At 44.5% G+C, this 105,657-nt stretch overlaps 1 protein-coding gene and 1 non-coding gene across 2 annotated transcripts; both read right to left on the minus strand.

Moving 5' to 3' along the window:
* Positions 1-14,979: 14,979 nt before the first annotated feature.
* GLCCI1 (glucocorticoid induced 1) lies at positions 14,980-69,959 on the minus strand. Its single transcript, XM_066585342.1, has 8 exons — positions 69,578-69,959; positions 55,142-55,293; positions 48,952-49,041; positions 41,359-41,472; positions 34,288-34,437; positions 28,715-28,928; positions 23,283-23,403; positions 14,980-18,054 (listed from the first exon to the last, which is right to left on the minus strand). The coding sequence occupies exons 1-8, from the start codon at positions 69,864-69,866 to the stop codon at positions 17,688-17,690; spliced, it is 1,497 nt and encodes a 498-aa protein (XP_066441439.1). The 5' UTR covers positions 69,867-69,959; the 3' UTR covers positions 14,980-17,687.
* On the minus strand, positions 26,805-26,937 carry LOC136587262 (small nucleolar RNA SNORA54). Its single transcript, XR_010787449.1, has one exon. It is a non-coding gene; the product is annotated as a small nucleolar RNA SNORA54 (small nucleolar RNA).
* Positions 69,960-105,657: the final 35,698 nt, after the last annotated feature.

Here is a 105,657-nt window from a genome sequence, read left to right on the forward strand (position 1 = left end):
ATTAGGAAAGGGTTAATGGCCTATCTGCAGGATAGGTCATCAACAGTAGAGCAGCAGGCTCTACCACCTGGGCCCTCGGCTGATCAGCTTTTCCCAGGACCAGCGTGCTCATGCACTGAGCTGATTTTTGCAGGTAGTAGACAGCACCGTTCTCATTGCAGTGGATAGGCTTGGTATTACAGGCAAAGTACTCACTGAAATAGATAGGAACTTTGCCTACAATACCAAGCCTGACCACTGCAGTGAGAACAGAGCTGTCTGCTTTCTACAGATATCAGCTAAGTGCATGAGCACATCAGCCTATTGAACAGCTGATCTTTAAGGGTCTGCCATTTGGGATCCTTACAGATCTTCTATTGATGGCCTAATCTAAATCTAGGCCAACAATAGTGTAAGACTGGCCACCTCCATTAAGGCCATGTTCACAAGTAGGAGAATTGGCAGGGTTTTGCAGTGTGGCTTCAGCCTCATAACTGCACTGCCCTATAATATACATAGATGGGTCATTCAAAAACCCCATTTACCGGAAGCTTAAAAGTCTCAGTGGAAATCAAGAGCGCCCTGCAGATTATCACCACAGATTTCACCCACTGTAATCCAGGGCAAATCCACATTTAGCACTGAAGCCAATAGGATTGTTGTGATGTCTATTTTCCAAAGTCTTTAGCAAAAAACGGATGAGGCCTTTCTGCCGCTAACTAAGGTGAGCAGACCATGCTATTTCCATTCGCATTGCCCTCGTTCAACCAGCAGAAAGATAACATAAATTATCTGTTCACCCAGCGGAAAATGTTCAGTGAAAGGAGAACATTAAATATTTAACCTGCGCTCATTACACAGAACAGAACTGTGCGAGCGCCAGAAAAACACCAAATACATCTTCACAAGCCTCACTGTCCTCTTTCCATCATGGCTAGATCCAATCTGCTATCATGCGAGTCCGGCAATAAACAGCTGCTTCTCCCTGTTGCGTGTGGGGAGATTACAGCGTACGTGGGCTGCAAAATACTTACATTCATCTGGTTGGATACTTAGAGGTACTATTAGTAGTATAAATCATACTTACACTATTAACATTGAATATTTCGGCCATTAGCTGGTGGTGCACAATATAGACAAGGCAGAATGATGAGCTCTGTAACATAGAACATACATACTACACAGTGTAATCTATGGAAAATTATAATACTGCCCCTATGTACAATAATATAACTTCTATAATACTGCCCCTCTATACCAGAATATAACTACTATAATACTGCCCTCCTATGTACAAGAATATAACTACTATAATACTGCTCCCGATGTACAATAATATAACTACTATAATACTGCTCCCTATGTACAAGGATATAACTACTATAATACTGCCTCCTATGTACAAGAATATAATTACTATAATACTGCCCCGCTATGTAAAAGAATCTAACTACTATAATACTGCCTCCCATTTACAAGAATATAACTACTATAATACTGCCTCCTATGTACAAGAATATAACTACTATAATACTGCCCCTATGTAAAAGAATATAACTACTATAATACTGCCCCCTATGTACAAGAATATAACTACTATAATACTGCTCCTATGTACAAGAATATAACTACTATAATACTGCCCCCTATATACCAGAATATAACTGCTATAATACTGTCCGCAATGTACAAGAATATAACTACTATAATGCTGCCCCCTATGTACAAGTATATAACTGCTATACTACTGCCCCCTATGTACAAGAATATAACTACTACACTACTGCCCCCTATGTACAAGAATATAACTACTATACTACTGCCCCCTATGTACAAGAATATAACTACTATACTACTGCCCCCTATGTACAAGAATATAACTACTATACTACTGCTCCTGTGTACAAGAATGCAACTACTATAATACTGCTCCCTATGTACAAGAATGCAACTACTATAATACTGCCCCTATGTACAAGAATATAACTACTATAATATTGCTCCCTATGTACAAGAATATAGCTACTATAATACTGCCCCCTATGTACAAGAATATAACTACTATAATACTGCCCCCTATGTACAAGAATATAACTACTATAATACTGCCTCATATGCAGAAGAATATAACTACTATAATACTGCCCCCTATGTATCAGAATATGACTACTATAATACTGCCCCCTATGTACAAAAATATAACTACTATAATACTGCCTCCTATGTAGAAGAATATAACTACTATAATACTGCCTCCCATGTAGAAGAATATAACTACTATAATACTGCCTCCAATGTACAAGAATATGACTACTATAATACTGCCCCCTATGTACAAGAATATATCTACTATAATACTGCCCCATATGTACAAGAATATAACTACTATATTACTGCCCTCTATGTACAAGAACATACCGTCTATACTACTGCTCCTGTGTACAAGAATACAACTACTACACTACTGCTCCCTATTTACAAGAATATAACTACTAAAATAACCTGCTTCTATGCACAAGAATACTGTACAACTACTATAATACTGCCCCCTATGTACAAGAATATAACTACTATAATACTGCTCCTATGTACAAAAATATAACTACTATAATACTGCTGCTATGTACAAGAATATAACTACTATAATACTGCCCCCTATGTACAAGAATATAACTACTATAATACTGCCCCCTATGTACAAGAATATAACTACTATAATACTGCCCCTATGAACAAGAATATAATGACTATAATACTGCCCGCTATGAACAACTACAGTACTATTGTAGCTATATTTCTAGCAGTATTATAGCAGTTGTATACTTATACATAGGGGGCAGTATTATAGTAGTTATATTCTTGTACAGAGGGCAGTATTATAGTAGTTGTATTCTTGTACATAGGGGGCAGTATTATAGTAGTTATATCCTTGTACATAGAGGTTAGTATTATAGTAGTTATATTCTTGTACATAGGGGGCAGTATAATAGTAATTATTTTCTTCTACATACCGGGTTTCCCCGAAAATAGGTCCTAGTAAGACCTATCAGGTTTTCGGAAGAGGCTTGAAATATAAGTCCCCCCTCTGAAAATAGGACCTAGCTCAGGTGCCCCAAAAACAAACGAAGAAATCAATACTCACCTGGTCCGCGGCATCTCGATAGTCCACGGGGGCGCTGCGGCAAGTGTCCTCCCCGTCTGCCTGCTCAGCTTCTTTCTGGCGACAGGGCTTTGAATATCCTGCCTCCAGCAAAGCGAGCCCTGTGATTGCCTAAGCTCAGCGCCATCTCCCAATTACAGCTGGCACTTGAGGAGCCAATCGCAGCCATTCAGTGGATGACATATAATACATACTGCTCCTATGTACAAGAACATAACTAGTATAATACTGCCTCCTATGTACAAGAATATAACTACTATAATACTGCTCTCTATGTGGATGACATCACTGAAAGACTGTGATTGGCTCATCGAGCACTGGCTGTGATTGGCTACTGACGCTGTGATTATCTAATCACAGCGCTTGCTTTGCTGGAGGTGGGGTATTCAAAGCCCCGTCGCCAGAAAGAAGCTGAGCAGGCAGACGGGAAGGACACTTGCCGCTGCACCGCCGCAGACCATCAGGATGGCGCGGACCAGGTGAGTACAAGGTGCCCCCCGAAAATAAGACACTGGGACCTTTTTGGGGCAAAAAAATAATATAAGACGGTCTTATTTTCAGGGAAACACAGTAGAATCATAGAATGGGACCTCCAGGGTCATCGGGTCCAACCCCCTGCTCAGTGTAGGATTCACTAAATCATCCCAGACAGACATTTGTCCAGCCTTTGTTTGAAAACTTCCATCAAAGGAGAACCTACCACCTCGCATGGTAACCTGTTCCACTCATTGATCACCCTCACTGTAAGAAAGTTTTTTCTAATATCTAATTTGTGTCTCTTCCACAGGAGACAGTATTATAGTAGTTATATTCTTGTACATAGGAGGCAGTATTATAGTAGTTATATTCTTGTACATAGGGAGCAGTATTATAGTAGTTATATTCTAGTACATAGGAGGCAGTATTAGAATAGTTATATTCTTGTACGTAGGAGCAGTATTATAGTAGTTATATTCTTGTACATAGGAGCAGTATTATAGTAGTTATATTCTTGTACATAGGGTGGCAGTATTATAGTAGTTATATTCTTGTACATAGAGTGGCAGTATTATAGTAGTTATATTCTTGTACATAGGGAGCAGTATTATAGTAGTTATATTCTTGTACATAGGGAGCAGTATTATAGTAGTTATATTCTTGTACATAGGGAGCAGTATTATAGTAGTTATATTCTTGTACATAGGGAGCAGTATTATAGTAGTTATATTCTTCTACATAGGGAGCAGTATTATAGTAGTTATATTCTTGTACATCGGGAGCAGTATTATAGTAGTTATATTCTTGTACATCGGGAGCAGTATTATAGTAGTTATATTCTTGTACATAGGGGGCAGTATTATAGTAGTTATATTCTTGTACATAGGAGGCAGTATTATAGTAGTTATATTCCTGTACATAGGGAGCAGTATAATAGTAGTTATATTCTTGTACATAGGAAGCAGTATTATAGTAGTTATATTCCTGTACATAGGAGGCAGTATTATAGTAGTTATATTCCTGTACATACGGGGCAGCATTATAGTAGTTATATTCCTGTACATACGGGGCAGCATTATAGTAGTTATATTCTTGTACATAGGGGGCAGTATTATAGTAGTTATATTCTTGTACATAAGGGGGCAGTATTATAGTAGTTATATTCTTGTACATAGGGGGCAGTATTATAGTAGTTATATTCTTGTACATAGGGAGCAGTATTATAGTAGTTATATTCTTGTACATAGGGAGCAGTATTATAGTAGTTATATTCTTCTACATAGGGAGCAGTATTATAGTAGTTATATTCTTGTACATAGGGGCAGTATTATAGTAGTTATATTCTTGTATATAGGGGCAGTATTATAGTAGTTATATTCTTGTACATAGGGAGCAGTATAATAGTAGTTATATTCCTGTACATAGGAGGCAGCATTATAGTAGTTATATTCCTGTACATACGGGGCAGCATTATAGTAGTTATATTCCTGTACATACGGGGCAGTATTATAGTAGTTATATTCTTGTACATAGGGGGCAGTATTATAGTAGTTATATTCTTGTACATAGGGGGCAGTATTATAGTAGTTATATTGTTGTACATAGGGAGCAGTATAATAGTAGTTATATTCCTGTACATAGGAGGCAGCATTATAGTAGTTATATTCCTGTACATACGGGGCAGCATTATAGTAGTTATATTCCTGTACATACGGGGCAGTATTATAGTAGTTATATTCTTGTACATAGGGGGCAGTATTATAGTAGTTATATTCTTGTACATAGGGGGCAGTATTATAGTAGTTATATTGTTGTACTTAGGAGGTAGTATTGTAGTTATATTCTTGTACATAAGGGGGCAGTATTATAGTAGTTATATTCTCGTACATAGGAGGCAGTATTATAGTAGTTATATTCTCGTACATAGGAGGCAGTATTATAGTAGTTATATTCTCGTACATAGGAGGCAGTATTATAGTAGTTATATTCTTGTACATAGGGGGCAGTATTATAGTAGTTATATTCTTGTATATAGGGGCAGTATTATAGTAGTTATATTCTTGTATATAGGGGCAGTATTATAGTAGTTATATTCTTGTACATAGGGAGCAGTATAATAGTAGTTATATTCCTGTACATAGGAGGCAGCATTATAGTAGTTATATTCCTGTACATACGGGGCAGCATTATAGTAGTTATATTCCTGTACATACGGGGCAGTATTATAGTAGTTATATTCTTGTATATAGGGGCAGTATTATAGTAGTTATATTCTTGTATATAGGGGCAGTATTATAGTAGTTATATTCTTGTACATAGGGAGCAGTATAATAGTAGTTATATTCCTGTACATAGGAGGCAGCATTATAGTAGTTATATTCCTGTACATACGGGGCAGCATTATAGTAGTTATATTCCTGTACATACGGGGCAGTATTATAGTAGTTATATTCTTGTACATAGGGGGCAGTATTATAGTAGTTATATTCTTGTACATAGGGGGCAGTATTATAGTAGTTATATTGTTGTACTTAGGAGGTAGTATTGTAGTTATATTCTTGTACATAAGGGGGCAGTATTATAGTAGTTATATTCTCGTACATAGGAGGCAGTATTATAGTAGTTATATTCTCGTACATAGGAGGCAGTATTATAGTAGTTATATTCTCGTACATAGGAGGCAGTATTATAGTAGTTATATTCTCGTACATAGGAGGCAGTATTATAGTAGTTATATTCTTGTACATAGGGGGCAGTATTATAGTAGTTATATTCTTGTACATAGGGGGCAGTATTATAGTAGTTATATTTTTGTACATAGGAGCAGTATTATAGTAGTTATATTCTTGTACATAGGAGGCAGCATTATAGTAGTTATATTCCTGTACATAGGGGGCAGTATTATAGTAGTTATATTCTTGTACATAGGAGGCAGTATTGTAACAGTTATATTCTTGTACATAGGGGAAGTATTATAGTAATTATATTCTTGTACATAAGAGCAGTATTATAGTAGTTATATTCTTGTACATAGGAAGCAGTATTGTAGTAGTTATATTCCTGTACATAGGAGGCAGCATTATAGTAGTTATATTCTTGTACATAGGGAGCAGTATTATAGTAGTTATATTCCTGTACATAGGAGGCAGCAGTAGTTATATTCCTGTACATAGGGAGCAGTATTATAGTAGTTATATTCTTGTACATAGGGAGCAGTATTATAGTAGTTATATTCTTGTACATAGTGGACAGTATTATAGTAATTATATTCTTGTACATAAGAGGCAGTATTATAGTAGTTATATTCTTGCACATAGGAGCAGTATTATAGTAGTTATATTCTTGTACATAGGAGGCAGTATTATAGTAGTTATTCTTGTACATAAGAGGCAGTATTATAGTAGTTATATTCTTGTACATAGGGGGCAGTATTATAGTAGTTATATTGTTGTACTTAGGAGGTAGTATTGTAGTTATATTCTTGTACATAAGGGGGCAGTGTTATAGTAGTTATATTCTCGTACATAGGAGGCAGTATTATAGTAGTTATATTCTCGTACATAGGAGGCAGTATTATAGTAGTTATATTCTCGTACATAGGAGGCAGTATTATAGTAGTTATATTCTTGTACATAGGGGGCAGTATTATAGTAGTTATATTCTTGTACATAGGGGGCAGTATTATAGTAGTTATATTTTTGTACATAGGAGCAGTATTATAGTAGTTATATTCTTGTACATAGGAGGCAGCATTATAGTAGTTATATTCCTGTACATAGGGGGCAGTATTATAGTAGTTATATTCTTGTACATAGGAGGCAGTATTGTAACAGTTATATTCTTGTACATAGGGGAAGTATTATAGTAATTATATTCTTGTACATAAGAGCAGTATTATAGTAGTTATATTCTTGTACATAGGAAGCAGTATTGTAGTAGTTATATTCCTGTACATAGGAGGCAGCATTATAGTAGTTATATTCTTGTACATAGGGAGCAGTATTATAGTAGTTATATTCCTGTACATAGGAGGCAGCAGTAGTTATATTCCTGTACATAGGGAGCAGTATTATAGTAGTTATATTCTTGTACATAGGGAGCAGTATTATAGTAGTTATATTCTTGTACATAGTGGACAGTATTATAGTAATTATATTCTTGTACATAAGAGGCAGTATTATAGTAGTTATATTCTTGCACATAGGAGCAGTATTATAGTAGTTATATTCTTGTACATAGGAGGCAGTATTATAGTAGTTATTCTTGTACATAAGAGGCAGTATTATAGTAGTTATATTCTTGTACATAGGGGGCAGTATTATAGTAGTTATATTGTTGTACTTAGGAGGTAGTATTGTAGTTATATTCTTGTACATAAGGGGGCAGTGTTATAGTAGTTATATTCTCGTACATAGGAGGCAGTATTATAGTAGTTATATTCTCGTACATAGGAGGCAGTATTATAGTAGTTGTATTCTTGTACATAGGGGGCAGTATTATAGTAGTTATATTCCTGTATATAGTGGGCAGTATTATAGTAGTTATATTCTTGTGCATAGGGGACAGTATTATAGTAGTTATATTCTTGTACATAGGAGGGCAGTATTATAGTAGTTATATTCTTGTACATAGGAGGGAAGTATTATAGTAGTTATATTCTTGTACATAAGAGGCAGTATTATAGTAGTTATATTCCTGTACATGGAGGCAGTATTGTAGTAGTTATATTCCTGTACATAGGAGGCAGTATTATAGTAGTTATATTCTTGTACATAGGAGGCAGTATTATAGTAGTTATATTCTTGTACATAGGAGGGCAGTATTATAGTAGTTATATTCTTGTACATAGGAGGGAAGTATTATAGTAGTTATATTCTTGTACATAGGGGCACTATTATAGTAGTTATTTTCTTTCATATACAGTAACTACCACCGTTTGTGTCTTTTGTATTTCACTATCAACTGTAATCCAGCATCCTCTACTTCTGGACCCTCTCCAGGAAACAATCTTGAGAAATGTATGACGTCCACAGCAGAACCCAAAGGGCCACGTTTAATGAGAACAAAGTGGTTTTAATGAGGGTCAGGACATTGTAACAACTTGTTTCTTTCTCACTCTGTTGAGCTGAAGATACAAGAATTCTATGATATCACTTGAGAGTTAAGAAAGATAATTATTAAAGAGGTTTTCGGAACAAACTCTCTTCTTAGGATACGTCGTCAATAGTTAATCACCAGGGACCAGACGATCATCTGATCACAAGACCCGCTGTCAGTGCAGGGGGGGGGGGGGGGGGCGGACGTAAGAGTGTAATAACTGCTTCAGCTTCAATTAATTTTAATAGCAGTGAAGCTTGCTGTGGCACTTCCGCTCCATTCTCCAATGACGATGTCCTGCCCAGATGCTCTGACGGCAGGCCGGGCAATCAGCTGAGCCCCAGGGATTCAGAGCAGCAGGTTCCTTGTGATAACTTATCAATGACCTATTCTTAGAATAGGATATATTTTTTGCCTCAAAAACCCCTTTTCTTTCCTCTAGTATCCTTACTACTTTTGAACTCCTAATTTAATTCTCAGGAAGACTGGAGTCCAGTTTCACACCAAGGCCGGCTTCACTTGGTTGAGAAAATTGCACAAGATTTGTGCGCTGTGAGACAAATATGAATTCCCTTTTGAATGGGGTCAGACACGAGATTTTATCCCGCCCGGCCCTGCGATGCTATGTGGGAAACAAATTCCGGCATGTTCTATCTTGTGCGTGCTCTCGCATCGCAGCGCCCAGTGTTCTCAATGGGGCCGTTGGTAGCAGCGCCAGCCCTATTCAAAGTAATGGGAGAACTCGGCAATCCTCTGCCTTGGTGTGACAAGTGCAGCAGACGACCCCTTTCCCCCACCCCACCACCCAACCCCCCGAAGTGATGTGAGGTTGTGAATGAATACGCCCCACATTCCTGAGGATTTCACATAGTGGGGAGCGCAGTATGGGGGCAGGATTCACAGCGCAATACTGAGTGCGCCGGTGTAAAGTTAGCCTAACCAACAGAGCAAACAAAACAGGCTGACACCATGCTTGCTGCAGCCCACTTGTCAGCTTTCCTGTAAAGCCTGGGACTGGGTGAACAGAGCTATTTCAGTAAAAACTGGGCCATTCAGACCTGTGCTTTATTTGGGTGAAGAAAAACACAGTATTTTCTCTTTTGGTGCATATTTCACACTTAATACACCCATAATAGGCTATGGGTGCTTAAAGTACGTAGTAAATAGGCATGTTACATGCATATTTGCTATGTACTGCTTATTACACATGTAATACGCAGACAACATACACCTATACGAGGGAGCCTTTAAGGACAGTACTGCTAAAAAGCCTAGAAAAGGCAGAATAGCAGCAATATACAACACAGATAAACTTTGCAGAAATAGTGCCCCTGCTTAGTGACCACAGTAGTAGTAATGCTCCCCCTTATTTCTCACTCATTAATAGTGCCTCACCTTCTTGTCCTGCAAGTAATGATCCCCCATGGTGTGCAGTATAATTAAAAAATACACAATATACTCATCTCATCCCCTTTGCTGTCTAAGCTGCACCGCTCTGGCGATCCTTCCATTTCAGTCCTTCCTGACTTGCCTGTTGCATAGTCGCACACGACCGCTGTGCTCAACTGGCCAAAGCGGTCACATACCACAAGGCAGTGCAATGGGAAGTTAGACTGGACCAGACTGCGAGAAAAGTGAATGGGAGTGAAGTATACTGCTTTATTTTTGTTAGTTTTTAGTTTATAGCCTTATGTGGCCACCTTGTAAACTGGAAGCTAAAGGGGATCTCTTGTAGCAGCCACTAGGGCAGCGTTAATATTTGGGGGGGGGGGGGGGGGGGCGGGGTTGACCAGCCTACTAGGATTTTTCTCAGTGGACTGAATGGCCAATCCACCTCTAGTGTTGCAGCGGTCCAGTTGAGAATCACTGGTCTATATAGACATTACAAGAAGAAAGTTTATGCCTCCAATATGGCCGCCCCAAGGAAGATTCTAGAACTGAATAAAAAGCTAAAAACAAACAAAAGTAAAGTAATACAAGATCAAATTATTATTCGAGTAAGTCAAGTAAAGGGCAGAGCTGCACCACCCAATGCCACTCCACATAGATCAGTCAAGTAAAGGGCAGAGCTGCGCCACCCACTGCCACTCCACATAGATCAGTCAAGTAAAGGGCGGAGCTGCACCACCCACTGCCACTCCACATAGATCAGACACTATAATCAGTATTTGATCAGGATAGGTCCAAGCAGCTCCTCAGCGCCAGCATGGACACCTGCCATGGATTTCATACAGATCCAAGGTCAACTTCCAGAAGGAACAGGTCCATGATCCATTTTTTGTAGTTTCCCTGTAAACGCACCAAGTAGAGGAACGCATCCAGAACTCCGTTTGTAGGGCGATATTTCAGCGCTCTAGAAAATAATGACAGCAACTGTTCTTTCCTATCAGCAAGAGGCAGATTTGGACGGGCAGGAATTCTCTACAGATATAGTCACAGCACTGGCACAGCTTCAGCTCATTTTCTGTTGTCTTCAGGGGACTAGAAGCATCTGTTGTTGACTCGTATTGAATGAGTAAGAAGAGATAACATATTCACCATAAAATGGGTCACAAGCCTGAAACAATGACACGAGATGACGCTAGATCAGGGCCGAGGGTGGAAGCCGCTGCAATATGGGCACACTGATAACGAACAGTAAAGAGCATTTGGTTACTTCAAAGAAGATAGATTTAAACTTTCAATACAATTTTTTTTTTTGTGACAAACATTTCTTACAAATGAAAATTAGCAAGTTTAAAAAGGTTTTCCAGGGAAAATACTATAAATGTCCATCCAGTGGATGTGTTAAAACTTTAAAAACCACCAACACTGTTGCTCCCCATAAACCGATTAATATACACAAATTCTATTAAGTGTTAAAATTGAGAAAACGTTGAAAAAAAAAAGTCTTAACGGTTTCATTTGCAATATCTCAAATCTGTGCAAACATAAGACCTTTTTTATAGTGGCCTGTTTGTCCTGTGTTCAGAAACACACCCCTTGTGGCCCTAATCTTAGGACCTGCCGCTGGCTTCCAGAAGAGACATTTTGCTTGAAGGGGCTTTCGGCCCCATTGTCCACTTGTAGAGCCCTTGAGCGGCCAAACCGACAGAATCCCAACAAATGACCCCCTTTTGGAAATTAGACCCCTTAACGAATTAATCTAGGGGTGTACTGTGTATTTCGACAATTATTTTTTGGCAATTGTGTCATTTTAAAAAAATAGTTTTTTTATTACAGCACATACATGAATGAAGACTTCACCCCAAAATGGACCCCCCCCCCCCAGTTTGTCCTGTGTTCAGAAAGCTAGTCATACCGTATGTACAAACAGAGCCCAAACCGAATGGCGTATCAAGCTTTAAACTGTCTTAACTTTTACGTGATTGCCGTTATCGGTTGGAAACCGGGATAACAGCTCCAAGATGTTGGCCACCTCTGGTAACCAACAGCATTGAGCAGTCACACCCAGAGCCTGCAGGGTTTTAATCACCAGAGGAAGCATGTTTTTACATCCTCGGGGATTAAAGCCCAACAGTCCAGGATGTAAAAACACTATGGGGTGGTCACTAGGGGGTTCCGAGCACCTCCAACATTGGTAGCAGTGTGCGGACACATTGTATGTAAAACACAAAATAAAGCAGAATAATCCCCTCCCGATGCTTCAGTCTTCTGTTTATATGCGCTGCAGAAGTCGCATAGTTTGTTTCTTCAAAAGGAACCCATCTGCCAATAGGAGGCTGGACAGGGGCATCATCAGGGACATCCCGGACAGCTGCTGGGGGCTTCTATATTAGAAGCTCACATGACAGGTTTATGGAACGTCACCTCTCAGATGCCGTGGCACTGCAGCACCAAAGGGTTGTGCCGGCGCCCAGCGAATATATTTATTTTAAAATAGTTTTGGGCATAGAGAGACCAAAATTATATAAGATCAATAACTCTGAAAGCCCCTTTAAGTTTTGTTGGTGCCCATGGCACATTTCCGATAGCTTTCAGGTTGACTTGGCCCCTGTTGCACCTTCCCCCTCAAGCGTTCTTAATTTGGCAGAACATGTGAAAAAGATCCATAAGTTAAACACCCCAAATAGTGCTTTATTCCAGTATTGCTGAATTCCAGTCCTCTGGCGTTTCCCCCCAAACAGGTCATCCTATGCAGAGAGCATACGAGCAATTCCAAGACAATTCCAAGCAATTCCAATTACATCATCTGTGCAATACTAAAAGGCAATCCTGAAAACATGAACTGTTGCAGATACTTCAGGACTAGAGATGAGAAGTACTAGCTTACGAGTACTTTATACGGGGTGGCAATTACCACCAAAATTCTTGCTGGAAAAAGCGAGTTGGGGGATAGTCGTCTCGTGTACACAGAGCAATAGCCCAGAGGTAGCCCGTGGGATGGCCATCGGGCATTTATGCGCCCAACAATCATCCCGTGGAAACTGACCTTTAGGCAACTGCTTACTCCACCTACACTTCCTCTTGCCCCTGAAAAGTGCTGCAGGAAGTTTTCAGATGTGTGCCCCATTTCCAGAATTGAGGCTCCTGAATGGCAGCTGGCTTTCCACCCACATTCAATTGTCCAAATACAGTCATCTTAAGAAACATCCTCAAGCATATCAAAGCCTTGAAGCATTGGCCACTGTTCTATTGGAGCTGTAACATGGAAGGGGGATAACATGGGTGAGCAATTCTGCCTGATATGGAAGAACATGTGATGAATACATGTTTTATTAGGTAACATCATGTAGATAAAGATCTGTTATGGATGAAATCCTACCGGTAGATATATCAACAATGATGTCAACTGTGTCTTTAAGGAGCTACTGATTGGATAAGATAGGTTACCCTTACCAGAAAGTGCATTGGATGCCACTGAAGCATCCGAGCACCCCTGGGGATCTCACATGGTTTAGCTTCTTTGTTTGCTACAAATCATCTCTAAGGAGAATTCATATAGAATTCCAGTAGCAAGTGCATCATCCAAAAAGCCAAAAAAGAAAAATTTATTTTTTTTATTTAGAAGAAAAACCTTCATTTTCTGATGACACATTTCCTTAATTTTTTTTTTATCTTTTGATTAAGGAATGCCTTCAATTCTCTACTGAAAAATGCCCATGATGAAACGGCTCAATATACAGGCCAGGCTGGTGAAGAACCAGGGATCCGTGATGGAAGCAAAGTTATCAGATCTCACTATCAATAAAAGTTAGGGATCAGCTTCACCCAGGGATGCAAACCACTTATAAAACTTCACTTCTATTGAAAACCAATCAAAAACATCACACAATCAAAAAGACAAATGCATGGGGGTTAAGAAAAGACTATTAGCTCATAGGATCCCCATAAACTAAATGTTACGGGCTCATAGGTACTTGGAGTGTCGAGTCTAAAAGCGTTGTACTCATACTTACCTTCATGCCTGCCTGTTTCCCCGCAGGGCCGCCCCTCGTATGTGAAAGAATATTCCTCTTTGTTATGAGCGTGCCCATAAGTGTCCAATGAGCAGCAGCTTCACCGGTGGACCATGGGGGAATGGAGAAGGCCAAGCTTTTGTAGGCTACACTACATGGATGGCAACTGCTTTCATGTACAAAGTTTATGTTTACCCCATGTTTTAGAGGTTGACCATGGATTAGAAAAAAAACGTGGTTGTCTTCTAGAAAAACTGCCAAAAACTGTCTACAGGTCGCGTGTGGTATTGCAGATCAGCTTTGTATGTACTTCAATGGAACTAAACTGCAATACCAGGCAGACAGCCCATAAACGAGAATGGTGCCATTTCTGTAAGCAATACAGTCACACTTTTCTGATCATGGAAAAATCATGGAAAGAGTATGTTCACAATGGAAAATCAAAAAGTGTGAAAACTGTAAAAATTCACACCAATGTGCATGAACCCATACATGGAATATAAAAGGACTTGTCAAATCGTAAAGCTGTTGAAAGCCAATCCTTAGGATAGGCCATCAATATAGCTAGTGTACACTACTTGGGACCCCTGCTGGTTGGCTGTAAGCTAGGCCTTTGTGCTCCTGTTGATTTCTACAGGAAGCAGACAGCTCAGTTCTTACTGCATTCGTCAGGATTGGCTTTACAGGCACTGAAGTGAATGGGAACCTGGCCTGCAATACCAAGCCTGGCCACTGCATAGGGAAAAGAGCTGTCTGCTTCCTGCAGAAATCAGATTAGTGCATGAGCATACTCTACTACTGATGGCCGATACATCCTAAGGAACAGCTAGAAAACTCTTAAGAGCAATATAAGGAAACAGAACGAGATTGCTTTTTACAAATAATTTTATTTAAATAAAGACACAAGAACTTCTATAATGAAAAAATACAAAACAAAAGCCACACGTCTTTTTCCAAAGCAATATTGTGTGGTAACTGGAATACTGTAAAGCACGTCGGCTAAAAATAACAGTACGACTATGTACAAATCTCTCATTTATATTTAACAAAGGGACAAAAAAAAAAAGTCTACGCTTTAGAATAGACGGGAGCGAGGATTGCTAGGACATATACAGAAAATCAGGATAGATTTTTCTACAACCTTGATTTCACACACTGCATAAGATTAAAAAAAACAAAGAAAGAAGGGGGCACCATGAAGTGGGGGGAGGGGAGGAGGGGGAATGAAATTTAACATCTCAGAGGTGCATATTAGACAAATCAACGTTATTTTGCTCGACATTCATAACGTATAATTTTGTAAATTTTTTTATGGGGGTATGGGGGATAACTGCACGAAACATGAAATGGGGGGAGGGGCTAAAATTAAAAGTTGCACTTCCAGATTATAAATTATCTATCCACAGTCATGTTCACACATTCTACTTTTTTTTCTTTTAAAGACCTGAGATTAATTGCAATAAGTGCCACTTCTGCAGTGTTCTTCTTTCTAAATACTGTAGGAACTGGCTTTAGCAAAAAAAAAAAAAAAAAAACCAAAAAAAAACCTGCTACTTAGGCTTAAACAAGTATAAAAATATAAATAGAAAAAATTAAATATCTCAATTCTCCACCTATGGTCAATATACTGGAATTTTTTGTTGTTTTTTTATTTTTTACAATCATTCAGAAACAACGGCAACAAGAAATCATTGAGAACAGACAAAGGCAACATTGTACGAGAAGATCAAAAGGAGGAGAATGCATGAAAACAAAAAGGAATAATCAATTTTTACATTAAAAGTGTGCAAAAAAAAAAAAAGTACTACTTGGAATTTTGGTACGGGACGTGGCACGCTGGGCCACGTGTTACAAACATTGGCAATGCACGGGGTGTGTGGAAAATACAGACAAAGAAAATAATAGATCTGATTGTAGGAAAAGTTCATCACCATAAGTGAGCGATCAAAACTAGAAAAATAGATCTCACCTCTGGGGTGGGCTTTAAACACTTTTGGATTAGCTTGAGTTCAGTATATTGCTTGTGCTAGTTTTTTTTTTTTAAATGTATAATTTTTTTTGCTTTGTACAGCTGTTTTATTTCTAAAGAAACTGAAAATTATATATTTCTTTAAAATTTGAATTTTCGTTGAGAATTTTTTTATTTTTTTTTCCCGCAAAAAGCATAATGTTATAAAGTATCAAAGGGGCGCTCTGAGAACGTACAAATACGGCTGCCATTAGGCCTTGTTAACAATAGCATTGTTTTGCTTTTTTTGTGTCTACTGTTGGAGGAAAAAAAAGTTGATGTTGGCTGTAAAATTGATTTTTGTAATTATTGGATTGAAAACAATTTAACCAGATTAGTTAATTGAACCCATTTGTTTGAAGAAAAAAAAAAAAGCACTTTATGTAAATTGTTGAATCCAACAGAAATTTTAAAATATATCTAAAAAACCTGTATACTCTTTAGGACACGCCCACGCAGGAGTGCCTTCCTTCAATATTCCATTTGCTGCCAAAAGACCTGAAGAAGGTCCCAAAAGAAAAAAAATAGGGAAAGATATAAGAGTCCTTGCCATGCTACCCATTGGGCAGGCATGGTGTTACAGAGCCAGATGAGCCGAGCAGATTGATAGTTTTATGGGGAAAGATGGAGTAGAACTTTTACTTTAGTCATGTCATTCTCTGCTCAGTCTGGGCTTAGAGGTCCAGTGGGCGGTCTTATAAGTGATTGGCAGCTATCTGTGTGACTGTGAATACAGACATAGCCGTCAATCACTGACTCATAGTTTTGGAACCCAATACATGTGGGAATGTCATCTAAGAGGGAAATGGGAGGGGGGACAACAAACAAAAAAAACATTAAATAAAACAAATTTTTTTTATGTTTTTGGAATTGAGATCTCCAATGTGGTTTACATTCTAAGGTTACCTGAGATTTAGACTTCAGCTGAAGCACCTGAAAAATAAGCCTTAGGACGGGCACTGTGCAAGTGATGTGGCATTGGGTTAATTCTGCCATCTTATGTTCTATCCACCTCACTGTGAAGAAATGGGGGTGGTGGGCGCTTGCTTTTGTAAAAGACGACCCTCCTTTCCCCTTATCTGATGTACATCTGCCAAAAAAAAGGGGGGGGGGGGGGGGAGGGACCACACTGGAGGAGCTGTAAACATAATCCTTTAGCACAGGTTTCCTTATATGACAAAGCTAAAAAAAAAAAAAAAAAAAGATCATACTGGATTTTTGGGATATAAAAAGCTTATTTCAGGTTTCGAACACAGAAAGCCGATGTTTTACCTGTTTTGACAGACTTTATATGCATAGTCCACAATCAACTCATTCGAAGAGATGGCTAAATTTGTGCTAACTAACTGTATTTGGGAAGAGACCTAAAAGAGAGTGGGGTAGGTTAAAGAAAAAAAAAATTTGCCCCAATCCAGGGTACACATTGGCAGATATTATTTAAGCGAAGCAGTATTTTTTTCTTCAGTTTTCTTAATATTGATCAGACAGCGTTAACCAAACCACATGCAGAAGTTGTAAATCTGGCTTCAAGTCAGCGTGATGGTCACAGAGGCCGGCTCTGCGCAGTTTAGATTACAACATGGTTGTGAGGAGAAGGGGGAGGAGACTGTGACAACGGCTCTTCGGACAGCCGCTCGACCCCGTTTTGCTGCTCTTGTGAGGATGCATGGCCAATGGTTTCAGTGTTGTCTACTTTGCTGGTGGCATTGTCGGTCAGGGAAGAAGAAGAGACCTGAGATGAGAGGTGCTCGACAGTCATTGCACTCACAGCGGAGTTCTGAGCGGAGTTTGGAAGGGTCTTCAAGGTTAGGTCTGAGGCTATGAGCAAAGAACCCAATAATTTTACAGGACAGAATGCTGATCCCGTGGGAATGAAGTTAACCTTGTTTTTGTCAGGGCATGAAAGGAGAGCTGTAGGGGCCGGCTGACGGGACCTGCAGAGGGAAACATAAGAGAACATCATACTATCCCCACATAGGACATGATAAAACCATCAAAAATGAAACAATTTTAAAGGGGCTGTGGCAAGTGTTAAAAGTTATCCCCAACTTATGGATAGGAGATAACTGATTGGTGGGAGGAGGAAGGGAAGGGGGGGTATTGATAGCTATGATTGGTGGTGGGGGAAATGACTACGATTGGTGGGGGATAATAGCCATGATCAGTGGGGAAGGGGGTGATAGTGGTGGTGGAAGATAACCATGATTGGTGGGAGCAGAGGACTATGACTTAGGGGTGACTGTGGGGAGATAACTATGAACGGTGGAGGCAGAGGGTCAGAAGGAGATAACTATGACTGGTGCATGTGGGTGGGTGGGGAGGTGGTGGAGTGGTGTTGGAGGAGAGAACTATGACTGGTGTAGGGGGAGAGGATAACTACAATGGGTGGGTGGAGGGAGGTGCGGTGAAGATAACTAAGCGGTGGGGGACCAATTTCCAGGACCTGCACCGATCTTGAGAATGGGGTCTCGAAGGTGCTCGTACAAATGAAGCAGCGGTTATGAATGTGCACCCCTGCTCCATTCATGAGTGCTCAGCAATCTCGGTTACTGCCTTTGAAGGGATAGCGTCACAGTGCACTTGCGCAACCACCACTTCATGCGGGGACCTTCCAAATCCTTGGTATTGAGATCAGTGAATCCCCACATATCAAAGTTATCCCTTATCCTGTGGATATTGAACATTATAACATGGCACAGTCTTTATAGTTTTAGAAAAGTCTGATTAATATAGCCCAAAAAAAAATTGTTTGGTTACTACTTAGCCTTCAGGCCTCTACTGTAGTCTCAACTCCGTGCCAGTAGCTTGGTAGCAGCCAAGCCATTCTCCAACTACACACAGATTTTTCCTTAAAAAAAATGACTAAACTTTCATGACACTTACGCTATCTCAGCAACATTCAGAGATTTTGATGAATGGGAGTCCAAGTGCCAAGAACTCCACTGATCCTCTGAGAAGTCAGTATGACATATCTTAAGTTTTATGAAAGTTTAACCCTTTGCAATCCAATTTTGGACTCTAGGTTTCCTAGGGGGCTCTCTCTTTCTGCCATTATACAATGGCGCCATCTGCTGGCTAGAGCCAGAACTATGGTATGGGACATACTTGGAGAGGCCCCTCGACAACAGAGCGGCCAGTAATATACACTAAGAATACCCTGCCGGACGTCTTCCGACATCGAAGCTGTACAGCCTTCAATCATAATGTTTTCAGATCTCAGACAGTGGATTGGAAAGGGTTAATATTTCGATTGAGAAACTGATTAACAAAAAGATGGCTTTCATGTCAATGAGAAATGGAAACTAAACTAATGTGAAACATCTCCCATATTTGTTATCGTGGTAATGGTTCATGGCAGCAAAAAAGAATGCCAAAAAAAAATAAAAAATCTGCGCCTTTCCTTTCTTACAAGTACCAAGAACTAAGTTACATCACAGGAAAGGGACGAGAATCTGAACAGTGCCCTAAATTAATCGATTAAATGAAATGCTTTGGAGTGGATTGGGTAGACAGGAGCCAATGTTTAACACCTTAACGAAAGGCTAACTTAAATGTATGTCATGTGATTGCAGTTTGGGGCGGGGGTTGGTGGTGGGGGTGTAGGTTTTGGGAGGGGGTGTAGGCCATTTCGCAACGACAATGTGGGGTGCCAGTGGGTTGCCGTGGCAGCACACAGCCTAATAAAAAAGTCTCAGGGCTGCCATGCATTGATGCCCATTTAAGCCAAGGACATATATAAAACTCAAAGTATTGCAGTATATTGTACTAGTCCCTAGTGGGACTACAAAAAAACGTAGAAAAGTTTATACTTTTTTTTTTTTTTTTTTTTTAAAGCCTGTTTGCCCATAAATTAACCATCACCATGTATGTAGAAGTGTAATCTTTTAAAATATCACACCATTTATCCAACCCAGTCAATGCCATAAAAATACATAAAGGCTGACTGCAATGAATGGCAAAAAAGGGGGTTGTTCTAGAGGGGTTAAAGATTGTATCTACAGACTATTTTTAAATGACTAATTACAACAATGTGTTGTCTCAGGGAAAAAGTCATTTATCTCGGCCACATAAGCAACATTACAAGGAACCTCTATCCCTTTTATCATTTAAGACCCTAAATGGCAAGCATCACAACAGAATTATGACCATATCATGCCTTCATTTTTGGGAAATTGATACAAAAATCGACTAAAAAGTTGCTGAAACTTTTTCTTAGGAGGCAGAAAAAACAGCAAATAGAATACTTAGGACTCAGCATTAAGTAACTATCCATTCATTTTAGGAACCTGTTCGGCTGGGTTCACACGGGGGCGGTATTTCTGTGTGGACTTTTCACACGGAAATTCAACCGCCATTTTTAAACCCGAGACCAAGCAGCAAAGTGAACGTCATTCACAAAAATCTCGCTCACACGCTGCGGACAAGCCACGCGGAAACGGACGTGGCACGGAATTCAAATCCGCAACATGTCAATTGCTCATCGCTGTTTCCGCTGAGGACTCTTCCCTCTATGGGGAGAGATTCCCACGGTGGAATAACCAATTCAAAGCCACAGCAATCCCATGGAATGTCTGCGGGGTCTCGCTGTGGACATTCTGCAAGATGTCCATCCCATGGGAACAATTTAGGAAGGGGATTGAAGTTAATGAGCTGTGGTGTACATACAGGCCTTTTAAAATGTATATGTAGTCCTAATTTAGGGTAGAACTGCATGAAGGGAAAAGTTCTAGACGCCTTCATATCTGGATCACGGACGTGCCCCCTCCATGGCGAAGAAGTACAAAGACAAGTCTATAATGAACTATAAATCCAGAGAATAAAATTTAAGGGGAAAAAAAAAAAAAAAACACCCCATGAAGTACTACAAAGTGCAATCATCACACAACAACTCAATATGAATAAGGCTACACAGCAACTCCGACCCTTGACGTATTGCAGCTCTGCAATCTGGAAAGGTCATAGCACACTAGTCACATTGCAAGAAATCCAACCTCGCTGGACTTCTTTTGACCTGCAGGTTTGGGTCACTTGGGAGTCACAACAAGACTGCATGGAGTTCTGTTACGCTGCGGAGTTGCATGTCTACACGGCAACCCTTCTTGCAGCTAAAGTTGCCGTGTAGGCCTAGCCTAAGGCACAGTTCACATAGCCGTCCGCCTTCAGTGGGAAGCATACAGTGGTGCTTGGAAGTTTGTGAAACCTTAGGAATTTTCCATATTTCTGCTTATATTTGACCTAAAACTGAATCAGATTTTCACACAAGTTCTAAAAGTAAACAAAAAGCAGCAAATCTAACAAAAGAGTAAAAAATATTAGACTTGGTCATTGGAGAAGAGAGATCCAATTACAAGTCTGAATTACAAAAATATGTGAACCTTGGCTTTCGGTATCTGGAGTGACCCACCCTTGTGCAGCAATAACTGCATCTAAACATTTTTGGTAATCATTAGTCGGCTTGAAGGAATTTTAACCCATTCCTCCATACTAAACAACTTGGACTCCTTTGTTGGTGGGTTTGCTTCCATGAACTGCTCACTTCAGGTCCTTACAGAAGATCTCTATAGAATGAAAGTCAGGATTTGGACTTGTCCATTGTGCTTTGGGTTGTTGACTTGCTGCATGACCCACGTTCTGTCCGTCAGCTGAATCTCAAGAGATGTTCTGACATGTTCCTTTAGAATTTACTGGTGTAATTCGGAGCTCATTTGTTCCATCAATGATGGCAAGTCTACTTGGCCCAGATGCAGCACGACAGGCCCAAACCATGATGCTACCACCACCATGCTTAACAGATGCTACGAGGTCTTTATGCTATAATGCGGTGTTTTTTTCTTTCTCCAAATAGAGTTTTTTGGCTTAAATGAGAAGCATTCTATTTTGGTCTCATCTGTCCACAAAACATTGTTCCAACAGCCTTCTGACTCATCCGGGTGATCGTTTGCAAACTGCAGACTGACAGCAACAATCTTTTTATTTAAGAGCAGCGGCTTTCTCCTTCTAATCTTCCCATGCACACCATTGTTGTTCAGTGTCCTGATGGTGGAATCATGAACATCAAGCAATGTGAGAAAGGCCTTTAATTGCTTAGAGGTTACCTTTATGACCATGCAGACCACTTTAAGTCTTGCGCTTGAATATACTCAATTTGTCTTACTGTGGATTGGTGTAGTCCAAACTCTTTAGAGATGGTTTTGTAACTTTTTACAGCCTGATGAGCATCAACAACTCTTCTTAGGAGGTCCTCAGAAATCTCCTTTGTTCTTGCCATTACTACTTCCAAAAAACAGGTGTTGTGAAAATCCAACTGCTCTTTAAATAAAACAGGTTGCCCTCTCACACCCGATCGTCACCCCATTGATTGAACACACCTGACTAATTTCACCTCCAAAATCATGTGCGAATCCCAAAACTTCGCATACGTTTGGCGCTCAGGCGTGACATTGGTTCTCAATAAATAGATGACCAAGTCTAATCTTTTTGACTCATTTGCTTCGCTTTATCTACTTTTAGGACTTGTGTATAAAATCTAATGTAGTTTTGAGTCAAATATAAGCAGAAATGGAAAGCTTTGAAGGGTTCAAAATATCAAACACGATGAAAAGATTTCTTGATGTACAACTCAGACTAAAGGCTTCAACAAATGTCACTGAAGCAGCATGCAGTGGCATACATCCCAGTAGGCTCTCAAGAAGAGGGGGGGAAAATGTGCAACGTGGACTAAGGCCTTAAAGTTAAGTCGTATGTACTGCGACGGCTGTACTACTAAAGCTACAGCTCCGTCGGTAAAGTAGTTGACAATCAAAAACAAAAAACAGTAACTTCTAACTAAAATAAGCAGCTACCCGCTACAAGACTGCAACAGGCATAGAAGCAAGCACAATAACGGACAGTACCAGAGAAGCGGTAGTGGCGCTGTCCGAACAGCTTGTAAGTTGGGTTCAATTTATGCCTTTTTTTCTCCTCTATCTTTTTGATTAAGAAGCCGAACACGGGAAAAAAAAGGGAAGATTTTGCTGCAGAGGTAGGCCAGCTGCCGTTGTCCCACAGGTCCTTGCTAGGAACCGTAGTAGTCCCCCCCTCTCCTGGATGCACGGCCACAGGCAGCCTAAACCCACCATCACTGCTTAATGCAGCCACCAGCTGACAAAAAGACATTACTTACGACATTTCCTCAAAGACCTTGACCCGCTCACATCCCTCTGGGGGCTCTCGTTTGAACATGTAGCTGTTGTTTGGTTTGGGAGAGGAGGCATACTTGGGCAGCGGTGAGCTATTCCCACTGTCTGAAAATTTAAACAGGGACATTACTAGTGATAGAGGGCAGCAGCAAGAGAAAAATCCAACTTGTAAACCTTTAGAAAGAGATGGGAGATTTGGTTCTCTCACCGGGAAGCAAAGCAGAGGCAAAAAACAAGCAGAAGCAACAAGCAGACGAAGAACTATATATAGAGTCATGATTAGTACGGTACAAGCAGACGCAAGAGGATTATGTACATTTTATTAGTAGGGTGGAAAGTTTTGGCAAATGTTCTTGGAATAGTCAAGCTTGAAAACTTTTTTTTTTTGGAAAGAAGAACCTGTGTAAATCCGTTATTGGAAGATCATGATCTGATGCCGGGCTGCAGTCATAAGTTCCACTCTGAAATATGGGTTAAAGGGGGAGGAAGAGGTTTTTACAGAAATACAAAGATCTGGTGATTTGCTTCCAAACACAGTACCCCACCTGTCCAATTTAATTGAGCGGAGTGGCACTACAAAGCAAAAAGGACAGGAATGGTGCCGTGCCAGGGAAGAAAGGAGAAGTGTTTTTGGTGGTCAGGGTTCCTTCACATATAATATTTGTGATTTTTTTTTTGGGGGGGGGGGGTGGGAGGAGGTGGAGCGAATGTCGCTTTACAGGTCATCTTTCAGGAGGGTTTTTTTCCCCCCCTCTTAGTTTCCAATGCATTTTTTCCTATAGGAAAGTATATAAAACACCAGAGAAGAGAGAACAAAACTTGCAGTGTTTGCAGTGCATTTCAGATTTTCCTACAGCCAACATCTGGAAACGGCATTTTTGTTTTGAAGGGGAAAACAAAAAAAACTAAATAACCCTAAAAGGCACTAAATTATGACTATTTTCTGAAAAATGCTGTGTCAAATGACCTTTAAGCAGATTCTATAACCCACATTTGTAAAACTAATTTTCCCCTCCTTGTAGACTTCTTAAAACGAAATTAAAAGCAAGTTCTAAACTCCTACAACTTCCTATATAGGAAATGTCATTCTTCTGAAGATTAGAGGCGACTGGGTCCCATTATGGTTGTTAATCGCAACTTTTAGATTTCTTTCCCTCAATATATTAGGATAAAAGCTAAATTTTCATCATTCACCCAAAAAAAAAAACCCAAACACACAACTGCACGCTTCGCGTGGTCTCACACAGCTGTTTTTTCCTATTAAAAAACCAAACTACTTTAAGCCAAAGCCACAAGTGGTTCCGGCACGGAGGAGCAGTGGACGGCCTTCCTTTTGGATGCATTTCCAACTCTGCATCAAAAACTGGAGAGGCATTTTTTCCCAAAAAAATGGATACCCCGCTTAGTTTCTAGAAAGGCTTACACAACAAATACTCTTTGTAAAGAGTTTGCATGTAAACAGTTGCCAAATCTTGCCAACCCTGGGAGATCGCTATTAAGTTGTGCTTCACGCACTTTAGAAATTTGTTCATTTTTGGTTTATTTATTTGCATCCTTTTTTTCTAGGGAGAAAAAAAAAACTGCAAAAATTAGTGGCCGGATGCTTCTTAAGGTGACGGCTCCCACACACTTCTGCGGGTTTTTTTTATGCGCATCTATATGGGACTTTCTAATGTTAAAAACACATCGCACAAAAATCACGAAAGCACAAACTAGCGATGCGTTTTTAACATAAAAAAATCCCATTGACAACCGCGTTTAAAAAAACACAAGTGTGTGGGAGCCCTAAGAGTACATTGCACAGCCCCCTTCCCTTTTTCCAGTTTTCCTAAAGACTTCTCTACGGGTTTATATACACACAGTTTACTACTTGGACGGGGAGTTTAAATTAAAATGTCCTATTTTTTTTCTATGCAGATGCGCTTGTCAAGTACGATGTAATTTTCCCATTGAAACATGCGATTTTCGCACATGTGGGGAAGAGAAAAAAAAAATAAAAATCACATGTGCAGTAATGGTAAAGTAAAGTCCCCTGGTGCAAGTACCAAGTCATGACTGACTCCTAGGGGGACGTCACATTGTGACGTTTTTCTTGGCAGACTGTTTCTGCGGGGTGGTTTGCCATGGCCTTCCCCAGTCATCCTTTACCCCCCAGGCAGCTGGGTACTCATTTTACCAACCTCAGAAAGATGGAAGGCTGAGTCAACCTTGAGCCGCTACCTGAACCAAGCAAAACACATCGCAATAGCGGGTAAAACTGAATGCTTACAAGCGCGATATCGGTCTGAGTTCTTTGGACAGATATCGTACTTGCCCATGTAAATATGGCCTGATACCAATAAAATGTCCTCAGTAACATAAGGTTTTGGCGATGCTGGGGCTACACGGCCACACCGTATAGCGATGCAACTGTATGTCATTTCAGCTTCATTAGCCAGATGCAAGTATACAGATGACAAGGCGTTTAAAATAAAGACCAAAATTGTTGCCATCCTTTATTTTCATGTACATAAAACCTTCCCTGGGGTGGCCATATCGGAGGCAGAAATGTCCCTCCTGAATGGTCATCAGATTCCCATTCACTGCAGCTGCCAGAAAGAACTCTCTCCTGTCCTGCTGCACTTGTATGTAAAAATGTTATAATCTCCAGAGACCAGGCGGTGATAGAGAAGCTGCATGCAGAGTCTTATCCGTGCAAGCTCCTATCCAGTCTCCCAACACTACAATAGAGTTGTCTATAACTCCCTATATACCCTCTAAAGATAATGAAATGACTCTGCTCATCAGTCAGAGTCTATACAGCAAAGCTGACAAGTGAACTGCAGAAAACAGGGAATTGTGTATCCATACTTCTCACAGATCAGAGAAAGGTACAAAAGAGCAGGTATGCACAAGACTAAGCTGGAGACACTGGGTTGTTGAATGGTCCATTATGGGAGCTATTCTATCAGGGGGAGTTCTTGGGTAGACAAGAATGGTGGTTAAAAGGGATTGCCTAGAATTTTAAAAAAACACAAACAGGACTGCTCTCTGCCAAAAGCAGTGTCACACCTTTCTACAGGTTATATGCAGTATTGCAACTCACCTCCATTCACTTGAAGAGCTGAAATGCAATACCAGGCGCACACGTAGTTTTTTTTTGTTTTTTTTTGTTAAAGCAGCCATGTTTTTCCTAATCGTTTACAACCTGTTTATGGCTTCAGAACATCATGGTTTTCAGAAGTCATAACAGAGCCGGCGTGTCAGATTTTTTTTTTAGCCAAAGTTGCGCCACAAATCTCTCTTCTTGGCTGCAAAAGCCAACGCTCACTTTTGTAAGTGCACAGCACTGTATGCACCCTATATAAAACACATAAGAGGGAGTTTATTGCATGCCATTTATATGGAGTTCATTATATAGCCAGCATGCTATAAGCTCCTGGGCTTCCTCTAGACAGACCAGCAAGCAGAAAAACAAAGCTTCAACCCCTAAAGGGAGGAAGGCCTTACCCAAGGTCCGATACAACCAATGTCCCTGATCTCTGGGGAAGATGACAGAACCCTGACATCTGCCACATGCACTCCCCAACCAGGTATGATCTAGCACCGGAATGGAACTGGCACCAGAAGCAAGCTGGAAACCAATTACGAACAGTGCAGGGATAAACAAAAGTGCTGAGGATTACTGAAAAGTTGTCCAGGATTACAAAAACATGGCTGCTTATTTCCAAAAACAGCACCACACCTGTCCACAGGTTGTGTGTTGTATTGCAGCCTAATGAAGAAGTGATGCATTGCCAGACATGACGTGTGGTGGCATCTGTGGAAGAAAGCCACCATATTTCTCTAATTCTGAAGTTCATGTATGATCATTCCATAAGTGGTGATTCTTTTTTTTCTACCTTAAAAAAAAAAAAAACCCGTAGCAGATTTACTAATCCTCATATTCAGTTTAGACGGAACCGGTCATCAACTATAAGCACCATAAACTGTGCTGTGGTGCTTATAGTTTAGGCGACGAGGAGCCCCAAGGAGCCCCTTTTCAAACTCTCCTAGTTCCCCAGTGAACTCACCAGCTTGACTCATTCCAGAAGGCTGTGCGCCCGGACTCCTATTAATCTCAACAGGGGCAGGGATGTGGGCGACTATAACAGCTCCCCAGACGCCACGACACCTCAACTATAAACACCATAACCTAAAACTTACCTTTACACAAAGCCATAAATCGCTTATATCACGTTTGGCAGTAGTCGTACCGTGTACGGCCACCGATCCGGTGAGAAATCGCTCAGTAGTTACTACTCACTGTTTCGCCTCACCGAAAAGAAGCGGCTAGCCTGTTCAATGTAAAAGGAGGCGGGTGACCGAAAGATCTGTCACACACCATCTACATTGACTGAATGACTAGCTCTCCTGCGTGAAAGCAGAAGAGCGTTAGTCATTGGTACAGCTGTCAGGTGTATAGGCGCCCGACCGTTGTTGTGTGTACAGGTAACTTTAGTAGATGACTGGTTGTATTTAAAGATGCACCAAAATTTATCAGGGTCTCGTGTTTGATAAATCTGGCGCATCTTTAGACGCTGCCGTCTAACTTTAGGCCACCTAATGGAGTCGGTCTCAAAATCTCACACAAACTCCCTACAAATAATGCATTAGAGCCTTACGACCAATTAGGTTTTTGGGCTACCCTGACCCTTGCCTTCACTAGTGTGCTATACGCTTCGATGACGTGTCAACTCCAGTTCTGCCAAACCACAGGAGTTCCCAGTGTTGGGTCCGCAAAAAAAAATAATTTTTTTTAAAAGCACCTGGATATGACAATGGACTGAAAGCAGTCAGACTGTAGACACAGGCCAGGATTTGCAGAAGCAAAAAAAATGGAAAAAGTTAAACAATCAGGTCACTCTCTCAGGTGCTTGGAAAAACGCTGAGTTTTAACGCTTGTCTGAGAACCTCCATTGTAATTAATGGTAGCGACTGACTGAGTTTAGCGCTGCGAACGCAGCAAGGAGAAAAAAAAACCCGCCTGTGTGAGAGTGACCTTAATCGTCGCCTGAGATGGTGCTGGGATTCCCGCTGGGTAAGGGCTGAGAGCTGCTTCACTTACAGTCAGGACACAGAACTGCCAAGCTTATGCCCATTTTGTATGTTTGTTATCTTGTGAAGGATACATATAAAATATGTAGGTGAGCGGGCTACAAGTTTCAGAAGCCTCTAGTAAGAAGATGAGAGCAGTTTGTGGCCGCGTCAGTGCATTTGTTAACAAGCTTCTATTGCAGGGCAATAGAAGAGGATTTATAGGAAGTGATGGTAATGAAATGAGATGGAGCAGACATATAAAAGTGACATAAACATGACAGATAAGATAGACAGTGGAAAGGACACAAAATCCAAATCTCAGGAACAACCCCCCTCCCTGAGCCACCTATGCACTCACCTTTATCTCTGTCGAAGAGCAAGTCGTCTGTGGAGCATGGACTGCCCTCCTGTGACTCAGGGGGACACGAAGGGGATACACAGGGAGAATGGCTGCTGCTGCAACTGCTGCTGCGCTCCTGGACCGATGGGGTCTGCGTGTCAATGCTGCGTGTGCTGCTGCTACGGTAGGTGGAGGGTAATGGTGCTCTGCGCCCATCTGGTATTTCCAAAGGCTAGAAGTGAGGACAGAAAGAACACAGATATGTAAATGGCATACCAATAGGGTCCACCTAACCACCTTTTAAGGCCCCAAACACTACTGCACCTCCTGTCGCTAGAATGTCAGACTGCCCAATGTCTTAACAGGTACTTCTTAAGATACTGGGGGATGAGAATGGAGATAGGGAAGTCCGTTCTAAGCAGCAAGCTCACGTTATATCACAACAAGGTGCAGAATCCCCACTATTTATTATTTTCCAACGAGCTGCAGAATGACACAGGGATGCAGAAATCTGGATAGTATAAACTGCAGAGGGGTTGCGCAGAATAACTACACATCTGTCCACAGGCTGCAGGTGGTATTCGGAACCAGTCCAGTTAGAGGACGAGCTGCAATAACAGACAGCCCATGGAAAGAGTTCATTTTTCCCCTAGAAAAATTTTAAAAAATTGTGTAGAATTATTCTTTTCCAATGATAAATAATATATCTATGACACGGTATTCCAACTGTAGAACATAAAAATGGCTTTGGAAAAAAACAGCTTTTTCCCCAGGACTTCCCATTTCTAGGTGTGACTACTGAGGTGAGAAAAGGAGGGCCAGAGTGCAGCCACCTCCGGGGAGGGCGAGAAAAAGGAGGGCCAGAGTGCAGCCACCTCCGGGGAGGGCGAGAAAAGGAGGGCCAGAGTGCAGCCACCTCCGGGGAGGGCGAGAAAAGGAGGGCCAGAGTGCAGCCACCTCCGGGGAGGGCGAGAAAAGGAGGGCCAGAGTGCAGCCACCTCCGGGGAGGGCGAGAAAAGGAGGGCCAGAGTGCAGCCACCTCCGGGGAGGGCGAGAAAAGGAGGGCCAGAGTGCAGCCACCTCCGGGGAGGGCGAGAAAAGGAGGGCCAGAGTGCAGCCACCTCCGGGGAGGGCGAGAAAAGGAGGGCCAGAGTGCAGCCACCTCCGGGGAGGGCGAGAAAAGGAGGGCCAGAGTGCAGCCACCTCCGGGGAGGGCGAGAAAAGGAGGGCCAGATTGCAGCCACCTCCGGGGAGGGCGAGAAAAGGAGGGCCAGATTGCAGACACCTCCAGGGAGGGCGAGAAAAGGAGGGCCAGATTGCAGACACCTCCAGGGAGGGCGAGAAAAGGAGGGCCAGATTGCAGACACCTCCAGGGAGGGCGAGAAAAGGAGGGCCAGATTGCAGACACCTCCAGGGAGGGCGAGAAAAGGAGGGCCAGATTGCAGACACCTCCAGGGAGGGCGAGAAAAGGAGGGCCAGATTGCAGACACCTCCAGGGAGGGCGAGAAAAGGAGGGCCAGATTGCAGACACCTCCAGGGAGGGCGAGAAAAGGAGGGCCAGATTGCAGACACCTCCAGGGAGGGCGAGAAAAGGAGGGCCAGATTGCAGGCACCTCCAGGGAGGGCGAGAAAAGGAGGGCCAGATTGCAGACACCTCCAGGGAGGGCGAGAAAAGGAGGGCCAGATTGCAGACACCTCCAGGGAGGGCGAGAAAAGGAGGGCCAGATTGCAGACACCTCCAGGGAGGGCGAGAAAAGGAGGGCCACACTGCAGCCACCTCCGGAATAAAAAAGAAAAAAAAAAAAAAAAAAAAAAAAAAAAGGAAAATAAATAAATAAATGAGGGTAGAACTGCTGTGATTACTGGGGATTTAAAGGAGGGTATTAAAAGCACAATTTTTTCTAATAGTTACTACAAGAGAGGAGCAAGGAGCTGCTTTAAATACCAAGTGGAGTTCTGTTTTAGGTGGGCTCGATTCAGAAGTGCACCACCATCCCTACAGAGTCACTGCTGGCTACTAACCTTTAATGCTTAGAAACCTTCCTATGGTTTGTCCAGACCTTTTTATGGTGCAGCTTCATGTGCCCTCTGAAGTGCCCTTGTTGTTGCCCCATCATTATACAGCGGTGCTCATCCCTTGTAATGATCTCATATAGACCTCCACGTCCCATAAAACAAACAGCCGGTATAATAAGATGCAGCCAGGGCTAAAATAAGGAGATTCAGCTGCAGTTTATATATAGAGTTGTTTGCTTTATGTGGAACATTCTGCTTTAACAGTTAAGGAAAAACCGTGCGGCGCGGAGGTATTTATAGCCCGTACCAAGATAACAAGCGCAATTTACTGCAGAAAGGAAACCTCCTACACTAAACCCAAGCGAAATAACCCAGAGATCCCTATCAGGATGTGCAGCCAATAGTGTGGGGGGCTCTGGAATTAAAAGGTCTCAATTAGAGGTCCATAAGGGGGGGGGGGGGGGGGGTTAACAACACGGCCTTCTAGTCAGAAGTAAACTGGTCAGCATCCAGCGGGAAAGGAGTCCTGTGTTGGGAGGTCAGTCTGATTTCTAAGTTTAAGGGTAGAACTATGAATGGCAAGTCCATTATGGGACTAAACCCACTACAAAGGGATTCTTTGACATTACATTTTTTTGTTTTGAAACAGCCCAGTCCTGAGAACATATTCTTTTTGGTTTCAGCTCGGGAACCAAACCTTCAAAAGGGGTTTTGTCATAAAAAAAAAAATAAAAAATTAAAATCTATACTTACCTATTCCTCCCTAATCAGTCTTCTCACTGCATCTTCACCGCACCGATCTCCTCCTGCCTCCGCCAAATCCCCTGGGTCACCTCACCTCCAGCCGTATCCTCCTCTCTCTGTTATGTAGCGTCCATTCGCTACGCAGTTCTCTTTCTGCAGGGCAATGAATGCTGAGTCCTCGGCAGCCTGTTTTGGCACGCAGTTGTGGTGTCTCACCACTAGTGTTCATCTAGTATATGAACACTCGCGGCGATAGCCCATGCCTGCATGCTAAAGCAGGCTGCCGAGGATTCGGCATTCCTCCCTAGACAGCTAGTGACAGAGTCCACTGCTCGGCAGGAAGGAGAATGCCGAGAAGGTAAGCTACATCGGTGGGCTGGAGGTGAGGTGACCCGGGGGACTGGAGGAGCAAGAAGATGATCGGAGGGGAGAAGATCTGGAAAGTAGACTGACTGGGGAGGAATAGGTAAGTATTGATTTTTTTTTCTAATTACAGAACCCTTTTAAAGTGAATATTCATTTTATATCACAAAGTCGCTCCCACTTTGCCACCCCAATGAAACTAATGAAGCACTGGCTGTGCATGCTTGGCAAGCGGGCCATCTCTGCAGGGGAAGAGGGGGGGGGGGGGCTGGGGAGGGACAGGCTATAGGGGACATAGAATCCCCGCTCAAGATCGGCAGGGGTCTTACCGATCACCAAGTTAACCCCCTATCCTGTGGATAGGGAAAAAAAGCTAAATTGTAGTTTTGGTACAACCCCCTAAACATACTTTTAGACCTTATCCCCATATAGTCAACAATTCATCTTTAACAGCCTGCAGCTACTAATAGGGGGAATTTACTGCATTCAACATGCAAGCAATTTATGGTAAACTTCAAAACACCCCATAGTGGTGGTGGCATGTAGCAAGAGCTGTATAATTTCACTTTGTATCTATGCAAGAGACTTGTGGTCTGTATTCACTGAATGGCCACTCTTATTAAAGACCCCCTTATCTAGTACCACGTTGGACCTCCTTTGGCTTCAGAACCGCAGTTCACTATGGCATAGATTCCACTAGGAGTGGAAATCATTCTGCAGGACTATTGACCCCAGGGGGCGCCAAGAAAACATTCCCCACACTATTACTCCAACTCCACCAGCGTGAACTGTTGACACCCGACAGGAAGGGTTCATCGATTCATGCTGCTGGCGTCAATTTCTGACCCTCCCATCAGCACGGTGCAACAGGTGATATTTTCCACTGCTCAGTGATCCAATTTTTGCCCTTTTCTCCCACTGGAATTTCGTCTTTGTGTCACTGCTGACAAAGGGAAACAAACTTTAACTGCTGTTCAAGCCCTCCCACGTTAAGGAACCAGTTGTACACGTTAGTTTCAGCGCCACTGTTGTATTTGGGTTCAACTTGCTTGATTATGCACTGCCTGTCCGTCAGAATAATTCTTGACATCCTCCTCTGCTGCCTTTTGGCGACAAGTTCTTGACATCCACAGGATCCCCTTTCGCTGGATGTTTTTCCTTGATCACGCCATTCTTGGTATACTCTTCACATACTTGCATGAGAAACCCCCACACGGTTGGCAGTGAAGTCCTGACCTCAGCTAGTCTAGCACCAATGACCAGGCCTTGTTGGAAGTCACTCAGATAGCCGAATTCCCATTTAATGTGAATTCACACTGAAACCGATCCATGTAAAACCTTTTTTTTTTGCCGAACTTCAGGGTCACAGCTCTAATTTACATACAGGAAAGCTCCAATTATGAAAGGGTCGGGGTCTCGCTCATCTCTACTTATGAACTATGGTGCAATTACCGTGACTTACCCCCCCAATTTAAATTTTTCACTACGAAGAATAAGTACACATTTACATCCAGCAGCCTCTAGGGAAGCGCTGCACGTAGCTGTCACCATTCATACGGCCGATGCACATCCTTACTAACAGACTGTCGGCTGTTTAGTATTCAGGTCATATCTAGTAGAGAAAGAACTTACTAAAGCCCAATACAATAATGTCTCTGATCTCTGGGGAAGATGACAGAACCCTGACATCTGCCACATGCACTCCCCAACCAGGTGTGATCTAGCACCGGAATGGAACTGGCACCAGAAGCAAGCTGGAAACCAATTACGAACAGTGCAGGGATAAACAATTATTAAACCGGAAACGAAGGGTCACTTCTGAACATAAAATTTTAAAGCTAGTATATATACACGCACATATATCTACACTAGCTGAAATACCCGAGTTAATTTGATACAGGTGTGGTTCGCACGGAACATTTTATGAAGTCATGGTTACTTTAGAGGAACCGAGGAAAACAATATGTATACACAGAGGAGCATTAGATTCTTCTCAGGCTGCATGTACCGATGTCCCTCGGCAGAATGTGTCACCCCTTCCACTCTCCTCACTTAGGATCTAAAGAATGCTCGCGCCAAATTTCACGCTAGTACAACACCTGGAAGTTAAAATACATAGGGGTGCACTAACTTTTGCAATTAGCATTGAATAATAGAGTTGTGACCGATTTACTTTTCCTATTTAGGACCTTACTTATCCTTTCAAAATTCTGCCTGCCGCTCAATAAAACAGCATATGAACTTCCATCCTATGTGGACGAACGATCGTAATTACCATCACTCGCCTCTCATAAGCAGATTCTTGCCCCCATGTGAAGGAAAGCGAAAGGAGTGCCGATCAAAACGCACTTTGATCGGTGCTCATTAGACTAGATTGAGAACTCTACCTCTAGGAGCAGATTTCATGGCACAGGGGAGATAAAATGAGAATTGCTCAGAAAATCCACCAATGACTAAACAGACGATACCTTGGCGCCATCTTTCTCACTAGTTTCTTTTATAAAGACTCTCTCGAGTTCAGGGCTTATCCCTTCAACGTTACATGGAACTCTGGAGCCTATGGATTTTGGTACCAGGATACTTGCTGTGGGGACGGGGATGGATCTGGATGTAGAAGCCTGTAAAAGATAAAGAGAGACATGTACAATCAAGGGCAACCAATAAAAATACATTTAAAAAATATTTTAAAAAACAAACAAAAAAACCACAACCTTTCCAGAGTACATTATATAGTGGTGTGCAGACTGGCAGGTGGGGTTTGGACTAAATACATTTCCAAGTTAAGGCCTCATGTCCACGGACATAATTGAATTGCGGAATCCGCGTGGGTCACCCACACCATCATCCGCAGTTCAATATGCCCATAGCCTACATGCCAGCGGATGCCCAATGATAAATATCTGCAGATCTCATTTACCTGGAGTGCGGATCACACGCGTGGGGGGAAAAAAAAAAAAAAAAACCCCAGGGATTTATTTTTCTGCGGATCCTGCAGGGATGTTTTCCCATTGCATCCTGGATCCGCGAAAAAGCAGGAGATTTAAAGAAAAGAAAAAAAAAGAAAAGCGTGGGGCATGCGCACGACACGCCGGCCAGCGTGCAGTGCACATGCGCTGTGCAGGAGAAAGAAGTTCCGTCTGCGACAGAGGAGGCCCGCACCGTGTCCGGACACGTGAGTAAAATGTATTTTTTGCCTCGTGTCTGCAGGCACAGGTGGAATCCGCGCTGCAGGTTCCACACTCAGAATCAGTGCATGCCCATGGACATGAGGCCTAACCAGTCGGAGCTCTCTTCATACAGGCTACCTACACCCGGGCGAGTGCGATATTGGGCCATGAACCTCTGCCCGATATAGCGCACATGAATGTACAATCTACCCACGCATGGGAGGCATTTTTCTCAGACAAAACCATCTTGCATGGGTAAAGTTCCAATCCACTTGTGAGAGTTACATGCGCGAGAGGGGATCGGAAGGGTTTCCCATTGATTTCAATAGGAAGCCTCACATCGCACGGCATTAAAGCTCCCATTGAATTGGCATGAGCGAGGTGTTCTAAGGAATGCGAAACGTTAGAACAAGTGATCGCAAGTAAAAAATATTATTTTATGATTTTTAGATAAAAAATATCTTGAAGAAAAAAAAATTCCCTAGTTGATGCATCTAAAAATAAAAATCCCAAAAAATTTACACATCACATTAATACCACATAAGTAACTACACTTTTTTGATGACCATCTCCAAAAAAGATAAAACACCATCAAATTTGTACCTCAAAATGGAACCAAACATAGGTCGTCCCACAAGAAAAAAAAAAAAAAAACACCACACCACATACACGTGTATTAGTATATTGATGGGAACTGTAATTTTACTGACCCACAGAAGACATGTTATTTTTGCTGTCCCATGAATGGGGCAAATATACCGCCCAACCCCCATAATAGTGCAATGGTAGATTTTTTTCCCTCATTTCACCCCACTTCAAAATGTCATAAGCTTTCCAATACATTATACGGTACGTTAAATGGTTCCACTGAAAAATACAACTCGTCCTGCGAAAAACGAAGCCTTATGTAGATTTTTACCCAAAAAAACAACAAATTAAAAGTTATGATTTTTTCAAAAAGCGGGCGCATCGGAACTGCAGAATGTGACCCGGACATTAGCTGCGGCAACGCCCCTTGGTCATGAAAGTGTTAAACGCCTTCAGGATACATAACCCTAACGGGAGTAATGACACTCGGGTGGGACTAAAATCTTGAGTAAGGAAAGGTTGATCGCCGCTGGTAAAACCTTGGAAGCTGAACTATTCTGTATTCTGCCAATGTAAGACCAGCCGCAGCAGGGGAAGGAAGGGTGGGGTGCTGGCGGGCTACACATGCCAGACACGGCTTATTTAGGAGATTTACCAAGTGTGTTTAAACAGAAAGATGTTTCCATACAGATTAGCGCTCCCCCCATCCTAGTGGAAATTATTCCTTCATTAGTCATCATTAACTGGCTGCAGAGCGCAAGATGCATTCTTCATGTCCTTCTGTAGGCTACGGCCATTACTCAGGGCCAGAGACCCCGTTAGGGGCGGTCCCCGCTTCGCACGCAACCAACAGTCTTATTAAGTTTTTGAATAGACTACTTTAGGGCTCGTTTACATCGGAAGTTCCATTCGGAGCCTCAGTCACAGATTTATGCTGAAATGCAGGACAAAATAGAGAAGAACTCTGCACCACTTCACCCGGGAAAATGCAGGAAGGCCTAGTGAAGGCTGGACGGACCCCGTTAAAATGGATGGGGTTGGTTTGGCGCCATTCGTTTATCTTGAGACAGAAACGGGCTTCCCTTTTCCTGTCCCCATGTCAGAAGAGAAAAAAAAACCCCAACAAGGTTAACTGGCCCTTAAAATGTGTTTCTACTCAAGCGTAACCCCCTCGGTAGGATAGGGAACCAATGTACAATCAGGTTTTTGGGACAGTTCTCTTTATTGCTAAGGTCCCAGCAGTCAGCTCCCTAGCGACTCAGAGAATGGCGCACACCAAAAGCCCCATATGAGTGGAGGCTCAATAAGCTCAAAAAGTTTCTTGTTGCTAGTTACTGGTAAGTGCAGGACTGACCGCTTCCACCTTTGTCTTGCAAAAAGCTTGAAGTCCCAGAATATTCCTTGGCCGTCATGTCTGAATTTACCTACCCATCGAGTCTCTGTAATAGTCGAGTCTTGAAAATTGGAAGGTCATTCCAAAACGCGACTCGCACGAGAAGGGACTCCGTTCTTCTGAATACCGTCATACACATGAGCGATGTTTTCCCTCACTGTCATGTGGCAAGAGGGGAAGGAAAATCGCCGCTTGTCCTATTTTTTGTGTTCCTCGGACGCCTTGTCCATTGATTTCAATAGGGCCTTACATAAATCGCATTGTTCTCATATAGTGCAATGCGCATGTGAGGTTTCCCATTCAGGAGGAAACACTTCTGATCCGCTACTGCGTATGAAACTAGTGCGAAAACATCGTAATTTCACGGAAGGTAAGCAAGGCGATTGTGCATGGAAAGAGGCCTTGCATTCGCAGGTTGACGAGTGCGACATGACGCTCGCCCGTGTGTAGCTAGCCCTGGGGTGTATTCACACGGGAGTTCTGGACGGTTCCGTGATTCACAGAACCCTCATGAAAACATAATCCATCCGTCCAGCGAGTTAATTCATAGGAGTGATTCTCTCTCGAATACAATAATTGCTGCATATCCTAACTGACTATTTTTGGGTGATTCTTGTTAATGAATCGCCCGTTATTTTCTATGGGAGTGGGGGGGGGGGGGGGAATACACTCCTACGAGATGCATGCGAGTACAATTTGCTTTTAAAGCATTTTACTCCTGGACCCACAAGCGATTTTTTTTTTCCACACACATGAAAAACTGCTGTAAATCTGATGCAAATCGCACTTCTTGTGCAGAGACATCACACATGCAGTAAAATTGCAGTGAAGCGGTCAGTCTGTATATACAGCCTCAAAAGGGGGTTTTCCCCAAGTTAGGCAAAAATGGCAAGAAGGTGGGGAACCTTATGATCTATCCGGACGATAGGTCCTCAATAGTTGATCGGTGAGGATCTGTGCCGATCAGCTGATCCTCCAGCCCGCTGTCAATGCGGTAGGGCCGAATGTAGTCATTGGTGGTAAGGACCAGAAGTGTTTACAGCCAGCTTCCTTCCCATTGAAATCAATGAGAGCGAGGCCTTCTAAATGCAGTCAAAGCCAGAAGTGTAATTGCAGGCATCACTCCCATTTGTTTCAATGGGAGTTAAGCCAGCTATTATACTTCTGGACCCGACCATGTCAATAGTAAAAGTCCTGGAATACCTCTTTAAAAAAAAACAAAAAACCAAAGTCATGCTCAAAACTAATCGTCTGCTCCTCTCCTCACTGCTGGTTAGCATTTACATTGGCTGCAGCAGTTATGATAGAGAGAGAGAGATGTATGTATGTATGTATGTATGCATGCATGCATGCATGCATGCATACACACACACGCATACACACGTTGCTTCCCCTTTAAGACCGGCTCCATTGTCAAATGTAAAATCCAGCACATTTCTAATATATCTTTATTAACCATTAGAGATGAGCGAACGTACTCGTTTCGAGTAATTACTCGATCGAGCACTGCAATATTCGAGTACTTCAGTACTCGGGTGAAAAAAGATTCGGGGGGCGCTGGGGGGGAGGTGTGGCGGCGCGGGGGTAGCAGTGGGGAACAGGTGGGAGCCCTTTCTCTCTCCCTCTCCCCCCCCCACTCCCCGCTGCAACCCCCCCCACTCACCCACGACGCCCCCCGAATCTTTTCGCCCGAGTACGGAAGTACTCGAAAATCGCAGTACTCGGGCGAAAAAGGGGCGTGGCCGAGTAGGTTCGCTCATCTCTATTAACCATTTATGAGGATTTCATTTTTGCTCCCTTTCACCTTCACGTTAAAAAAAAAAATAGCCAATAGCTCTTGCTATGACTTGTGTCTAGGCGACAAGACGAGAGCAACGGATGTGTCAACAGCAGCCTGCTGACCGTTTCCATCCAGAAACAGCTGCTTTTCATTTTTAAAAGTTGCACAAACGTCAAAACAAAAAACAAGAAATGGTGAAACCAGAACGGTGATGAAAACATTGACTGGTTATACAGCAAATAAAGGTGGAGCTGTGCTGCGAGAGACGGTCCTCGCATGGCTACATCTACATAGCAGAAGGGCAATGGGAATGTAAATGCTATAAAAACATCACAACAATACCACAGACTTACAAATAGTTTCTTGGGAGAGTGAAATAATATTTGACCAGTTAGAACAGATTAGGAGAAGCCAAACATTGTTCCGGATCTGCTGCGAACATGCCAGACACGTAGGAACATGCCTGCTCCGGATCAGCCGAGCGCAAAGAACGTGATTACACAGCATCAGCGGCTGGAAAACAATCGGCTTCATCCAACTTCTGTCTAGAAATCCTACTTTTAACAACACTCCGATAATGCGGCATATTAGGGGCTGCCGGATTATCAGATGTGTCAACCTGCTGGGTTTCCCCACTTATCCTACATATACATTCAGTTTTCTGATCTATCTGCTGCATTAAAAACACCATTAAACTGTGGCCACCGGTGAAAGCCATGGGCGGGCGGGCGGGCCGCCATCTTTACAGCAACCATTGTTGTATGGCTCTTCAGATGAATGGCACCAATGTAATACAGAAACTTCTAGAGTCCATTACAACGACAACCCCTGCGTTTCGATAATAGGGCATGTACTGTGTTTCCCAAAAAATAAAACACTGTCTTATACTAAATTATTCCCCAAAAGAGGTGCTAAGGCTTATTTGCAGGGGAATGTCTTATTTTACTTACCCAGCAGGCTCGGTCCAGGTCCTTTCCGCTGCTCTCCAGACCCCCTGGCGCGATACCTGCAGTCCTCGGACGCAGACAGAACCACTTGCTGGTTACAGCGATCATAAATCCCGCCCCCATGAAGTGATTGCTGCGATTGGCTGAGCCAGTAACCAGGAAGTAATTCTGCGTGGGCAGCCGAGGTACCACTCCAGGGGGGCTGGAAAGTAGTGGGAAGGACCTAGACCGAGCCTGCTAAGTAATGTATATTTATGTAAATGAAGCTAGGGCTTATTTTCGGGGTAGGACTTCTATTTCAAACCTCCCATAAAAACCTGAAAAATCAGGCTAAGGCTTATTTTCTGGGAAACACGGTAGGTGTGACAAGATCAAGTACAATCTGGCATGGTCATTATCAGGACATGTATAGCTGGCCACTGACCCAATAGTATATATAAAAATGGGAGAAAATCTATGTCATAGAGGGAGAGTCCATCACTCAGTACCACCTATATCAGCAAGAGCATAGAGCTGCCGCTGAAGGATCAGCTTGGCATCTGGTGGGCAACCCCTTTAAAGTGATTCTGTGGTCCAGGAGCCAAAATCTGCAATATGCAGGGAATAGAACCCATTGGGCCCGTTGTTTGCGCGTGCATTTCGATCACAAAAGGAAAAAAGAAAAAAAAATAGAACAAATGCTATTGGTGCGCAAACGCGCAGAAAAAAGGTTGGCATAGAAGCCAATGGGGGGGGGGGGGTGGGGGGGGGCCACAAACACGGAAGCAGATGCGTTAAACACTGTAATTGCGCTGGAAAACGAACATGTCGAACCAATTTGCGCGTTTGTTTGTGACGCACGAATGAACATGCTTTGCGAGGCCAAAAAAAAACAAACAGAAAAATATGCCGATGTGCATGCAAAAAAAGCATTGTTCACTCTGCAAACACACAGCACTCAGGCATGCGCAAATGCACTTATGCTTGTGTGAAGCCAGCCTGAGGTCTCTTTCACACAGACAGTAATTTCGGCACGAGAAAATTGAGTCTTCGTTCCGGCGATTTTTCAGATATCACTGCTTTTTTGAGAGAATAATCTTGCATCACGGCCGCTCCCAATAAAATTGCGTGATTTTTATCACAAAAGTAAATAGGACTTCTAAATGCTAAAAAGCATCGCAAGAAAATCGAAGTTTGTGCAATGCGATAAACAAAGAGGCTCCATAGAACAAAAAACAAAAACCACAAGTCGCGGCAACAAAGAGCACTGCAATTTTTTTTCTTCTCACAAGATGGCATCAGTGAAAACTAAGGTGAAGGAACCTATTGGAGATCATGGGCTTCACATACATGCATTTTCTCGCATCAAAGAAAGAAAAAAAAATGAATAGCCTGATTTTGAGGCGTGTGAAAGCGGCCCACGGGTGCAGTCACATATAGCTGGTCTGCTGTAAATTTTATTGCGGATCTACAGCAGATTTTCCCCTTTCAATTGAATTTATATTGAAAAGATGACATCTGAGGCAGATCCACAGCGAACCAGTGAGATGTGAACGCACCCTTTAGTGGTAAAGCCTACCTACGTGAGGGCGGATCATCATGGAGCAATGCATTATGTTCAAGGTGCATAGAAGTTGTACGATTGTGTGTGAACAGCGCCCCCCATAGCAGTGCATTGGGCTCACCTGAGTATGACTGATTGCTATATGGTTGCCCTGGAGAGGTGATGAACTGTCCTTCTCCTTGATATGTCGGCTGCTGTTCTTAGTTCGCTGGAGTTGTTGCCGCAGCTTGGCAATCTGTGGAGACAACGACAATATGCAGCATAATCATCAGCGTCTTAAAGGGCTCATGCCCACCAAGGAATTCCAGTTTAAGAAAACAAAAAACACAGCCTATATAAAACCCTACCTCCATTTATAAACACTCTATCACTTATCTTCTGTTGGGCTGCATACCACATTATACTCACTATTCTGTTGCTGAAGTCACTGTGTACATACATTACATTACTTATCCCGTACTGATCCTGAGTTACATCCTGTATTATACTCCAGAGCTGCACTCACTATTCTGCTGGTGGAGTCACTGTGTACATACATTACATTACTTATCCTGTACTGATCCTGAGTTACATCCTGTATTATATTCCAGAGCTGCACTCACTATTCTGCTGGTGGAGTCACTGTACATACGTTACATTACTTATCCTGTACTGATCCTGAGTTACATCCTGTATTATATTCCAGAGCTGCACTCACTATTCTGCTGGTGGATTCACTGTGTACATACATTACTTATCCTGTACTGATCCTGAGTTACATCTTGTATTATACTGCAGAGCTGCACTCACTATTCTGCTGGTGGAGTCACTGTGTGTACATGCATTACATTACTTATCCTGTACTGATCCTGAGTTACATCCTGTATTATACTCCAGAGCTGCACTCACAATTCTGCTGGTGGAGTCACTGCGAACATACATTACATTACTTATCCTGTACTGATCCTGAGTTACATCTTGAATTATACCCCAGAGCTGCACTCACTATTCTGCAGGTGGAGTCACTGTATACATACATTACATTACTTATCCTGTGCGGATCCTGAGTTACACCCTGTATTATACTCCAGAGCTGCACTCACTATTCTGCTGGTGGGGTCACTGTGTACATACATTACTTATCCTGTACTGATCCTGAGTTACATCATGTATTATACTCCAGAGCTGCACTCCCTATTCTGCTGGTGGAGTCACTGTACATACGTTACATTACTTATCCTGTACTGATCCCGAGTTACATCCTGTATTATACCCCAGAGCTGCACTCCCTATTCTGCTGCTGAAGAAACTGTGTACATACATTACTTATCCTGTACTGATCCTGAGTTACATTCTGTATTATACTCCAGAGCTGCACTCACTATTCTGCTGGTGGAGTCACTGTGTACATACATTACATTACTTATCCTGTACTGATCCTGAGTTACATCCTGTATTATACTCCAGAGCTGCACTCCCTATTCTGCTGCTGAAGTAACTGTGTACATACATTACTTATTCTGTACTGATCCAGAGTGATATCCTGTATTATACTGCAGGTTTCAGAGCTGAAATCCCCTCCTGTCACCTGCTCTGGTGATTTGCATTCTGAGAAGTGTCATCTTTACATCAAACAATGGAGATGGAACAATACCTCAGCAGCGCCACCTATTGGAAGGCAGCCTTTACTTCAAACACTGTCTAGCAATATAACATAGGAAAAATGAACGGCCTTCCATCTCACATTATAAAAGTCTTTGTAGCCATTGGGGTTGCATCTTGATGAGCTTGTGGACACTTTCAAAATGACGACCAGCAGAATTGTGAATGCAGCTCCGGACTAACATACAGGTTGTAACATGGCTTACCCTGTTGAGCAGAACGACATGGACATGTAGGACTCTGTAAACCGCAGTCCTGCGCACAAAGCCACCGTTATGGCAGACACAACAACTATACCTCTGTACAGTAATATCAGTACCCTTCCGTAAGTCCCAGGTTAGACCAGCGCCGTGTACACTTAACGTTCTGTAAGTGTGAAGCCGTTTTGGCCACAGTTCTGCAATTACCAGCTGGCTTTTCTAAAAACCCTCCACGTGGGCGTCCTCCAAGCATCGTACGGCCGTGCCAGCGCTTCACAATATTGCTCTGGGAACGTATTTGGCACATTCCTGCGCTGCATGGGAAATGAAAACATACATCCAGTTTACAGAGAACGCTGCCCACCTCCACCAGATGCCCTCAGGATTTCCACACTTAGCAGACGCCGAATGGTGCGAGGCGGGCAGAGAGCCAGCGCCAATTGCGAGAAAGTTCTTAGTTGTATCTGTTCTTAGGAGAGCGGCACAAGAGCCAACGGATCTGCCCGCTCTACAATTATATCCCCTCAGTCTGCGCAATTACAGGTCTGACATTCGAAGGTGCACGAAAGCTGGGAGCCTCGCCTCGCGGCGGCCATATTGGATTTCACAACGTTTGTCAGACACCAAGGCCTAGATTTTACTAAACAATCCACACTAAAAAGCCAGTGCTTTACCCCGTTTAAGTGGCATTCTGCACCGTGGTTCGCACAAGAGATTTTTCACAGTTAGCAAAAAAAAAAAAAAAGTACACATTTTCACAGAAGTTTATGAAGCAAAAGCTGCACTGTGATTGGTTGCTACTGTAACCCTGTTGGTTCTTCTGGGTAGGGGTGTATTCATGTGGTTTCTTATAACACACACTGTAATAGAGGATTACCCCGGCATCCACAGAACAAAAGAAAAATCTGGACGCAGAAGACCCGCACAGATTAAAAAAAAAAAAAAAAAAGGGGGGGGGGGTCCACTGCTGCGGGTAGGGTCGGAGCCCACTGCGTGGGCATGAGGCCTAAGGCTGGTTTCACACAAGCAAGAATCTCATGAGTTTTGGGCATTACAAGACACTCAGCACGATTATTAACTCCATTCTTTCGAATACACATGAGCGACGGTTTCCCTCACCGCATCGTGGCATATCCTATTTTTTTGGCATTCCTCAGAATGCATCGCCTATTGATTTCTTTTTAATATATCACATGACTGATGTGCGATGCAAGGTTTCCTATCAAAGTAAATGGGAAACACTTCCAATCGGAATTCCATAGAGGCGGGGAGTTAATTACCTCACATCTGTGGGTAAAACGCACGTTGACAAGCTTGTCGGATGGATACCGCGCTCGCCCTTGTGAAACATTAAGGCTTTAAAATAAAAAACAAAAACAACCGCTGCTCTCCCGTAGCAACCAATCACAGAGCAGCAGCTTTCATTTTTTATACTGCTTAGGAAAAAAAATGAAAGCTGTGCTGTGATTGGTTGCCATGGGCAAAAAAGTTTTTATTTTTCTTTTAAACATAACTTTCATAATAGTCTGGTGCTGGGTTCCTTCTCCGTAGTCCATCATGTATGTATAATTATAGGAATTATTGCAATGTTCCATTGGTGATAAATCTGGTGACCGGGCAGCCACAGAAGTGTGACAATGTTGTGGGGGCTCCTGTGACCCCCTTGTGTGTGCGGCCGAGCATTATCCTGCTGGAAGCCGTCATGAGAGGAACACATGTGGCTGCAGGATGTCCTGAACATATCACTGAGCTGTCATTGTCCCTCGTACCACTACTAGGGGGCCAACTGTTGTATGTGATGGCCCCCCAGACCATCACACCAGCAGGGGGCAGTGTGCCGCTCCACAGCAAAGGCAGGACTAAGGCACTCACCCCGAGGTCTCCAGACACGAACACACCCGTTGTCCATGCCCAAACTAAAGCTGGATTGGTCGCTGAAGCGACCCGATTCCACTGCTTACAGGTCCAGTTTCATCGTTCACAATACAACTGCAACCGTAGACGACGGTGCGAGCCAAAAGCAGTACATGTAACGGGAACCATAAAACCAAATGTCCTTCAGCCTCCCCTTCTGTGTTACAGGTGGTCATCCTTGTGTAGGGTATGATGGAGTTTCTTCGCGGTTTTCCTTAGTACCTCTAGTTGCGGATTGTAGGTCACTACTAGAGGCACATGATTGTTTCTTTCCTTCTCCTTGTATTGGAGTAGTTGATTCCTGGGTATGCTGGTGGCTCTGGTGATTTGGTCATCAATTGTGGTGGGATGGTAGCCCTGATTTAAAAATGTCCTTTTAAGATGGTACAAATGTTCCTCTCTGGCTGTTGGATTGGAGAAGATCCGGTTGTATCTGATGGCCTGGCTGTAGACAATGGACTTTATGTTTAGGATGAAAACTGTCCCATCTGAGGTATGTAGGCCGATCAATCGGTTTTTGGTATAGGGATGTCTGCATTGAGTTTAAAATCTTTATGCCGTTGTCCAAAAAGTTGATTTCAGTATAAGAGTATATTAAAAAAGGCATCACATCATCTTTTTCAATATTGGGAAAGTCACCTTTGCAAAGTACAGACGGTCTTGGATGCCATACGGGATGCAGGCCTGACCATAAACCCTGAAAAGTGTGCTTTAAGCTTGGGAGGAAGCCAAAAACCTTGGCTACATCATAGGCAGAGGAGTAGTCAAACCTCAGATTAACAAGGTGGAGGCTATACAGAGTTGGCCCAGGTCTTTAACTAGGAAACAAGTCAGGGTTTTCTTGTCATCAGAGTATTATAACAGGTTTGTGCCAAAGTTTGCCTCCATAGCTGCACCATTGACTGATTTGACTAAAGGTCGGATGTCCGTAATGGTGACGTGGACTCTAAAAGGCAGAGAAGGCTTTTCATAGCCTGAAGTTTGCTTTGTGCCAACAGCCAGTACTAATCACTGATTTCACCAAGGAATTTATAGTACAAACAGATGCAGGTATGGGTGCAGTGTATGATGGCCATAAATGCCCAGCCCTCCGGTCTGGAGAAGACAGGGTGGGGTATGTAGGCATGTGACAGGGAGGGTACTGGAAGGAGTGTACATCTCACCCAGAGCCTGGGAGTGACATGAGTCCACTGTGAACTTCCCATAATTTGCAGACAAATGCTGCATGTTCTTACTAGGTGAGCAGAGTACTCTATCATTTAGCGCCCCACACAAGGTTTATGTGCTGCAAGTGGCCATTTTCCACAGATTTTCTGTTGCTGGAATAAAATAAAGCGGGATGGACTTTATATGGACTGTGTGAGCGACTGGATCCTTGCCGATCAACGCAGACATTGGCGCCATCTAGCAAGGTGAAAGCTTTCACTGACGGACTCTACACTAATTCTCCAACTTCCCTATGTTGTACAAATATGGAATTTGGCATGACCATTCTTTATGTACTAAATAAGAAAAGTAATGGGGTCCCAACTATTACTCAATGCTAATTGCAAAAGCAAAGAAGGGAAATTTAGGACCTAAAGAATGCTCGCGCCAAATGAGGAGGGTGGGAGGGGTGGCACATTCTGCAGAGGGACATTGGTACATGCAGCCTGAGGAGAATCTAACGCTCCTTTATGTGTATACATATTTTATTCCTCGGTTCCTCTAAAGTAACCATGACTTCATAGAACACGTAAACACCTCTTAATATAATAGACCTGCTCAGTAAGGAAGCTCTTGACTAACTGAAAAAATGTTAAAAGGAGGAAGTGAAAAAGCTGGCTTATACTTTATCATCAAGAAAACGAAGATTATGACAACAGCTGGTAACGGTACAGAGGGGGGGGGGGGGATCTACAATGAAAAAAAAAATAGAGGCAGTTCAAGACTTCTTCTGTTCGAAAAATCGGCCACAGTGAATAATCAGGACCCGACGAATCATGCTAGGTTGAAGCAATGTTAATGGATAAAATCCAGAATGACAAAGACCTAAAAATTTGCACTGAAATGCCAGATAGTCAGCAGAGTTATCTTCCCAGTCACAACTCACGGCTGCGGATGGTGGACACTGAAGAAAAAACGGTAAGAGGAAGAGTGAAGCCTTCAAACTTTGGTGCTGGAGGAAATTCCTACCAATTCCTTGGACCACCAAGATCAGAAACAAAGCAGTCCTAGACAGCATCAAACCAAAGTTTTCATTAGAGGGCAAAAATTACAAAAGACACAAGACTCATACTTCGGGCCACATAATGCGAGCCAATTCATTAGAAACATCAAATCAGGCTTTTTGAGTGGTCAGCGGCAAAAGACGACCTGGTCGCCAAAGAACACGCTGGATGGATAGCATCATGGCTGACATATGCAAATGGTTGAACTCTAAAGAAGTAGTACAAAACAGAACTGTGCCGAGAGGGCCAATCCATAAAGGGTCCGAGAGAAGATAGGAAGGAACTCGACCATCGATCACATGCACCACTGCTGGCAGAAGTACTTGGAAAAGCAACTGGGAAAGAGGAGCTGGTCTCCTTGCAATCACTAAAGGGAAGATTAGCTGTAGAGACTAACAGGGAAATGGAAGGGAATTGGAGGGTATACAATTTTTTACTATGGAGGACACTTGTGAATACAGTTTGTAACGTTTTTCACCATTTCAGAAATGATACTCTTTGGTTTTATTACTACCTTATCAGTTCTAAAACCAGTATAACTAGACTATGGAAAATGACAAAAGAAACCCTCATTACTGAGACCCCCGTAAAGCCCTTCCAGCGACGCTGACGTTACACGATGAAGACGCGCACATGCTCTTTGTAATTAAACCCACTAGAACAATACCAATGTCTAGGTTACCAAGAGTGGGCGTCAAGCAAGTAGCGAGAAGTGTAAATCTACGGGCGTGGGCGCATTATGACACATAGTAATTTGCAACCTGTGCTTTTATTCAGACTGCGCAGCTCTCTTATTGGCGATGACAGATTGGGGTTATTCTGGATTCTAATAGCTGCTGACCTAAAATAACGCTAAGGAACATCTCCCTGCGGGGAAAGAAAAAAAAAAGTTTCAGAGATAACGGCAACTTTTCCTTGCCCGGAAAGAGTGACTGCATAAAAAAATTAGGAAAGTAAGGAAGGAAATACATGTTCTCAGACATCCTTTAACCTGGAGCATAAACTGAATGGAAAAAGCAAGGCTTAAATCAATGACCATACTATGTACCATGCTCCAGTCCTAACCAAAGCTGCATTCAAAATGCTCCTCACAGATACACAGTGGCCAGCTTAGCCAAGATAGTATAATCCACTACAGAACCGTGGCGTCTTGCGTACTACATCCCCCAAAATACATGATAGCAAATCATATCTTTGTAGGATGAGAAAGAAGTAGTGGGATGTAAAGTTTAAAGTGACCCTTCGGTCCCGGACATACAAAGATGGCCGCTCCGCTTCTCTGACTGATACACGCACTGCATTGGTAGTACATCAATAGTAGTGTGTTAGACCACCGATGCAGTGTGTGCATCAGGAAGTCAGAGAATTGGTGCGGCCATGTTTGTTCAGGACCAGAGGGTCACTGCAAAAGTCAAAATTAAAGCAACAGGTCTTGATCACGACCAGAAAGAGGATGAAGGTTGGCTCGATAACATCTATAGGAATGCTGTACTCCACTTCTATTCTGTCATGCTACGGTCTTCCATCTTTCTATTGGGTGGCAAGCAGAGGAGAGTGACATGTGACTGCTGGATCAGACTACATAATTTGTTTGTAGTCTGTAACCATGGATACACATAGGACCTGTATAACAGAACTGGTAATTCTATTTTTAAACTAAGACTTAGATTACATAAAACCACAACACAGAGCATTTCCACTCCCCCCATTAATCGCTGCAGACATGACTCCAATATAACGTGTGCCCACCTCTTTGAGCTGGTCGGCACTACCCCAGGACGCAGAGCGCTGATGGCTTATTTTCTTCTCGTTGCTCTCTTCTCCCCAGCAGCTCGGTGTCTACAGAAAAAGGCAAGTACAGTTAGTACCCAGATATTGTCAAATCACTGGCTGTGAGGTGGGATACGAGAAAATAAAAAAACTTTACATTGAAATATCCAGTTTAGAAACCTGTGTTCGTTATTGGACAGGGTCCTCTGCTTAACCCCTTAGGGACGTGTCTATTTTGGACCTCAAGACGTGACAATTTTTTGAAATTTCCATCTCCACTTTCCAAAAGCCATAGCTTTATTTTTCCATCCACCAAGCCATATAAGGCCTGGTTTGTGGTGTGTCAGGCGCTAGCTATTATTGGGGCTGTTTTGAGGTACATTAAGTATTTTATAACTTAATTTTCATTTGAAGAGCAGAGTGAACAGGCGGAAAATGTGCCTTTTTTTCTTTTTAAAGTTCACCACGTAGTATATATATATATTATTGGGAATTTTTTTTTCCCCATCATTACATTTAAAGATACAACTTTTTAATGTTTTATGGACAGTTATGAAGGCTTGTTTTTTGCAGTGATTTCAGTTTATTCAATGGATCATGACAGATGCGCAGATAAAAATAATTTAAAGGCTGTGTCCTTTAGGGGTCTTTAACGTGAGATAATCGTATTGCTCAGATAATATACTGCAGTACAGAATTACAGCAGTGTATTATGTGATTGGCCTGTCAGCACTTGCGATGGCAGACCCAATGACCATTGTTAGGCCTCAGGTTGCCATGGCAACCTATTGGCACTCGGCGAATTCAACCCAGAGGGCCGATGATGTCCCAGAGGGGAGTGCCCTCCATCTGTTCTCTCCGTACATGCCACAATCAACATTGATCAGCAAGAATATCCATCCCCACCATTTCAGAAGTAGGTCGGCTGTTAGTCAGCTCCAAGTGCGGCTGGTGTGGGCTCAACTCCTGAGCATGCGTCATTCACATAACAAGAGTTTTTCGCGCCAACCTCTTCCCACACAGGACGTACATATTTGCCCTGAGGCGTTAAGGGGTTAAACCCTCGATTTTTCTGGCTAGAGTGTAGAGTGGCTACAAAGAGAGTCTCTCACCCTTGAGGAGCCCTCCTGTCTTGCATTACAGAGATACCCATTATTAGGAAAGGGCACTATGCAATACTCAATTTCCCCTGTGGTGGCACTGCAGGGATACTGCACACTTAAAAAAAAACAAACAACAACACTGCACCAACGCAGTTTATCCTGTGATTGAGGTTCAAATCTTGGATAAAATTTGATCCCCCAATTTTGGCAGATCAAATTCACTGATCAACATTCAACAGCCGAAATCCACAATTGTGGACTCTGCTGATGGACAACTTGGCACTGTCGCACCCCTCTCTAAGGGCAGCATAAGGTAGTGACCACACTGATATGTCTGCCATGTTGATCTGTGCAGTAGTTTGAGGAACTTTTCTTTTATCAGTACCAACACATGCCTAGAGGACTACTTCTGGTATTCTTGGATACTCATGAGCAGCAGGCTCGCTCCACCCACCCCTCCCTCCCGCCAATGATTGACAGCTCTGCCATTACTGTGCCTAGAGAGAGCTGCCAATCACTGGCTGGAGGGCAGGGTGGGTGTGGCTAACTCTCAGCTCATAAATATGCAGGACTACTTCTGTGTCTGTCTGCTGCTCATAAAATACAAGTTTCTCCAAAACTATAGCACAGATCCACACAGCAGATATATCCCTGCAATCAGTGTGACAGGCACTACCTTATGGTGCTCAGTGAGGGCTGCAAAAAGACTGACAGATTCTCTTTCAGCTCGTCCACCGTGAAAAAGTACTGCGCGGCGAAGACGACAACCCTTCGAAGAATTGACAGAAGAGGATAAAAATGTTGACTGGTCAGCAGCCACATAAACTGGGAGATGTACAACTGACCAATAGCAGCTGTATGGGAACCATACATATTAACGAGTGGAAATCAAAAGCCTCATTGTTGGTCGGCACTCATTAGCAAGGGCAGATGATCTGGCTGTGTAAAAGCACCCCTAGACAATGCCGGCCCATCACAGTGGTGTCTTACTGATCACTTTTCGAGCCCTTGTCTTTTCTAAGTCACCCAACCCTACACGGCGCTGTAATAGAAATCCGGGGAGATTTTATTTGCTGCCGCTCACATTGTCCAGAGGAACGTTTAAGAGGAGACATTCTAGCAGCAGAGGGGGGCATTAAACATGTAACAGGGAAGACTGGGCGCATTGCAAAGGTGCTCGGAGCTGCAGAAAGGCTAATGCTATTCTATTACTAATTGTGAGCCAGTCTGAAATATTAAAGAAGCCTCTCAAGTCACTAAACATTATCACAAAGCTTGTATGTATGAAGTGACGCAGGAAGCAACACCAGCCGCCGCCAGCAACCCTACATACTGCCCGGAGAAGTCGGCCCAAGGGCAAGCGCTGCTAGCATCAATACCTTGGACAGAAAACCCCCTGAAATCCAACATGCCCAATCCTTCTCTCCTTGACCCCTAGCAATGGAAAAGGTGGGTACTTTGTGAATGAGGATGTCTTCACCCAAAAGGAAACCCACCAGTGCATTACCTAAAGAAGTTACAATGCTAGCCACCAAGTCCGCCTTCACCCATGAAATACTTGCAGAAGTTCTCCAAAACCAGTAGTGGATCATACTTTATGAAGACATGACTAGAAGCCTGCACAGCGGGGCAGCTGTGGATATAGTACTTTTGAACTTTTGCGCAAACTTGCTCTCACATGACTTTCGGAGCTGCAATTCGGCTGTTAAAACAGCCAAAACGCAGGCAAGTCGCAGTCACGCGCGATTTACGTTGAGGCCTAAAGTGAAAGTTGCTTACTACCAAAATCCAACCAAGCAGGACTATTTTTAAGACTCTGCCGTCAGTCTCATTAGGATCGGGAGGGGTAACATCTCTCCTTAGGGAGAGCACCAGGGCGGTGAGTGAGTAGACTTCTAAGGCCATCCGTGCTCCTCTGGGTAATATGCAAATAAGGAAGGTGGAACAATACCTCAGCAGCGCCACCTATTATCTCATCATAAGGCCTCTTTCAGACGGGTTATAAAATCGCAAGATTTTGTAGTGATGTCACATCGCCACAAAACGCATGTATGTGAAGCCCACACTTTCCAATGGGTTCTTTCAGGCTACAAAACATCTCTCATGTGAAAGAACCCACTGGGCTTCACATACATGTGTTTTGTAGCAATGTCGCATTGCTACAACATTTCACGATTTTGTAGCCCCTGTGAAAAAAGCCTTAGGTCCCAACGAGATACCATTCACTATCAGTGGGTGCGACACTGATCTCCATGCGCCACAAGTCCACATATAGACTGAGCCTTATGTGGCTTATGAATGATCTAGAAGATGGGATTTCTATCACTGTTTCTATTTTTGCAGAAGACGCAATGTTGTGTGGTATATAGCGTATTCTGTGGAAGTGGTTTGTAAATTGCAAGCGGACACAGACATGCTGAGTGTTTAGAGGCATCCATGTGATGGAAGGAGTTCAATGAGGACTAATGTAAACTTGTGCCTCCGAGTATTACTAATCAGTACGGACAACATGTCCTAGGAACTGGGAGAGGCTCTTGTAGAAAGATCTGGGTGTACCCCTAGATTATAGTCCGACAGCACAATGTCAGTCACCTGCTGCTAATAGCCCTTTTGCACGGGCCAAGAATCTCACGATTCCAGGTTTGCCTGACGGAACGAGCCGATGACGTCATCAACCGCTCATTCAGGCCGCTTAGAACTCTCATTGAGAATTGTGCAGTCCTTGGGCAATTATCGCTTTGTTTTTCACATTCCTTGGTTAAACATCGAACGATCAGTTTAAGCGGCATGAAAAGTACCTGATTTGGGCTGGTTATTATGCCGACTGAAACTGAGCACCGAGCGAGAACCTCACGATTTTCAGCTGCCGTTGGTCCACGTTTAAACTGAGCGATTATCGTTTAGAGAATTGTTCAAATGTACAAATCTGAGCAATTATGGTTCCATCTAAATGGGGCATAAGGTCAGCAGAATACTTGTGTACTAGGGTGGGGTGGGGGGGGGGTGTCACTATTGGTGACCTATCCTAAGTCAGCTCTGACCCATGTAGGCTGGCATCTGCAGATCTCATTAAAATCAATGACAGCTGCCCCTGCACTTATCAGTGCCGGCCACCACACAGGAGGTAAATGCTTCCACTCTGTATAACAAAAATATAAATAGCATATCCAATCACATAACAATAACAGTTATATTAGCCATCCCCGTTAAACTACCGTATATACCGGCGTATAAGACGACTTTTGAACCCCCGAAAAATCTGCTCTGCAGTCGGGGGTCGTCTTATGCGCCGGTAATACAAAAAAAAAAAAGTGTAAAAAAAAAATTTATTACTCACCTCCCACGGCGTTCTGTCGCGCTCCGGCAGGATGTCGCTCGCTCCGGCAGGCTGTCGCTCGCTCCTCGTCCCCGGCGCAGCATAGCTTTCTGAATGCGGGGCTTGAAATCCCCGCTTCCAGAAAGCTAATACACACGCCGGCAGCCATGACAGCATTGAATGGCTGTGATTGGCTGAAGGCGCACGTGTTAGCAATCACACCCATTCAATGATGTCATTGAATAGTGTGATTGGCTGAAGCCACGTGTGCTTTAGCCAATCACAGCCATTCAATGCTGTCATGGCTGCCGGCGTGTGTATTAGCTTTCTGGAAGCGGGGATTTCAAGCCCCGCATTCAGAAAGCTATGCTGCGCCGGGGACGAGGAGCGAGCGACAGCCTGCCGGAGCGCGACAGAACGCCGTGGGAGGTGAGTAATGAATTTTTTTTTTTCTCCACTGTATACCGGCGTATAAGGTGACAGTTGGGGGGGTCGTCTTATACGCCCCGTCGCCTTATACGCCGGTATATACGGTACTAATATGAAGAACAGCAAAAATCAGCATGTCTAAATCGGCTGGGGGCGCCTTCTTTCACTTCCCCTCCTATCAATCTATCTTCTGTCTGATTCTATGTTGCCATAAGCCGGAGAGTCCCGGCTGCTCGAGATAAGTGGACCATGGAGACCGGGTCCTGAGGAACCTTCTGTTCTATCATCCCTCATTGCTGATAGTTTTTCATACAGCATTACCTTAGACATCCTGTCAATGACCGGTCTAATATGTAGGGAATATATTCTGGCCGCCTTGCAGATATACTGGGACAATGCATATTGCTGATTATATGTCAGAGGATACCCCTTTAACAATTGCAACTTGGGGCAAACTTTTACTAGATTTTTCCCATTAACTAGCATTACGCATTTGGCCTCAGAAAATGTGTTTCTCAGGGGCAAGGAAGCATTCAAAACCCACCCCATATTACGCAGTTGGCCATTTCCGTATAGTTATACAAGAGCGAGACAGAAACTTAAAGGGAACCAGTCATCAAGTCTGAGCCCCATACACTACGAGGCTCAAAGATGATGGAAGGGGAGACGGGGGAGCCGTGTTTCATACTTACCTGGCACCCCGCTCCAGCGCTGTGCCCCCACGTGGAGCCCGACCCTTTCTGTACGCATCTCCCAATTCACTTCTACAAAAAGGGTCAAGCTGACGGCACACCTGGACTTGGTGGGGGCACGGCACCGCAATAGGGCACCCGGTGAGTACGAAACGCCGCTTCCCAGACGGATTCCCTCACCTTGGAACCGCTTATGGGGCTCAAAAGTGACGGCGGTTCCCTTTAAGGCACCTTTACACACAGTAACTATGGTTCAGTGCTGACTGTTCATTAGTGGTTTGCGGTGATCATCCATAAAGGGGTTCTGTGCGCAAATTAGTTTGCAAAATCTTCAAATACGAAGAACCGTCACGTTACACCAGACGACTTTTGTTTAACCAGCGACTATTTTTGCAATTTGACTAGCGAATAAGTCATCGCTCATAACTCTTTCATGGCCGCCTTTATCACCGAAACGATCATTCAAACCCGTTCCTTCGAACAATCATTCGCCCGATGCCCCACGTAGGGCTGCCACTAGGCGGGTGTGTGGCGGATGACCCTGCATACATTCTGAATCCCCACCGCCACAGACTCTTACTGAACCCACAAGTGGAGAGACATGAGGCGCAGGAGCCTGAAGACGTTACCTGGGTGGCTTTATCGTTCATACATGAGGGGTGGTGAACGTGAGGATCCCGGGGCCAATGGCCGCTCAGGTATGGTCCCGTTATGGTGTCCAATGAAGACGTCCGCCTGATGGTGTTAGATGTTCGGAGGTGATGGGAATTCGACCGGTCAGCTGTGGAATTAAAGAAAACTATTTGGTTATTTTTCTTTTTTGCTTATAAAACACATTATTTTATTTTTTGTTTTTTTTAATGAACTCCCACGCTCCGTCCTGATGACCTCGGCAAGTTTGGGCGTCTTTGGAAACGCAGGCATTACATTGGTGGAGTTGTACGAAACCCCTCCCCCCTACAAAAACTAGCGCAAATATAATCACATAGCACGCACCATTGGGATACATTTGGCACCGTTTCTGGCCGTCGTCTAGTTTTATGCAAATACAGGATGGGCCACAAAAAAGTAGCCTGATGCCACACTTTTATGAAAGCCGTCTAGAAGATAATGTGTCTGTTGCCCATAGCAACCAATTACAGCGCAGCTTTCGTTTTTCCTCAGCGGTATTTTAAGTAGTATATCTCTGAAGTTTATTATTACAACTTCTATTGAGTTTTTTTTAGGACCCTTTTATATAAGATGCCCGACAGGCCGTCCCAGAGATGAATGTTCCTGAGTGAATGGCGCGGGCTGGGGATCGTTCAGGCCCCCCTCCATTCACAGTAAACAGGCAGTCGCTCATAGATGGACGGCTGCCTGTTTATACGGCCGATTAGTCATTCGGTTTTTACGTCTGCAGAAACTGAACAACGAGTGAGAAGAGAATGAACGCTCATTCGGCGTCCAGTCGGGCATGCACTTACACTGAACCAAAATCATTCAGATTCGCGCGGGATCGCAGGACTCGGAATGATCTATCGGCCCGTGTAAAAGGGGCCTTTGATCTATAAGAAGAATATAGCCGCCATTACAACTCCCGCTGGAAAGGGCGTCTGGCTGTCCCATACTGAAGGGGGTGAAGGACAGCCTCCACAGGTAGATACTTGCAGCCGTATTGGTCAGCACCCAGATAGAACTCTGCGTACCGTCTGTGGGGGTGCTATACACACGGGCAACTGCTATTTGTTTCTTCTTGTAATTGTTATATATATAATAAAAAAAACTGCTTTGTAACGCGCCGCCAGCAGTATAATAGATAGCAGTATCCGCAGAGTCACCCAGCAGCCTAGGAATATCTGCAGCTGACAGAGCGGGTACACAGGAGAGATAAGAGAAGCCACACTAGAACATTCCCAAACTGACCTCCAGTAGCCGGTGTCAGGCAAGGATAGGCACCTCCTTAAGCTGAACATCCAGGGGTTCGAAGCTGGGGACCGCCAACTGATCAGAAGCAGTAAGCGCCACCTCCTGTGTAGTGGCCGGCACTGGTAATTGTAAGGCGGCTCGTTATAATAATTCCAGACACAGCTGTCATTTCTCAGCGACTGCACTACAATGGACATCGCATCCTTGAGACGGGCCGCGCATCGCCATCTTGGCATGCATGTGTGCGTAATGTGCGCCGAGATAGAACGTGCTGTGATTTTTCTTGCGTATGTATTTGGCGCAATTTGTGTGAGCGGCAACATGGCTGCCTATGGGAGGTTGGTACAGCTTATTCCACGGCAGCGTTCCTCCCCTGCATAAAGCAAGCAGAGGAGTGCCAATAGCGTCTGGCACCTGCGCTCTGGGGCTGCCATCAGCACAACTCTGCCTGCATGAAATAGGGGAGAAACGCTTGTGTCATAGACCATAGGCCGGCTTCACACTGGCGCTCGCGATATTGGCGCCAGAATATGGTGACTTTTATCCTGCGATCTTGGAGAGTCAGCGCTGCTTTTTATAACAAACATCGCTGCCGCTCGTGCGACACTATAAAAAAGAGGCTCTGTAGGGAAACATGGGATATATAGAAGGATAGGACATGCTGCGATTTTTTTCCTCGTATCATCAAAATGAAAACATCACAAATATGAAGGAAGCCATTGGTTTCATAATTCTGCATTTTCACTCACTCTCGCGCGCAATTTCATACAGGCGTAAGCGCAATTGTACAACTTTTTTGCGCTATGAACAAGTTTTGCGCACGCATTGACACATTTTGCTGTACTTTTCCCCCCCGCAGGGCATGTTCATGTGCGCTCAGCAAACAAACACCGATTGAAACGGCTAATTAGTTCCAGGTGCGTTTCTCCCGGCAGAATCCCGCAGTTTCACGCATCTCCTGGCGCACATTTGTATTCACGCATAGCTGATATGCAGAAGATTTTTTTTGCGGACTTAGTGCAGATCTGCAGCAAAACAGCCCCATGTGAACGCTCCCGTTGGGCCGTACTCACGCGCCACAGAACCTCGCATTTGGTGCGTTGCCGAGACCCACAAAACTCGTGCGAATGTGGAGCCCTATTCTTTTGAATGGAGTCATACACAGGAGCGAGGTTTTCTCGCATTGAAATTTTGGGGGGCAAGACCCATTTTATCACGTTCCGTGGAACGCATCGCCCAGTGGTTTCAATGGAAAAGTAAAGAACATCGCACGTCGCGAACGCAATGAGAGGTTTCCCATTGGAAACAATGGGAAACACTTGCCGATCCTTGAACGCGCCTGAAAGCCGCGGCGGAGGAGCGCTACTTCCCAGAAGCGATGGGAGGCTTTTTTTCACCTCTCACATCAGCATTAAAAAAATTTAAAAAAAAAAAACACATTAGCAACCACCAACAACCCGGCGGCGGTATTAATCAGATATTCTGATTAATAAGTGTGGCAGAACCTCCAATTTCCCTTGTCCCTCGATACAATGAAGACTTCTGGCAAGTACTGCGTCACGTATTGCAGTGTATAATTTGTGTGAAAGCGATTTACAACATTTCTACAGATACACAAGATGCAAGCGAAGTACTGAACAGGAAGGAAAGCGATTAGTCACTAGCCGTCCGCGCACCCACCAAACGCAAAAAGAAAAGGTTACCCGATGATACTCAACGTATTAAAGGAACAGTAACGCCCCGGCTGGGTGGAAGCGCATTTAAGTCTGCCTTTTGCGAGCTTTACTTTATTTTTTACGTGCACACGGTGCGCATATCCATGAGCGCAAGGGGAAAATGCAAGCAAAAATAAAAAAAAATTATGCTCATGTGAATGAACCCATCTAGTCACCAAGTAATGCATGCGCAAATGTGCTCTTGTGAATGAGGCCCGGCTCACACGAGCGTAAGGTTACCACGTGCGAGACACGGCAATTCACAGGCATCGAAATACATTGCCTTACGGTGTGTATACACAAGCGCGAAAAAAAAAGCATGCTCTATTTTGCCACATATTACACATGAGGGCGCTCATGGGCACATAGTCAACTCCGCCCATACACAATTAGATGGCACAGGGGGCGGCGTATATATGAGCCGTTGCAAAACGACAGAGCAGGAAATGTAAACAAAAAAAGAAACCGTGAAGACTGCGAGCGTCGGCTTGCGGGCTCCACACAGGTAAAGCGCAGGGTTTTACGCATACGGTCGTGTGGGCCCGGCCGAAGCCGTTCTAATAGTGCAGCGCAGTATATACGAGGAACGGCTGATATCAGTCACATGTCTGGAGGGTCTGAGCACCGCAGATACATGACGAGGCAGCGATCATGGGGCAGGGAGGATTCTGGACACTGCAGAACACCAAGGTCAGCCCAACTGGAAATGGCTGATAACAGGAGACAATTGCCGATAAACAGCCTGTTCAGTGTTCCTTTAAAGGGGTAATTTAGGATTACAAAAACATGGCTGCTGTCTTCCAAAAACAGCGCCAATCTTGTCCATGAGCTGTGTGTGGTATTGGTCTGGAGCTGAGCTGCAATACCAGACACAACCCACAGACAGGTGTGGCGCTGTTTTTGGAAGAGAGCAGCCATGTTTGATGGCGGACATTCCAGCTCCCGCAGGAGACATTCATCTCTCCTGGACTCCCGATTTTCATTTTTCTTCACACTATGCATAATAAGTTCTGTAACTTTCTAATAGGCCGCGTTTCGACTCGCCGTCATAATCTCCACTTGTCACACGGCTGAGAAAATTGCGCGCGATTTAGGCCTTGTGAGCCACTCGAATATGTACCCCGTTCTTTTGGACGGAGTCACATACGTTTTCCCGCAACGTGGCATATCCTACCTTTTTACACGTCTCGCAACGCCCATTCTTTCCAACGGGACAACAAAGCCCCTTGCACGGCAGCGACGTGCACACGAGACCAACGGGAAACACTTGCCGCTCTTCTGGCGCAGCGTTCAGGACCGCTACTTTACGAACGTGATGGGAGGCATTTTTGAATTACAAACACCTTGCATCGCCGTGGAAATGCATGTTGCAGAGCGCGATATCAGGACGCTTTTCTCTTGGCCCGATATCACGCTCGCCCCGTCTAGGTAGCCTGAATAGCAACATTCTACATCAAGAGACTACCGTTCTAATATCGGACGGCTCATAAAGCTGGGAAGGAATTACATCACTACCCAGGATAGTAAACAGTGTTTCCATTTACTGACTGCAAGCAGAGATCTTAAGAAGTAGAAATGCAAAACAAAGTATTAGAAAGTTCCACTCCAAGATCGTGCATGGCGACTGGTGGCACAGAGCAAGTAGCTGCGAGTAGCAGGAGTCCAGAAGAGGTCGGCCGACTTACGGCACCGGAGCAAGGAACCAGGCGACTATAAAGCTACATCCCCAGACCCCTCAGACCCCGGCCTCTGGCGCTCACAGGGGGGGCAGCTTCTCTCTAAGCCATTTTCAAATTCGCATCAAAATCCACGTTAGGGATGCAGATTTTCCTGCGAGGTGGAATATTGCGCAGCATCCCGTCCCATGTGGCGGCGCTGGCATCGCTGTAATGGCAGCGGTTCTCACCCAGCTTTCCAGGAAACAGAAGGAACACAAAAAAACTTCACACAAAATCGGCTCAAAGATTTACTAAATGCGGGTCATCTTCTAATTTTAGGGGGAAACACGTGCAGCACATCGCAGCCACCAGGCTGCCGCAGACAGTCCGCTGGGATTAGCAGTTGGCATCTGCCCGCTTGCCGGCCTCGTGGTCTCTCCCATCTGCTCTGCAGACACAACCTAATCCCATTTGCATTTACAGATGTAGCAGAGCCGAGTCGCAGTCAAAAAGGCAAATAGGACTCCAACAACCGAGGGCTCTGCTATCAACATCTATAGGGAAAAAGAAAACCCTCGAGATTCGCAAACCGTACGGCGCCGGCGAGCGCGCTCCTCTACGGCACTCCTAACGATTTTTTTCAAGGGCGGTCTAACTTTATCCCTCACTTGTGAGCTCTCCCAGCGAGTATTTCTTTTCACAAAGACCTTGGCAGAATTTTCCACCCGAGAGGTACCCCCTATTATTTTAGGCAGGCGGTTTGAGGCATGCCCTTGTGAGAACCTCAGGCAGAAGCACGTGCGGCCTGTTCAAGATGGCAGTGCGAGACGGGGAACGCTTCCCACCTAAGTACCGCAGCACATGCCAGTCCTTAAGACGCAGTTATCTGCTCCTAGGAAAGCTGGATGTCCACCACTAGGGCGGTCAACAGTGTGCGCAGCGTTATGCGTGGATGCTGTACGGCGGCACACATATTAGGCGCCATACGGCCTCTGTGCTCCAGTCCCCGCTGAAAGAACCATTTACCTGCAGAATTGCCGCTGTGGATTTGTGGCATATTTGCTGGGGGTCTTCCACTGCCAAAAGCTCGCAGCGAATACGGCAAAGGCAATCTAACAGAAGATGCTCCCCTCGAGATGCAGATTCAGAGCGGCTTCGCACGACAGAATTTGCATGCGCAAGATTCAAAGAATAGAACTCAATGACGTCAATGGGTTCAGTCTCCACAACCTTTTTTGCGCACACGAAACAAAAAATGTAGCATGCGCCATTTTTTGCGCACCAGAGTTCATCATAGAGGTCCATAGAAGGTGAACATATGCAATAGGCTGCCGCGAACTCATTAGGCTGCATAGCCTTTAAAAATCACGGCGCGGGTTTGTCCTGCGCCCGTGTGAACTGCGGAAACGTGCCGTAACACGCACAAAAGGAACTTTAATGATTTTTTTAAAATTTTTTTAACAAAACCTGCCAAAAATCAATAGTGAAGGAAGGAGGGGGGGCATAAAAAATACATAAATAATGGAGGACTATTTCCATTTTAACTACATTATTCTGCTCCAAAAACAGAAGAGAGAAACCGTAAACTTTAACGGAGCTCCAACGCCTTGCGAACGGGCCCTTGGACATCTAAGGGCCCTTCAAACAAGGAATGATAATCGCTCGCGATGTATCTGCCTGTATAAACAGGCTGCGCGATCAAACGCCGGCGCCGTTCAAGGGGTAACGACAGCGCGTTGTTTGTTACTAATCCCCAGGGGCGCCGGGTCATTGTCCCCAAACCAAAAGTAATGTCTAGACGCGGCACGCTGTGGTAAGGGCCGGCTTATCCTTGGACCTAGAGCGGGACGAAAGGCTCACACAAGAGCAGTCACCTCTTGGAAGCGACCGGCCCGCTACGGCCCGATGAGACAACGTACAAGTGACGGCCGACCACAACGGTTCTTCAGTCCTGCTGTGTAACGGAACCAGGATGAAGTGCCGGACCCGGCACACAGCGGTGGATGGACCCCAAGGACTTGGAATGGGCAAAACAAAAACACTGAAGAATCTGAGCAGAATCTCCAAGACACGCAGACAGAGCCCAACATCATACATTAGGGCCGCCTGTCCACGGGCATTGCGGGAGCCAGCTGACGGATCTCCGCGGTCAGCCTATCAGACAGATAGGCTCACCGCGGTGAATCACGGAAATTCGCAGCGTGCTGCAATTTGCAGGTCGCAAGCAGAGAATTGCTATGATTCTCCGCTCGTGGACTGGGGGAAGGAGGGGTGGTGGTGTTGTGCTTTCCATAGCAACGCTATGGAAAGCGTTCACTGCGTACCCCGCAGACGGATTATCGCCACGGGGAATGAAGTGAAAATTTGCCCGTGGACAGGAGCCCTAAAAGTAACACGGTAAGACCTCATGTCCGCGGGCAGAATTCATTTTGCAAACCCAAGTGTGTCTCCCGCACGTGAAATCCACAGATCAATTTTCCCATTGGGAATCACTGACCATCCGCGGTTAATTTAACAGCCACAGATGTGATTCATTTTGATTCGCGGATTTCATGAGCGGGGACAAAAAAAAAAAAAGGAGCATGCTCCATTTCAACTCGGATTACCTATAGTTGTTCTCTGTTGATCCTCCGAAACACCGGTTACAGGTCTTGTTTTTGCCCATCCAACATGGCCACCGCGCTTTTCTAACTACCCAACGCACTGCTCTCGGATAGGCCAGCACTGATCACATGAGCAGAATATGAACCTGACTTCATATAAAACTTCCCCCGGACAGATTTTTAGACATTCACAGGACCGCGATTTCTGCGTGCGATATGCGGTCAATGGAGTCAATGAAAGTACGTGGACCTATACTGATCCATTCACATTAGCGTGTAAAGCCTGCCTCTAGATCCGTGTGTGAAGACATCACCGCACGACCTACTTCACTGTGTATCGCGCAATGTGAGCCCTATGGTTTTCTATGGGCAGTGTATGCGACGCCGTCCATACGCAATACATTGCGACCGGCCGACGACCCGCACAGCGTTTTACGCACGTCGTGTGAATGAGCCCGATAGTTGGAAAAATGTGACAAAACCCCTAAATAAACAAAGACAGACAACATATTGAAAAACAAGACTAGATCTATAATAATATGGCCGCTGGAGACAATGCAAGAGTGCGGCTTATGCAATACAAGTAATCCGCCCGGCTACTACACCGACAAGCTCAAACAACAAACAGGAGCTCTGCCATAGTAACCGCATGAAGGACAGCCGGGGACAGGGAGGAAATGTGCAACCGCCATATAATGCAAGGGCGCACGGCCTGCAGAGTACTGCCAACAAGGAGATCAAACCAATCGCCGTCACTTTAAGAACTCATCGAGTGTAATCTGGGGGGCGGGATATTGAGCGCGATCTATCCGGTGCCGCTACTGATCGCCATATGCTACGGCAGCGGGCGGCGAACACCGAAACAACGGACCTTCTACACAGGCCATATGCATGAAAAATAGGTACCAAGTGGGGGGCGGAATTATGTCACCTACTGGCAAGGGGGGGGTCCCAATCTCATCACGTCGCTTGTGGCGGCACCTGCTCCATAAAAGGGGTTTTCTTCAGTTTTATACATAATCGGAAAATGATAAACATGGCAGAACGTAAAGGTAGAAAGAACCTGACCGTCTTGTGGCGTCTACTTACAGCACCGACGCAAACAAGTACAGCGCCCCCCGCAGCCGCCTAGATTTACACTCTGGGGTTAAATAGGACTTTACAGCACATCCTTTGCGAGCGCAACCCCCGCCCCCCCCACCAAAAAAAACCCCAAAACACTTAGCATGCTCTACTTTTGTGCGCACCAAAAGGTCCCCATTGAAGTCTATGAAGGGGTGGGGAGGGATTGCGCAAAATGCAAGTAGACGTACAATATGCTGAAAGTGTCACTGCAGACAGCGATCCCGAGGACGGCGGTTCCTCGTCCCCCTCAGTCACTGTGGGGTGACTTCTCCCACCCGCACGGACATCGGATTGAATAGAACGGTTCACGGGGGTGAGCTGACAGGTCTCTGATGAGCCCATCTAATAGACGGGCTCAACGCGGAAAATTGCGGCAGGTCGCAGCATGTCGCGCTTTTAATCCTGCGAGCGGAGAATCACTGTGGTTCTCTGCTCATGGATGTCGGGCTGCGCTTTCCATAGTTAGTCTGTGGGAAGCGTTCACTGTGTTAACCGCCGCAGATAACGCAGTGACATATCGCCCGCGGCCAGGAGGCCTTACACGCATGTTGTACAACCATGGAAAACCTCTGCCCAGAAATGTCCTGCTAGCACCCAGGGAGAAAAGGACTAGTTTTGGATGAGCCAGAATGGAGGACCACTCAGTATTAGCCATTTTCACTCCGGTGGCCACAGCGAAAACCACAAGATTTCCACCCAGAAAGCGCTGCTTTTGGAGCGGCTCGGCCGCAAGCTTTTCTGTTGCTGCTGGCGCTCCCATAGAGGAAACCGCAACAGAAAAGAAAAAAGCTGGACATGCTGCAGCCAGCGAATCCGCGTCTCAGTGCCGGCTTTGCCGCGACGGATTCTGAGAAATCTCATCCACATGGCTGACTAATCCCGGGATTAGCTGCCGCAGGCTGATTTGCCGCACCAAAATTCCGGACGGAATTTCCGCGGCAAATCCGCTTTGTGTGAACCCAGCCTGAAGGGGCGCTACACATGGGCGAGCTGCACAGCTCAACATGGCACTCGCCAATGTGTAGGGACCCTTAAGGGGCTGGCATAAATACTGGGCCTTCTTCTAATCAAGCGGTCCTGCCAATTAGCCAAACACTGCTGCTCACTGTTGTGGCCAACCAGACGTTTCTCCTGCAGCGCCCACTACAGGGTAAATGTGGTATGCCGCAGCGGTCAACAAGCCACCAGTATGTCAGCTGCTTCTAACCCCCTGCACACCAGTGTTCCCCAACCACTCTCTCCAGCTCTTGCAAAACTACAAGTGACAGCAGGCATGATGGGAGTTGTAGTTCTGTGACGCTCGGGAACATTACTTTACTAAAGTCCTTTTTTTCACCCATTTTATATCATAAAATTAGGATTAGGAAAAAAAAAACAAGCCATAAAATCCATCTACTATCCCGCTACTATAAAGCACTTCTCGGATCGGCGCAGACGACGCCCAGGCGACGGTACACACCAATTAAGAAGTGGGATGTTCTAATTATGAAGGCTTCTCTGGTTTCACCTTGGTAAATCGGTCCCCGGGGTTTAATGAATGATGTCACCGCAGAGCTGAACGGCATTATTAGAGCCGCAGCCATCTGGGTCTGATGTCAGCAGCGACTTAAAGAGCCCGCAAATATGTAGCAGAGCCGAGACGGTCGCCCGCTTATGCTGTGCGCTGCGAGAGCTGGCTGTAACAGTACAGTCTACCTGCAGTCCTATGTAAAGCCGCAGATGTGAAAGCTCCATATCAGCATAATGCGGCATCTGTAGCCTTACATAGGACTGCTAGGCAACACAAAATGAGCGAAGGGTAGATTCGCCCTTCAGTTGGGGCCGTCCGCTATAATTCCGTCTTTCTGTCCCGTTTTTAGGGCAGAGAAGTTTGATTGAAACGGATAAAGAAAAAATAAAAAACACGGAACGCTTTGTTTGCTTCAGTTTTATTCCGTTTCCGAAACTGCGTTCCGTTTTTTTTTTAACCCATTAAAATCAATTTAAAAAAAAGTGGTTTATATTTTACATTCCGTTTCCAGGCTCCAAAAACGGAATTATAACGGACGGACCTGATGGAAACAGGACTGCACCCCAGAATAACGTAATAAACCGCTGACAAACTGAGCTCTGCTACACTGCATATCATCAGCTCGTCAAATGCTTACTTAGTTCGGCACAATAGATTGCGAGTCATGTCAGATAATGAGTAGGGGGGGGCGGTATGTAATCGCAGATAATGCTACAATATCACGGTCTACTCTTTAATATGTGCATCGCGATTCAGCTGCAGTCCTGCGCAAAACCACAGAGAACGTAAAATCAGAATGCCAGAAGTTTAGCAGTGAGGAGTTTCTGCTTCAGCCCTATGAAAACCCACAGATCATGTAAAATCACAGATGTAGCAGAGTCGAGTCTGCGCTACTGTCCTAGGTGAAACCACAGACAAGTGTGCACAGATGCAGCAGAGTTGAATTGGTCAACTCTCAGCAATGCGTGCCTTGTTAAAGGGGTTGTCCGTGTGCGTTGCTTGCGCTTTTTACGTCTGTATTACATTCGGATTTAATGCGTTTTTCATGAGTGCAAAAATGTTATAAAAATTAATTAAAAAGACAAAAAAAATTAAGACGTAATACGGAGAGAAAAACGCGCCTGCGAACGGGCCCCGACTAATCCAGTGGAGATTCCCTGCAGTCCCATGTAAAAGCCACATCCACACGTGATGTATAGGGATCAGCTGGGCCGGCACAACCCGGCGCCGATGTCACGCTTTCCTAGTAATTTTCCATTGAACTGCAGGCGATTCATCACAAAGCAGGAGAGGGGGGGGGGGGCGTGACACGTTCGGCTCTGCTACATCTGTACAAACACAACTTTTACATTTCAGCCGCCGTCCTGAATCTGCAGCCGCTTTTATCGGCCTCTAATAATAAGCCGGTGCGGCCGCCATGAATGAGCTGCGCACTAATCTTCTGTCATCACCTCAAGGGCCTTTAACAGAGTCTTAAAGGAACAGGCCAGGCGGGAGGGAGGGGAGCAGTAGGGCAGGCGTCGCTTCCTGCAAGCCTGAGCAGCACATGTGCAGCTGTAACCCTACTCGGCAGGTCGCCCCCATATCCCACAGGAAGCGGAGCTAGGGGGCGCTGTTCACACCACTGGGCTGGTTCTGCAACCTGAGGGACGACGTGCCCAGCGGTACGGAGCATGAGGACACAACCAAACAGCACCTCATGTCTCAGCTTCCAGGACCCCTTAAGGAGACCACCACAGAGGATGGTTGTAGCAGCTGTGATTCTGCAAGCTGTCAGGCAATGATGGGAGTTGTAGTTTTCTAACATATGGGAGAGTAAAAAACTGCAAACCGCTTAAGCGGAGAAAATTGCGCAAGATTTGTGGGCTGCGAGACGCACGAATATGAACGGGTGATTCTCCCACATCAGGAAAAAGTCGCGGTATGCCTCATCTTTGGACGTTCCCTCGGAACGCATCGCCCTTTGTTTTCAATGGGGCTGTAGCAGCATCGCACGACGCAATATGCACGCAACCGCGATGCAATGGCTGCCCGTTGAAAGCAGTGGGAAACACTCCGGCGCGGCTAAGGATCGCGGCGTGCTTCCTGAAGTGATGCGCGGCGGTTAAAGAATACGCCATTCTTCCCTATGGGAGCAGGAAAAAAAATTGCACCGTGTTCGCAATGCACACACGTGATGCGTTTTTGCCCCCACAGGGAATAACGGTTGATTTTCATGCGCGCTAAAAATGCAAGTGCAGCGACGCGATTCTCAAAAAATGTGCCACGCCAACATGAAAAAAAAACCGCGGATTCACAAGTGCGATATCGGTCCAAGTTCCTCAGGCAGATATCGCACTCGCCCGTGTTAATACATCCTAACGCAGCCGCCGACAAGATATGCGTCAGCGACTACCAGGACTTGGTGTCGACGGTAACTTCAGCGGCGTCAGACAGGGACGTACAACGGTAATCAGTACCGACTTGGGTTCCGTTGGGCGTCACATGGCACAAGCAGACGTGGGTTCATTCGCACGGGCGTGTGCAATTTCGGGCTGCGAAAAAGTGACCGATCCCGCTCGTCTGCAGGTTTACGCACTTTAGCAGCGGTTTTTTTATATGTCCATGTGCCGTCCGTTTTTCATAGCACATGGAATGGTTGTCAGCGGCGATTATACGGAAGTGCAGTTACAGGAGCACTCTGGAAAATTCTAGAACAGTGTTCCCCAACCTGCCGCTCTCCAGCTACTGCCAACTACAACTACCAGCATTCCCTGACAGTTGCAGGCTGCCAGAGTAAAATTGTAGTTTCCCCAACAGCCGGCAAGCCAGAACTTGGAGGGGGGGATGGGGGGGGGGGGGGGGACGCTGCTCTAGAACACATCATCCAGTGATACATTACTACAGTAACACCAATTCTGTCTAGAACTACAAGTGCCAGCAGTACCCAGAATCCATGACAAGCACCTAGAAAAGTGCCAAAACATCACTCTGTTGCATGTGCCAGCTCCGTTCTAGATCTCCAGCACAAATGCAAGCAGGGTTCTAGAACAGAAAGCTCCTGACCTGCCTGTGGTCTAGAAGTGAAGAATCTACTACAGTCCTGTAGATGTCATTCATTGTGCGATGCCAGTTCTGTTCCTTCAGGTGCAAACATCTGTCCTAGAACAAGGAGGTGTCGCTGATCTACAAGGACAATGTTCTATCCCCAGCATTACAGTGCTGTCCGCTTCTAGATTATGTTCTGGCCTTTCTAGATCCCCAGCACAGCTCAGCATTGCAAATGCCAGCAGGGTTCTAGAACTGAAAACACCTGACCTCACCTGCCTGTGACCTGGAAGAGCAAAGAATCCACTTCAGATTCCATTGTACTAAGCCTGTTCTAGTCCTTCAAATGCAAACATATGTTCTGGAAACGGTAACAGCAACCAAAGCTGACCTATAAAGTGCAAGAGCCATATCCCTAACTCTAGAGTGCCACCCTCGCCTATACCTCTAGATCCCCAGCACAGGTCTACATAATACCAGTATAGTTCTAGAGCTGCACATTCCTGACCTGCATGTGATCTAGAAGGGCTAACAATCTACTCCAGACTTCAGATTCTATTGCACGAAGCCCACTCAAACCCTCAAGTGCAAACATCTATTCTGGAATCCGGTAATAGCAACTGGTATTGTCCTACAAAGTCCAACAGTGTCAGATTCCCAGCTCTAGAGTGCCTGTCCTATTATAGAACTGCGCTGCTCTAGAGCCACGAGTGCTACCACCACCCCAGTCCTAGAACCTAGTTTCAGTTCTGTTCTAGAACCATGAGACCTACAAGTGCATGCACTTCACACCATCCCCCCGGCTCTAGAACTGCAATTATTACTCTAGATAGAACAGTGGCCCCCCAAAATGTATGCTCTGTATCTGTTGCAAAACTACAACTGCCAGCATGCTGCCAACCTGGGAGCTGCAGTGCTTAGGACAACACCCAACACTGCTCTAGAACCCTAAAAGTGCATGCAGCTACTCCATACTACCCACCCCACATCTAGAACCCTAAAAGCTACAAGTGCATGCAGCTACTCCATACTACCCATCCCACATCTAGAACTGGTAGCCTACACACTGCTCTAGAACCCTAAAAGCTACAAGTGCATGCAGCCACTGCATACCAGCCATCCTAGTTCTAGAACTGCTAGCATATGCATTGCTCTACAACTGCGGCTCTAGAACTGCTAGCATATGCATTGCTCTAGAACTGCGGCTCTCCGACTGAACTCCCAACGTGCTGCATCTGGGGAGCTGTAGTTGTCACAGGTGGGGGAGCACTGCTCTAGATCTGCATGCACTGCTCTGGACCTCCACCAGGCATGCTCTAGAGCTTACCACAGCACCGATTCTAGATCTGTGGCTTCCAGCTGGTGCAAAACTACTACTTCCAGCGTGTTCCAACAGGTGCGGGCTTGCTGGGAGTAGTAGTCTTGCAGCCCTCAGCGAGGCACCGGTTGGCCGCTCTAGAACCCGCGGTGTGTACGTGCGCTCGGCGCCATGCTGACCTCAGCGGAGGCGGCCGCTCACCTCTGCTCCCGGGGGACGCGGCGTTCCTCCTGTCCGGGGAGGTGCTCCTCCTCCTGCGGGCTCTGGCCGCCTCGGGGCTGTTGTGGGGCTGCGGGAGCAGCGGGGAAGGTGGGGAGGGACTCGGGGGCCCCGGCTCGGTGTTGCTCCCCACGGAGGCGGACGGGGAGCGGCTGGGGCTGCTGTGCAGGAGCTGGTAGGGCACGGTGGCCCGGATGGGCTGAAGGAGGCGGGCTGAGCCGTTCGGAGGGGAGCCGGAGCCGCGCTTCACTCGGGGGTGCGTGGAAGACATGACGGCGGCGAGATGTACGGTGTCCCCCGCCACCGCCGGTGACGCAGCTCCTCCGCGGCCCCCGAATGGCCGGCGACTGTCACACAGCGGTGAGGAGGAAGGAGGCGGCGCTCACGGCGGCGCGTCATAACCAATCAGAAGGCGGATTCAAATCATGACGTAGATGTCCCAGCCAATGAGGAGTGAGAGGCCGTGCCAAGTGGAGGTTGTAGCGTAAAATAGTTCAATGACGTCACCAAAGTAAGCAGGAGGCTCTATACACATATATAGCATGAGCTACTGATGCTGTATACATATCCTGCACATACCATACTGTATACATGTATAACATGCCCTGCACATACTACACACATATATAGCATGAGCTACTGATGCTGTATACATATCCTGCACATACTATACTGTATACATTTATAACATGCCCTGCACATACTACACACATATATAGCATGAGCTACTGATGCTGTATACATATCCTGCACATACCATACTGTATACATTTATAACATGCCCTGCACATACTACACACATATATAGCATGAGCTACTGATGCTGTATACATATCCTGCACATACTATACTGTATACATTTATAACATGCCCTGCACATACTACACACATATATAGCAAAAGCTGCTGATACTGTATACATACCCTGCACATACCATACTGTATACATGTATAACATGCCCTGCACATACTATACACATATATAGCATGAGCTTCTGATACTGTATACATATCCTGCACATACCATACTGTATACATTTATAACATGCCCTGCACATACTACACACATATATAGCATGAGCTGCTGATACTGTATACATATCCTGCACATACCATACTGTATACATGTATAACATGCCCTGCACATACTACACACATATATAGCATGAGCTGCTAATGCTGTATACATATTCTGCACATACTATACACATATATAGCATGCGCTGCTGATGCAGTATACATATCCTGCACATACTATACTGAATACATGTAAAACATATCCTGCACATACTATACACATATATAGCATGAGCTGCTGATGTCGTATACATATCCCTCACATACTATACATATAGATAGCATGAGCTGCTGATGCTGTATACATATCCTACACCTACTATACACATAGATAGCATGAGCTGCTGATTCTGTATACATATCCTGCACATACTATACACATATATAGCAGGAGCTGCTGATGCTGTCTACATATCCTTGACATACTATACTGTATACATGTATAACATGTCCTGCACATACTATACATATATAGCATTCGCTGCTGATGCTCTATACATATCCTGCATATACTATACTGTATACATGTATAACATGTCCTGGGCATGTAGTGGCTCAGTACATGCTTTCCTGGCCCCCTCCATAATGTCATACATGTATGTCTTATGAAGGCGCACTGTGAAATACTGTCCAGTCATTCTGTTATGTATTGCACAGCTGCAGCAAGTGAGAGGTTAAGTATTTGCAAAGCCTGGAGACTGTCTGTAAATGTATCAATTTATCTTCTGTCACGTGGTATGAGTAAGGCTATAAGGCTGGGTTCATACAGGGCGGATTTGCCGCAGTTTTGCCGCAGCAGATCCACCCGCGGCCGCTAATCTCGGGATTAGCCAGCCATGTGGATGAGATTTCTCAGAAATCTCGTCCACACGGGACGGCTAATCCGCAGCGGTAAATCCGGTTGAAACCGCGGCTGCGGCCGCCAAAGATTGAGCATGTCTATTTATCTTTTCTTTTTTGTTTATTTATGTTACGGCCGCGCTCTCCTCTATGGGAGAGCCGGCCGCAACGGAAAAGCAAGCTGTCGGGCCGCTTCAAAGCCGCCACGGCTTAAACCGCGGCGGTTCTCCCGGTGGAAATCTTGCGGTTTTTGCTGCGGCCAAACCGCGAGATTTCCGACCGGAACACGCCCTGTGTGAACCCAGCCTAAAAGTGAGTGTTTGATAGTGGGAAAGGGTCCATGTCTTCTGGAATTGTAGTCAAGAGGTCCAGCTACATGGGGGTACCTTTAGCCCTCATGCAGTGAGGCATGGAAAAGGAGGAGAGGTTTTCCCAGCTTGGATGTGCATGTGAGGAGGAAGGAGGGAGCCCCATCTAAACAGAGCAAGAGCAACCGTGAGTGAGTGCTTGTCAAGGCCCAGGGCAGAGGTACTGTGTAAGGCTGCCTGTCCACAGGCGTTTTTGCATTGCGTTCCCCGCAGCAATAACGTCCGCGGGGAACGCAGTGTGCGCTTTCCGTAGTGTTGCTATGAAAAGTGCAGCCCCCTCTCCACGAGCAGAAAATCACAGCAATTCTCCGCTCGCGGTCGGCAATTCTCCGCGGCGAGCCTCTCTGTCAGCTGCCTCCTGCTCCCAGGATATTGCAACGCCCATGGACAGGCAGCCTAAGTGATCATTTCCTACGGAGCCGTCCGGAGCTATTGGATCACTACGTAAAAGTGCACCCATTTTGTCTGTCACACCTGGCTGGCCTGAAATCTGGGTCACCGAGTGGAGCTACTCCTAAATCTATCGTTCACGCACATGTGTTCTGAAGTCTGGATCACCGCGCGGAGATACTACTGTTCAAGTCTACTAACTTCCTGCACTGTCATTGCTCTAAATTGTGCCTTGTATTGTTAAAGTTTGTCAAGAAAAGTTTATTCCAGGCGCTGACTGTCCCCAGGGACCTGAGGTACTTCATATCTGTTTGCTGCTCATTTTATTCTGGTGTGTACCGGAACGGTGGCGTCACCCGTGACAAACTCTTTACCTTTTCTAGCATCTATTGGGCATCCCTGTCCTAGGGGTATCCGGAAGAGGCCCAGTGCTGCCCTGGCCTTGGCCGCGTGCGTCCCTCTGTGAGGGAGCGTGGTGGGTGCCGCCGTGACAAGCCAGCATCTTACCCTTCCAAACATTAAGTCATGCAACATGATTTTTAGGGAAGGGCTTATATTCAAAGCACTTCCCCGAAAATCACTGCAGGGGCTGCCAGCAGGCCATTGCTTTTAGTGGGGCCGCCAGCAGCAGTGTCGGCCCCATTGAGAGCAAGGCTTGTAACCCAAGTCAGAGCAAAAATTCCGGAGAGAGCCTGCTCTCAAGTCAAAAAGCTTGTAAGCTGAGGCACTCTGAACCCAAGGTATCACTGTATGTGTATTGTATGAGTAGCTCATTTATATATGTGTACAGTATAAGCAGGATGTTTTATATATTTGCATAGTATGAGCAGGACATGCTATATATGTCTATAACATGAGCGGGTAATCTTATATTAGCAAGACATGTTATATATATCCGTATTGCGTTGCAGGACATTTTATATACATATATGTGTGCAGAGTATTAGCATTGCATGTTATATGATCAGGTCATATTATATCATATACATGTGCAGTATAGTATGAGCAGCCCAAGCGTATGCTATGTGTGCAGGATCACCCTATGGCAGGCTGCACACATGCTGTACTGTATACATTTATAACATGTCCTGCACATACTATACAGATATATAGCATGAGCTGCTGCTGCTGTATATGTGGCCTGAAGTCTATATATCTGGCCCCTCCATAATTGTCATACATGTCATGTCTTCAGTGTGGATGCACTGTGCAAATTGTCTTCTCTCTAGTAATGTGTATTGCACAGCTGCAGCATGTGACTGGCTGGGATATGTCTTGAAATTGTATCAGACTGTCTTGTCACGTGATGTTGTATGATATATATGTGTCTGCAAGTCATTCAGTGCATTCGTTCAGAATTCCATTGCTTCAACAGTTGAGTGTGGAGGGAGAGTGCCGGCCACATGGGGGTACCTTCAACCCTCATGTGGTGAAGAATGGAAGCTGAGGAGAGGTATATTGATTTCCCCATCCCAGGTCCCCTACGTTGAGTGAGAGTGGAAGAAAGGAGCCCACCGTGCAGTGTTCCATCTGCAAGTGAGTGTCAGCGGAGTGTTCTTCCCACCTCCAGTTTGTCTGTCCAGGAGCAGAGCCTTACAGATAACCCAGCCTGTAGGCCCGGTGTCATCCTGTGTCCCGGAGTGTGTCTGTCCAGGAGCGGAGTCATACAGATGACTTAGCCAGTAGGCCCGGTGTCATCCTGTGTTCTCCTCCCTGACCTTGCTCAACTGTTATTCCTGCACTTAGAAAAAAGATAAAGATCAGTAATCTGATCAAAACGTTGCATGGGTGCTGTGGGGGAATAAAAATCGTTTGAAACTGCATCAGCTTGCTGCCGCGGAATTATTTTCTTCCTGTTATTCCTGCACTGGTGTGTGAAAGTTATATTTAGGCCGGCTGCACACGGCCGTGACAGGCTCTGCCGCGAAATTCCGCGGCAGAGCCCGTCACTCCGCCCCCCCCAGGAGTCCCCATACTTACCTGCGGATCCGGCGTCCTCGCTCCCGCATGATGCTTCCTCGCCCACCTCTGCCGCGTCATGTGACACGCCCACTGCGTCACATGACGCGGGCGGCCGTGTCACATGATGCACCGGCGGTGGGCGGGGAAGCGTTTTCACGCTATCTTCCGCTGTGCTACAGCAGAAGATAGCGTGAACGGAAGGCTTCCATTGACTGTAATGGAAGCCGTCCGCGCGTACACCCGCAGCAAATAGAGCATGCCGCGGGTGAGGACGGGTGAATTCACGGTGCGGAACCTAATAGCTGCGGGCAATGCAGCCGATTTCCGCCGCAAATTACCTGGCGGAAATCCGTTCGTGGGAAGGAGGCCTTAGAGAAGTAAAGTTCCAGTCACTGCTCATTCCCAGTGATTGGGATATTCAACTTTCATCTTGTGTGGACTCTGTTATTTTCTCCGCCGGACAACCAACGGTGTGAAGGAATGGTGGCGTCACGAGTGACAACTTCTTCAGTCCACTACACATCTATACAGGTAACCGCTGTCCCAGCGTTGCCTGGAAGAGGCCTAGTGGTAGCTTGGCTCAGGCCATACGTGTCCCTCTGGGGACAAGTTTGGTGAGACACAAGTACTATCTCTACCCCACCAGCTCCTCAGTGTCGTGCCTCCGTTGCTGCAGGACACCACATATAAATATCCTGCATATACTATACTGTATACATGTATAACATATCCTGCACATACTATACACATATATAGCACGAGTTGCTGATGCTGTATACATATCCTGCACATACTATACTGTATGCTTGTATAACATATCCTGCACATACTATGCACATATATAGCATGAGCTGCTGATTCTGTATACATATCCTGCACATACTATACTGGATACATGTATAACATGTCCTGCACATACTATACACATGTATAACATGTGCTGCTAATACTATACATATTTATAACATGTCCTCCACTATGCTGTACACATATACTTGGCAGCATGAGCTGCTGATACTGTATGCATGTCCTGCTCATACCATACTGTAAACACGTATAATATGAGCTACTAATTATGTACACATCTGTACTGTACACATATTTAACATGCCTTGTACATACTATGCGTATATAATATGTGCCGCATAAATCATACATATATAACTTGGGCTGCTCATACTATACTGCACATGTACATGATATATTAGAACCTGATCATATAACATGTGATGCTAATACTCTGCACACATATATGTATATAAAATGCCCTGCAGCGCAATACATATATATATATATATATAACATGTCTTGCTAATATAAGATTACCTGCTGACGTTATAGCTATATAGCATGACCTGCTTATACTATACACATATATAAATGATCCTGCTTATACTATACACATATATAAATGAGCTACTCATACAATACACATATTTATGTCCTGTTTATTATACTATAACATGTCCCACTCATATTATACTGTACATATACAACCTGTACTGTGCACACTACAAATACATGTTACAGGATTTGATGCTTTTCTTAGGCCAGATTCACACAGGAATATGCGCATTTGTGCCGCGAATTTGCGCATCGGTTATTCTGATTTTGCGTGTGCCTCTGCGTTTTTTACTGTACTTTTTGTGTGTGCAAATAATGCACAAAAATACGTAACTACGGGCCCAGCCATTGAAATGGCCAATTTGTGTATATGTTTCTATTTGCCTGCCCAAATGCTAGATGTAACATTTTTTGTAACACATTCGTAATACAGATCCGTATTACAGACGAGTTTTTACACACAAGATGTTACAGGCTGCTGCAGCTCAGTTGTTGATGCCTGTGACAGGCTGCAGCGGCTGGTTACATCCCATATATACAGGCTGCTGCAGCCTTCAAACATGTCGTCACTGGTGAGACCAGACCTGTCGATGCAGGAGAGGTGAGTGTATGACTATTTATTATTTTATGGCAGGGAGAACATGTTAGTAAGAAAAAAAATTGTCAGACATCTTCTTTAAGAACAAGCCACTGAAGCTAGAAATCTTCATTTCCAGGAGACAGTGTCTAAAATGGTTGATTAACGGGGTTTTCCAGGCAGCGCCGTGTGTCATTTTTGAGATACGCAGTGGTCGGAGCGGAAACCGCTGCTCCGACCTCTGTACAGTGGTCGGCGTTTGTAATTGCAGGCACAGCTCCCATTGATTTCAATGAGATCCTAGCCTGCAGTTATAAGCGCCGGCCACTAGAAAGTGGTTGGAGCAGTGGCTTCCGCTCTGATCTCTATGTATTCCGGCACCGACAGCGACAGCTACCTGGAAAACTAATTTAATAAATATGGTTCATTTTTTTCTGGTTCATTCATGCTAGAGTTTTTCCTCCGTTTTGACGTTCTGTTTCTCTGTTCCATTTTTCGACGGAAGTGAACGCTTCTGTTTTTACCATCATTGATTTCAGTGGGGTTTTTAAAAAGGAAAAGGTTTCCATTTGTTTCGGTTCCGTTTTCATTTTTCGAACGGAACAAACAGTCTGCAGCGCTATTTGTTCCGTTGAAAAGACAGAAACATAATGGAACGGAAACAAATGGAAAATCTTCCGTTTGCGTTCCGTTTTTAAAAACCCTCAATGGTGATAAAAACAGAGGTTTTTAATTCCGCTTGTTGGCTCCAAAAATGGAACAGAGAGACAGAAAGCCAAAAGTGACAATAAACGCTACTATAAAATGGCTCTAATGAGGATTTTCTGAGAGCAGCGTCTATATTGAGCTTGTGTCCCGTCATTTCCATTTCTTATAGGTCACTGGATGGGGCTGGCACTGCCAGATGTGTGATAGGGGGATAATAATCTCAGCAGGGAAACCATCACAGCCGGGTATCATATATCATCTATATAATTACTATTAGGGCTCATGTCCACGGGGAAAAGAAGAATTAAAATCCGCAGCGGATTTTAACTCTTCTCCCGCGCGCGGATCCGCACCCCATAGGGATGCATTGACCACCTGCGGGTAGATAAATACCCGCGGATCGTCAATAAAAGTGATTTAAAAAAAAATGGAGCATGAAAAAATCCAGACCATGCTCCATTTTCATGCGGGTCTCCCGCGGGGACGGCTCCCGCGGGCTTCTATTGAAGCCTATGGAAGCCGTCCGGATCCGCGGGACACAAAAATCACATTTTACTTACCCGCTCCGGTTTTTCTCTTCGGCGCCGCGCCATCCTCTCTCAGCCGCGGCCGGATCATTTTGCTTCGGCCCGGCGCATGCGCGGGGCACGTCACCGACGTCATCGTGCACATCCGCCGAGCCGAAGAATGAAGATCCGGCCGCGACGAGAGAAGATGACGCCGCCGCGAAGAGAAGAAACGGAGCGGATCGGAGGTAAGTTTATTCTCATTTATTTGCATTTTCAGCTCTCATGTCCGCGGGGCAGGAGGGACCCGCTGCAGATTCTACATGTAGAATCCGTAGCGGGCCCGATTTTCCCCGTGGACATGAGGCCTTAGTCATCGGCTGCTGAATATCAGCACAAGCTGCACAACGCTCTGCTGTACCTCATCTATAACACGTAGAACATAGATGTATAGTTCTGTGTTACTTTTGTTGACTTTTACTACATATAAAAGTACTTGTTTACTAAAATTATTTTTATTGTTTTCATGACTTTATTACTTTAACAATCAAATTATTTTTCACATTTTTTAAAAGCATTTTCTGATTTATTTTGCTATATTTAAACACCAACTGCCCCGAACATTAATTTATAATCTACTTACCATATATACTCGAGTATTAGCCGACCCGAGTATAAGCCGAGCCAATAAGGTTTACCACAAAAAATTGGTAAAACCTATTGACTCGAGTATAAGCCGAGCTATACTCGAGTATATAGTAGGCAAAAAAAAATGCAATACTCACCTATCAGCCAGCGTCTGTGTCCCCGACGTGATGCTATCCCCGGCGGTGCGGCCAGCTGCTGCAGTCTTTTACCCGCTGTCTTCTCCCTGGCTTGCTTTTGAAATCACCGCCATCAGCGCTGTGATTGGATCGAGCGCTGGCCAATCACAGCCGGCACTCGATAAACCAATCACAGCCATTCAGAATGACATCACTGAATGGCTGTGATTGGTTTATTGAGCGCCGGCTGTGATTGGCCAGCACTCGATCCAATCACGCGCTGATGGCGGTGATTTCAAAAGCAAGCCAGGGAGAAGACTAGCAGCTGGCTGCAACGCCGGGGACACAGACGCTGATAAGTTAGTATTGAGGTTTGGTTTTTTTTGTTGGTTTTTTTACCTCACTCGAGTATATGCCAAGGGGGGCTGTTTCAACACATTTTTTTGTGCTGAAAAACTCGGCTTATACTTGAGTATATACGGTACTTTGCAGAGGCGTAACTTGAAGCTTCTGGGCCCCATGGCAAAACCTGCAACAGGGCCCCCAACTATAATACTTTATCCAAAGTACTAGGCTCCCTATATGGAGAAGAGAGGCCCTATGGGCCCCTTAGGCTCCTGGGCCCAGTTGAAACTGCATCCTCTACATTCCCTATAGTTACACCCATGACTGTGCCCCTAGAGCGCCCATCCAACACCACATTGTGTGACCGGTGACATCATCAGGTCTCCTAGTGACTAGTAACATCCCATATTATAGTCACATGATGTGGTAGTAAATTCTGTACGAGTTTGTTAATTCTGTTAATTCTATGCCTCATTTATGGGGCATCATTGATGACCCTGTAGTTCAGGTAAGGCCATTGGCTGCAGCATTTATGTATGTAAACAAGTACGTCACCACTTCAGCCAATGTAAGTACAGACCGGATGTATAGGGAGGCAGTGGCCACTGTGAGCATTGAGCAATGTGTTGGTTTTTTTTTTGCATATTTTTAAAATCATTCTCGAGAGGATAGGTCATCAATTTAAAACAATTCGGAATACTCCGTTATGCTGCGGTCAGGCAAGTGTTTGTTTTTTTTTGTGTGCGCCTATGTGCACAAAAAAAAATCGCGTCTATTAGAACCATTGGTTTCCTATGAAGTGCTCACATGCCCGTTTTTTACAGGTGCAAAATACTCACACCTGCAAAAGATAGGACATGCATGCTAGTAAGGTCTGTGCTGCGTGTAAAAGACGGAGGTGTCAGGGGATGAGGGGACTTCTGGAGGCTTCCGTTAATCCCAACGAGGGGTCCCCTCATCACTGAACACTGTGACAGCACTGTCACAGTGTTCAGTGATGAGGGGTCTGCAGTGGGGACTAAATAGAATCCTCTGTCACAGCTGTCATCCCATTGCTTTCAATGGGGCCGGCGCTGCTGCCACCCCATTGAAAGTAATGGGATGAAGGCAACCCCTACAGCGATAATTTTCGGGGGAGGGGGGAATGGACTTGAAATATAGGTCCTTCCCCCGAAAAACATCCACAACTGTTAAAAAAAAATTGAACACCTAGAAGCGCTGTCTGGCTCTTCTCCCCTTCCCCCTCAGTCTTAATCTGCATTATGGTGGCCGGGGATTGAAAAATCCCCGTTTCCAGAAAGCGCTACCTCTGATTGGCTAAATGCTGTGACCAATCAGAGGCAGTGCTCAGTTAGTTTTCACACTTGGACGACGAGAGTCCGTAGTGCAGATCTAGAATGACCACGACCGAGAGCATTGTTCCATTCAGTGTTGATGTCAGAGGAGGTACCGTTGCCTATCTGTTGCACCCACAAATGCCGCGGACGACCAGGGGGCCTCCGCCAACTGGCAGGGGGTCGTATTTTGATTTTCCTAGAAATTGCTGCAGTTAGGGCACTGTGGGCCGGGACAACTTCTGACAAGCGTGCAACATGACCAAAAAGTGCAAGTCGTCTCCTTGTTATTGCTTTTATGATTAACTCGAACCCTGTGCAAGCCTGTATCTCGCTATTTCTGATGAAGTCAAACTAACGGACACGGAGAATCTGGCGTTGCCATCGCATGTGAAAGGACTCCAAACGCTCAGTGGTTTGTGACAGCAAGGTCCAGGTCTGTATCCTTGAGAGTAGAATGTGCACGAAGACCTTGCCGGGAACCGAAAGGAGCGTTATCGGCCTGTAGCTAGTGCATGCTGTTTTTGGGCCCTTCCCTTGTACAGGGCGAGGATGATGCCCTCCTTCCATTCAACTGGGACTTTCACACAATACCAGACGCGCAGAAAGAGCTGATGTAAAGCAGTGTTTATCATCTCAATTGCACATTTCAGCAGTTCACGTGGAATGCCATCTGAGCCGGCGGCGCTTCCGTATCTAATTTTCTGAATAGCAGAACGGACCTCTTCTCATTACGGAGCATCCATAGGCACAGAATGGTCATCCACAGCAATGGATGCGAGGTCATCGAGGTCATGGTCATGAATTAGCCAGAGAATGGTTTAGGGCGGATGAGAAATGTTCACGCCAGCATTGAAGAGTCTTGTCATAGTTGGTACAAGGGCTGCCATCAGATTTGTGGATTGGTGTATGCCGGCAGGTCCCTGAGGACCCTCGGGTTCTGGCGACTGCTTTGTACGCTGCTCTTAGATTGTTTGACTTCAGACCCTCCTCAGCTTTATCAGCCAGAGCATTATAGTACCGCTCCCTTTCTGTCTCGGCCTTTGCCGGGAACACGCCATTCAGCCTCTTACATTCCGCTTAGTCGTTTTTAAGGCGGGCTTTCGCCTTTGCTTCAAAGACCTGCATAGTGTCATGTGTTAACCAGGGCTGCCTACGGAGACGCCGGAATCCGAGAATGGTCGTTGCGGTTTCACCGATAGCATCTCTTGTGACATTTTAAGCTGCCTCTGGTTCATCTGGGAGATTGCCCAGAGCGTGGAACCGGTTTTCAATTGCGATATTGTATTGACATTCGAGTGCTGGATTCTCCCTCAGGGCATCAACATTTCATGGAGGTTGTGATCTGGTCTTATGGGGTGGACAGAGTGGAACTGCTATTTCGGCAACAAGCAAACAGTGGTCTGTGTTTGCTGGAGGTTCTGCCCTGCGATATGCTCGACACGATGACAGAATTGCGATGACGAATGAGTGTATGGTCCAGTTCCTTTTTTGTACGTCCATTGTTGGATATCCAGGTAAACCTATTAATGCTAGATCTCTGGAACCAGGATCCCGCTACTGTGAGGCCCACTGAAGCACGGAATGACAGCATCCGGTGTGAATTGTCATTGCTTGGGCCTTCGCCAAAAGGTCCAACGACGCCTTCGTAGCCAGGAGTCCAGGGACCTGGGTTTGCATTCAGGTCACCCAGCACTATGAGTACATCGTGCGGAGGGATGGACTGCATGGTGGCAGCAAGCTGGTCATAAAAGGCATCTTTGTCTGTAGCTGTGTGTTCTTCAGTTGGTGCATATGCCACAATAATGGACATGTGACCGTGACGATGAACAAACCTGGCGTACAGCATACACAGAGAGATCGGATGGAGAGATCAGTCTTCATCTGCATTATGGTGGCCGGGGATTGAAACATCCCCGCCTCCAGAAAGAGTTGCCTCTGATTGGCTTAACGCTGTGCCCAATCACAGGCAGCGCTCAGCTGTCATTCAATGGCTGAGCGCTGTCTCTGACTGCTTACAGCACTCAGCCAATCAGAAGCAGCACTTTCTAGAGGCGGGGATTTTTCAATCCTCGGCCAGAGGAATATAGATGAAGACTGACGGGGATGGGGAGAACACCCGGACAGCACTTCTAGGTGAGTTAAATTTTTTCTTCTACAGCTAGGGAAGATTTCTGGGGAAGGGCTTCAAACATAAACCCTTCCCCGGAAATCATTGCTGCAGGGGTTGCCTGCATCCAATTGCTTTCAATGGGGCAGCAGCAGTGCCGACCCCATTGAAAGCAATGCGATGGCATCTCGGTGACAGCTGTGGCAGGGAATTCTTTCTGCAGTCCCCTCATCATTGAACAATGTGACAGTGCTGTCACAGTGTTCAGTGATGACAGGACCTTCGTGGAGCAGCTGCGCTTCTACAAGCACAACTGCTCCACACACATGTAAAACAGAGCACGGAGCTTCGGTCACACTCATTTTGCACATCGGCACACAAAAAAAAACGTTTGTCTGACTGAGCCCTTAGGGGTATTACCATTTAAGACTATTATAACTTCACAGTGGCGATAAAATTGCGTGATGCAAGAGTGAGTGAAAACACACAGTTATGAAACCAATGATATTTTATGGTTTCCTTCACATTTGAGATGTTTTCACTAATGCGATGTTGCGATGAAAAAAAATGGCAGCATGCTCTTTCATCTTTCTGTGTTTTGCGTTTTTTACATCTCCCACATATCCCTATAGAGCCTCCTTTTTATCGCATCGCAAAGCATGAACTTGTGATTTTCATGCAATGTGTTTTTAACATTAGAAAATCCTTTTGACTTTCATGTTAAAAAATTGTGGCAAAACCGCGTAAAAAGGTGCAAGAAAATCGGAAATGGCAGCATGCTGAAGCACTTCTTTCCCCCCTGTCCCCCTACCACATACAGAACCTCTGGCACACCCAAAACACCTTTGGAATTGTGTCACCCCCAGGCATCCTGTTATGTCCAGTCCAGCCGAACTATAATACTGCCCCCTATGTACAAGAATACAACTACTATAATACTGCCTCCTATGTACAAGAATATAACTACTATAATACTGCCTCCTATGTACAAGAATATAACTACTATAATACTGCCTCCTATGTACAAGAATATAACTACTATAATACTGCCTCCTGTGTACAAGAATATAACTACTATAATACTGCCTCCTATGTACAAGAATATAACTACTATAATACTGCCTCCTATGTACAAAAATATATCTTCTATAATACTGCCCCTATATACAAGAATATAACTACTATAATACTGTCCCCTATGTAGAAGAATAAAACTACTATAATACTGCCCCCTATGTACAAGAATATAACGACTAAAATACTACCTCCTATGTATAAGAATAGAACTTCTAAAATGCTGCCCCCTATGTAGAAGAATATAACTACTATAATACTGCCCCCTATGTAGAAGAATATAACTACTATAATACTGCCCCCTGTGTACAAGAATATAACTACTATAATACTGCCCACTATGTACAAGAATATAACTACTATAATACTGCCCCCTATGTACAAGACTATAACCACTATAATACTGCCCCTATGTACAAGAATACAGCTACTATATTACTTATGCCTATGTTAAAGAGTACAACTACTATAATACTACTTCTAAGTACAAGAATATAACTACTATAATACTGCCCCCTATGTACAAGAATATAACTAATACTGCCCCCTATGTACAAGAATATAACTACTACCGTATAATACTGCCTCCTATGTACAATAATATAACTACTATAATACTGTCCTTCTATCTACAAGAATATAACTACTATAATACTACCTCCTATGTACAAGAATATAACTACTATAACACTGCCCCCTATGTACAAGAATATAACTACTATAATACTGCTCCTATGTACAAGAATATAATTACTGTAATACTGCTCCTATATACAATAATATAACTACTATAATACTGCCTCCTATGTACAAGAATATAACTACTATAATACTGCCATTATGTACAAGAGTATAACTACTATAATACTGCTGTCTATGTACAAGAATATAACTACTATAATACTGCCCCCTATGTACAAAAATATAACTACTATAATACTGCCATTATGTACAAGAGTATAACTACTATAATACTCTGTCCTTTGAATAATAATATGACTAGTGTAAGGGCTTTTACCCACTAGCGTCTTTTTTTAGTGATGTGATATCGCTGTGTTTTTTTCAATGTGACCATCTAATGCAGAAGCAAAAACTTGCAATTTTTGTGCAATCCGTTTTAACATTAGAAAGTCCCATTGAAAAAAGGCAGCGATATCGCAGCGTTTGAAAAAAAAACAAAAAACGCTAGTGGGTAAAAGTCCTAATACTGCAGCACTGACAGAAGAAGGAATATTCAGCGTGGCTCAGTTCCAGAGGTGTAACTTGTGTTTTTTGGCCCATGTTGCAAAATTGATAGAAGGGCTGCACACTTACAATGAGCCACTCCTGTTGTCTTCTTATGGAGCAGAGGGCTGGTATTATTGTATCTTGACGCCACCAGGAAGTCCTCACGGAGTCAAGATTGACAGGGGGTTTACGCTCCCTGAATGTGATTGGATGGACATCTGCTTAGCGTGTAGGTCCTGGAAGGCACTAAGGATTTTTGAGCTGTGGAGCCCCGCTGCCTTAGCGCTTATCACCACCGAGGCGCCGGGCAGAAGAAATGTGAGAGGCGCGACTCAGCAGACAGAAGTGCTGGCTGCCTTGCTCTCACGGCAGCGGACCTCATTGGGAGCGCTGAGCGGGGGAGCGGCCATGGGTGAACATTGAGGTGCCGGGCGGCAGGCTGTCTGGACGGAAGCAGACCACATGTGCGCCCAGCGGCAACATTGGGGTGAGCAGGGGAGCACCCGTCAGCTAGCTGCCGGGATGCAGCAGTGAAGTGGGGGCTGGTCAGGAGACGGGAACGGCTGGTCCGCTTAAAGTGACCACTGCAGCATGCACATGGCGTAATTGGCTGCCCTGCAGCCTTAGCCTCACCGTCAGTTCACTTCTTAGCCTTACATTATTACATGTGAACACTGCCATGTAACAGCAGTCATATGGCAGAATTGACACCTCATAATGTAAGCCCAACAACCGAATTAACTATCAGTCTAAGGCTGCAGGGCAGCCATTAAGCAATGTGCAGTGTGCACCTAGGACCTTTGTGCCTTCACCCTATTGGGAGCTGGGGGTGTGAGAGGGGCGTTCCTCCTGTCAAACCCCTAGCTTCCGGTGGCGTCAAGGTACAATAATACCCAGAGGGCCTATTTTGGGTCTGTTTCAAAACAGAGTATAGCTGTGTTTAAAAATGAAAGGTCGGATGGACTGTGAACGGAGGCTAAACAAGAATGCTTCCATTCTTTGACAGCAAGTAGATATCTTGAAAATGACAAACTGAAAAGTCAAGTATGAGAAATTAGCAGAATTTTTTGGAACACCCCCTTAATGATATTGATGCCACTGACCAATATGGTAGAGGTTTTTTATTCTAGAACTTTTCCATTTTGTGTTATTTTTTATCATCCGTTATAAGCCTCTTCTATAAAAAGAAAACACATCTCGCTGGGTTTTGATTTTACACTTGAGAAAGCAGCTCTTCCCTTGGGATACTGTTTTGTTTATGGTGCGATGACTTCAATCCGTTTTAATTAAAAGTTAATCTGTCACTGAGCACAGTACACACTGAAGTCTTCGCACAGTGTCACATAAAACCCAGAAACAGACCGAAATGGGGGCGATGCAGAGCGGTGAACATGGCGGTCCATGAACAGAAAGCAAGAGGGGGGCATTCTCTGTGCTGAATGAGGCAAATTTATGAAGGAGCAGAAATATTTCTAATTAAAAAGGTTTCCAATTTTGAAAATTATTGGCCTACTTTTAGGATATGATTGGTAGGGGTACAATTTCTGGAATCCCACCGACCCTGAAAATGAAGTGGCGGCTGGCGCTAGGTGGGAAATCACCAACCAAAATCCAGAAGGTGGGCAGAGCGCTCAGAGAACTGTTACAAGTGGATGTGTTTTTTTGGAGAAGCTCCTGAAGAAAAAGTGCTGAGAGAAGGTATAAATAGGAATGCATGAGAGCGGGCAAAGGTCCATGTCTTCTGGGTTCCTGTCAAAGAGTTCCAGCTACATTGGGGCACCTTTAGCCCTAATGTAGTGAAGAATGGAGGAGGAAGAGAGATTCCCCACACAGCACCAGAAATGCTGCTAGAGGAGTGAGCCCTTCCCCCCCAAAAGAGATAGAGTGTGAGTTAAGCATGAGTGTTCTAGTGGCAAGGCCTAGTGCAGAGGTACTCTTATTTAATCAATTTACACCCACGCTTCCTACAGTCTGGGACTGCCAGGTGGAGGTACTTCAGTTTCATTGTTCACACTCAAGCATCCAAAAGTCAGAGTTTTGCTGAGTGGAGGTAAGCGTTTTTATTTATTCATACACGGGTGGCCTAAAGTCTCGGTCTGCCATGTGGAGGTACTTGGTTTCATCTCATTCATGCACGTTCTAAACCTGTCCTTTGTACTATTGAAGTTTCAAGTAAAAGTTATTCCAGGCCCTGACCGTTCCCGGGGACCTGAGGTACTATACAACTGTATGTGGCTCACTTATTTCCTCGCCGAAGTTCATGCTGGTGGGAACCGGAAGGGTGGCATCACCCGTGACAACCCTTTCACCTATCCTAATGTTTATTAGGCATTCCCATGCTGGGGGTATCCGGAAGAGGCCCAGCACTGCCCTGACCTTGGCTGCGTGCGTCCCCCAGTGACAAGCCAGCATCTTGCCCTCCCAGCTCCTCAACGCATGCCATGTGTCTGGGGTCACCCTACGGACGCTGCACAACACCTATAGACCCAATACCCAAGCTTCATACACAGTATGTGGACTTTACATATCCAGTAAATGGGAAGTTTTTGTTGGACAGTGCCTGGAAGGCACGTAAGGACTACATTGTTGGACTACCAGCCTGGTAACGGGCATCTCTTACAGTTGTTTATACCGTTGTTTCTGCTATTAAAACGTTCTCTGCATTAGGGCGGACACCCACTGGCGATATTTTCTATCTTCACACGCACTCCGTATGTGTTCTGAAGACGTTGGCGTCGCTTGGGCATTCGCCTTTTGCAATACTGGGATACCGCGATAGCTGTGTATTCACGCGCATGCGCTCATTATGCGGTTAGTGACGGCATAGACGGCGCATATGGGATTAAGCTTGGTAGACATCGGGACCCGATTAACTCATTGCTAGGATCCGGCGGAGATGGCGACCATTCTCTGGGACCCCCTGTTGGATAGGTTTGTCCAATATTTAAATGGTTAAACTATTTGAATTATGTGAAGGATTGGACACATCCGATTGTTGGTTGCACTTAAGTGGTATTAGCTAGCTGTAACGGATATGTAATTATATGTATTTGTGTATTTATATGTGTCATTTTTATGTTGGCTGAGCTTGATAAAGACCTGCTTAAGTAGGTCGAAACGTTGTGCCAGCTATTTTATTATGGAAGAATAAAGTATGATCTTTTAATACATCTGATGCTGCCAAGACCATATATTTCTACTCCTGCTGCGGCCGAGATGAAGAGAACCCCAGCAGGGATGCGAGGTTGTTTTCAAATGAAAACACCTCCCATCCAAGGGTTTCCACGTTTTCAGTAGGGCTGTCAGCAGCGCCCGCCCCATTGAAAACAATGGGAGAAGATCGCTATTTCCTGCCGCGGCTGTGACAGCTGCGGCAGGGGATTCCTTCGGCCCTGCTGTGATGCCCGGCTGTTTTCCTGTGAAAACGCCTCACATCCAGGGCTTTTCAGAAGCATTGCGAGGGCGATATCGGGCCGTGAATCACGCCTGATATCGCTTTCGCCAGTGCGCAGGAGGCCTCTTTCACACGGGCTACAAAATCTCGCTACAAAACGCACGTATATGCAGCCCAGGGTTTCCAGTGGGTTCTTTCACATGAGATGCTTTGTAGTGAGACTTAGTAGCCCGTGTGAAAGAGGCCTGAAAGTAGTCTGCAGCGGTTGGTGCAATCTCTCACTTGATTGGCCGGTGAGGATGTAATTATTTGCTCGGGTTGTGATGGAAGAAACATTGCCTTCTTGTGGGTCTCTTCTTCTCACAAGAGCGTTCTTGTCTGTACAGAATTAAATCAGTTCCGCCGGTGTCCTTACAACAAGCTTGCTTGTACATGCAGAATACGTCAGAACGGATTGGTAACAGCAAATGTTTACAGTTTTCGTGTTGGTGCGATACCATCTGTCTTTGTGTTAAAAAAAAAAAAAAGAACGGCAAACTCTCATGACTAATGTCCCAGCTATTTTAGGCGATAAGCTGAGAGGTTGCTTTGGCAAAACTAACAAGTCTCCATCCCATGGAATGCAAGCTGCGGAAAGTCAATACAGTCACAATGCTGGGCGCAACTGTCCCGGCTCAAGCCTTTCAATGGCACTTATAGTAGGACTATGAATGCGGAAATAAGGACCCGTGCACCATGGCCTGGGAAAGCACACTGAGCATGTGCAGGGCAGCATCCAGAACTGGGGGGACAGAATACATTTATTATTGGAACTGGAATGTTGGCTTGTTAAATGAGCCGTAATTTATGTAATAAAAACTCCACCCCATATTACTTTAACCCTATAAGTGAAGTTCACGTAGGTAGTCCAGTCACTGACAGATTGCGTAGGTACAAACCCTACTGACATGCAGAATGGTAATGTAGAGGCATCCGTTTATTCATACATTTCCAGGAGGAATAACAGAGGAACAGTACAACTATTTTTGTGCTATCATCATTTATTTTAAGGCACCATTAATTTCATGGCACAGTGTTTATATAAAAAAAGGATTTAATCCCTTAATAACGTGCCCCCCCCCCCTTTTTCCATTTTATGTTTTTCCTTCACACTTCAAAAAAGCATAACTTTTATTTTTCCATTGACATAGTGTTACGGTACTAGTGGGGTGCTTAGGTACGCACGGCGCGGGGCGCCCTGATCTTCACCCATGCCACTGTCCCTTCCTGGAGATAGCCCTGATGGTGGACACGTCCAGGCCGCCAACTCTAACCCTACGCTTCCTAGGGGAGGACAGGCAGGGACCGCCGTACCTGTGCAAGAGACTAGTACCGACTAGCACCGACAGAAAAGGCAGATGACAAAACCAACACGAACAGTACACACAGTACAGAGGCAGATGGTAAAGCCCTGGCTGACAACAGCGAGGTTTAGCGGACAAACTGACAGAAGCAAGATACAAACAGAGCCGGACTGGAAAACCCTGGCTGATAACCGCGAGGTCTAGCAGACAAACTGAAAGAAGCAAGATGCAAACAGAGCCGGACTGGAAAACCCTGGCTGATAACAATGAGGTAGACCAGCAGACTGAGGGAATGGCACAAAGTACCAGGGCCAGAAAACCAGCAGGTCAGAGTAGCTGGACTACTCAGCAGACACTGAAAACTGAACAATAATCGGCCACTCCCAGGCAGCCAGAGCTGGATATTATAGGAAGGTGGGAGGAGACGATAGGTAGATAGACCTGTCAATCACCAGCACACCTCTCAGACACATAGCTGGGTAATTAACCTGACTGGAAGGCACAAGAGATGTTAACCCTGGCTCGTCTGGACAGAACAAGATGTGCTGGCAAAATTAACTATGAGCTGACAGGCGTAACACATAGCTGTCTGAGGGCTTGTTTTTTCGGGATAAGTTGTATTTTTTAATTAGTGTACCATATAAATTGCTGAAAAACTTTTAAAGATTTCTAAAATGGGGAACAAAAAAAACCACATTTCCGCCATCATTTTTACGGCATATGAACAGCGGTAAAAACTTTAGGATAAGTTAAGCCTTTGGGTCACTACAAATACAATACCGGATTCATAGTTCACTGTGTAGGATACATAATGTGTTCGTTTGATAGATTACACTTTTGCTGAGTCAGCAGTACCAAATATGTTTTTGTATTTTTTTGGTGTGATTTTTTTAAAATTATAAATATGGAAATGATAGGGTTTTTAAAAACTTTTTAGTACCTTTAATTTTTTCTAATCATTAACAAAAAAACTTTTGTCTTTTTTACTCATTTTTTAATGACCTGAACTTGCAATTGTTTGATCTCTCATACAGTGTAATGCAATGCCATAGTATTTCATTACACCGTGTTCTTACAGGCAGTCTTATCAAGACCTGCTGCAGGCAGTTTTATCAAGGCTTCAGGCTGTTGCTTGCTCTATAGTCTGTCCGTGGAATCTTGGCAGTAAAACGATAGATCAATGACCCAGTCCCAAATAGGTAGGACTTTAATCACAAATCATTTGGTGGTGTCCAAGATAGAGAAAGCAACTGGATTTGAGTCAGGACTTGTCAGTGCACAGAAAGGGGCGATGTGGAAGGGAAGAAGTTACCAGCCCTATGGATGACTGATAACCTTTAAAACTGTGCTGGGAAAATTGGAAGGCTCCGACTCGTTCAAGATGCAAAAAGAACAAAGTGGTGTGAGGGTAACAGTAGGACTGTGCCGAAAAGGGTGCGATGCAGGTTTCTGCTTATTCATCCAGAAGCAGCTTTTGACCCACAACTGATGCTTTGATTTTGGGTTCGGAGTCCTACGGTTAGAACAGGATCCACTTACGAACTTTGTATGTTAAATAGATGATTCGGGATACAGTGTGGATGGCCTCTAAGTGCTTACTTGGGCCAAGCAGTGTAAAGGGCCATTTTGGTGGAAACATATTTGTCTTCCTTACCTGATTGCCTGTCACACACTGGAGGTCTCATTTGTGTATTCCAGTCACTTCCATGCAGTGCAGCCCTCTGTCTAATGCTCATCGAGCACCATCTTCAGGCTGAAACTTTTTAGTTTCACTTGCACATTTAGCCATGATGCATCAGCACAGCATTAGCTGAGGCTATACCATTTTGGTCTGCCTGATGGATAGTTAAATTATAATTACTTTCTATATTCACCTAATTAAGCTATAGACCATAAGTATGCAGTCAGAAAAATGAGCTGTGATATCCTCTACTATAACTGTGTGGCAGGCAGGGTTGCCAACTGTCCAGAAATTCCTGGACAGTCTGTGTTACTTGAGAAGTTTATTAGGACTATAATGATTATCATTGTACAGCTCATAGTAAATGCTGATGATGAGTTCATATCACTATCTGACCTATAAACATATCTTTATTATTCAGTGTGGTTTTACCCATGTGTCCATAAAAAATGTTGGCTGCCCGTGATTTTTGGATATGTTTTCCAGGAAAATAAAGAATTCAGGTAGGCATTAGGCAACCCTGCTGACAGGAGGTGTGCGATTATCATCAGTAATGTGACATGAGTGTCTGTGTTCCCCTGCAAGCAGGTCTTTTGGAAGATCCATATAACAGCATTACACAGACTGTGAATCTGACCTAATTTGAGAACACATAACACTAAGAAAATCTGAGCTGGTCAGAACTGAGATCACATGACTATCTGAGGAAAAAGAAGTCAAGAGGCTAAGGAAAACTACAACATAGTTGGAATAACAGAGACCTGGATGGATGAAAGCTGTGACTGGGCGGTGAACTTCCAGGGTTACAGTCTGTTCCGATGGGACATAAAAAGGGGGGGGGGGGTTGTAAAATCCAGTTTAAAGCCCACATTACAGGAAGATGTATGGGAGGGAGATGAACATGTGGAGTCTTTATGGGTGGAAATACAATGAGGGAAAAACAATAAAACCCTCATAGGGGTTTTCTACATACCACCAAATATAACAGAAGCCACTTAAAATCTATTACTGAGGCAAATAAATGAATATAAATGAAGCAGCAAATCACAATGAGGTAATTATTATGGGGGACTTTATCTATCCAGAAATAACTGGGAAACTGAAAAATGCGGATCTCATAAAGGTAACAACTTTCTATCAATTACTAAAGATGACTACCTTACCCAACTTGTACAGGGCCAGACTAGAGGAACAGCCTTCTTGGACTTAATATTAAGCAATGGACCAGACAGAATAATAGGGATACAGGTTTGGGGGCACCTGGGAAATGGTGACCAAAATATAACACATTTCAACCTGTCTTTCAAGAGAGAGTTTTAGAGGGGAGCTACGGAAATACTAAACTTTTGAAAGATTAAGTTTGATTAGCTCAGAGATGCCCTGAATATTATTGATTAGGACAATGTCCTCAAAAATAATACTACAGACAATAAATGGGAAATGTTTAAAAACATCTTAAATACTTACTGTGAGCGGTTCATACCTTACAGGAATAAAAGACTTAGCAATAGGAGAAAACCAATGGGGCTCAATAATGATATAAAGGGGACGATAAACAGCAAAAAGAAAGCGGTTAAACTACTAAAACAAGAAGGCAGCGAAGAAGCACTAAAAACCTATAAGGAAAAAAATAAATTATGTAAATACAGATAAAAGCAGCAAAGATGGAGAAAGAGAGACATTGCAAAGGAGAGTAAAACTAACCCTAAACTGTTCAACTATATAAATAGTAAAAAGATTAATACTGAAAGTGTTGGCCCTTTAATAAATAATGTAGGAATAATAGGAGTGGCTAATGAGTAAAAAGAAAATCTAGTAAATAGCTTTTTCTCAAGTGTATTTAGAGAGGAAAATGAAATTGCAGATGAGATGCAGAGTGATAAAGCAAACTCTCCACTAAAGGTACATTTACACGGAGTGATGATCACTCAAAGGACAGTTTGAGTGATAACTTTGAGCAATCATTTCGCATAAACTATTAAGTAGCTACTCAGCTACTTAATAGCTTATTAGTGTGCAAATGAAGCCTTAGCTGAATGCAGTTAATAGCAGGAAAGCAATTTTCTCCTTTCAGCTCCTTTGTTCTCTGACAGGTAACAATGCTATTAGCATTACCCGCGGAGAACTCAGCGTGCTGTACTGATAAGACCGCATGATGATTTTTAGGTTGGCCTGAATTTAACAATCAGCCAGCAGTTCACGAAAAGTGCATGATAGCCGCGCGTTTAGACGCAACGATTATCGCTCAAACGATTGCTTTTTAGCAATTTTTGAGCGATCATCACTCCGTGTAAATGGGCCTTAAGTGTCACTAGTCTAACCCAGGAAGATGTGCAAAGCCATCTTACAAAGATTAGAATAGACAAATCGATGTGTCCATATGGTATACACCCCCGGGTTTTAAAGGAATTAAGTAATGTGATACATAGACAGTTGTTTCTTATATTTACGGACTCCATAGTGATGGGGTCTGTTCCATTGGATTGGCGCATAGCCAATTAGATGCTGATATTCAAAAAGGGGTCAAAAGTGAACTTGGAAACTACAGGCCTGTAAGTCCTACTAGTATTGTAGGTGAAATGTTTGAAGGTTTTCTAAGAGATGCTGTCCTGGAGAACCTCAAGGAAAATAGCTGTATAACACTGTATCAGCATGGGCTTATGAGAGATGGGTCCTGGCAAACTAACCTGATCAGCTTCTACAAGGAGGTAAGTCCTAGACTGGACCGGGGAGAGTCACTGGATCTTGTGTATCTGGACTTTTCCAAAGCGTTTGATACTGTGCCGCATAAAAGGTTGGTATAGTAGGTTAGTATAAGATGAGATTGCTTGGTTTGGGTGAGAATGTGTGTAAGTGGGTAAGTAACTGGCTCAGTGATAGAAAGCAGAGGGGGGTTAGAAATGGTACATACTCACGATTGGGTCACCATTACTAGTGGAGTACCACAGGGGTCCTTTTGGGCCCTATTCTTTTTAATATACTTATTAATGACCTGGTAGAAGGATTGCGTAGCAAAATATCAATGTTTGCAGATGACACAAAACTATGTAAAGTAATTAACACAAGAGAGGATGCAAGGCAGGTGCAAGAGGATCTAGATAAGACTGCCCCTGGAACAACATTGGGCAGAGAGTGGTAACAGGCTGAACTGGATGGACAAATGTCTTTTTTTAGCCTTTCATACTATGTTACTATGAGTTACAAATAGAAAGGAATGGCTGGGTCAGTGTTCCCCAACTCCAGGCCTCAGGGACCACCAACAGGTCATGTTTTCAGGATTTCCTCAGTGTTGCACAGGTGATGTAATTATTGTCAGTGCCTCAGACATTGCCACAGGTGTGCTTACCATAGGATATCCTGAAAACCTGACCTGTTGGTGGTCCCTGAGGACTGGAGTTGGGGACCCCTGGGCTAGGTAACGCTAGCTCACTTGTATATACTGGAGGGATAGCTACATAATGAATGAATAAAAACAATCACCAGAGTGGCCCTTTAAAGTGTACCTGCACTTTCACTTCAGAGAGCCTCTGCTCAGTCGGCCGTTTTTGGCTCCTAGCAGATGAAAGCGGCCTCATATTGGGCAATCTTCAGCTGCCGGAAGGAGCCGAAAAACGGCCGACGGAGGAGGAGCACTCCAAAATGAAAGTGCAGGTACTCAAAAAAATGGAGTTCCAAAGATTGGGAGAAAGTGAGCTTTTCTGATGAGTCAGCGATGGAAATGATGGACAATTGTTTTTTCAGCCATCCGTTACATTACCGCGGGACTGTATGTATTACAGATGTCCTCCAGGCGGTCATTTCGTGGGCACCGCTATTATTCAGATATTTTGTCAAGGTGTGGGAATTGGATAAATTATTTCAATTTCCAGGTGCGCTACATATGAAATACAGAGAGAATTAAATACAAACCCCAGATGCTTGATTCACGCATTAAAGCATGCTGACTGTTTCCTATACCTACAAAGTCGAACTGCTCCTTAAGATAGAGGCCTATTTTGCTAGTAAGTGTAGATGTCAGTGCATTCACCGCTGAGCAGGAAGCTCACACACGACTGGAACTGCTGAACAGATGTGTAGAATATTTCTGAAGACTGGTTACCAGGACAATTTCCTTTATATCTCCGTCTACCAACATCTGCAGCAGCTCTGTTCTCTGACCCGTTAACCTGCTTCTTTCTTGTAATTCACATCATAAAAGCCACAAATGAAAAAAAAAAAGTAAATATAAAGAAATTTGCAAATTTTTGAAAAACGGCCTCTCTGCAGGTGCAGACCAAACTGTGTGAAAGTTTAATGATGAATGCAACTGTATATGTGATTACGGGGTGGATTGAACAGTGACAGATGGCTCACACAAAAGTTTCATACAAGATCAAAAACACAATGATATTGGATATAATGTTTGCTAGGGGGGTGGGGGGGGGGGACTGTAAGGAGCATTCTCTGTCAAATCATTAGTAAATATTAATCCTTGAGTTCTTTTCTTCTGACAAGCACTTAAGAAAGTTTAACCAGACGTCTTTAGTTAGAACTGTACCTGGCAACGCCGAGTGACTGCTACCCTGCATCATTGTGGCTCCAATATGTATTTTTAATAGATAAAGGTCTCTGCTGCAAGCACCGAGTCATGACTTGGCAGACCGTTTTGCGGGGTGGTTTGCCATTGCCTTCCCCATTCATCTTTTACCCCCCATCAAGATGATTGGTTACTCATTTTACCGACCTCGGAAGGATGAAAGGCTGAGTCAACCTTGAGCCGGCTACCTGAACCAAGCAGGGATTGAACCCACAACCTTCAGGTCGTGAGCGAGAGCTTAGGACTGCATTTCTGCTGCCTTAACACTCTGTGGGGCTACTTTTCATAAATAAAGTATAATTATATTTCTGGGGTGTGCGCAATAATCCGTTTCTAAATAACTCGCATAGCTAATTCTATCTCTAAGGCCGGCTTCACACGGACACATTTGCAAGTGCAAAATTTGCACATGCCATATGCAGAGACTAGTACCCACTGATTTAATTCAACCAGTATTTATATTAGGGACTTTATACGGTACATACAGAGTAATAGGCATCAATTCCACAAACATGCAACGCTGTAGAATATTCAATGCCAAAAGAGCTACCGATTCATAAACTGTACTTTATATAATAAAATGACTGCTGCTCAATTTATTGTGTTAATACCGAGGTATTCGTTACGGCTCTTAAGAGCTGTGTAAAATAACTAAGCGTTATTGTGCAATTAATGTTTATGAACTGTTTAACCTATAGAAGGCAATCCCTAGGGGATAATCATCATGAAGAGGCCGAGAGATGGAGAAGGGAGGTGGGGGCAGCAGGAAAAAACCCAGGTAGGGAGAGAAAAAAACTAGAAGACAGGGAGGAAGAAAAGAAAGAGAGAGGAGAAAGAGTAAAAGAAGTGCCTCAGTCCAGTGCCAGACGATTAACCCATTTCTTCTACAGAATAGGCAAGACCCCATTCTCCAGCTACTGTTCAAACCCAATAGATTTGCGAAATGCCAGCCAGGCCTCCCAGGTGGTATAATAGTCAAGTACTTATCATCATCCCTGGCCCTTAACTCCATGCGGCCTATTTCATCCAAAGCCATTACCCAGCTCAAATGAGTCAATATGAGTGAGCATACCTACCTTCCAAGGCATCTCCATCACAGGTCGAAGTCCCAGTGTAATATCTCACCAGGCAAGCTGGAGTGCAGTACCACCTCGTTATCAATTTATAGTTCAGCTCTTGATGATAGCCTGAAGCCATCATCTTGTGAGTTAGACACAAGGCCTTGGCCCAATCCTCCTCAGCCAAGGTTCATCCCAGTTCTTTTTCCCAAGATCTCTGGAACCCATTCTCCGAGTCGCGAGCCTTCCCGGCCACCAAGATACTATAGACCGAGGAGATCTGACCCCTCTTTAAAGGGGGTGGATGGAGTAATCAGATCCGAGATTGGTCCCAGAGCTCGTATGAAGTGGCCTATGTGAAAATATTGAAACCACGCATCTGCCAAAGGTTCCCCCTCACCTAAAAGTGTGTTTATTGTGTTGGTTTTGGGCTGTTTTATAACCCTGTACCTCTTTATTTTCCCTAATGGCGTTGGCTAATGATTCCATAACTAGGGCGTACAGGGTCGGCGAAAGTGGGCACCCCTACCTCGTCCCATTTCTAATGTTGATCAGACTAAAGAACTTCGTGTTTACCTGGACCTGTATGTAGGGTTGTTAATATAGGACCATTAGCCAACTAATTACTCTGCTACTCAGTGCTATCTTCCTCAGTGTAGCCTCAAGAAATGCCCAACTCAGTCAAATGCCTTCTCGGCATCAACAAAGAGAAGGTGCAGGAGGCTGTTCGCCCTTCCTATCAATGAAAGTCTCCTGATTGTATTGTCCCTAGCCTCCCGCCCCAGGACAAATCCCACCTGATCTCTATGAATGTGCATAGCGATAAAAGGTAAACATGGAATTATAGTCCTCGCGAAAATTTTCATATCAACATTTAATAGGGAAATTGGGCGTTAATTCCCGCACGACGTAGGGTCCCTACCTGGCTTTGGGAGGACCATGATGATGGCTTGTAAGGCTTGGTGCAGAAAAGGGCAGCTCCACGAGACCGCGTTAAAAGCCCTACTCAAGATGGGGACTATGAGATCTCCACGGGTTTTGTAAGACATGGGGGTGAAGCAATCAGGACCAGGATTTCCTATTTTCATATTCTGAATCTCCCCCAGAATCTCTTGTTCAAAGAAGTCCTCCTCTAGAATCACTGCACTCTCCGATGAAATCGATTTCGGGGCATAATTATGTAAATATTGGTCGACAGCTGATAAATTAATCCCCGTAGACTCATCTGCGGTGCTATTAATCCCTGTAGACCCATCTGCAGTGCTATCAATATTATATAACTCACCATAATATTTTCTGAAACACCCTAGGATATCATTTGTCGCATGAACTTTCCCCTTATCTGTCAAGTTCATCGCAAAAAATGTAGGACTGACTTTCCTATGAATTCAATACCCTTGCTGACCAAGAACTAGATTTGTTTCCATATTCATAAAATCCCCCCGTTATTCTATCCCTCTTACACAAATGAGCCTGATCCATAATCACTAAGATCTGCGGGTGCAGGGTTGAGATCTCCGCATTTAAAGATGGAGAGGCCTTAGCTTTATTAGCTTGTTTCGCCTTGTCTAACTTGGCTATCAAGTCTGTCAACTTGCCCGTCCTATTCTTCTTATGTCTCGAACCTATGGGAAATAAATATACCCCTCAGGACGCATTTCAAAGCTACCCACTGAATGGTCGGGGATGCTGTGTCTGTTTTATGAAGATCAACAAAGGCATCTATGGACTGTCTAATCTCCTTGAGGCAGCAAGTGTCTCCAAAAAGGTTGTTATTAAGTCTCCATGAATTTAACCCTTGCAAATATCTTAAGGGCTGTCACAGTGCAGAGGGATCAGCCCTATTCTCATTTGCACAAGAAAAGACTAGAAGCAATGGGATGAAATTGAAAGGGAGGAGACGCAGATTAGATATTAGAAAAAACTTTCCGACAGTGAGGGTGATCAATGAGTGGAACAGCTTACCACAGGAGGTGGTGAGTTCTCCTTCAATTGAAGTGTTCAAACAGAGGCTGGACAAATATCTGTCTGGGATGATTTAGTGAATCCCGCACTGACCAAGGGTTTGGACCTGATGACCCTGGAGGTCCCTTCCAACTCTACCAGTCTATGAGTCTATGAAACCCCCACTGTGTTTCATCCCAGAAGGGCCCCATGGACAGGTGCGTGGTCCGGCCAAATAAAGTTACCCATAGAGCTTCTATGGGCCAAGTCCAGAAGACTTTGTAAAAAAAATGTAGTCCAAACTCCCATAACTATTATGGTCATCCTTGACCCCTGGATGAAGTATTCTCCAAAGGTCAACGAGTAGTAGCTCTGTTAATCGTCTCCGTAATCTACATATGGAAGTCAGGGAAGAACCGGACTTACCCAAGGAAGTGTCAAGACCAGGATCTAGGCTAAGGTTGAAATCTTCTCCAAGGACGATGTTGGAACCCGAGGCAAAGTGTACCAACTCTCCTATTATGCAGCATCCAAACGAAGCCTGACCGGTGTTGGGGGAATAAATGTTAGTCACTGTTGGTGTGCAACGTCACAGCTCTAATTTTAGTAATATATATCTACCCTCGTTGTCCATTTTAGAGGCAAGAATTTTGTGTGGGAGGCTATTGTGAATTGCTATAGATACTCCATATACCCTCTTTTCAGGATGTACACTAGGATATCAACTTGTATAATATTTGTTATTGCCTTTGGGAAGATGACCTCTCCTGTAGTGTGTCACCTGGAAGAGAGCTCCGTTTTGTGTAGTGGACCTCTTATTGAGGGAAGGTTGACCACTAGACGCCTCTAGAAGACACTCCAAGACATTTTGCACAGTTAACAGGGTTTGAGAGGAAGCGCATTATTGGACTGAGAGAAGCAGGACGGTTGTTTCAAAGAACTGTCCACCATCTAGGCCGCTATGACCAAGCTGTTAGGAGGTTTTAGTGACCTGGAAAAAGGCACTACATAGCGCTGTTTAGTTATGGGGACCGGTAATATAATAACAGGCCCTAGGGGTTTAATCTGAGTCATTTTATACAGATGATGCAGGTAGCCTAGCAACCAAATAGGTTGTGATTGGCTGCAGACAAACTGGTCAGGTGACAGAGGCAATAAATAGCCGGACAACAGTCGCAGGAGGCAGAGTAGTGACAAGAAAGTGAAGGGCCCGAAAGAGGAGTGACAAGGAGAAAAGAAAGTGCCAGACAGGAGAGAGAAGAGGCAGAGAGAAAGTAACAAGGCAGAAAGAGCAGTACAAACAGGAGCAAGAAAAAGAGAGAAATCAGAGAAACAGTGAGTAACGGAGAACGAGAATCAGCTTTGATAGTGAGGGAGATAAAGAAATAAAGACATGTAAATACGAAGAGGGATAGAGAAAAGAAATGCAATGCGTTAGACATTGTGGCAAATTGCATACCATTTATTATTCACAGAGTGTATGGAAGGAAATTACCTCATCCCCCAGCTTTATTTAATAATACCATGTTTATAACAGGTTAAGCAAAATATCTGACTCCATGTATTAGGGCTCCTGCACACTTGCGTTTTTCTTGCCCGTTTTTTAACCCGATTGTTAATAGGACTTTCTAACGTTAAAAAGGTATCGCACGTTGGTGCTTTGCAATTTTTGTGCGATGCGTTTTAACATTAGAAAGTCCGAGTGACAATCGCGTGAAAAAAACGCGCTAGAAAAACACAAGTGTGCAGGAGCCCTTATTCAGCACCTCACCACTCACGACTACAAATTGTGCCCAAGGGCACTGGCGTCCGAGCTAAAACAAAAAGAGAAGACAAATCACAATTAAATCGCCCACAATAAAAAATAGCGCTCACCATAAGGTATTAGGAGCCGTGGTTACGTGAGGACACACACAGGGAACAGGCTCCAGGTGGACCACCAGTAGAGAGGATCATTTGATCCGCCGACAGATCCAATTGCTTCGTTGTCCAACATCCACACACCGGTGGCACCTTCATTAAAGACTCCAGTCTCTTCCCGTCCCACATGCTTAGAAGGAAATTTGGTGACATGGCACCCGAACGTGCCCCTTCTATTAACACCCCAACACCGCCGCGTTTGTTTGCAGTAGTGTCATCTAAAAGAAACCTGGACTTCTACGGACTGGAACCATATCGCCTTGTGGTGAGCACTTCAATCCAGCCTTTGCTGTGGAGCGACAAACTAACACAACTGCTGGTGAGATGATCTAGGGAGCCATCACATACGACAGTCGGCCACCCCTAGTAGTGGTATGAGGGACACTAACAGCTCAGTGATATGTGCTGAAAATCCTACAGTCACAAGTGTTACCTTTCATTGCAGGGCTTCCATAGGCATTTATCAGCAAGATAATGCTCATCCACACACAGCAAGAGCTTCCCGGGAAGGTTTCCACCAGTTGCCATACTTTCCCGATCTGTTCAGGCAGCAGAATTATGGTCGATCGAGCTTTTATAGGACCTGCCAATATGCCAGCTTTGGCAGCCTACAAGTATGCAGGACCCAGAGGCTCAGATGCAACATCTGTGGGCAAATGTGCCACAATACCATACGGAACCTGTATGTCTTCATACCCGCCCGTATCTCATCATGTATCCAGGCAAGAGCTGGCCTGACGGGGTACTAGAGCCTCCTCTGAATTGTACAATTTCCCCAATAAATGTATCTTTTCACTTCCATATATGATTACGTTCACACATATAAAGTTTTATTTCATTCCAACAACTTTGTTGTGGTGCTGGTTTTTTTTGGTCAATGGTGGGTTCATTAATTCATGCTGTTCGCGCTAAATCCTGACCCTCCCATGAGCATTGGCCAACAGAGATCTGGATTCATCTGACCAAGCGAGGTTTTTCCATTACTCAGTCCTCTCAAGTCGTGAGCTTTTTGCCCTCTGGAGTCTCACCATTCTGTTTCTCTCAGATAGCAATGGCGCCCAAACTGGTCATCTGCTGTAGTAGCCCATCCTTGCTAAGGAATGATGATTTGTGCATTCAGACACGTTAGCGGCAGCACCAGCATTATATTCGGCTGCAATTTGCTTGACTGCCTGACTTGACTTACTTGACTGCATGAACAATTCTTGACATCCTCCTGTGATGCTTTCATTGGGAAGTTGTTTATGATCCCCCTTTGCTGGATGTTTTTTTTCAATCACACCATTCTTGGTATACTCCCTACACCGTTGCACAAGAAACCCCACAAGATTGGCCGTGAAATCCTGGCCCCGGCTAATCTGGCACCCATGAGCAGGTCTCATTGGAAGTCACTCAGATGGCTGGATTTTCCCATCTAATGTGGATTCACGCTGAAACTAATTCATGGAGAACATACTCACTAAACTGTATACTGCACTGCGGGGTCGCGGACCTACTTTTCGTGCAGGGCAACTCCATTCAGTATATAGTAACATAGTATGTTAGGCCAAAAAGAGACAATGCCCATCTAGTTCAGCCTGTTTCCCCCCATCCTGTTGATCCAGAGCAAGGCAAAAAAAACACCAATAAGGCAAAAGCCAATTTAGGGGGGAAAAAAATCCTTCCCGACTCCATAATGGCAATCAGAATAATCCTTGGATCAATGATTTGAAAGTTGCTATCCGACTCCAAGACCCGGATCAACAACCCCTCTGGTTATTTTATTGCCAGTGCAGCACAATAGAGTATATATTGCTCATGGTCACTGTTGGTGGCACATTAGTACATTTAAGGTTCCCCCAGACATTCAGCTTTCCCCAGTGGGCCTAGTTTATGAGAATGGCATCAGTCACTAAGGTGTAACATACCTAAAGAGTTAAGACAAAGACTTGGACAAGTAGAAAAAAAACAACTCTGTGCAAAATGTACTTACACAATGAAGAGATAATTGCACTTGTCACATTTTCCTCTGAACTTCGAAAATCCTTTGTGAAGCTGCTGTAAATCTGAAAATCCTATGCACTTGCATATGTCTGGCAGTCCCATTGAAGATGAGCTGAGTGCATCGGGTATGCTCGCCCTCCGCTTCATTCAAGCTTACTGCAGGGGGTGCAAGGAGCAGTCAGGAGGAGAGGGGGCAAGGGTCCCCTGTTCTGAGGATCATGTGGGTCTCAGAGCCAAGACTCCCACCAATCAGAGTTTTATCACCGATCCACAAGATGGGCGATAAAAGTCAATCTTGGGACAACCCCTTTAAGGGTCTACAATGGAGTCCGCAGCCTGGTTACTCAGCTTCCAGGTTGGCATACAAGAGATTTCAAGTCATGGTGAATCATATAATGCACCGCCACATTCCCCACAGGTAGCTGACTCTAATTAGTGAGGAACTGGCGTTCGACTCAGGCGCGAGTCATTATTGGATACGTAAATATAGCCTAACGACTTATTCTCACGACCATAAAAATCAGGCAAAACATGCAACCATCTTAAGCACTGGATTCCAATTTATTTATTCAGATGAGCGATTTTTGGCCATGTTAAAAAAAGTAAAAAAAAAAAATTATGCTGGAAGCTCCCATGAACTCTTATGGAAGCTGAAAAAAGGGAGGAGGAAGGTGTTTAGCTGCATCCAACGCTGGGGATAGAAGACAGCTGCCTCTATATAAGCATTAGCAGTCATTCTGAGGATTTCTGCCAATCGAGGGATTTCCACACTGCAGAATATTTTTTTGCCAATACGCTGCAGCCGCCTGCGTGGCTGAAGATCAGGACTTGATCGCGGCTATTCTTCATTCATGCGATTTTTCAGAGCATACGGACGAATGTAATAAAGCATACGGTTGTGTGAAAGAGGCCTAAGGTCGGCTTCACATGGGAATATTTGCACACAATATTTGCATGCGCAATACGTAGTGAAAAGAACCCATTGATTTCAATGGCTTTGTTTACATGCTCTACTTTCCTGCGCTTTTGCACATCAAACGTCCCCATAGAAGTCAGTGGAGATGTGCGAATGCGTTCGCAATACACAAGGAAAAATAACTAATTTTGAACTCATTAGAATAAGTAGCTATTTCAATGTCTGGGAGCCTTATGCGCAAAAAAAATCTACAGTTAAATACGCTGACGCGCACGCGAAAAGCGACATTTGTCACAAAAACGCGGTGCTCATGGATGCAAATAGACATACGCTAATGTGAAGCCGACCTCACTGTACACATTTTCTTTAATGCATGACTACACCTTCATCCTCTTTTAGTCTAAGGGCTCCTGCAGATGAGTGTAGGCGTATATACATTATACTGTATTGTTCGACTCTTCACATCAGCGTAGGTGTGACTGAACTGGCTGAGCAGCCTAATTAGTCCCCAATGTTATCAATTAACACCGCAAAACTGTGCAGTTCAGTGCACGATTTCGTGCGGACGGGGTGCGCATTTGCCTTGGGTGTGGAAATGCGCACAAAAATAGAGCATGTTGCGTATATTTCTGCGTGTGTGGAAATATAGCGCAAAAACGCTGAAGGTAAAGGAACGCATTGAAATCAATGGGTTCTGCTCTCTGCAGATGGCAAACCCAATAGCACGCTGCAGCTAATAGCATAGAGCTGACATTAGCTTTTTTATATTTTTTTTTTTATTAGCGATGTGTCTAGTAAAACTTGAAAGGTCCCCTTTCTATTTTTTTTCATTGTGGAGTTCTGAGAGGTCGGACTCCAGCAATCATACACTTATGGCATATACTATCACTGTGCCGTCAATGTTAAAAATTACAGAATCCATTTAAATGAAAAAAATTCTGTCTACTTGCAACCACCACTAGGGGGAGCTTAGGAGTCTACTGCATACAGCTTTTATTATTGCTTTCAATGGTTCCTGTATTACCAACCCATGGAGCTAGCTGCAGATAAGTACAATGTTGATTGAAGAAGGAAGATGGAAGAGTTTTAGGGTAATTTTACACGCTTAAACGCCCGACAGCCGCCCCAACAAATATTGCGCCGATGCTTTCACACAACAGCGATAATCACTCACTGAATGAAGGCGAAGTGGGCTGGAGATCTCTCCTGGCTGCCCACCTCCATTCAAAGTTTGCAGGCAGTTGTTCATAGATGAATGACTGTGTGTTTACACGGTCTGATAGTTGCTTGGTTTTTAGGCGAAATGAAAATCAAGCAACTCCAAGCAATTCTCACTCACTTGTCCTGTTGGGTTCTGTGTTTACACAAGACTCCAGTTGCCCATTATTGCTCTTTTGAGTAATTTCTCGGGGGGCTCTCGGCCCATGTTAAATCACCCTTAGTCATGACTATAGAAGGAAGACACAAAGCTCTGCATAGGACCTGTACACATTTTTAAAAAAGACTTTAAAGGAGACTTGAGAGCAGGTTTAACTATTCTGAACCCTTTGCAGTACTACATATTGAAGCTTTCTAAACATTACTGCCTCTAAGTCCAGAATAACTGTAGAAAAGTGGTTTATAAAACTCCCAGGCCGTATGTTCATTAGGTCCAAACAGTTTAGTGCGCGTACCCTGACTTTTTCAGCTGTCTGCGGTCTCCTCCGTAAATATGCCCCTCTCTCTTTGATTGATGTGGATGAATATCCCACATCAGTAAAAGGCATAGAGTGGGTTTAGAGAAGTGATCCTGTGCGGTTGGAATGTTTCCGGCATGCCCCCAAGTCATCAGGACCCAAATGACATACAGTGTAGGATTTTTAAAAACCCGCTTTTCTACAGGTATGCCGGACTTAACCCTTTCCAATCCAATTTGTATCCTGGTTTTCCTAGGGGGCTTACTCTTTTTCTGACGTTATACAACGGCGCTATCTGCTGGCTAAAGCCAGTACTGCATGAGGTGACACATTGGATAGGCTCCGACAGCAGAGAGGCTGGCAATATACAGTAAGAGAACCCTGACAGACGTCTTCCAACATTGGAGCTGTACAGCCTTAAATCACAATGTCTTCAGAGGTCAGACAGTGGATTGGAAAGGGTTAAGGGTGGTAAAAGAAACATTTAGAAAGCTTCAGGAATGACTGATAGAGTGCTATAAAAGGTTCATTAGGGTAAAACTTGGTGACTAGAAAAAGGGTTTTACTGGGAATATACAGGGTAGACCATCAGTGTGTGATGGGTGGGGGTCCAACCCTCAGGGCCCACTGATCAGAAACAAGGGGTCCTTCTTCTAGATAATTAATAAGAATAAGACTGATGACCGTGTGCTTTATTAATACCATGCTGACATATATGTAGTGCATGAAATCAGAAGGACAAGTAAACATATGAAGAAATGGTTGATGTTGAAGTCACATCCAGATTGCACTTCACAGGCGTCACCCGGACCCGCAGAATGCCCAGAATTTAAGTGCACAGTTACTGAGAAAGGATGATAAACCATCCGTATTGCAAAAGCAGATACATCTCACTCAATAAATAGTTCATAAACACACACACACCCTTCAAAAGAAATCCATCAA

This window comes from Eleutherodactylus coqui, chromosome 12 (genome assembly GCF_035609145.1).
Source record: "Eleutherodactylus coqui strain aEleCoq1 chromosome 12, aEleCoq1.hap1, whole genome shotgun sequence".
Taxonomy (NCBI): domain Eukaryota; kingdom Metazoa; phylum Chordata; class Amphibia; order Anura; family Eleutherodactylidae; genus Eleutherodactylus; species Eleutherodactylus coqui.

Excerpts from the sequence above, each read along its gene's own strand:
- GLCCI1 (XM_066585342.1), bottom strand. The coding sequence starts at position 69,866 with ATGTCTTCCACGCACCCCCGAGTGAAGCGCGGCTCCGGCTCCCCTCCG. Across the intron at positions 34,438-41,358 it reads TAGCAATCAGTCATACTCAG|GCTTCTACATCCAGATCCAT; the intron begins GTGAGCCCAATG and ends TATCTTTTACAG. Across the intron at positions 18,055-23,282 it reads AAGGTCTTTGAGGAAATGTC|GTCCCGTCAGCCGGCCCCTA; the intron begins GTAAGTAATGTC and ends TTCCCTCTGCAG.